The sequence below is a fragment of the Spea bombifrons genome, chromosome 1 (genome assembly GCF_027358695.1).
Source record: "Spea bombifrons isolate aSpeBom1 chromosome 1, aSpeBom1.2.pri, whole genome shotgun sequence".
Classification (NCBI taxonomy): Eukaryota; Metazoa; Chordata; class Amphibia; order Anura; family Pelobatidae; genus Spea; species Spea bombifrons.
In genome coordinates, this window is record NC_071087.1 from 113,547,603 (window position 1) to 113,691,781 (window position 144,179).

General features: G+C 40.1%; 5 protein-coding genes and 1 long non-coding RNA gene across 12 annotated transcripts in view; 3 read left to right on the forward strand and 3 right to left on the reverse strand.

The window, feature by feature from the left end:
• Positions 1-32,495: 32,495 nt before the first annotated feature.
• TRPV4 (transient receptor potential cation channel subfamily V member 4) lies at positions 32,496-81,511 on the reverse strand. The gene is made up of 16 exons (XM_053469202.1): positions 81,384-81,511; positions 64,158-64,559; positions 56,401-56,573; positions 55,067-55,219; positions 54,755-54,895; positions 48,915-49,213; positions 46,867-47,046; positions 46,444-46,602; positions 45,935-46,027; positions 45,501-45,574; positions 44,504-44,669; positions 40,082-40,148; positions 39,179-39,495; positions 37,568-37,695; positions 34,398-34,519; positions 32,496-33,143 (listed from the first exon to the last, which is right to left on the reverse strand). Exons 2-16 carry the CDS (start codon positions 64,538-64,540, stop codon positions 32,983-32,985), a joined length of 2,616 nt encoding a protein of 871 aa, XP_053325177.1. The 5' UTR covers positions 64,541-64,559; positions 81,384-81,511; the 3' UTR covers positions 32,496-32,982.
• Positions 81,512-89,300: 7,789 nt separating this feature from the next.
• Positions 89,301-90,561, forward strand: LOC128474771 (lysosomal-associated transmembrane protein 5-like). The gene has a single exon (XM_053457173.1). It carries the CDS (start codon positions 89,356-89,358, stop codon positions 90,043-90,045), a length of 690 nt encoding a protein of 229 aa, XP_053313148.1. The 5' UTR covers positions 89,301-89,355; the 3' UTR covers positions 90,046-90,561.
• Positions 90,562-90,802: 241 nt separating this feature from the next.
• On the forward strand, positions 90,803-91,321 carry LOC128474781 (uncharacterized). The gene is made up of 2 exons (XR_008346402.1): positions 90,803-91,028; positions 91,083-91,321. It is a non-coding gene; the product is annotated as an uncharacterized LOC128474781 (long non-coding RNA).
• A 9,953-nt stretch (positions 91,322-101,274) lies between these two features.
• On the reverse strand, positions 101,275-114,297 carry GLTP (glycolipid transfer protein). Its single transcript, XM_053457190.1, has 5 exons — positions 114,091-114,297; positions 105,002-105,060; positions 104,578-104,711; positions 103,720-103,870; positions 101,275-102,358 (listed from the first exon to the last, which is right to left on the reverse strand). Exons 1-5 carry the CDS (start codon positions 114,191-114,193, stop codon positions 102,176-102,178), a joined length of 630 nt encoding a protein of 209 aa, XP_053313165.1. The 5' UTR covers positions 114,194-114,297; the 3' UTR covers positions 101,275-102,175.
• A 4,975-nt stretch (positions 114,298-119,272) lies between these two features.
• Positions 119,273-127,466, forward strand: TCHP (trichoplein keratin filament binding). The gene is made up of 13 exons (XM_053469215.1): positions 119,273-119,372; positions 120,408-120,598; positions 121,745-121,955; positions 122,045-122,101; positions 122,722-122,790; positions 123,107-123,280; positions 123,634-123,746; positions 123,941-124,007; positions 124,364-124,536; positions 125,536-125,617; positions 125,827-126,012; positions 126,702-126,845; positions 127,272-127,466. Exons 2-13 carry the CDS (start codon positions 120,408-120,410, stop codon positions 127,302-127,304), a joined length of 1,500 nt encoding a protein of 499 aa, XP_053325190.1. The 5' UTR covers positions 119,273-119,372; the 3' UTR covers positions 127,305-127,466.
• A 3,029-nt stretch (positions 127,467-130,495) lies between these two features.
• The window catches only part of GIT2 (GIT ArfGAP 2), a 30,847-nt gene continuing 17,163 nt past the window's right edge, over positions 130,496-144,179 (reverse strand). The window contains exons 15-21 of one of the 7 annotated variants that reach the window (XM_053469227.1): positions 141,494-141,742; positions 139,549-139,638; positions 137,776-137,858; positions 137,162-137,350; positions 135,331-135,456; positions 132,668-132,731; positions 130,496-131,639 (exon numbers count right to left, since the gene is read on the reverse strand). In XM_053469227.1, coding sequence (XP_053325202.1) covers positions 131,427-131,639; positions 132,668-132,731; positions 135,331-135,456; positions 137,162-137,350; positions 137,776-137,858; positions 139,549-139,638; positions 141,494-141,742 — 1,014 coding nt within the window. In that variant the 3' untranslated portion in view covers positions 130,496-131,426. Of the gene's footprint in view, positions 131,640-132,667; positions 132,732-135,301; positions 135,457-137,161; positions 137,351-137,775; positions 137,859-139,548; positions 139,639-141,493; positions 141,743-142,813; positions 143,028-144,179 lie in introns of those variants that run through there. The other 6 variants (XM_053469254.1, XM_053469237.1, XM_053469246.1 and 3 more) reach the window with 6 other exon arrangements.

A 144,179-nucleotide genomic window follows, 5' to 3' on the forward strand; every position in this document is an offset into this window, starting at 1 on the left:
AGGGCTGAGCAAATTGAGAAAGTTGCAATATGCCCTAAAACATTTCCAGCTGGCCCTGGAAAATGCATTGTTTTGTGCTGTGATTTACAAAAAGAAAACATTGATTTTACATCACTAATGTATAGTGATGTTGGGGAGAAGAAATCACAACTCATGTACAAAACCTGCTTCCAACTTATACCACCTAATTTGGTGCCTTAGGCAGCTGTCCAACCCAGAAAACCCATATGTTTTCTTCTTCCATGCTCACGGTTTGAGTTCATGTCATCAGGGGTTAATAGCAGGCAGGTGGCTGGCAGGTTTTAGATAGAATTCCTCCTGTAGCTCAGTTCCCAGGGATTAAATGGGCATTGAAGATATCCAGCAACCAATCTGAACACTCGCTCTGCCCCTTAGCCACACTCCACATCTGTGGAATTCACATTGTACAGTTTTTGAGTCCCAAAGTGTTAATACAAAGGTACATTGTTGTCCAATCTTGGCAAATATTTAATCCGCACCTAAAAAAATATGCAACAGAGTGCCTTACTATAAAAACACATAACTTGATTACAGATAAGAGACACTTGGCCTACCCTCTCAGATCCTGTTTGATCTTTTGCTTTCTTTTATGTTCCAGCCAGATAGTCTATCCTCTGCCATCTCAGCTGGGAAGCAATTCAATTCATTTTGTCTTACTTAAATAAAATTAAAAAAAATGTCTTCTATACATGCCCAGCTATGCCATTTTTAAACCAATTTCCTTAAGGATGTCCCCATATTCTGTGTCCTTAACATTGTGATTTGAATCAAAAAGCTTCAATACATTTATAGAGGAAGACTATCGAGTAGAGCTTTCACAAAACCCATACAATAAAAAAAATGGGTTGAAAAAAGATGTACTAATGCAAGCATGATAATCACAGGTAGTTCACATCGACCAAGTGTCTTCATAGGAGTATAATGTTTTTAAAATTCTATGAGAAATGTGTTCTGTCATATGAACGTGGTTAATTAAATCTATGGCCCCTTGAAATTGAAGGGTCAGCTTTCTTTTACTGTTTTATTATTAGAAGTTTTATAGCTAATAGAACATTACTTGAGGAGGGATTGGAGATCTCATCTAGGAAAATGACCAAAGTGTGCCTCTGCAGGATCAAGTACAATAAATTACACTTATGCCAATATGGGCAGTGTCTAAGGCACACAAGGAAACAAGGTTCATCTGCAGGGTCAGGAACGGAATGTAAGTAAGAAGCGAAAACGTTCTTAAAAACACACATTTCTATTACAATATGGTACGTTTATGGTTAAGATTCATTTGGTTCAGATGACATATTGCAGAAATCGCACACAGTTACTGTATTTTGCTGGAAAATATATTTATTTTTTGTGAATATGAACCGCAATTATTTGATAAGGATAACACCAGATCAATATTATTTATTTATTTTTTTTACTAACAATTTTTTTTTTTTTTTATGATTTATTGCAACTTTCGTTTACAGCGTCCAATGGTAGTTGGTTTGCCTGCTCTATCCTTACAGAAATACCTGGAAATGAAAAAAGGTATCTTGAGTTCCAGGGCTTTAACCCCACTCTCAACCTCATGTTAATTATTAACCCTAAAATCCATCTCCACAGGTAGTCCAACACCTGAACTGTCCCTTTGTTACCACCTCTACTACCACTATTCTGCCAGCAGAAGTGGTAGAGGCTAATACAGTAAGATAATATAAACATACATGGGATAGGTAAATATTGTGTCACTCACCCTGTCACTGTTAAACATTTATTTGCCCAAACACATTGTTAACTCCTCCCCTCAGTCCTACCTGGTGTTATCATGGTACTTTTGCACCTTCCCTGTGCTATGGCTCCAGGGATTATTTTAGTGTCTTGATGTCATATCTTGGTGCTCAGCAATAAAACAGCACCCACACTGAAACAGAGATCTGTATAAACAGACCTTGCGCTCCCACTACAGGGCTTTAGACAGTTAAGAGATAGAGAAAAGGGGTAATGAGGAAAGAGAAAGAATAGATAATTAGAAAGAGGAGAGACAGAGATAAAGAGGAGAGATAGAGAAAGAATAGAGATAAAGAGAAAGGAGAGAGATGAGACAAAGAGAAAGGAGAGAGATAATAAGAGATTGGCAGAAAGGAGAGAAATGGGGAGTAGAGAGACAATGAAATAACAAGAAAAGGTGCATATAACGAGAAAGGGGAGACATATGAAGAAAGGAGATAAATAGAGAGAAAAAAGATATGAGATAAATAGAAAGAGGAGATATAAATTAAAGGGAAATAGGAGGAGAGATAAAGTGATATAGGAGGAGCAATAAGACACATAGGAGAGACGAGATAAAGGAAAAAGAGGAGAAATAGGGGTCCAAAGAAACAGAGGAGAGATAAAAGAGGAAGAGGGGAGGTAGAGACAAAAGAGCAAGATAAGGAGAAAGTGGAGGGAAGATAAATAGAAAGGGTATGGAAAGGGAAATAGTGAAACATAAAGAGAAAAGGGGGAGATGCGATTAAGAGTAATGGGAGAGATAATGAGAAAGTGTGCAAACTGTATGCCAGGCCAAGCCTTTGAGGTGTGGCCTGCAATTTTGGGTTTTCATGCATTATTCATTTGATTTATACCTTGAATGTTGAGTGATCTTCAGTTGATCTATACCTGCAAGGCTGGATTTGCGTGTTATTTAGTTGCTATACCTGCAGTGCTATATTTCCATGTGTTATTTATTAATAACTGCAAATACTAGGTTGTATGTCTTATTCTGTTGATCTCTACCGGCAATGCTGTATTTCCTTGTGTTATTTGATCTATACCTGAACTACACAGGGAAGGAAAAGAGTGGTGTGCCACAGTGAAGGGGACAAAGGGTCTCTGAGGTTGATGACGGTGGGTCACAATGAGGATGGCCTCCACAAGGTGCTTAAATAGAGCGTTGGCCCTGGATATAACCTAACAAGCGTTCCGTCGCAGTGCATATTAAATTCAGCCAGCAACTTTTTATTATTTGGATTATTATACAGCAATATTTTTCTGTTCTTTTTCATGCTGCATCTGATATCACCGGATACAATACTCCGAGACTCGGGGATAGGCAGTCAGCCTGAGCAGAGCACCACATTGATGAAGCACAACATGAATTCTTTTTTTACACGACCTTCTTAGTTAACCCAAAACACGGACATCCTTTCAATTGGTTCAGATCATATTTCAACAGAATAAGTACATAATATAGAGTTAAAATAGCATGTCTAAAGCAGATAGACTCTGTTGCAGAGATGTTCCTTGAGATAAAGAAATCAGAATTTATAAATATTTAGCAAGTATTTGTGTGTGTGTATATATATACCGTATATATATATATATATATATATATATATATATATATATATAGTATACATACAGCATTTTATAATTGGTATACAGCATGTTATAATTGCCACCATATTTTTTTCCCTGTCCCCCCATGTACCCCCTACACATGATTGCTGGAGATGCCACTGCTTTTTCTTCACTTAGGCAACCATTCTTTTATTATTGTGGCATCATGGACTGGTTAAACAAAAGTAATTATAATCATATAAATTAAATATGATTGCCCAGGAATTCATACACCTATTAGCTATTCACTTGAAAATAATATGACATTAAATTTCATTTGCAGGCTAGAAAATAATACTGGAAATAATATCTTTCCATTAAAATACCATCTCATGTTATAAGAGAAATTGCAGGCAAATAATTCCAGACAATAAAACCCCCTGCTCTGTGCTCAGAAATGACAGATGAAAACTGCCAATAAAAGGCATTTTAAAAAGCTCATGTCTCTCTAAGATACAAATTATCTTCGCTAATTAAGGCTTACATTTTTTCACAAAAAAATCTGACCTTGGGTTACACAGGCATTCACCACGCACAGAGGCTTTTGCATCACTTGTTATATTTTTAAAGGGGAACTTTAAAAAATCGTTGCATGTTTTTAGAATAAATTAGTTTATCAAATTTGCCTATAGCTTGTTTTGTTTTGTGTTGTGTTGTACCAATTATATGGCTATTTTGTTTAAAGGTAATAAACTATGGAAAATGAACTCGACAAGCATTGATAGGTTGGACGATAAGAAACATTCAGCATATTCTCCCTGCTCTAAAAACCTTAAACCTTGTTTCGGCTTTGTTATTTTTTTCCTGATAATGTCATGTGTGTTTAAATGTTCTCATTGTGTTAACATACCTGGGAACTTTAGGAGTATAAAGAGTGGTTTCTTGAGGAGGCATGAATGAGGGTGGACCTAGCTGTCCAGTGAAGTTACCTTAGGGAGATGCAGGTGCTTTGATTGTTTAGGGTGCTCCATAGGACTCTGGAGCATGCCCCCCCCAACTGTCCCGATTTGGGCGGGACAGTCCCAGTTTTGGGTCTCTGTCCAGCCTATCCCTACTTTTGTCCCGCTTTGCAGGGGCAGAGGTAGGGTGAGGCGAGAGCTGTTCTCACCTCAGGTGCAGCTGCGGGGGGCACACAGCCGCCCAATCAGCAGCTGCAGTCTGCAGGACTAGTTGGGAGATCACAATCTCCCTCTAGTCATCTTAACATTAGAGAGCACGAGGTCTGTCACTTCAGACCTCGCATTTCTGCTCCCTCATCACTACACACCGGCAAATACAGCTGTGTATAAGGGCAGTGTATGTGTGTAAGCACAATGCACGTGTATATGTGTGTATAAAGGCAGTTTTGTGTAAGGGCAGTATATGTTTATATGTGTGTGTAAGGACAGTGTATGTGTATATGTGTGTTTATGAGCAGGTGTGTATAAGGGCAGTGTATGTGTATATGTGTGTGTAAGGGCAGTGTATGTGAATATGTGTGTTTATGGGCAGGTGTTTGTAAAGGCAGCGTGTAAGGGTCCTAGGAGGGAGGCTAACATTAGAGTTTTTTTAATTAAAAAAAAATCTCTGCTGTTGTTGACTACTCTTCCGATGATACTCAGTCAGCATTATGGTGGACACCTGGCTGGCTGAGAATCATAGGAATTGTAGTTCACAGCTAGCATCTGCAGCTTTACTGTTGACTGCACTTCCCATGATGCTCAACCAGCATCATGGAAGCAGTATGTCTGGCTGAGCCTCATGTGAACTGTAGTTAACAGCAGATGATATGACAGGTGATAGTTGTGAATTTAAACTCCTAAACATGCGGACACCTGGCTGGCTGAGCATCATTGGAATTGTATTTCACAGCTAACATCTACTGTTAACTGTTCTTGCCATGATGCTCAGCAAGCATCTTGGAAGTAGTATGTCTGGCTTAGCCTCATGGGAATTCGATGTGTTCTTTATTTTTTATATGCATGACTGTACTGACAAAAATGTAGCGTGTTTTAAGTAGCGATGCAAGCGCGGCATTGTAAATTGTATTGATGAGTTCCGTGAGAGCGTTTGGAGAGTGTCCCTCTTTCACATTTTGAAATGTTGGGAGGTATGCTTGAGTGTCCCTTTAATTGCATTAGATGCCAGTGTAGCTGTGACAACTGTATCAATAATATTCTATGCTACATTCCTAATAAAAAATAAAACAAAATAGAAATAATAGATTATTTTACCTTTATGACAAAGGCCCCTATTGTTGCTTATTTTAAAACCTCATACATTTTAGAGTACCTTAATGGCTTCAGTATCCTCAGGTACAGGTGTATTACAAAACAGGCACACAGTGACGTTACAAAAAATGCTGGAGTCCCCCTGTAAGACAAAGCGTGTCTAAAGCTGTGTCTAAAACACACTGACATAGTTAACTAACATATGTACTGGCACACATATTTACACAGACTCTCATACTTATACAAACTTACACACTCAAGCTAACACACACATACTTTCACTTACTCAATCTAACAATCTCTCTTATTACACTCATACACACTCCCTCTATCACACATTTTCTCATACACACGTATGCACACAGATTCAAGCTACTGCACACAGATTCAAGCTACTGCACACAGATTTAAGCTGCTGCATACAGTTATACACTCATGCTAACATACACTCCCTCTAACACACACTTATACATTCATGGTCAAATATATGCACTTATGCATGCATGCTAACACACACACACCCTCTCTCATTTACCCCCTTTACCCAGTCTTTCACACAATCCCTCCAATACCCTCACACTCACTCACTTCCTCTCTACCTCTTTCAGCCACTTACGTCTACCACAGCTTTTAGGCTGCTTGTACAGGAGCTTGTTATCCTGCTTTGGTGTATGGGATACTAGAAACCAAGTATTTGACAGATTCCTAAAACTCATACCCAGATGGTGCACTTGCGTACAGTTATAGTAACTGTTATCTGTAGAGAGATAGCACAAACATATTACATACCCCTCAAATTCCCTATTTTTGGCCCTAAATCCAAATGTCCCCCTTTTCTAGGATCTCAGAATGTGTGCTGGGTTTGAGTATATTACAGTTTTCTATAGGCCTACAAGTCACAATAATGTGTATGGAAACCACAGGAAATTGGTCTCTAATTAAACAGTGTACGTTAAATTATTTGTTTTCTAAATGCCTTACTTAATTACACAAGTAGCTAAAAATAGGACAATAAGTCACATAAAAACCCTTGGTAATACTCTGGCACCAGCCACACCTCTTAAACAAAGGTGTCCCTCCTTGGGCATTTGAAATGTTGGGACGTATGATAGGACAGGTTAGGTGGGGATAAGGCAATGACTGTAATGTAAATTGGATATTAAGCAATATGTATTATTATGTGTAATCTCCATTATTACATTTATAATGTGCTTTGGGACCATCCAACATCAAATACTAGGCGTCATTTACCTTAGTCTCACCTCTGCATCTATTACAATTAAAAAAAACAAAGCCTTAATCATCAAACAGGCTGTGCACACTGGGAAATATAAAAGGATACTATTTGATATTCTCCAGAAAAATAAAACAAAGATGAAGAAAAAAAGAGAAGGAACATCTTTTTGCCATTCCTCTGCTAAAACAGGTCAACTCAGAACAAATATCCATCTGCCTATTTGTAAGATCAACAATGCTTTGTGGTCCATATCCTTAGGGTAGTGACTGCAGTTTCCAGTATACGAGCCAGTAGCTTCCACAATGCAGACAGCAGACATACTGTAGCTCAGAAAAACCCTCTTCGTACTGACAGTATACATTGGGACCACTTACTACGCCATATACATTTCCTATAACCATAATGCTGTTAAAAATATTACGGGCAGCCACCTAGTGTGCCTTATCTGAAATTTCTCCCAGCGTGAAACCTAATTAACTACAATGGGTAAGTGGGTTACTGTAAAAAAAAAAAAAAAAACTGCTTAAATACAAGCCTAAAACATTTTTAGGCTTGATTTGCATTTTGTATTTTGCATTGCATAGCTATTTTGTTTAATATCTTACATTTTTTTAAAAAAAATACTGTACATTGCATGGTAAGTTCCGCTTTAAGACACATGTACACAAGGCAATACAAATACATATATCAAGTATATTTCTTCTTCCATTCAGAGTGTTTCTGTTTCCTCTCGCTACATTATTAAAGCAATAACCCACTTGCCAGTGACACATTGACCCAGAAAGATGCTACAACCTCCTCATGCAGCTTGGGTGAAAATTGGCTTATAAATCATGAGGAAAAGCATGTTTTTACTCTATTGCACAGAGTAGACTTTTTTTAAATCACTCTTAACACCTCCAATATGAGATATAGAGATGCAATGTAAAGTATAGGAAACGGCTACATTAATATGGGGTATGTTGAAATCACCGGCACGATTCAGTTTTCTGTACCTACCTGCTTTCCCAGATTTGAATTCATGCTTAAATAGATTAAACATGGATTTATACGCCAACAGCATCTTTACACAGAGAATAAAAAGCAAAAGCAACAGGAAATCTACTTGGTACCAGATACGGACGGGCCATTTGGCACACCAGGCAAATGTCGACCAGCGCATTATTCCCTGTGGACTAGTGGGTATGAAAGTAGACATTTAAAAAATCCCACTATGTTTTGTATATGTCACTAGGATAGGTATTGCAATACTTGTTATTTATAGTACTAGGATATCTATTATCTTTATGTTCTTCAGACTCAATTTTTTTGGATATTTTCCTAGTTCCACATTAGATTCCACATTTCTTGGTGTTTTTAGCCTGATTTTCTGTTAACTTCATCTATGTTCACCGACTGGCTTGTGCTACAAATAAGATCCTTATTTACTTTGTAATTTGATTCTCCATGTCTTGTTCACTGCTCTGTCTCAACAAATTGCATGTTCATCAGTTAGACAAAACGTCACAGAATACTATTGCTTGTCTTAGCCCACCCCAACCAAAAGAACCATTATTGAAGGAGAACCAGGTGTGTGGACTGAAAGACCCCTTGTTATTGTGAGATGTGAAAACAGACTTGTATCAGGGGATTTCAACAAAATTACGAGTAGCTGATGACTTATGATGCCTTTAGGCACAGAGCAAAACAGTTATTAACTCTAATTCCATAATTTTGAATCAGTCTGTGACAAGCCCAACCAGTGGGCTATCTGCAAATGCCTTAAAAATATCCCATGGTAAACTCAGTTACTACAATCATTGGTGATTAAGGTACACGTGTACAGGGCTGGCGCTAGGCAAGGTAAGCAATGGCCTAGAGAGCAGACCAGTTGGGGGGCCTCCCCTCTGGCTGGACTGCCCGCCGCTGGAGGGGCAACACCAGTTGGATCATGGATCTCCCACTTACCAGTGGTGTGTGTCCGACCTCACTGCTGAGCTCCAGGCTATGACATTGTGAAGGCTTCTCAGACCTCGCATTTCACTGCTCTGAATGAATATCACAATCTGAATGAATAAAGGGTGCGCATGAGCCAGACTTAGAGGAGACCTGAGACTCTGAGATGAGGCTAGTATAGGTAAAATCTGGGTGCTGGATAAATCCTGTGGATGTAATCTGGGCAAATCCTGTGTGTAATCTGGGTGCTGTGGTAAATCCTGTGGATGTAATCTAGGCATGTCATGTGTCCTTGTATAATCTGGGTGCTGGGGCAAATCCTGTGGGTGCAATCTGGTTGCTGGAGCAAGTCCTTATGTGTGCAATCTGGGTACTGGGGAAAGTCCTATGCAGATTCCGTGGATGCAATCTGGGTACGGGGGAAGTCCTATATGTGCAATCTGGGTTTCTGGGCAAGTCCTATAGGTGCAATCTGGGTTTCATGGCTGACCTCTTGGCTGTGCGACCTGCGTTCTATTTCTGTAATTTAGGGTTTCCTTGTATTAATTATTTGACCTATACCATCAATGCTAAGTTTGCATGTGATTTTTCAGTTGATCTATACTTGCAAGGCTGGGTTTGTAGGTTAATCAGTTGCTCTATACCTGCAATGATGTGTTTCTATGTGGTGTTTATTTGTTCTATACCTGAAGTACATAGGGCAGGCTAAGAGAGGTGTAGGACAGTGAAGGAGAGGACAAAGGGAGGATCTGGGTGGATTAAGGGGGGGGCCACGGGGGTGGCCAGCAGAGACTGCCTAAACACCTAAGGCTGACACAGTGGGTGCTGTGTCCAGACACGAAAGAGAGAGAGAGATGAAGCTCTGAATGAGCGAGCACCTAGAACACCTCTTGCTGCTTGTTCCTCCTTGCTCCAGCTCTTCCATTTTGTTTCGAGGTGGACTGGAGACATGGGCGCTGTCAACATGGAGGGGGGGTCGGTCACGTGGATGATGTGTTCATGTGAATTCGCCCCCAAGACCGTGATACAATGGGTGGAGCCTAAGGTGGCAAAAATCCCTCCACCAGCCCTGCACGTGCACCTGTCAGGAGCCAACAAAGCATGGCTGCTCTTTAAGGTTGATGTAATATGTGTTATATATTTCCAATATATGTTCCAACCAATCACATGGCAGTATTCATACTGTGTGATGGTATATATCATATCTAGTTTCAGTTGAGGCAATTGGATCTTGGTAGTCTCTCTATAAGCAATAGTTATTTACACATCTCTGCTGTTTTAAACCTGTAATAGAACACTTTACCATCCACATTTCTGTGAGTGACAGACCTGCTCCAAAAAATCAAACATTTTGGGGAGAAAATGAATGACTTTAAGGAAACTGTAGCACACCATGGTCATGGCAACTTCAAATAGCCCAGAATAGATTAATGAAAAAAGATTTGACAATCAGAAAAAAAAGAATGAACCGCAAACGGTCAAGGATCAAGTCCATGCCTTTATTTAAAGAAAATCCTTTAATACAATGCTTTCTATGGTTCGGTGGCACACTAAGCATACTGGAACAGGACTTGTACAGCAACACATTTATCATCTTTTAGTATTATGTTTACTAATAAAGTGCAGGCAGATTGATTGGGAAAGAAGGGGTTAATAACAGATATTGTTAAAAAGATGAGTTCGTGCTCCTAGTCTTTCCCTGGCTCCCCTGCGGAGAAATGTTTCAAATTGAGCAATCAAAGAATCCCCAGGCAATGCTTTTTATCTCGGCCTCTCTCACCTTTACCTACCGAAAGTGTGTTACAGAAACTGCAGGAGGTGCCGTTACTGCTAATGGAAGAGTGTGGAACAATTTTTGTCTCACATCATCTCAAAGCAGCATGACTGGGAATTTGTGAGAGGCACATAAACATAGGGAAAGCTGGTATTGGAAACCCTTCCAACTGATCTAGGTAACAGCAAACCTCCATCGCTTGGACCAGAACGATAATCACCCTCATCCAGGATCAGCTTTTAACATTAAAGCAGTCCTTGGCATCTTCTAGCAGGGGGTTTGCTATATCCAGATACCCATACAAGTAATGCAAGCTGCGTAAGAACATAAAAAAAAGGTTAGCAAATGTAGCTTACCGTCTGTCACATACATCACAACAAAATTCAGTGAGATTTTTCAAACATGCGTTGTCTGTACCTCTGCCGTTCTCACAAGAGAAGTAAAATCGGTGAAATAAACACCTCGGATTTTAAGGATTAGTGGCCAATATTGTGCAAGTCAATCTAATGAAAAGTCGTTTTGGGCCCTGCAACTAATTACATTTAGTTTAAAAAAAAATGAATTATGTTTTTAATTTTACTATGTATTTTATTTGCACATTTTTACCATTAGTCCTTTTGATTGTGTTTTGGGCTGTATGGGGATCACCCGAATGAGTTCAGGTCCCACACAAAGACATATTTCAGGTGCAAGACATAAATAATGGTTTAGCTAGAAACCGTCTTTACGGATTTATTCAAAAGCTTAGAAAAGAAATATGCACATGGGCAGACAGATAAACTAAGTCCCAGCAGGTGAAATAATAAGTAGGGTTGCTCTGAGGCCCGACAAAGAAGATTGTTCAGATGCAAAATAACAGTCCAATACGTAATTCAGATGACTACATTCAAGATCAAAGTTGGAGATGCGATATTCAAGGGCAGAGGATGAAGTTTAATGATCCCCTTCATAGCAAATGGGAAAAGATGATTTACTGATATTTTCTTCAGGAGAAGCTAACAACCTAGCAGGGGCCTATGTTTTTAAGGTCCTTTAACACAACGAATGAGATACAAGTGCTAAAAATATACTTAAAGGGACATTACAGCCAATACATGCATTTCAACACATATGATAGCTAGGTGCTCTCTTTACATTTTTATGTTGCCTTCAGGGGATTCTGCAAAATCAACGCAATTTGCTCCGTTCCTCACTCAATTAAAAGCCATGAATGAGATATATTCACAGAAGTCATAGATTACGAGATAACAGATCACAACAAACATAAACAAACAGCTTGAACAGTTATTTAAGACCAAGGATTTTTCATACCAAAAGACCTGGGCTTTTCTGTATTTTTTACCATATGTTTATTAAACCATGATTCCCCTTTTCCAAGTTTAGTGTGTCTACACTAAGTGTGTGTGTGTGTAAAAAAAAAAACTATGCTTGAAAACTATAATTGAAATTGCAATTTCTCTTAGGATTTTTTATTCATGGCGTAGAGATGCCAGAGTTTAAAAGTAGCATAAACTATGTTTCGCAACATCCCCTGATTATGGTAATATCCCATGTAGAAAGGGATCCTATTTATGTGTCTTTTTAATACTTCTGGGTTCAGGGGATAGAAAATGTTTTGTTTTTTGCAATTTTATATTTCTAGTGGTATGGGTGCAGTTATAAGAGGGTGTGCACATTTATGCAACCAGGTTATTTGTTTTGCAATTGAATAGTTCACGTTATTGGTCACATTAAAGGTGGAAAAAGCTCTGACATGATTTATCTTTGTCTCAATCTTTAACATCACATGTGCTATTGGGGGACATTTTATAGATATTGTTTTGCTTCATTTTTTTCCCTTTTATTTATCACTTTTCTATTTTTGTTGTTGCTCCCAGTGCAACATGGATAGAACTGACCTTGCCGAATCTCTCTTAAATATTGTGAGCCCTGTATTTAAATATTTTCATTTTATTTTTTAAATTTTGTAGTCTTTTAGGGTTTTTTCATGTTTTGAAAGAGGAAGAAATTGTCTCCTCTTTTCTCACTCTGTACTGATCTTACGGTGACCATATAGCAAAGTGTGTGATCAGCCAGCAGAAGGAGTGAACAGAGATACAGTGCCAGCAGGGTCTGGACAGAACCTCTTGGGTCTCTACTTATCAAGCCAATCGATCCAGCCGTGTCAACAGTGATGCCTGACTGATCAGGGAATGCCTAACTGATTCTTGTCAATCTGAATCCCAGTAAGCTGAGAAAATCCTACTCTGTCAGTAGCAGGTGCCAGACTGAACAACAACATGGATAATGACCAGCCGAACCCCTCTTCTCAATGTGTGTGAACAGCCTCTCTCCTGCTCACTGTTATACTTGATTTAGGGGTAATGATAGAGATTTGTATATGTTGACCAATACATCTATACAACACCATGAGGTGAGGACATCTGGCCCAGGGGTTTTGTCTTAGGCAAGTGAGTTTACAGTTATTTTGGACAATGGAAAGCCTCAACTCCATGTTGTTTGATGTCTCTTTAAAGCCATTTAAAGAGCCTAATAAATGTGCCCCTTAATACATGGACATGGTGTCAACCTCACATGTTGGTTTTTAGTTCACAGCTGCTGGAATAACAGAGTTTAGGTGCATTTATTATAGAATCCTCCAACTTACTCAGTGGTCATGATGGCGAATAGTCAAGGTCATTTTATCTTAGGACTCTGGAAATTGATTATTTAACCCTATAATATTTTGGTTGCAATCCATTATGCTTGAGTTACCAAATAAAGATATCAGCTATGCCAAATCCACAGCTGCAGAAATGCAGGCTGCACCTCAGTCCTCCAACTTTCTTTTTTACCCCATTTCCCTAGGCCTATCATGTGTAGACCAACCTCTCAGAATCCTGCAGGGTTTGTACACAACCAACCCCGGACGCACACAAGGTTCAGCTTTCCAGCTTATTGTCTGTACAAGGACACCTGTGTCCTCCACAAAGGATTCATGTGTTTTGAAAATTAAAACCTGCTAAAAACTGTCACGTGGCTGCGGCCTGATCTGGTCCTATAACATGGTCCCTTCAGGGCAGTTTTCCCTCTACACTACATGATAGAAAGTGATGTCATATCTGAGCACACAGTGCAGTGAGGGAAATAGCCAACTGCTAGGCCATGAGGGGTGGTAGTGACTTTTTCAAGGTAGCAGGTGGGGGTAGTTAATTTAAAAATGAGAGAGGGACTTGGAAAACGATGAAGAGTCATTAAAAAAGTGACATTACAAATCATTCATTTTGCTATGTCTCCTTTTTTGCTTCTCTTTTAATAACTTCTCTTCCCCATTTTATATCCCTTTTCACTCTTCCACTTTTTCTGCCTTATTCTCACACGGGGATCAAAGAGAGAAAGAGATATGAAAGGTAAAAGAGAGTGCAAGAAATAGTACTAATTCTTGCAGTGCTTTTTCCATTTGATCTCCCTTTCTCTGTCTCTTTTATTCTTGTAGTTTCTTTGCTATATCTTTTTTGCATCTCTTTTCATGACTTCTTCTTCTTTCTGTTTTTCAAGACCCTCCCCGCATTTATCCTCGTTTTCTCTAGCTGAACAATAATAACAAAATGTTTTCATCGCTGATTTTTTTTAATTACTCACCGGGATGTAATTTTTTTGTGGAGTTTTGAAACATTTTTAAATCATGGCATAGTTATTTGCAAAATGCTTAGCTTTACAGTATGTTCATAAGTATTTCTGTTTTGGGCCTTCATAATGGGCATAGAATGATTCTATTATAATCATGTGGTTAATTCATACATTTTTAACCAAATAAACTATTTAAAAATGACACTGTCCTTCACTGATTCAGTTGGTTTTGAAAATGTCCACCATGAAACATGTCCCTGCCTATCTCTGTGCCAGCCCTGCACTAGGCAGGGGAGCACCAGATTCCCCATAGTCCACGATTCCTGATTTGTCACCTTCTGGTTGGGTTTGTACTCCTCTGCTGCTACTGCCTGTTTCCAGCTCCCAGAGCTGGTCTATTCAGTAGCGCCAGTTGCTCTCGTCATACACTTCCTAGGGTATGTCAAGGGGCATACTAATCTGGGGACTGACTTAAACAAAAAAAGGTAGGGCAGAGGTGCTGTGGATAATTTATTTTTTCATCGGAGTTGGGTGGAGGAGTCTTTATCAAGATTTCTGCCAAGGGAAAATGGGTTTTGCCAAAACTTTTAATGAGACATAGTTAATAGCTATTTATGTAATTGAGCAAGGCATTTAAAGTAAGCATGTTTTATGTTGTCAATTTTAAATGTGCTTTGTTGGCAGTGGTGTATTTGAGTCAGACTAATCCTTTGGTGACAGACTGAGAGAGAGGCAGCCTCTGTGCTACATTAGCAGGGGCAAATTGCCTAATTGGATGGTCAGCCCCCTGGTGTGACTCTGCTCAATAGGCAGGTTGGCTAAATCAGAGACCTTCCTTGTAACCGGCCCATTTACACTACGCAGGTCTGTGTGTGAGACAAGACAACCTCTATAGCACTCTTGCCCTGAACTCAGTGTACTTTTAAAGTTGAATGTCGGGATAGGACGTGTCCTGAGGCTTCGAGCAGCTCCTACATAAATACATCAGTATTTACAGTACTAGAGTTATAGAATAATTTTATAAACTCAAACTGGTAAAAGAGGGAAATGAGGGAAACAAGATGGACAGAGGGATTTGGGTCCCAAAGAGGGAATGCCCCTCTTAAAGAGGGATACTTTGAAGCCATACAAAGGAGTACCTATCAGAGTGACTGGGACAAATGAATGCTTAAATGTCTAAAAGTATAGGCTTGCCTTACAGGTTTGGTGTGAATTCAGTTTCAAATTGATTGAACCCTGAAAAGGGTTTGACACAGTCTGCTAGGTTTGGGTACCCTCTAGTGTTCAGTTTAAATAATTACACTGTTTTATTAGTAATAAAATAGTTTTGTTTAGGGGTAAAAGTAACTGGTTGTTTTAGATATTCTGAATAACCTTGCATTTTTCCTTAATGTTTGCTTCTAATGATTTGGTGTGTCTATTATGTGAAAATTGGGGGCATCAAAACTGTACAACTTGCACTAGTTTATCAAAGGTGCTCCACTTGGCAACATAATGTGTCAAGGAGCGACCCCCTTCAAGGACAACATAGTATATCCCCACACATTGGGATTATAATGTTTGATATGTTGTATTAAACTCTTGTCTTAAATAAATAAATGGTTCCTTTACATAAATTCTAAGTCATGGCTATTTACTTAAGCGATACAAAAAAAAAATGCCAACACGGATTCAGGTCTGTTTACAATATTTGTTCTGTTATTGAACTTTGTGGTTCTACAGATTTTCTAAAGTGTATATTATACAGAAACATAGAATTTGATGGCCGATAAGAACAATTTGGCCTATCTAATCTGCACATTTTTGCTGCTGTCAAGACTCAAACATGAATCAGTCCTTGGTCTCATCTTAGATTAAGGATAGGTATATCCCATCATCCCATTCAAATTCCTTTACTCTATTAACATACCTGGGAACACCACTTCACCGGTTCTCTGGGTCAAGACCCGAGTCCTCGGGGTCACGGGAGCAGGGTCTTGACACGCCTCGCTTCCCGCCCATTTTCCTTTTAATTGGGGGTTGTTTCCCGCTGACGTCAACCCGACTCCTTCCTGACTACTAATTGCATGCTGATTTTGCGGTTTTCATCCTAGTTACTTTCTGTTGCTGAAACGGCTTGTCTTTGACCTTGATTTTGGATCCTGATTTACTAGCTACTGCTATTGGCCTTCCTATTACCTATAATCGAGGATCTGCTCCCAGGTTCCGGTATTCTATGCTGAGTGTGACGTAGTTCTATTAATTCTTCTCCTCTATCTTCATTCTTGCACTTTGTTAAATCTATTTGTTTATTTAACCACTTCTTTACTAAGGGTGCTTTGTACCTAAAAACCTGGCACAATTGGGATTTGGGAAGGGGTATGCACAGCTTGGACTGAAGCCTGTAGCAAGCTTGATTGGCTGGACAGGTATGAGAAACGGTGGCCCATGTTACCAGCCAGATGTTGGAGGTATTGCAAACTTTGTGTAAACTGGTGTTGTCACCATCTGAAGCAGGCTCATTGTACTAAACGAGCGGATTAATTTGAGGCGTCTGATGTGTAAGACTTTGTAGATGGCGCGGATGCAGGTCCATGAGCTGCCAAACTGGAGGTAGTCGGGCAGTAGGACAGATGGGACGTGGGCAGGATGGGAAAGGGAGCGGTGGTCGGGGTAGAGGATAGAAGCTGGGCAAAGGCATCAGGGAAGCAACAGGAGAGGCAGGGTGGGAGAGACAAAATGTGTCCTGTGGATCCTGGCAGTATATCTTTGGTGGCCTAGTTTTTCTTTTTGTCTTTTCCGGATAGACTCCGGATCCAACATGATCTTAAAGTCAGAAGACATCAGCTTCCGTGGCTACTTCACATCAGCAGCACAGTCTGGAAAACAAAGCAGAAAAGTAAGAAAAATATATAAAACAAGATATTTTTGTCACTGAATGAGCCTGGGTATGTGTCAGTATTTGTAAGAGTAGCACTGGTGTGTCTTGTGTCTCTTTGTGTTGGAATTTTTTCATCTGTTGGTACATGACAGATACTGACACATTGGTCCCAATGAAGCTACAGTTGCTTATCCACTAAATCGTGAAGTGGTGTGAAAGAAAACATGTATCTCCCTGATGAGCACAGCCCAGCATATTTACATTTCTCCTGATTAACATTAAATGAGCCAGTTCATCTGTTTTCAGTTTGGCAACCTGTGTCCTGTGTTCGCGTGTGGGCTTACCCAGATTGGTATCACAGCTATTCCACAATGCTGTACAACCAGTTGCATGTAGAACATTTTGTGACAGGGTGGAGATAATTGTGGGTGCGCGTGAGCACCAGCACCCATATTTGCCATTTTTATCTCTGTACCAGCTTTGTGCCTGCATAAAAATAATGGGGGAAATATTAAAATTGTAGAAAACTTTTTGCTTTCTCATTTCTTAGCCAATTGGCTAGTAGAATGTATAGGTGAAAATGTACTCTCTAAAAAGTTACACTTTGTCATTTTTCAATGACATGTCCACTTTAGATAAAAATATATCAAACAACATAACAACTTAAATGTACTACAAAGCTACAAAAAGTGTTCCTGCTTGTTATTTTAAGTATTAAGATTTAAGTCCTGTCTGTTCATATGCCTTGTACCACAGGATAGGTTAACTTGTATAGTCCTGGGAATTACTGGTGGTCCGCATACCGCAGGTTGAGTGCCATTGGTATGAAAAGCAGGGGTGACTTTATCAAGTTTTATCTTCTGGCTCATACTTTACTTTGGGCGTTTTGTACCCAAAACCTGGGACTTCTTCGGCATTTGTATACTGTTTCCTTAACCATTATTCTCCCTTTTTAATGGTGCACAAATTATATATTGTGTTTTAAGGACAGATAGAGCTTATACATTTATATATCTTTTTATATTTGTACATGTATAGTACCACATTTCCTACAAATACATTAAAATAATGAAAATATATATATATAAAAAATCCTTATATTTTACTATGATAATGGTCCCCAAACTAGTTAAGTTGACTAAAATACCAGATTTTGTTTTGATTTTGAAAATACCCAACATCTGTAGGTTTTGTGGAACTTAGGGGGGCACAAAATCAAATTTGCCCTTTGCTTTTTCCAAACTTGAAATTTTAACATTTTATTTTTAGAGGTACATGTCTCATTTGGGACTATTTAGCAGCCCCCATAAAATACCCCCCCATAAAAGTATATATTTTTGGAGACCGATCATGAAACCATTTGGTCACTGATCCCTGGTGAGACTTCCGACGTGGGTAATATAAATGGCAGTTCCCAAGGACCGCCCCAAGCACAAGGAAACTGACGATCACAGCAATTGGGAATAGTTTTAAACTATCCCCCACACCCTTGTGTATTGCCCAGTGTGCATTTGTGCACCCAGCCAGCCTTTGTGTATTGATTTATGTGATGTCGCCAGCCAGCCCCCCTCCCTTATGCATTGATGCCCTCCTTTTGTACTGGTTAATGTACCCATGTATATTTCCCTCAGCCACCCACACCTTTGTGTATTGATTTATGTGATGCCCCAACCACCCTGTTGTGTACTTATACCCCCCAGCCACCACCTTTTTGTATTTAATTGTTGTCCCAAGGCAGTCCCCCTTTAAATATGGGTCACCTTCCACCTATCATCCTATTTTTTTGCTAGCTTCCTTCCCTGAAGACTGCTCTCCTCTGACATGTTGTTCTCCCTGTCACAAGGAACGGTTCCGTGTGAGCCGCCCCCTTGAGCATCACATCGCGTCTACAAATTGGCAGGGCGAAGAGCCTCACTGAGGCACTGGGCGGCATGATGCAAGCACGCTGGCCACTTTAAAATCACTAAGTGGCTGGCGGAAGCGGTCTTACGGCCGCTTTACAACTCGTGGCCGCAATGGCATCTCGGTGTGCCTTCCCACGGACTGGCCAGCCCACCGCAGGCTTTTGCCCCGCATTAAAGATGCTTGATCGTTTAGTTTAGATCCAGGGCGGCCCTGCAAGTTACGTCCCTGAATATATACAAACACACGTACATCCCACCACCCTCCCACACCCACTTACCTCTCACCGTTCCGGCAGCTTTCTCTCCGGCTAATCACACCCTGTGTGAGCAGCCTCAGTTCCGGTCCAGGTCCAAGTAGGAAGGACCCATTATAAACTATTTTGAATCGGTATGAGGAGACAGGAACAAGGGGTCGCACCTGGCATCCAAGAGGCATGGGCCCTGTAGCAGCTGCAACACTGTGACCCCTGTAGTTACGCCAGTGGTTGTCTATATCAAAAGTTTTCAAACTATGGTCTTTGCCACCACACAGATATCCCTTCAAGTATTAAAGAGTGTTTATATTTCAAAAGATATCTATGTACATAATAGAAAGTGGGCGAAGAGGAATCCAGAACTTTAGGATCTCTATTTAAGCTCTTTTTATAACTGTTTTAGTATTTCAAGATACCAAAGTTTTCTGAATGGGAGTAGTTTATAACAACTGTATATAGTACTCGGGCACAATAAAGGTTGGCAGGTGTTGGCAGAGTTTTTCTCATGGCACGCTCTTTTTTTATCCGTGTTTTATTAATTAATTGAAATCATTAACTCTATTTAAGTATATTTTTACTTTTAAGATAAGCGTTCTAATATCGATGCTAAAAATATATATCTTCTGTTCTGTAATGCTAAATTTTTTTTGATATATGAAATTGCTTTTTTTTTTTTTTAAAGATAAGATGTCACTCTCAATGTAAAATTTCCATGTAAAGACAAGGCACGTCAGGGACAAGCAACTTTCTGGGACAATGCATCAAGGCAGCTAAAGGACGTGCAAGATATTTGGCGCCCTTGAATATTGAGTTGTGGTCCCTGCAGGCAGCAGGGCCTTGGGCCACAGGGAGATATAAGTATGAGAAAAGGTTTGTCAGATCAACACACGAGCAGTTTAACTGCTTCTGCTAACTCAACTCAGGATCAAACTGAACAGATTGCATGAGACAGGGCGACTGGAAGCTACTTTCCTGAAACACAGCCAGCTTAACCCCTTCTGCAGGGAGAGGGTCAAGAATATGAGCATACGGCCTATACACCTATGAGTATTATTAAGCACTAACCTCTAATCCTCATGTTCTTTATTCTTGTAACTATATCCTATTCTTCGGCCCTATTTTTTTGTAAATTTTCTGGAACTATACATTGTTTATTATTCATTATACAGATGAGCAACGAATAGGCCTGTGCAGTGACAATCCTCCTAAAGCTGGCTCTGTAATCTTATCTATATTTTTAAAATGCTCACTTTCCTTATTCTGAATTCAAAAGTTAAATAGTACTCTACAGATCATAATAATAATAATAATAAATATCCTGAGAAAAATACCTTCCCCATGGTATATACATAAAGTTGGTTTTAGAAGTTTGCTGCCTTTTTGTGACACTTGACTCTGCTCTCTCTCCTTTGTCCTTCACATCTAGTTCCTCACCAAATCCAGCCACTTTCACCAAAAAAAAACCCCCTCCTGAATTCGCCCATTCCTCACACAAGAAACAAGCAAAATATGAATCCACTCCGTCTTGATACCCCCTCTGAATTATTGCAACTTTCTACTAACTGGTCTCCCCCTCTCCCACCTTTCAGCGCTCCAATGCATCCTCAACACTGCAAGTAGATTAATCTTTGTCTTTCTGCCATTCCTAATCTGCTACTCCACAGTGCCAATTGCCCCATTAGCACCCCATACCCTTCAGAATCAAATTCAACCTTCTGACCCTGACCTACAGAGCATTTAACAATTTTGCACACCCTTATATCTCTATCCATCTGAACAATCAAGAGCCTCTACAGATCTACCCCCATCCAAGTAGTCCTTTCCTATTGTTTCACTTCCCCCTCAACCACCGACTAGATTGTAAGCTCGTAAGACCGGGGCCGTCTTCTCCTTTTGTACCAGTTTGTTATTGTATGTGACTTGAAATTATTCCACTTATTGTAATGCTACAGAATCTGCTACAAATGCATTTTCGTTCCTAACAACGAACGAACAAATGCAATATTGGACGAAAGAAACAAAAAAACAATGTGTACAATACCAAAATCTTCTTTTCATTTGTCACCGCAGACACCATTTTAACTACACTAAGAGGAGGAGAATCTCGCCATTTTAATTGAACAACGTCTATGCATTTTTCTTATTTCCATGGCAACCGGACGGACGAATGGGATTTCTGAAAAATGAAAACGTTGGAAGAATTTCATCCGAATTGAAGACAGAGATGGATGAATTTTCGGCAAATACGAAGACATGTTTTCCCCCGAAAACGAACACAAATTTTCTTCCGACGACCAAGTCTACTATTTTGTGCTTGTTATCACTCCTGCAAGTAATAAAAGGTAAATTACCGTATTTATCGGCGCATACCACGCACCGGGGTATAACACGCACCCCTGTCCGGACCGGAAGTGAGGGAGACGCGGCTGCAAATCATGCAGCTGTAGGATTTATTGGCGTATAACACGCAGGTAGGGTTTCCTCTTCTTATTTTAGTTATAAAAGTGCGTGTTATACGCCGATAAATACGGTATATTCCTCATTTTTCTAATGGGATTTTACTTCCTTTGTGGGCATGGGTTCCAACTTCTGCAAAAACTAAAAAGTATGACTTTTGTGTGGTTAGGCTGAAAACTTAATAAAACTATGGTCTTCTGTTCGGTATTAGAAATATAGTTAAAGAAGAGAATTAGGAACTTAAGAACAAAATGTCAAAGTAGCAAAATATTGCATTCACAGTTCACAGAAGAAAAAAAACCTCTGAGAACCACCACTGTGAATCATGCAGACTGACAATCGGTTGCCTAGCTGCTTGCTTGCTTATATTGCACAGAAAAATGAAATGTAGAATATATCAGTACAGAAAGATACCACACAAAAGTATGACATCAGACTTTTAAGGGCCATTTGTCAGCACAGCAAAGCTGCAGCTCCATATTCGTTCAAAAATACCATTTCAGAAATTGATTGCCTCTATTAATTATTTCAAATTAAGCACTTTGTACCAGAATAGTTTCTCTTAACAATTATGCCCTTAAAAGGGAATTTCTTGTTATAGTAATAGTATCACCAAATATCAGGAATAGGGCAAGAGCTGTCAGGAGAATTGGCTTTGACGTTAACTTTTCTGACAATAGGGCATGTAGACCGCAGGTACAAACAGGAAGCATTACATATTTTGTTGTTTTTGTTTAATATGTCATGTTTTTTTCAAAGGGAATGTCTTGTAGGCACAGAGCATTTGAAGTTCCTGGGTAGGCTGTAGTACCAATTTGGATTCTTGTTAGTTTGATCTGGTGGCTCCTAGCCATCACACCCTCTGCTGCATGCTATACCCAGCAGCATACATCCTTAAGAGGTGTAGCACCAGGATATGACTAGGAGGCAGCTGGGAGCTCTACCCTGGGCCAGGTCTCGGCCAGTGCCCGAGGTAGATATACAACTCAAAAATATGGCAGCTGAAGGGCATTTCTTTCTATTAGGCTTAGGTCAGATTTGTTTTGGTTCATTTTATGGGTGCCATATTGGTCATTTATTTAAGCCCACATTTATTTATTTTTACATGTTGCTGACCACAACCGATAGTACTACACCACCGTGTATCAGATGTATAAATTCACAATAGGAATTCAATTATTTATGGATCCTCTATAATGCAAAGAAGCACTTTTGGGGTGGTTGTCGGAAACATGTAAAAATGTGATGCGTCCAGAATAAAATGGCGGACATGGCAACCAACCACAAGCTGCAATGCTCCCACGTGCCTGTTGCATGTCACATGACTGGCATTATAAGCAGTGTATGTGATGGAGTCAAATAACTACTGCATAGTGTTAAAGAGTGTCATGGTTATGCCTAGGGTTAGTGGTGCATTAGTCTTTTACAAATAAATGGGTTAAAAGGTTGTAATGAAATGTGCAAATCCATGAAAGCTACAGTGGCCTATGTTAATAGAATTAGTCATCATTAAAAATCCATTCTAGGGCGTGGCCGACCGTTGGAGAAGATGGCTGCTTGAGACCTGAGCTCCGTCGGTCCCCCGGTGAAATTTGCTTTTATTAGCCAACAATAGCCACCATGGTGCGTAATAGACGGCAGTCCTCTGCCCCGTCAGTGCCTGGGGAGAATTCCGGGTCGTCTGCGCCTTCCCTCAGGGAGTACTTTCGTACCCCAGCGGCCCTGGCCTCACAGGCGCCTGAAGACCACGAGGTCGCATCGCCCGCAAGTTCCCGCGATTCGGGGGACAGGCGAGAGGAAGCTGTTTCTGAAGTGCCGGGTTTACCTACCTGTTCTGCGGAGGTTCGCCAGCAATTTTCCTCCGCTCCGTGGCGGGAGGATTTCAGCACGCTGCTTTCGGAGCTTAAACAGACCGTGACCGATGCCGTGGCGGGCCTTCGGGCGGACTTGGATGCTGTGGACCGTCGCCTCACACTCCGGGAGTCCGACTCGGATCAGCAGGCCCAGAGGACATCTGCCCTGGAGCTATCCTCCGCTCGCCACGACTATTACCTGGCCGACTACAGGAGGCGTCTGGAGGACCTCGATAACAGAGGCCGACGGCACAATGTTAGGATCCGAGGCCTTCCAGAGGTCACTTCTGACTCCCCTGAGGATGTTCGGGGCCTGGTGGTCCGCTTATTCAACGGCCTCTTGGGGCGGCCTCCTGAGACTGTGCTTTCCCTAGATCGGGCCCACAGGGCTCTACGGCCTCGGGGTCCCTCGTCGGCGCCCCCGAGAGATGTTATTTGCTGCGTGACCGACTACCAGCTGAAGGAGCAGCTTATGCGCCGTGCGAGAGAGGTGGGCTCCTGGACTTTCGAGGGTTCTACGATCACCTTCTTCCAGGATCTGTCTGATCTCACCTTGCAGAGTCGGAGAGTGCTGCGACCCCTTACGGCCGAGCTCCGAGGCCGTGGGGGCTACCCCTTTAGCCTTAATGTGCGATGGGGGGGATCTGTTCTCTCGCTTCGCTGTCACCGGGACTTGCCTGCTTTCTTGAGGGACCTCCGCCTGCCTGCTCTCCAGATCCCGGATTGGAACCTGCCCGCCATACCGGCGGATCGTGCGACTCGCCCTGGTGGAGCTTCTCGTCGGCGGGAGCGGTCGCCGGGTCCCGCGGCCCGTCGCGGCAGACTGGCTGTGCGGCTTCCGGAGGCTACGGACCCGGAGGAATGATCTTCGGGTGGTGCGTCCCTGCTGTTTCTCCGCTGCTGGACGTCTGTGTTGGCCTTGGGCCCCTGACTTACCGTCTCGGGACCTGTGTGGTGGCTCTGGCCGGGTCTTCCCGGGCCCTCCTGCCGCATTCGGGGACGCTATCCTGATCCTGGCCACCTCTGTCATTGTGCAGAGTTTCTAAGTGTATTGCCGCGCCGTTTATTTTTATTTTTATTTTTTATTTATTTCTGCTTTGTGGGGTTATGTTTGTTTTCTTTGACTTTTTGTGCGGGTCGTGGGGGGGTTGGGGGGTTTAGAATGTTTTATTTTCTGTGCTGCACCCGTTGCCGTCAGGCTCTCACGTCTGTCTAGGCTTGAGGCCCTGGGCTTATGCCTTGCGTGTTCCTATGCTGGTTCTTGGTGTGGTTTCTCGCGACAGGGGATGGGGTTCGGCTCTTTTGGGTGGGGGTTGGGTCCGGGGGGGTTATGTTTTGCCTTTATGTTTTCCTTTGCGTTCATCATTTGATACTACCTCTAGGCCTTTGATAGGCCGTCTTAGCGGGAGTGCAGCGTTCTGCGCTTGCTCCTTTCTTCTTCTTTACCTTCTAGATGGCACTCCCGCTTGCATTTCCGAATATTGGTTGGGGGGTTCGGCTCTTTTGGGTGGGGGTTGGTGGGTGGGGGGTTTGTTTTCCTTATTCTTTTTTGTTGCGCTCATGTACCACTACTGTCATTCGCCATATACTCGGTTCGCTGCGGGGCGGCCGCGGCTGCTCGCTCCTTGCTCCTTACGGGCAACACTTCTTTTTCTGCACGGGAGTGGTTCTTTGCTGCTGGGGGGGGGGTTCGGCACTTTTGGGGGGGGGTTTTGTTTATCGTTTTTCTTTTCTTTGCGATACACTTTCGAGGTCCTCTGTTGTGCAGTCCTGGTACAGGGCGGCGTGCTGCGGGGTCCCCTTATCTCTGCTTCGTGGCTACACTTGATCTCGGTTCTTTATCCTGGCGGGGCGGTTGCTATATCACGCTATTTTACAGGCCGGGGACCGGAGAGTGGTCTCATGTTTGTTGTTCCTTTCGTTGTTTTTGTTTTGTTTGATTTTGTCCGGCTTCTTCTTTTTCGGCCGTTCCTTCGCCTCTAACCGTAGGCGTCGTGCCGTGCTGGTAGTGCACTGTGGTTCCGCTGTTTTTTTACCTACCGTGTTTTCTTTTCCAGCTGACGCCCTTGGTACTTTTTTTTAGGAGGGAGGGTTTTCTTCTCCCTTCTTTTCCCTTCCCCTTGTCTGTTTGTTTGTTCGTTTGTGGTTCGGTCTCCCTCTCCTAGTGTTTCTTCCCTTCCCCCCTTGTATTCTGTTGACACCGTTATGGCTTATAGGCCAGCTGACCTCGCCGTCCTGTCCCTTAATGTTAAGGGCCTTAATGTGCCGGAAAAACGGTCGGCCCTGTTTCGTGATTTGAAGCGTCGCCGTATCTCGGTGGCCTTTGTGCAGGAGACTCATTTTCGGGGCTCGGCCCACCCTAGTTTGATGTCACGGGATTATCCTGTGTCTTTCCTCAGTAATAACCCTCAGTCAAAGTCGAAGGGGGTGGCGATTTTGTTTTCGAGACACTTTCCGCTCGCTGATGTTGAGCATCTAGCTGATCCTGGCGGTAGATTTATTTTTGTCAAGGGGCGGGTGGCTGGTCAGACCTATACCTTCGCTAATGTTTACGTCCCTAATGTGAAACAACATACGTGGCTCTCTAAGACGTTGCGGGTGCTCCGTACCTTTCAGGAAGGTTTATTGCTTTTTGGCGGCGACCTCAATGTGGCTCTCCACCCTAAACTGGACTCCTCCACGGGTGCCTCCCAGACCCCCCCTGGGGTTTTGCGGAGAATTCATGCTTTACTCACTGCTGACCAGTTGGTTGACTGTTGGAGGGCCCTTCACCCAACGGACAAAGACTATAGCTTTTACTCCGTCCCTCATAAACGTTACTCCCGTATTGATTGTCTTTTTCTCACGCACTACCATTTGTCCCTTTTGAAGGCGGCCAGCTATGGTTCCATTACATGGTCGGACCATGCCCCTTTGACGCTGACCCTTGCCTCCCCGTTGACCCGTCCCACTCAGACTTCGTGGCGGTTAAATGAGTCTTTGCTGTCTGATGAGGGGGTGCGGGACTCGATTGCCACGGCTCTCCGCGACTATTTTTTGACCAATGTCACCCCGGATGTGCCCCTTCCCACTGTTTGGGAGGCTCACAAATGTGTGGTGCGTGGCCAGTTTGTCCGGATGGGTGCTGAGAGGAAGAGGGCCTATGCTCAGAAGCTTAGTGATCTTACTGGGCAGATAGCAGCCTTGGAGACAGTTCATAAGGACTCTTTGCGTGATAGCGACTTTAACCGTTTGCTTGTGCTTCGGGCGGAACTCGCCGATATCCTTCATAGTCAGTTCCAGAGGCATTATGATAGGCTTAAGGCCATTTTTTACGAACATGGGGATAAGCCTGGGAAGTACTTAGCTCGCGCCCTGCGTCGGAGGAGGCAACTGTCCTATATACCCCGAATTCGCTCCCCGGGTGACCGCATGAGCTATCTCCCGTCCGCTATAGCGAAGGAATTTGTTGCTTTCTATTCCTCCCTGTACAATCGTTCCCCCACGCACGACGCCCCTGAGGCGCTTGAGAGCCATAGACTGGCTATCCGCCAGTATCTATCGCGTTATTTGCCGCGCCGTTTGTCCCCTGTCGACTCTGAGCTCCTGGAGGCCCCGATCTCCAGTGAGGAATTGGCTTACGCGCTCAAGTCCTCTAAGCCGGGGAAGTGCCCGGGCCCGGATGGTTTGTCTTTGCGTTATTATAAGGTTTTTTTTGATGTTCTTGGTCCCCGGTTGGTAGCTGTGTTTAACTCCATCTTGGACGGTGCGGGCTTCCACCCCCACACTCTGGCCGCTACGATCTCTGTGATCCCGAAAGACGGTCGGGACCCGGAGCTTTGTGGGAGTTATAGGCCTATTTCCCTTCTCAATGTGGATTTGAAGCTATTCTCCAAGGTTCTCGCTATGCGTCTTGGGCGCTTCCTCCCTGGTTTGATACATCCTGACCAGTCGGGGTTTGTGCCTGGCAGGGAGTGTAGGGACGGGACCTTGAGGGCGGTGAACTTGATCGACTTAATTAAGCGGTCGGACGCCAGGGCTATTTTATTATCTACGGATGCCGAGAAGGCCTTCGATCGGCTTGATTGGACTTTTATGCTTGAAGTGTTGGGGGCTGTGGGCCTTGGTCCGCATATGCTGGGCTGGGTTTCTGCGCTCTACACTTACCCGTCGGCTAGGCTGCGTATTAATGGGGCCCTCTCGGACCGGTTCCCTATATCTAATGGCACTAGACAGGGTTGCCCGTTGTCCCCTATGCTCTTTGTCCTCTCTCTGGAGCCTCTTTTGGAGGCTGTTCGAGTTAATCCGGACGTTACTGGTGTGGTGAGTGGGGGTGTGCATCATAAGGTGGTGGCTTTTGCGGATGATATGTTGTTCACCCTTGTGAACCCGCGTGTGTCCTTACCTGTGCTGATGGACGAGTTCAGGAAGTACGGCTGTCTTTCTAATTTGAAGATTAACTTTTCCAAATCGGAAATTTTGAATGTCTCCCTTCCTGTGACTGACGTGGAGGCGTTGGCTTCCTCCGTCCCTTTCCGGTGGTGTGTGGGTAAATTGCGGCACTTAGGGATCTGGTTGGCGGATGATGTCTCCCTCTTATATAAATTTAACTTTCCCCCTTTGCTTGATGCGATCCGGAAGGATCTTCGGTCTTGGGGTTCTCTGTTTGTTTCCTGGGTGGGTAGGGTGAACGCTCTTAAAATGAACATCCTCCCCAGGGTGCTGTATGTGCTCCAAGCCTTACCGATTGCTTTGCCGCGTGCTTTCTTTTCCTCCTTGCGGGCGTTGTTTCTCTCCTTCATTTGGGCGGGGCGGGCTCCGCGGTTGGCTCTGGCCTTGTTGCAGAAACCTAAAGCCGCGGGAGGTCTGGGCCTTCCCTGTGTTCGCAATTATTACTTTGCTTGCCATCTGTTGCGTTCCCTGGAGTGGACCCACCGCCCTGCCCATAAGTTGTGGGTGGCTCTGGAGGCCGACGCTGCTTCCGTGCCGATACAGGTGCTTTTGTGGCTTGAGCCGTCTGTGGCTAGGAGGCGGGCGGGGGGTCACCCCTTCCTTTTGGCTACTCTGGCGGTTCTCCATTCTGTTTCCCGTAAATCCCGGTTGCTTACCTATCCGTCGCCGCAGACGCCGTTGAAGTTTAATCCTGATTTTCCCCCGGGTGTGTCGGGAGGCTCGTTCCTGGTGTCGGGTCCGGGCGATGCGCCGACATTGGGGTCCTATATGGACGGGACGCGACTCCGCTCCCTGTCTACCATTGTTGGGGACGCTGCCCCGACTGCGCTGCAGACTCTGCAATATTTGCAACTCAGGGCTTATGTTATGTCTATCCCTCGGAAACACCTCCTTATCAGGGACCCCACGCCTTTTGAATCCCTGCACTTGAGAGAGGTTCTTCCTCCTCATGGGATCTCCCTGCTTTATCGGCTGCTCTTGAGCGTGGGGGAGGGGGATTTGCCGGCCTATGTGGGGAAATGGGAATCGGATCTCGAGGTGTCCCTCTCGGCAGCGCAGTGGGGGAAGATTTTCTCCTTAACGCATGGTTGCTCCCTTAGTACCAGGTCTCAGGAGCTCTCCTATAAGTTACTTACGCGCTGGTACCGTACGCCCTCTCGCCTGCATAGCATGTTCCCTGACCACTCGGAGTTGTGCTGGAGATGTGGCCTGTCGGTGGGGTCGCTCCTTCATATCTGGTGGAAGTGCCCCCTTATTGTTCCTTTCTGGAAGGCTATCGAGGCTGTCCTCCCGCGTTTCACTGACTCTCCGCCCCCCTTTCATCCTGCCAGTTACTTGCTCCATCATACCACCACGCCTGTTGCGGTGTATAAGAAGTCCGTGCTCCGACACTTGCTAGACGAGGCTAAAGCCTTGATTCCCTTACATTGGGCTTCTGTCACCCCGCCCTCGTTTAGGGAATGGATTCTTAGGGTGGAGAGGGTGCGCGGTTTGGAGGAGCTGGTGGCCCGCTCTGATAGACAGGGTGGGCGCCATAGACAGACCTGGTTCTACTGGTCCCAGTTCTTTTTGGACCCCTCCACCCAACTTCTGCTGCCGTAATTAGGCTGGGGTCTTGAGATTCCTTTGCTGGGGTCTCTGTTTCCTGTTATGTTTTTGCTGCTTGGGATATGTCACTGTGTTTAGCCCTGCTGCGTCAGGGTGTCGTGATATGCTCCTGTGGTCATGCGCTGTCGATGTTTGATTTTGATTTTGTTTTTGTTTTTGTCTTCCTGCCCTTCCCCATTCTGTTTTTTGTCTCCCCTTCTCACTTTGTGTGTAAAATGTTCTAAAAATTAATAAAATTTTGATTTACAAAAAAAAAAAAAAAAAATCCATTCTATTGCCTTCTCTATGAATGCATTTCAGCTGGATTCCATTTAAGTCTTTACAAATGCATTTTGCTCGCTGAAAGATAGAAATATGGAATTTGACTGCATGTAAGAACCCTTCAGCCTGCCCATTTTTCCTGATGTAAGATTCAGGCCTTGAACGGTCCTTGATCTTGTCTTAGGTTCAGGATAGCTTCATACCTATTCCATTTATTTTTAAATTCTGTATTAGAATACCTGGGAACGTGTGGGCTCTGGCTACCCAGCGCTTACCCTTGCGGGATGCAGCCAGTGGGCGGTCCCGCCGAATTCGGTGGGTGTGACATCATAGGAGAAATGGGCGGGGAGTGGGGTGTGTCAGGACCACGCTCTCACGACCCGGAGGATTCAGGTGTCAACCCGGAGAAGAGACGCTTCTTCCATAGAGTTCCCAGGTATGTGTACTAGCCTATAACACTTCTGATGGGAGGTTATTCCATTTATCTACCACCCCTTCAGTGGGACTGGATAATAGCATATCCATAAAAAATTAAATTTTTATGCTAAGCTGAAAAAGATGATACAGGGTTTTTTGATTTGATAATATTCTCAGTATTGCAATATATGCTGAAGATAGTGTTGACATACTGATACCCTCACCCTTAGCAATTCTAATTCACAACAATCATGTACTTGTATGTTATATGCAGACTCCTGTGATTCTGAGACAAATACAACTTCACCTGCAGCTATTCAGTTTGTGTGCATTTTCACATCTCTAGAAATGTAAGCCTCAAACAAATCAGATGTCATCAATGGAGGCATCACATTTCTTTCTGGTCAACGTAGGTCCCTACAACACCATAGGTTATACAGTACTAGTATCTAGCCATGTACACATTGGGCTCTATTCAATAAAGAAGGAATTTCTAGGAAAGTTGAGCATTCCAACTCACTGATGTCAATCTCAAAACGAAAAGCAGATCCCCGTAAAGCTTCTCCTGCAAGAAAGTCTGAGCTGACCCTGCATAATGCATAGCCAAAATTCGGTATTACATCACATTTATTTATATAGTGGCAGCAGATTCCATAGCGCTGTTACAACAGAGTCAGAAAATAGTTGTAGCAAACTTGTACAAAAGGAAAAGAGGGCCATGCTCTTGCAAGCTTACAATCTAGTCGATTAGAGTATTAAGATTTTGTAAGACATTACCTATGCATTATACAGAGTCAACTCACACCTTATAGCTCATTGGGGTTTCCTTGTGATAATGCATAAAAATAAGGAGTTGAATTTTTAAACTCTCCTGTAGACATTAGACTGTCTACACCTCATTGTTTTCTCCCACAAGTAAATATGGGAAAAACTTTGGACTCCTTTATTTCTACCACCCAAGACTTGGTGGTATTGGAGCCCTTTGTTTATGGCCTAGCTGAAGTAAAAATGGGGCTCCAACGACCATGCTTGCTGGTCAGATATCTGTGAAAGCCTGCAATGTTTACTCTTGTTGAAGATAGCAGTTATATTTTTAACCATAAATCACACTTTCTCTGCTGTTTTAAGTGTTCTTAGTCAATCAGAGTTATAAAAATGAAATTTGAAAACAAGTTCAATGCTTGACCAGGGAGGGGTTATAGCCACAGGGAAACAAAAGCACAGGGACATTTGTCTCTTTCTTCATTTCTTTGTCCTCCATCCAGAGAGTTCCAAAACTCTGCAGAAAATCTAGAGCTTCCTATATGGAGAAGTTGTATATTAAATAATGTGTGAGCATGAACTACACTAAACAATATTGTACAAAAATAGCAACATATAATTCTGTAGCAGAGTAAAATTCTGTACATTCTGTCGCAGTTCTCTTACATTTTCTCCTACATTTTACTGCTCTGATCACTAAAACCTATGCTACATTTACAGATATACATGTGTATAAAGCCGAAGCAGCCATACTAACTTCATGTTCCCATTATTTGTATGGCTATTATTGTACATATTCCCCATTAAGGTATCCCTTCTTAAGTTGCTAACTGGTTCAAGCAACCTTTGAGGGAAAGAGCATTGATTAAATATTAAAAAAAGAATATTCTAAATAAAAGTAATCAATTACTTATACAAACTCAGTTACGTGTTTTTTTTTTTTTTTTTTTTTTTTTAAACAAAAAAGTATAAGCTATATCATAAAAAAGTCAGTTGGTAAATTGGGCAATAGAGTCCATTGGGGCTTTTAGCTACAAGTATATTTTAAATACCGTAGGTGAGGAAAACAGGATATATAGGGTAGCATATGTGGGTGGACAATCTGGGTATCGTAAATAATAAACAAGGCTCTATGGCAATGCTTTATTCTGGGAAATCAAGGAAAAGTTCCTCGTTATGTAAATGAATAGTCAAAACGCTCAAAGCAATATAAATACGTCAACAAGAGGAAGGTTGAAATAGTTTATTAAAAATATCTTAAAATCTGCTATATGTTACACACATTAACACGATTATTATTACTATTGAGTAGTGTCAGAGGTAGGAGCGAATTAAGAAGCTGACACTACGTCAACACACAACGAGTGTGGGAACCTAATATATTACATAAGTTGGTAAGCAGTTAGCCCTGAAATGTCTGTAATCAGATACACATAGAAAAGGCATAATACTTTATATAGTGGCCCATCTGCACACTTTGTAGTAAAGTGGGTACCTAATCTTCTTGCTCTTTCAAAATTTAATGTGGGGGGGGGGGAGTTACAGGCTGCTTGCAAATGTAGTGCCCAGAGAGCTTATGTCAGCTGTTTTCATTTTGATTCTGTTCCCATTTTCACAATACACTTTTATTAAGAAAATGGGAAATACTTAATGATTTTATTAATTTAAAATAACCTTAATATCCATTCTGCCTTATTGCAGGATATTGTACTTAATGCAGCACCATCTCGTTGTCTGCTTATGTTGCCTGGTCTCTTAAGATATCCATGTATTAAAACACATTTACAAATAAAAACTTTTAACTTTACTTAAAAAAATAAATATAAACCAATAATCCAAGTCCATTTATCGTCAAGATCAGGAATTCTGAGATACTGCAGTAATTATTTCAGCCAGGTAAGAATACATATTTGTGCAAAAGTGCGAATGTTCCAAAAACTGGTTAGCAGCAAATACTGGTTCTGGGCCATCTTGAGCACAGTATACTGCTGGCTTCCATGGACACAGACCGAGAATTTATGGCTTAGAGCTGCTAGATATGAGTCTCGTCTTTCTTCCAGTTCTGGGGGTATCCATGTCTTTGGTAAGGTGAATGTGCTCTTGAAATGTGATCCAGAGGTACTACAACATCATCATTATGATTTGTGTTTTTATTCAGTTCTACCACTCTAGGGACCACCACAGACCACCGATCTGCAAAAGGTACAGATAAGACAATATTAAAAATCACCTGGAGGAAAGAGACACTAGAGTAAATGTACATTATGCTTCCTAGCAAATTTTCCAATTACAGTTTAGTTATAATTATCACTTGATCCAGCTTGAATTATGGAATGCCGAATTAAATAGATAATAGTACATTCATTCAGTATCACAGTTGGATATGCGTTTCCTTTATCAGTAATTGGAGAAGCACAGCATATCTTCAAATCCTTTGTGATTTAATACACTCCATACAAATTGTTTGTAGCTCACAATAAATACTGTCATGGCTATCACCAGGTATACTGTTGGTACAGTGGTGTTTGGACAAAGTGCTGGCTTGTTCTCTAGACGTGCAAATTGCCTCAGCAGGAATTGCCATACCAGACAGCCTCCAGTCCCCAGCTCCCCAGAGCCCCCCCCCCTGGGATTAGCCCAATGATGTTGGTAGGCAGGACCGATGCGGTCTGTGGGCAGGACCGACTCCAACCGCTTCATATTTCTGTGGCGGTGGGAAGGGGAATGGTCATAGACAGGGAGTAGGTAGATCTAACGCCGCTCTTGAGACCCAGAGATGTCAGTTCCTCTTCAATTCTAACATTCCACTTGCAAAGTGTGTTGCTTTTAGCTAGTCATACTATCATTAATACACCTTGCTCCTAGAATGTAATGACTATTCACTTTAGACATGGGAGTGAGTGACTCTGTTTATTCCATTTACACACTTTAGGCCTGAATGACACTTGAGCACTAGGAACATTTGTTATTAATTATTTGATGTAGCTATTTGAGGGCTTTCTGTGGAATGCCGGTGTATCCCATGACCGCTTCAATAGGATTCCTTAAATTCACATATTGCCCATATATAGTAAGAACGTATACCCTAACTGAAAGTAAAGGGGTATAAATACTCATCTTTACAAGGGCAAGGTCTCTTCCTCCTTCTTATTAAGGATACAGAGCCTACAGTAGCTACTACCATCAATCAGTACTGTATGTATACTACTTTGTTACCAAATAAATCTACTTAAGACTTAGAAGCTGTGGTCTTGAATGCTGTTTGGTCACTAGAAAGGTTTAGATATTTAAGACAAATAATATCCAACAAGGAGAAAAACTGAATGAAAGCAAGGCAGTTTACTACATGTTTTGAGGAATAGTCTAATGTCCTTAATATGTCCTCAAAATGCAAATCCTCAATTTACAAGAACAAATGGGGCACAATGTAAGAAATATAAAACTTACCTCTCCTCAGACGTCCCACAGTCTGTGAGAACCCATAATATTGATATGTATCGCTCCTCCCTGGATCCTCATTAATGATGCCAAGATTCTGGTTCCAATGAGACCAGTTTACCTCATCGACTCTAAGATGCAGAAAGGGACATGTCCACAAATGAACCTTTATCAAGGGAATTGAAAACCTTTCTGCAGAACAAGTTATATTAATTTTCTTGAATGTAAAAACCCTAATGGGCTGTGAAGAGTCTGACTGCATACAAACAATCTACAGAGTGGAAGAAGGGCAACATATGCAATGCCACACACACCATAAAACACCATTGTGTTATTTATGGGGCTGAAACCTACCTTTTAATGCAAGTAATACGCAGACCAAAAACACTTATAAAAACACAGAAGCATGGCCCTTAAATTTGCTAACGGACTGGGCTACATGGCATCTCACAATGCAAAGAACTGATGTACACAACTATTATGCAAACACTGTTGAAGCACAAGCCACTCAATGTGTGCTTAGTTCTTGGAACCTCATTATGCCATACCCATGATAAATATCTATCTTTGTAAAGTCCAAGACTAAGGTTATAGCAGTGTATAAAGTTCCTGACCGCACAAATAATACCAGGCATAAAACAATGACATTACAAAAGCTCTAACTGTTTCAAGTAGACAAGTACAGTCAAAATGGAAAGCCTTCCTTTGTAGGACAATCGTACCCTAATGGTGGTCTGGGTGCCAATTGTGGACAATGTGTATCCATAAAGTATTCTAGTACATCAGGTTTAGAATTGTACCACACTTAAGCTATGTATGTACATATGTGCATGTTTATTATATTGTGTATATACACACACTTTTTATTATTTTTTTTAACAATGATTGCAAACATCACACGAGGACCCTAAGGGTTTTAAAAGTGTTCTCCAAACACATTTGGAAAACCATATATTACAAAGACAAGTCCTCACTGGGAAATATTTCACCTAATTCTTCTTTGGGTACAAACAAGGCATGGCTATCGCGATCGCGATCAAGTTAGCTGTGCAAATGTGGATTGTGTTCAGCAACCCCAACTATATCAATGGTTGCAAAGGCTGAGGCCACTCCACTGAAGGCTCCAGATTTACCTACAAATGTCCCAACGGGTCTGCCTGTTCAGAATGTGTGCAAGTATCTAGATTAAAATGGAATGTATGGAATTAGTATGATTAGTATGGAAGAGATTTGTATTTTTGGCATAACCCGAGTCATATGGAAAAACCTTGGATCTTACTTTTTCTTAGTCCATATTTATACCTTAATAGTCAATTGTTGTTAGATGTTAACCCTTTAAGAGAGGATTTTTTTTGTTAATGTCCCATTGTTGAGCAGTACAGCAAAATAAATATAGCAACTCAGACAACCTTTTCATACTCTAATAATTAACACAGAACAGACAAGGGTCTAATGAGGTCTAATTATGAATCAATAACAGATATCCCATTAAGTGCTGTCATAATTGCCAGCAACTGCCTGTCTCTCATATTTACTAGAAGATTTAAATACCATCTGCTAATTCATGCTGTGCCTTGTGATATAGCCGGAGACTTCATTAATATGCAAATTAAGTTGTAGCTTTTGTGTAGGACCTATTGCTGTCCCATCCCTAATAATCCCTGATTCCCTGTGGTGCCTTTTGTAACGCATCAGATTTCACCCCTTCCATACCACTGTGCCCTGAAACAATGAACGGGTGCAAGAATGAGGCGCAATTATGAAATGACTTGCCACTTGAAGGTATAAGTCCAATTTAAAACAATCACTTGCACGAAGAGGTTCTCAAAATGTTCTAGCTATGCGGTATAACGAATAGAAATCAAAAGTACCATCGGTGGAAAACAGTGTACCAAATATCTTTTTTACACTGCTGGCCATAAATAGCAAATTAAAAAAGGGAAGCCATAACACATCTGCTATAAATGCTAAAAAATAAAAGCAACCAAGCTTTCAAGAATAAGAGTATAGTCATATTAAGACTAAAGAATGCTTTAGAAATTCTTATGATTAAAAGTGGTAAAAGAGAATGTCCTTTCATTCAAAGCAAAATATATCTAATAACTTCAGTTGCTATTTTTTAATAGGTAGGAATAAATTTGAGACTTTAAGGTTCACGGGGTCAGCCATTTTGTAGCAAACAGCTTATGTGGTTTCATGACTATTCTCTCAGTTAGTAAAGGTGTTATCTCAAAATCAAGCTGGTATAAAAAGATGTCTTCTCACAGTAGTTTAATATTGGTAACTATAGTATTGCTAAGTTGTATTGGTGACATGCACATTGATGATTGTATGATAATTATATGACCACTGATATGTAGCATGTGATGATTTCTTCTGGAAAAGCTGTAAACTGCTATTTTAAACAAAGTGCCAGTCAAACCCATTTCACTCATCAAAATTACATTTTCATATATTAAGCCTAAAGTGACAGTTTTGCTCGCCATTAAAAGGCTAAGCCTTTAATTATTTAGCTGCCCTCTGAGACACAGTGGGTTAATGAGCTCCCATAATTTATATTTCCTCTGGGTACATAATATCACTCAAGGCAGTGGTGAGCAACCCCGGGCCTGAAGGGTTTCAATTCAGGTCATAGTTTAAGGCTACTTACACCTAAGCACAGATGTGACTGTCAATTCATTGGTTATTCTGGGTGAACAAATGTTTAATTTGTGGCTTGTTAGAGTCATGTTTGGGCTGGAAGTCACCCAGTGCCCCCCCCTCGCCCCAGAGCAAGGGACAATCAAATGGAGTACAGTATTGATTGATCTTATGCTTGAGTTTATTCACTAAAGACGGGTTGCAGTTTCCCAAAAAGGTCGCAGTTTCACCTCACGAAGTTCTCTTTACTTTATGAAGGAACAAACCCTATGGAATTCTTCTGCAACAATAGCTTGGATGGCATCACAGAATTCATATTTAAATCAGTTCTTCAATGTCATCTCACCAATTGAACTCATGCATTATGCAGGGCCAGATCACCCCTTCTTGCAGAGAAGTTTGCCAGGAATGGCTCTTTATAATGCATACAGAATTAATGGATGGCATAACTTTCCTGCTAATTTTGGCTTTAGAGAGTAAACCCCCCTGTTGTGGGTTTGTGTTGGTGCACACGTTCCAAAAAAATCAATGTGCCTTACCTAAAACACCAGCGCCGATCCGGTGTCCCATCAATATTCTTCCCAACTGTTACCATCTCCCCTGAGCGGAAGGCTTTTCTTATAAAGACTGGAAAAAGCCTTTCTATATCCAAGATGGTTGTGGCCCACTGGGAAAGAAAGATATTAGTGCCTATTATTAAAATCTTATGTTGACAAAGTGGTCTGTATGTCTTAAATTACAATACTGTATTTTTAACACATTTTATCAAAAGGTAAGGACAGTCAGAATTTGTGTGTGTGTGTGTGTGTGTGTGTGTAGATCCCAAATCAGCCATTATTGTAATTTCCCTTTTTTAATGATCTTATATTCACTTTAGCTTTCAGCAGTAACATTTTCTGCATCCAAAGAAAATTATTAATTAAGATAATTTTGTATTTTGGTAAATTCCATCACTGGCCTGCCATAGATACCACTCAGGGGCAAACAGTACTGGGCCTATCCCAGCAAAGGGCCCCAGCCTCACTGTTCTTACAAGGGCCCCTTATTGAATGAATGAGACAGGCCTACAGCCAACAGAGAACCATGAGCTCCTCTATCATTGTTTGCCTTTTCCTCTTATCATCTATCTCCTTCTTCTTTGTGGGGTACAGGACCTGTGTAGCCCATTTGTGAAGAGGGGACAGGACCAATTCAAGCCAGTTTAGCAATTACACATCTCCTTGAGCCCAGTAAGTATGGGGGTGACAGAACCCTTAAGGTCCACAGTTACATTAGCCCTCTAGGTTTGCTACTGAGAATCATGCCTTTATGGCCTGGAGTGCAAATCGGGGACCTGGGACCTGTAGGTGAAAGTCAGGCCCTTTGGGATGCTCCAGTGCAGATTTTGGTGGACCTCCAGCACAGATTCTGTGAGGGGGCACTTAAACCTAATTTATAATAAGCCCCGAACAAAAGCAGAAGCAAAGAGGTGCAAATCCTTTTGGGAAGTGAATTGGGATACCTGGGTAATGCAGAGGATAGTGGGGAGAAGCAGACCAAAAAAAGAAGACCGGATAAGCGAGGAACAAAAAGAGGCAAGACAAGAAATGGAGCAACAGAAAAGGAGACAAAGACAGGGAGACTAGGGAGACATTGAGAGTGAGTGTTTTGGGCATTGGGGCCAAGGCTTTTACTCTGTACTGCGCCAAGATTTCTGATGGCAGCCCTGATCACATGTCACATTTCCCTTAGATACAAGATGCCCTTAGATACAAGAAAAGAACATGATGTATTGAGATCAAAGATAATGCAGTTTCCGCTCACTGACTTCACCATGCATTATAAAGGGCCAATCCCAGTGTGTGAGCACATGCTCCAAGAATATCTTGGATCCTCCTTTGTAATACATAGTTAAATCAGCAAGTGTTCTTGAAAGTCACCTCCTCATTGATTGAACTATGCATCATGCAGCCCAGCCATTCTTGTAGACCTTTACTTAATAAACCCTGATTTCATTTTTATTTTTGACAAACTATCAACAAGCTAAGGACCCAATCTATCATCCATGGTCTTGTTTACATTAATAATTAAAGTAACAGTTTGCATAACCGATGGGAACCCGAAAAGTAGAAACGCGACACATTTCATGTTCCAAGTTCATGTATTCCTACCTGTAATTTCCAGATCTGCTTGCTTTCCTTGGAAACTTGGCCAACCGTCTCCCCCATTAATGCGATCAACATGTTAAGTAGGAGGACGAAAGTGAGAATGATGTAGGTCACTAACAGTATGATGAAGACAGCTGGATACTTAGCACTGTTGATCATATCCAGGTCACCCATGCCAATGGTCAGTTTGAAGAGGTCCAGCAGGAACTTGCTAAAGGTGCTGCTGTCCCGACACGATGGATACTCCGGCACAGTGCAATCTGTGCCATTACCGTTGCAGGTCTCATTTGTAGGGCATGGGTTCAGCAGGGACACCAAAGCTGGAGAATCAAGAGCATAATCATTACTAAATATGTGAAAAATACAGAGTAGGTTTTTTTGTCTTCAAAAGTTTAAATCTAAATTGTATATATCTTTATGGTGGTTACAGTGAATTATACCCATTACTTGGTTAGAACAATCTACCATGTCGTTTTAATGTACAGTCTCAAACACTGCCCTTTAATTTGCAAATCCAAAATAACTGCTAAAAGGCCCCATTTTCATTCCTAAGGCTATAATTGCTGTTTATTTCTCAAAGTCAGGCTATCAATTTTTCATGTACATAAAAAAAACCTTAAAGAAAAAAATAACTAACTGCTTTAAGACTTTACCTTCCAATTTTTGCTAACTCCAGAAACATCGCCCTAAATTAGTTGTCATGAAAATCTAAATTTTTTAGTAAATTGGTAACCCTTATTTACCAAGCTACCGTCTAAGATTCTATGTTCCTTATGTGCTGGAAGTTTTCTTGAAAGATATATTTGTTCACAGCAACAGGTTTTAAAATCTGCTGGTAGAAGAACAGATCTCGAACTAGGCTAGAAGTCCGGCAGAATTTTTTCTAGTTCACTGTTCTGTTCATACCTGAAGCATATCCAATCATAAACAGGAGGTACACAAGCAGGAAGCGAAATAAATCTTTAAACAGGATCTGAAAGATATAAGAGACTGTTAAAACACAAATCCATATTTAATCCTACAGGCATTGTAAATAAGCAAGCCTGGTGTAGCTCTAATTAACGGGAAATTACCCATCACATTTTCTTCTTGAAAGAAATGACCACCTGCTTATCCAGTTCCTGAGGGACAGCATGCGGATCCCTAAACAACTGTGTGTCGATTGCTTTGTGACTGAGCTATATTTTCCAAAATTTCTAGCTAACAAGAACCTAAAAATATTGATATAATGGTTGCACACCTGGCGCACACCTTGGCATACTTTTACAATCTATTATTATTATTTAATTTTATTTATATGGTGCCAGTTTACACAGCACTTCTTAAATACATACATTCAATCACAATGATGAGACTAGAATAGGCATACTAAGAAAAACTGATACATTAGGTAGAAAGGGTCCTGCTCACAAGTTTGCAATCTAGAGGGATTCTGGAATGAGTTAACAAGTGGATTAATTGTCTGAATGAGGGAGAGCATGAGTTAATGTGTTTGTGTGTATCATAGATGTATAATTGTGGAAGGGCAAAGATGGCACTAGCAGGATGTTTGAGCCTTGGGGACCAAGATGGCACAGGCAGGGTGTATATAGGACAAAGATGGCACAGGCCAGGCTGTTTGGGGACAAAGTTGACTTGTGCTGTGCTATATGGGGACAAAGATGGCAAATCTTATGTGTGTTATCTGGGTGCTGGCCAGGTTCTATGTGGGCAGTGTGGACGCCAGGGCTGACTTTGGGGTGTGCAACCTGTGATCTATGCCTGTAATTTAGGGGGTTTTAAATATACCTTTAATGCCGCGTTTTCTATGTGAATTCTAGTTCATCTGTACCTGCAAAGCTGGGTTTGTGTGTTATTCTGTAGATCCATATCTGCTATGCTATGTTTCCATACATTATTTATGTATACCTGCAAATACAGGGTTTGTATGTCTGATTCTGTTTATTTGATATATACCTTCAGTGCTGAGATCACAAGTGAATTTCAATTGATCTATACATGCAAAGCTGGGTTTGTTGATCTATACCTGCTATCGGCAGCAGGGTCTAATAGTTATATATACCGTATTTGCTCGATTATAAGACGACCCTGATTATAAGACGACCCCCCAAAATCTGAATATTAACTTAGGAAAAAAAAGAAAAAGCCTGAATATAAGACGACCCTAAAGGAAAAAAGTTTTACCAGTAAATGTTAATTCATGTAAACTATTTTTTTTAATAAAAGCTATGATTGAGAAAAATATTTTTTTTTGTTTTTATTTCTTGTATTTTCCAACCTGTCCCCCAGTTACGCACATCTGCCCCCAGGCTTGCCACACCAATATGGCACTGTGGCCCATGATATGCCTTTTGACCCCCTATGTGCCACTCTGGCTCCAGAAATGCCTTATACCCCTATATCCCATTCTGGCATTTAGGGGGTTAAAATGCATATTATGGGGCAGAGTGGCATATAGGGAGGTATAAGGCATTCCAGGAGGCAGAGTGGCATTAAGGGAGTTAAAAGGCATTGTATAGAGCACTCTGCCTCCAGAAATGCCTTATACCCCTATATGCCACTCTGGCATTTAGGGGGTTAAAAGGCATATTATGGGGCAGAGTGGCATATAGGGAGGTATAAGGCATTCCAGGAGGCAGAGTGCACTATTAAATGCCCCCTTAACGCCACTCTGCCTCCTGAAATGCCTTATACCTCCCTATATGCCACTCTGCCCCATAATATGCCTTTTAACCCCCTAAGTGCCAGAGTGGCATATAGGGGTATAAGGCATTCCAGAAATGCCCTACACACACACACACACACACACACACACACACACACTTACTTACTTACTTACTTACCGGTGCTTCCAATTTCCTGCTGTATTGCCGGGGCAGCGGGTTGACGTCTCATTCCGCGGCAGCCGGAAGGAGGTGGAGTTGGCAGCGGGGGTTTGTATGCGTCCGTCGCAAATACCTTCCCCGGCTGTCAGAGATGAGAGTTCCCCGCACCGGTGCGGGGAACTCTGATCTCTGACAGTCGGGGAAGGTATTTGCGACGGACGCATACAAACCCCCGCTGCCAACTTCACCTCCGGAAGCACCGGTAAGTGTGTGTGTGTGTGGGGGGGCGACTACACGAGGATCCAGGTCCCCTGCAGCGGTGCGGGGGATCTGGATCTTAGTCTCATAATCAGACCTCTATTTGAGGTCTGATTAGAAGACGACCCCGATTATAAGACGAGGGGTATTTTTCAGAGCATTTGCTCTGAAAAAAACCTCGTCTTATAATCGAGCAAATACGGTATATTTATATATATATCAGCAACTGGGGCTAATAATATATATGGGCAGCAGGGGCTAATATATATATATCAGCAGCAGGATCTAATATATATCAGCAGCAGGATCTAATATTTATATATATCGGCAGCAGGGTCTTAATATTAACGAAACTACCAGTTCAGCTGTAATTTTGAAATCATGTTTCAATCATAGTCTTTACTTCAAAGAGATAAGTACTCATTATGTAGTTAAAAATGCATGTCTAATGCATATATGCGATGGGGCCATCACATCAATCAATAATAAAGGGATGGGCTTGCTGGGGGCATTAATACAAATAGTGGTGGCTGGAGGCGATCATACAAGGGTGTGGGGGCACCACATTAATCTATACTAAAAGGGCATCAATACACAAAGGGCAAAAAACAATAAGGGGGTTTAAACAACAATGCAGTGTGAAAAATCCATCCTGATGTAGATGTCTGTGAAGCAGATTGCTGTTTGTGTGTTTTTGGTTATCAGTGTAGCAGAGCCTGTCCTGGTGTGTGTGTGTGTGTGTGTGTGTGTGTGTGTGTGTGTGTGTGTGTGTGTGTGTGTGTGTAGGTGTTGGTGTGGCAGAGCCTGTCCTGGTGTGTGTGTTTGGATGTCTATGTGACAGAGCCTGTCGTGTGTGTGTGTGTTTGGGTGTCGGTAGTTTATTACTAGTATTGGATTAAAAATAAGTTTTCAAAAAGAATGCAAATTAATTGTTGAATATAGTTTGAGTTTTGCATATATAATGTTTTTGGACAGTTGCATATTAGCGATTAGCATGTGAACATCTTAGCATAATCTACCAACACCTTGACTCCTCATCACACTGCCTTGTGGTAAACAATAAAATGGCTCCGTTCTTATCACCCAGTCTGACTAATGTGACATTCTGCGATGGAAAAGATTTCATTAACCAAGAAGGACTTCTAACATAAAGCATCAGCGCAGTGTGGTGTCTGAGCAAGGAAAGTCACCCAAAATATAAAATAATTGAAAACAATGGCAGCTGCCAGATATGCAGATAATGGACATTTATTGGAACAAAATAGGATAAAATCATGTTCTTGTTAAATCTGACGTAACATTGCTGTATGTCAGGCCCAAGGGGAAATATGTTTTTAACTTTACTTAAGTTAACTGAAACATTTCATGTCACCTTGACATAGACAAGGCCATTGGTAAGTGAATCAACCCAATATTATAATCTGGTACTTTGCTTCCATCTAATGGTCGCATGTAACACTTACATCTCCTCACATAACATACATAAAAGTTAATTTTGCTTTCTTATTCTCAAGAATAAATGTTTGTATATGCACTAGGAAATGTACATTTAAAAGCTACACCATCACTATTAATTTAAAGCAAACAAAACGTCAAACATTACTAATAAATAAAACGGAAATGTAAAAATACATAAACAATTTCAAAATTGGTGCCTCCTTATGGAACATATACTAAAGAAAGTCATTTACTGATAAGCCATGTATGCAAGTTAATTCGGGGGGGGAGGGGACGGTATTCTTAAGCAGAAATGTTCATATTTGTAGTGGTAAATGTTTTTTTTGGTTATACATACTTACTGATTAATGCAATAAAAAATTACATAAAAGTATTACCAAAACAAACTAAGAAAAAATGGTATACAGAAAGAACTGAAAAATACATTTAAAAAAAAAAAAATATACTGCCTGATGTAAAACATGTAGACTAAAGAAAAACATTTATTAACACTAAAGTTCTTGACAACATTGTTCCATTATCCTTCTGTTTCTCCCCCCCCTCATGTTCCGGTCTTGCTTTCAAGGCCACCTTTTGGCTGAGGGTAACACAAGATCCGTAGAACATTGTAACCTATTTTTCATATTATTGTTAGTTCCTTTTTACGCAACACCAAATGGTTTTGTGACAGTTCTACTTCCAAGCAGGCCTCTTATACAACAAGCACCTGCAGGCAACATCTCCATCGCAGGGCCATGCTGTCACCCACATATCAGCATTGAATGAATGTGTTTTGTTGAGCACTCACCTTCTGAAGCATGATGCTGTAGGTCCCGGTCAGTTTCAAGCCTCTGGTGAAGTACAAAGCATTCATCCACCCCAAGACTAAGGCAAACACCATGACAGCCAGGTAAGCCTCAATTCCAGCCAGATACAACGAAGCGGTTATAATGATCAGCACCGAGTAGATAAAACTTGGAGAAAAGGGAAAGTTCCGATTTTAGAGTTACGCCAGTAAAGGCAGAACGCTTAATTTAACAGACATCCGTTTTCCACCCACAATATTTTCCAACCTTTGTATGGATAGGTTATTAAGTGGATACAATTTGTAAGGCCAAACTGTAAGAACGGTCAGCATTAGGATACTTGTCTTGGATTTCATAAAGCTAGTGGAATAGATGGAACACATTTTAAGTATAATGCCTTCTCATTTGAAAGCCCTCGTTTCATGGAAACCGATAGGAGGGCAGATAGGAAGCAATTGGCCCATCTAGCTCATTTTTCCTGATGTAAGGACTCGGACTATAATCAGACTATAATCAGTCCTTGGTGTGGACTAAGATTCAGGATAGCTTTATGTTTATCCCATGCATGTTTAAATTCCTTTGCTGCTGTTCCATTTATTTACCACCCCCTCTTCCCCTATTCTGAGCTTCAAAATCACAAAAGTATGCAACCAGATCAAATCAAATAATCAACTAGCTACATGCAAGTAACTGTAGTGAAATGATATATAGTATATAGAATATAGTATAATATAGCATTTAAAGAAAATGTAAAATACTAACGTCTGTTATATTAAAGCTTTAAGGTGAAAGCTGTTTGTTATTGAAGAATGACTCTGTAATTATGTATTTCATAATTCAGTATGATCAGTAAACCATCTAAACTTATATCTGTATGATAGCAATAGGATTTTTTTTCTGCAGGTAACGTAGCCCATAACTTTAGACAAAATGAAAATTTAAAAATAAGCATAGCTATATGTAGATATAGGTCCACTGTAAAGTGTGCATGCCACTTACTAAAGCAATTGAAACGATCCATCGATAAACAAGGAATTCACACCCGGGCACTTTTTCATGAACAGATCTTTCATCTGTGGAATATACACAAAATGCATATTTAAAACCTCAACATTTTCTGGTGTTTGTGCAAGTAAGTTCTGTAATGCCGTACATGATAAAGAACCGATTTCTGGCATTGCTTACCACAGTACATTATACTACTCCCTGACCAACATAAAAAGTGTTCTCATATAGTAGCAACTGATCTTACCCCAAGATTCTTAGCCTGATGGCTAGGGAGTAATATTTGAATGCCAATAGGCAGTGAGTGAACCGACATCATCAATGCAAACATAGGTATTGGATACATTTGAAATTTATGATTTTGTTTTTAAATTGAATTCAAGAACATATGATAATGTCATTTACAAGAACTTGGTCATTTTACTTACGTTGGTAAAGAAGAAAACTATGCCTGTCATTAGAGTTATCACCTCTCCAGCTAGTCGCAAGTAATCCATTGTGGTCCTGTAGGGGTAAGGAGGCTAGGAAATATAGGAAGTTACTAGTGTTAATCAACTACATAACTAGCAAAATACAAGTAAAAAGTTCATTGGTGATATTGCGGTTAATGACGAATACAGAGCCAACATTAAACTAAAACAATTGACAAAATATTACTTCTCTTATCAACAAGACGCCATCTTTTGAGAGATCTGATCAATTATCAACCTGCCTTTAATATGCTTACCTAATGACACTCCATATTTATTATTTCTAATCAGTCATTTTATTATCCCTCTTTGTAGCTGCTGATTAGTTCAGAATTAGTGAGAAGGAAAAAGAAGTGAGTTGTGGTATTGTGGACAGTATACCACTGCTCTCCATTCATGATGGTTTTGCAGAAGCAATTAAAATAAATAAATTAAACATGGTTTTGGTAATTAAGAATAACACTCACTTTGCCTTCCATGGGCCTGTAGTATGCAATCAAGGTAAAGATGACCATGGAAATTAGATAGGATACAACACTGGTATAGAAGGAGACAGCACCAAACTTCCTCCATTTATCTCTTAAGAGTTCATTGATAGGCTCTACGGCCAACATCTCATGGCGGTTCTAAAACATGAAGAGGGGGAAAAAAAGGTTTTTGTAGCGAATGCCAACGTGCATCCTCACAAGGTCCATCTAAACGATTTGCTGGGAAAGCTATGCAAGAACTTTCTATATACATCCTGACAACTGTTCTGCTGTGCTAATAAAGTTACCCTCTCAAAAGCATACTATTCACTATGGGTTATAAAGAGCCAATGCCAGGTAACCAATGTGAGTCCATTAAATATCTAAGGCTTTACATCCAAAACATCACACCATCGATCTCACCTCAACCTTGCTATTGTAAACTAAGATTTCCAGAACAGAGACTTCTTCTCCACAAGTGTCTAACGAAGACAAATCATACAGCGAGGAGTAGACAGGACCGTATGCCCAGTCACGGAATTTCCGTGAGAGGTGGCGTGCATCTTCATCCTTTATTTCAAGTCGAATAATGTGCTGAAATATCTGTGAAGATAACAAGTGTGTTACACTAAGTCAAGCCGGGTGCGACAGGAGTCCTAAACATTCTAGTTGAATGTGAAAATGTAAAGTTCTCTCTATGCAAATGGACTTTTTCTGTTTAAATAGAGCTGCAAAGTCATTCTTGTGACAAGCTTTTAGTAGTCTCTAGTTAGAATATAATTTAACACTTGATTTTGTGGGTCATTTTGTGTGATAAAAGGTAGATCAAAACCTCTAGTAGATTACAATTAAAACTTCTGCACGTTCCTTCGTTTTTCGCAACAGACATTGATAGCACCAATAACACATACATAAATGCCCCGCTCCTTGTGTATAATGAGTCAAAGGGATGGGGCAGCTGTGATCTACATCGATTTGTAATATGAGGGTTGTGTTCACTGCCAGTGCTTCACTCCTCCATTGTTACATGAATCCTCTTCCCCTAATAGGGTGGGTACTATATCCAGTAACAATGCAGTTAATTCTTCATTCCTGCACAGGCAATAGGTAATCAAATTATATTTTGCTGACATTCTACATCAGCCTCTTATTTCGGGAACCACAGACTGTAGTTACTGAAGTTACTGTAAGATATCATGTTAACCTAATATGTAGCCAAACCGTGCTGCCACAATAATTGCTCCTCTATAAACCTCTATCCTGATCTCACACACAGCTTTTGTAATCTAATTGTGGCCTACTGTACTCTTCCTTGTTTAGAACCTCTTTCTTATTACTATTACCATCTTCCATCCAACTGTTGCCCCATATAATTGGAACTTACTTCCACATAACCAAAAGCTCCCTCTATCTATTTTTAAGAAAAAAAAACTCTTAATTACCTTCTTCAAAGACGCCCACATCTTATTCAATTATTCACCTGCCTAAACATTTGGTATCTTGTGTTTTTCGGCCATACCTTCTGTCTTGCAATTCTGCCCTGAAACCAAGTTTGCCCAGTCTCTTTCTTGTATTAGAGTCAAGAACACTGATCTAACCTGAGATGAGAGAGTCATATAGACCTATATTTGTTGTTCTAGGATACCTTTACACCTTGCTCTGAGATATTTAGCTAGATCACTGGGAAGATGCAGTATGGAACCCTTCTCCATTTGGTCAACATGGCTTTAACAGTTGTTCGGTGGAACACCAGAGCCCTGGTAATTGCTGCCTAAACCTTTAAAACAGATACGGGACAACAACTGGAGTTGCTTAGGGATGTCATTGAATGCTCCATTATGTATCTTTGGAATCGTTTATGCTTCAATATGATGAAAAGAACCAGCGTTCTTAAGGTTTATTGTGGCTAAATCACAGCTAAAGACTGCACATTTGATTATTGAGCACATCACACAAATGAAACAAGCACTAAACGTATTAGTGGTCTTATTTGTTAAAATGAGCTGACCAAAATCAATACGCAAGATATGTAGAAATGCTAAAAATAGGGAAAATACTTCATGTCCATGAATAGGCGCTACTTCCAAACTTGTCCAGCAACTCTGGTTTAAGCAAATACAGAAAAATATATAGGATTTAGTAAGCTGATGTAGTTCTCCTTTTTACCACTAAGGGGCACAATACTCTCAGCTATTGTTAACTATTCTGACATTTTCGGTAATTAAAGCCCATGTCAAGCACAAACAGAAGCAACATATAAGCCAAATGTATATAAAAACAACACAAATTTTGTAGTGACAGACAGCGCAGGAAAAAAAAGATAATTGGAAATCACTGAATCATACTTATTCTTTCTAACTGAGTAACCACAAATTCAAAGCAAAGCATGAAACATTTGATCATTGAACATGCCATTAAAACATAACTTTGTGAACTTAACAGAATTAAAAATTATTTAGGGAAATGCTCACCCCAATTTTGCCCAGCTTGGCAGCCATCATAAGTGGTGACATCCCATCATTGTTGAGGATAGCCTCCAGGCTACAGTCAGGGTATAGTTTGGCACATTTAATGACCAAAAGGTCATACATCTTTGTTACAAACTTTGTATTTTCCCTCGTGTTGTCTGCAATGGCCACCAAAGCATGTAATACAGTGTTGCCTCGTGTGTCCTGGCGCCGCAAGTCTGCGTTCTTATGAGCATTCTCTGTCAGGTAGTGCACAATGTCAGGTTGGTTGGTGCAAGCTGCCAGAGATAGCGGGAGCTCACCTAGTGAAAAATATTTTATAAAATTAGACATACCATCCAAGTACAGAACTAAAATGACAAAATTATTTCGATATACGTTGGGGAAAAAACATAACTGCCTCATACTCATAGAGAACCTTGAATTAATACTATAGATATTTTATTCACCTCGGTTCTTCGGCCACTGATTGTGATTTACTCCACTGTCGCCAAAATCAGCGCTGAACAACAACTGTTCCTTAAATGGCCAGTTTTCATGAAGCCATTCCAAAAAAGAATGCATATTAAAGTACTTTCAACCAGATTAAAAGCACAAATATCTGATTGAAACGCCGCTTTCTTGTTTGCATATTCATGCTATATAAGCGGATATTGGGTTTTTTTTGTCTGGTCCATTTGATAAGAAGCACATTTTCTTAAAGGCAAGGTATTCCTTTTTATTTTAAGTGTGCACAGCACTTGCAATGTACTGTTCTCAGCCTGGACTAAGAGTTAATCAGCAGGCTGGGGACTGAATTCAAAGACAGCGGATTCTAATTATAGGAAAATAATGCTATACATCCATAGACTATAGTTACAAACACCAATAGGTTCTGTAACGTGTACAGACAAATGCAATAGATAGCTCAGGAACCTACTTCCACACGACATTCAAGAAAAATCTCAAACCCACTTCTTCAGAGAACCAAATCATCTTAGCGGCTATAACCGAGTCACTGATACAACCACCACACCACCTCTCACCTTTCAATCTTCCTTATGTTTGCCCTTACCCCATTCCCTCCAGATTGTAAACAGGACTCTCTCCACCTAATTTGTCTTAGTCCATCAATTCTAGTCTTGTCATACCCCTTGAATATATGTATTGTATGAAGCGCTTTGTTGGCGCTATATAAATAAATAAATAAATGATAATCAGGTCCAATCCAGTCTTTACTTTGGCATGTATGACTGTGTAGTTTGTGAACATTTAGAACGTAGATGTATTAATCTCATCAGTAGCATCAAATATTGTAAATCTTTGCCCAAATTGCTAACTTGATTATGACAAACTAGGTGCTGTCCCCATAAACCTGAGACAGATAACAGGTATATAGAATCTCACTTCCTAATGTCTTAGATCGTGTGGCTGCTTCACCGGTAACCAGGGCAGCCTCTCAGAAGACTTGTCTGCCCCGGGGACGGCACGCAGGTGTCTGAAATGACAGCTCTGTGTCAGCACAGACTCATTAACCTGCTTGTTTGCATAATATTTGCACAGTGTGGTGGTAGATAGGATCAGTGTATTTCTAGATTACTATAACAAGCATCCAATTCTATTCTTAAAACAGTTTCTAGAAGGAAAACAAAAAACAATATATGCCAAGCCTGTTTAGGAAATTGGTGTATTTAAACTCTAAATAGTGCACAAAGCAAAAAGCCGACACTTAATATAATCATTTTTGGGACAAAGGAAGAAAGACATCATGCCGCAAGTACAAATGCAAGAAAGACCATTTCACCATTATAGTAAAGTAAGTTATGTTGATATTTACGCAGTTTTTTTATTTTGTACTTTAGGTTTTAACAGTAATTACAAGATCAGCAGGGAAACTTTTAAGAAGCCATCTTTGATTTCTATGCCAACCACCTATCAGCGGTTGCCTTTGTGTCACAAGACAGCTAGAATTGTTCCTGGCAAATACTGTGACTGATGTAACATTTTTACATGATTGAAGAATCATTCCTGAGAATTAGTTGGCCATTCAACACGGCTAGAAGTGATGCTTCTAATGCTACAATTGTAATACCTAAATAATAGTCCAAAAAGGAAGTGGAGCAGAGACGCATACATACACACACACACACACACACACACACACACACACACAATGCAGGAACCATGTAGACATCGACTACGAAAATCAGAATTAAAATGAAAACAGAAAATCTTATTTTTTTTATTCAAAGCTGGCAACCTACAGATACTGTCCCTACATAGACTCTTCTTTGCTGCCTGTATCATAAAAGCAAGTTTTGGGCAGCAAGTGTATTTACATGGTTTAAACAACAAGATGCCATTGACCATATCACATATTGGAAGAGATAATCAAGCAATATTTTTGCTTAATTTTTTTTGCATGGTTGAATATCTGAACTGGATGGATGGCCCTTGTGAAGGTCAATTCGAGTGCAATTCTGAAGCAACCACCATATCGACCAATAGAAATGGTCCTGCTGATTGAGCCACTTTTACCACAACTGCTCTGTATAAACACAATACCCCATGTGTTACAGGGTGTAACCTATCCTGGCTGCCCCTTACACAGGACCTTCATAGGTTGAATACTTCATTATTTACCTCTTTAAAATCTAGTCATCCATGACTTCATTATTTACCGGCAGAGGTGGATGTAGCGACCACTCCCATCCAGTCACCAACATGTACACCACATTGGTGAGACTGATCTCCCCACGCCCAAAATCGAGGTGGATTCACACAAGCTTATAACTGCTGAGATTTCCTGCCACACTCCACCTCGTCGTCCCTGCCATCATCTTTACCCAAAATCAGATTATTTCAATAACGCTGTTTATATGTCTGGTTCAAGTGAATGAATAGGCCTTTGGTTTTCTTATAACAGGCCTCTGTCCTCTACTGATGTTGTCACTGGTGAGAATATATGCCATGTTTGTTCTCCTCCAGGGAACTCCCATAATTGCAGGACAGGTTGGCAAAAATTTTATTTAGATTCTGTTCACTCACTTCCTGAGCAGGAAACTCCACATAACTGTACTGTGTGAAGAAAAGTTTGGGCAGAGCGCGGTGGAAAATAATTTAAGTTTTAAGAAACGTATATCCAGGAAACACGAATCAAGCCAACATCTAAATCTATAAAGTAAAGGAAAACTCATGTCCCGTTAAACCTGTCACCACAGAAATTAGGACTGTGATATCATTATCCTAAATAGTAATATATGTGAAGAATAATATTTCAGGTGTTAGGGGAAGCTACTACTAAAAAGTTCCATGTGCACAGATTTTGGCTTTGCTTCTGGAACCACATTTTAAAAGCATGAATAGTCAAAAGTGAAAATAAAGTTAGTTTTATATGGCATTCTAATTCGATCCCTTTCACATGAGAGGTGGCATTTAACTGGTGTAGATCCTCTGTGGCTACCTCCTACGCTGCTAATTACAGTTAAAATGTGTAAGAAGTCTAAACGTCACCAAATTAAAACTTTCTTTAAAAACATACATCAAAAGAATTTGCCAGATGTCCGGATTCTGCTATGATTGCATTTTCTAATAAGGCTAGGCAACGTTCAGTGCCAACAACGTAAATGGTACAGGGCAGCACTCTGAATGACTAAATGGCCTTAGCACTTTAAAGCCAGCAGTCGCTAAATGATACACGTGTCGGCTATGCGTATCCAGCTGGCAACGCTACATTTTTATGCTTTTACATATTTCCAACTGGTGGCCGAACACTGCAGGACCCAAATCTGCCACCTGAGTGGCAGCATCAGTATGTATTTGACCCTATTGACCACCAATATGCCAGATGGCTAGTCTGGGCCCAACATGGTTAGTGGCTGACAAAATGGATCCAGGATGCCAACCACGTAGCAGACCGAATCCCAACATTTAAAAAATCAACCACTTAAGGACAGAGGCCATTCTACATTTACTAGAGCAGTTTCAGCATTTTCAAGATGTCTTTTTTAAACCCTAATTTCTCTAAATTTAGTATATGCACACATATGGTGTTTGTTTCAGGCCAAGTAGCACCTTTGTTTCCGAAACACTTATTGATGTACACTATAAACTGTGTGAAAGAGGCACATTATTTTTTGAAAAACTATATTTTTTTATTGATATTTTTAGTTGATATGCTAGGACTGTAGCCCTGGTAGCACTTACAGATTAAAAAACTAGCAAAAGAGTGATATGGTACGCTTAGATAGAAATAGAAAATAATTTGCCCAATTATATGTTGTAATTTAGTCCAACATATAAGGACAGATTACAAAATGACTCCACAAACATATATGTACGTGAAAAACAGAAAACCTTTGCTATTTAACATTCTACCACTTTTTGTGCAGCCATTTAACAACCAAATTAAACAGCAAAATTCAAAACTGTATATTTTTGCACAACCTTTAAATTTTGCTTTGTCTTCCCCAATATAGGTACCCCCTTTTTAAAATAAATCCAAGTACGGTAATACCCAGAATGCATAGTTTGTGTAAAGGACATTTAAGAGGCAATTCCACAGTACGTTGACTAATACGCTTAGATCAAGTTTTTGCCGTATGTTTTGTTATTTATTAATGTAGATTATCAGCTACAAATATTACAAATAAATTCTTGGAACCATTGAGATTTATTGTTGGAAAAATACAGAGACACCCATATCACATAACAAAACAAAACATGAAAGTCATAATTATACAATAATTAGAAAAAAAAAAAAAAAAAAAAAACCAATCGAAGCACTTTTTCCTCAGTGCTGCTGCAAAGTGTCACACACCTAAGAAAATTTGTGTGAATATATTTACACTTAAACATACTGCTACGTGGAGTGGTTTAACTATGTCATTGAAATAAGAGCTTATTTCCATAATACACTGTGTTTTACTGTTGCATTTGTTGAATTACGTTTAACATGTGACTGAGTTTTCATATTTTAAATTGTTTATGTTCTTTCACAGTATTGTAATAGAGCAACATGGTCTAATAACTGCCTGTAGTAATTTTGCTACACCTTATTACAGAAATCCCACTTTTTACAGCATTAGAAGTATACTCGGAATTTACAGAATTTTATTGAATTTGGACGAAAACAAAGCAAAATTAATTAAAATTTATTTTAGTCTGAAATACATGGGCCCACATTCACTCACTCGAATTCTCGTTCACTCTCTCTCACACTCTCTAAATGTTTCTCTACCATCTCAGCCGACCACTTTTTGGTCTTCCTTTATCTTTACCCTTCTCTTCCTTCAATCTGCTATCTTCAATCTGCTATCTTCAATCGCATCTCCTCTGACATGTAGAACTTCTGCCAGAATGATGGGGCTTGAGGTGACATCCTCTCCCTGATCCTCTAATCTGGAGGATACGTCACCGAAAGCGTTGTCATTTTGCCCTAACTTGAACTCAGGCCGATATGGTGGCGCATCCAGTGACATTCTCTCCACGATTCTACAATTGAAGGAGAGGACATCACCGAAGGCGTCACCATATTGCCCCGAGTTCAAGTTATGTCAAAATGACAGCGGTTTGGATTGGAGGATCAGGGTGAGGGAGAGAAATTTGTTGGCCGAAAATGAATGTGCCTAAGCTTTGAACATATCTAACATATGTATTATTATACACATGCTGGGCTCCCCTACAAGCTGTGCTAAGGGTCCCACCACCACACTTGTACCTTGTTTTGTATCTAAATGACATGACACTGTGCATATGTGAGACACTAGGTATTATAATAATTTGGGTTGGCCACACAGCTACGATTTAACTTCCCAAGCAACAATATCAATACATGTAAAACACTGAAACATAAATAGACTTACCAAAATAGAAGTATCCACCCTCATCTCTTGGTTGGAAAAATCGACCTCTGGCCTGGGCATGAACATCAGCACCCTTCTCTACTAGCAGCTCCACATAATGTTTACATCGTCTTTCGATAGCTATATGAAGGGCTGTTTGTCCTGGAAGAATCAGAATTTGGTAGGATTGTAAGAATTAAGGCACCTTGTACCTTGAGTTTGTCTCTACTAACGCAAATATTTTGAGGCGCGTTTGGATTAGACGCCTTCCAGACGTACCATCCTACAGGTGCTAATGTACCATCTCTAGCCGAGCTGGCCATGGTTACCCACCTCTGTAATAAACGTCACGGAACGGAGAGTTGATGAATTCACGGAGATTGCCAGTTTTCTCAGCAATGTCTACCAACATCGGAATAGTGTCATTTTTTCCTCCGTTCAAGTTTAGCAGTGCTTTAGGTAGGCAAGTCTTCCCTGTCGAGGGCTCTAGTAAAACACAGTGGATTTAATTTTATTTTGGGTTACATTTGGAATATACACAATCTATCGCATTTGGCGGGTTCCGTAGAGCTTATATGCCTTGCCTGTCACGCAGTGTATGTCCAATTCACAGAGGCTATTTTGAATATAACAGATCTCAATCTGCTACTGGATAGAGGACAAAAATAGCATGTAGCACCTTTTTGAAGTTTACTTTAATGTTCTTTTTATGTTTTCCTACCTGTATGTCACTGTTTTACATTTTCTGTGCAATATTGGGATCTGGTGGGCAGGCATCTTTGCATTCTGCTCCCAACATCACACAACGTTTGAACTTGCTCCACAAACTCTTTCAGGTGAATCTAATGCTGATGAACATATTTATATACTAACGCAACAAATGCTAACATGAAAGGGGTTCGCCACTGATGCCCTGTCCAATAAAAGCACTTATTGTGAAATAAAAAGCTACAGGTGGCAAGGATCATATACCCAGATGTGTAAATGAGACTACGAGGCAACGGCACCCTGAACTGCTCTCCTTTAAATATCTGACCAAATACTATCGTATCGTGTGGCCTAGAGGATTTACTGTTAGACTAAAAGTTCCCAGATTAATATAGAGACAATTCAACAGGACCTTCAGTAACAAGAAATGCAACGACGGAGTTCAAAATGTTAAGAACGTCAGGCTTTAGCATACCAAATAAGCAGGATAAAAGACCATGTAGTCAAGGGCACATGCTATGTCTATCTAAACATGTAGAATAAATGGGATTTTTGTGCCACAGGAAGGGTTATCCTGTATTGATTTCAATGCTTGCTGCAGAATAATTGTTCTCCACCCTAGTGGGAGCAACTACATGACCTGCCTCACAATGAATTTCCTTTAAATGCAGTTAAGATTGTGCGCTGTTGGACATAAGCATGATGTTGTATAGGCAAGCATAACAATGTATAAACATATCTGTATGACTGATTTCAAGAGCGTTAGTATGGTCTTGGCAGAAGCTCAAATTAACCCTTAAATCTGCTCTAGCAACAAAGAGTTATGTTTTTTTTCCGCCTGCTCTGGTATGTGCCTACTTTAGAAGATTAAGATTCCGGCAGATTAAACTCAGTGGGATGCGTTTGTGAAAGGCAGGAATAAAACGAGGCACCCAATTTATTTGGTTTCTGCACCTAACCTCGAAATTCCTCATCAGTCAGCCGCTTTTTCTGAGCCAACAAGAAAGGCAAGAATCCCTCGAGCTCGGCTGTGGATCCTCTCGATACAATGTCAAAAAGAATATGTCTATTGAACATCTTGATTACTGGAGGGGGGTCAGGACTTGGTTTCTGGGAATTTTGATTCTCCTTCCTGGAAAGAAGAAAAAAAAGTGTCACAGACAGAATTCTGACAGCCTACAATGGAAAGTTTATCCAATGATCCATTAAAGCTGTACATTAAAGTACAGTATTAAATCAGTGATCGTCATAATAGAAAGTGCAGTAGAGAAAAACATTTGACAGGAAAGCTACATTTAAAAAAAATCATCTTCCTTGCTTTTAAACTACGACCAAATCTATAATTTAGAAACCATTTACAACCGTTTTTATTTCAAGGATCAGTGAAGAAAATGTACTTTGTTTCATTAATCCCGTTTCAGCAAAATCGGAATGGTGTCTGTATCATGAATATTTTACTTTTCTATTTTTACCCTATGGGTAGATACAGTACATAATAGAAGCTTGTTGATCGTAGTACATGCTGCTGAAAAGCTACATCTACGATCTATGTTTGCCCCTTCTGTACAATATGTATACAACGTTTTTTTTCCATGGTCAAGAGAAACTAAAACATGTACAGTTTATATTTCCAAATAAAACAACATTCACGTGCTAGAGGCTCAAAGGAAGGATTGTATAAAGATTCTGCCACCATTTTCGAGTAGTCACACAGTTTATAGAGCAGTGCTTGTTCCCATCAGCATAACGCCAGGTCGGGAACCCAGCTCCTATTAAGGAGAACCTGACTAGGTTTGCCATAAAAGATGATCATTGTTTTCCCATGGAACCTCAACCAGGGGTTCACGTGTACTATTCTGCACGCATCAGACATTACATCTATGCTGTAATGACCAGATTTCTCCCCAGCCATAAGCGAGGCACATAATAATTACCCTGTTGATGTCCGTTCATCCACCTAAAAAATAAAAGTGGTGCTTCATTCGGAAATGCCACTCATTTAGTTCACTGCCAAATGTTGCTTACATTTTGGCAGTCGCCACCTCCACTGCACAAGCAAATGTGCATATCGCAACTTGGGCCGAGCTTCATCGATGAATAACGTCGCACTCTAAGCCGCTAACTTGTTGATAAAATGTATGTTCATGTTTGTGCCACACAATCAAGCTCTGCTAGATTTTCTACACAGATTCACAGAGTCCTAGGAATGTGCTGAAATGAGAAAGGCTAGTTGCACAGTCGGCAGAAATATCAAATATATAAGCAGGCACTGCTTTTATTAGAGTTCAGCTCTACTGCACCCACTCCACTAAGGAAGTGGTTCATATGAAAGACTTTTTTTTTCTGTTAAGATCAGAAAAGAAAAATAATATCTTTACTTTTATTCGCGTGTAAAACACATAGTTTAGATATATTCATCCTATATATAGATTTTAAACACCATAGCGGACTCATTTTTGTCTGAGGCTTCGAGGGGATAACGGCTTACAAATAACTAACTACATATTCAGAGCACACACTGGGATTTGTTTATTAACTTGTGGGAAGATACGAACTGAAACATTTCACCTTACCCACTTAACTCCTGCATGAAGTGCCGAGTAGACCCTACGTTTTCATAGTTAAATATTCGCTAAGGTCGCCTCAGCTAATTATACATCATGCAGGACCGATTTGCACCTCTCTGGAGAATTTCATGTTGGGGGTGTCCTTTCAAGTTTCTATCAGTGCCTGCTTTTGCGTCACATGAAAATGAAGCGTTCCCAGCATAAATTATAATTACAGCCACATTTTATTCAGGGAAATGTTAATTAAACACAGTAGGTTTCTTGAAGGCAATAATAGATTTGGTTAAGACTTAAGGTGTGGTATCTTGGATAAGCAATGACAGGGCTAACGTTGCATTGTACAATAAGCATTCCACAACAAAAGACTAATGAAATCTTTTCACTTGTTCACATGTGACAGGGGTGACTGCTAATTTCTTGGAAATAATGGCCTGTTCTTCAATGAAGTGTAATTTCATATTCAAATTATATAGGATTTATCGTCAAGCTGCAGGAAAAGCCACCAAACCAGTTTCTTTCCTCTACTGTGAACATACAAAAAAATAAAAGCCTTAAGCGGCCGAATCATGTCGAGTAGAAAGAGGTGAAACTAGAAAGTTTCATGCTTCTACATGTATAGGAGTCCTATATACTACTATAGAAGTCCATAACAAGTTAAAAGGCTTTTTTTTTTTTTTTTACCCCACCCATGATCATCTTACACACTTTCATTGCCCTTTCTATGTAAAAGATTGGGTAGATAAAGAAAAACAAAAATTGTTTTCTGTACTGGTTATACAAAATACATAAATAAAAAGTACAATATTTAGATTTTTCAAAAATTACATTCAGTGCTTTAATCACCTATATTCTTAAAGTCACCCTATTATATAAGGATCCTTTACAACCTAGATTATATATATATATGTGACAGGTGAAGTGAATAACACTGATGATCTTGTTATCATAGCACCTGTCAGTGGGTTTGATATATTAGGCAGTAAGTGAGCATTTTGTGTTAGAAGCGGGAAAAATGGGGAAGCATAAGCATCTGAGCGACTTGGCAAGGGCCAAATTGTGATGACTTGATGACTGGGTCAGAACATCTCTTAAAAACAATGGGCACATGAGCACAAGAACTGGACCACGGAACAATAGAAGGTGGTAGCCTGGTCTGATAAATCATGTTTTCTTTTAATCACGTGGATGGTCGGGTGGGCCACTTACCTGGAGAACACATGGCACCAGGATACATTTATGGAGCCCACCTCGCAACTTACAGGACTTAAAGGACCTGCTGCTGATGCCCTGGTGCCAGATAACATAGCACACCTTCAAAGGTCAGGTGGGGTCCATGCCTCGACAGGTCAGGGCTGTTTTGGAGGCAAAAGAGGACCTACACAACATTAGGCAGGTAGTCATAATGGTATAGCCCAGCGATGGGCTATAGAGAGGGGCGCCATAGCTCATCAGTGAAGCAAGCCTTGCACTCCCCAGGACTTCAGCAGGGCAAGTGAACTACACAGGAGGGGTGCAGATAGTGAGAATGTGTGAGCGAATGAATAAATTAATGAATAGATGAATTGTGCATGAATGAATGGTGTGGTAAATAGCTTGAATGATTTTTTGAAAATGCATTCATGAATATGTGTAAATGAGAGAATTAATGATAGTGTAAATGAAAGAGTGAATGAGTGAGGGACTCCATTTCATTTTGTTATACACCGATATCATTTCAATGCAAATGTTAACATTATTTAAAAATACTTTTCACGAATAGACCTTTCATGTGTTTTTCTTCTTGGGCAGATAGATGGGCCAATTAGTTATCTGCTGACACTATGTTTCTATGCTTAAAAAAAAACAAACATAATTTGCAGGGGCAAATTGATGCACAATGTTGTGTATACTGGACATCCATACAAGGGGTTGTACCATGTTTGGAACATCCAGTGATCATCATATTGCCACTCTTGTTACATCATCTGTGAGTTGTGGGCAGACTCACAAGTGACATTACATTCCCTTGGGTTGCTCCATGAAACAGAAACTCAAATATATAAGTAAATGTGTGTGTGTGTGTGCGCGTGTGTGTGTTCAGCCATTGCTGAAATATGACAAGCCAAACATTTTGTACATTTTTTTTTAATTGTTACACGAGTTAGAATGGATAGGAAAACATAGCTCTGAATAACGAGGTTAAGCAGCAAAAGGAAATACACAAAGTACAAAGATATCTGAATTTGCTCAACGAATATTATCTTTTCATCAGCATTGGAAAGAATCGTTAAAATCAGACAAACCGACTATTTCAGCAATGTGTATGTTAATCAGAAGAATATACATTCCAGATTTTCTGTGGACAACACAATGGTGATATCGCTACACACCAGTTTCCTGACTTTAAGGGATTTGTTAATTGCATAGACAGGTGGAAGGTTACGTTAAACAAACTTTACAATACTTAGAAATCTTTCTCCGATTATTTTGTAAAACATTAATTGAACCTATATGTGCAAGTTTAAATGTATGACATGAATCTGATGTCAGAGCCAGGTAACCGCTCAAGGTTTTAAGGAGTACAATCTGTGATACATTTGAGACAGAACATTTAAACTTTTCTACAAAGAGTATTATGTGGCGACCCAAGCAACAACCACAACCACTCTTTGTGGGAAGGAATCGCTCTGTCTTTGCGTGTTTATGAACATGTTAAAGAGAGTTTTGGACAAGGAAGAACGAAGTAAGAATAAATGGTACCTTGGTCTCCTAAAAAAATAAATGCATGCCCTTTCATTTTGTTCTGCTAAAAAAAAGAAAAAACAGACGTGGCAAGTTGATAAAAATAAGGCATTGTAAGACCAAAAGTCCAAACCATTATATTTCCATCATCAAAAAGTAAACACCTTATCTAAAAGATCACATTTATTTTTGGATTATGGAAACAGTTCATCTTCCTTTAGTGGCGGTATTGTTCTTAAATCTAAGGAAGGAAAATACTTGTATAATTTTAGTTTTCAACATTTACACAAAAGTGTACATTTTGTTAGACTTTGTTTTTTGTGAAAAGGAAATAAAAGTAACTAAAGACACACAATACAAAACACAATTACCATGTACGTGACCCAGGATATTGCACAATATAAAACTCCACAAGCAGAGTACAGATTTTTTACATTCTGCACAGCACAAAATAAATGAAAATTCCAAATTCAGGCAAGTGCACAGTGAGAATCCTCCATCAGACCAGTCCAAAAGACTTCAAATACACATAGGAGTGAAAAGGGGTTTGAGGTGTGTAGTATGATGGCATATGATGGATTATGTTATAGTGTAAGTGTGTTTTAGATTTAGTGTGCGAGTCTGTGTGTTATGTGCACTGGTGCTTTAGTAACTGGGGAGGGGCAAGGGGCATTGAGTTGAAACCCCCTTGGCCAGAAAGTGGCAGCACTCCCTTGCGAGTGTGTATGGAAACTTTCCTAGAGTATGAACTCCTGAAGAGTGAGTATTTATCAATTAGTTTCAGGAAAAACAATGTATACATGGTCCCCATATCTCTCAGGAGCACAGATATGGAGCACATGCGTGTGTGACATTTCTTCTAAGACCCTATGCGCCTCAAGGATGAACAGTGTTTTTTTTAATAGATTTTCCCGTTTTGCGGCATACCATTTAACAATTTGCAGTGATAATGCATGTATATAGAAAGATATTAAATATATAGAAAGAATGCATGCATGTGTATGGTTTATGGTTATGAATAAAATATGGCCTGTTGAGATCATCCAAGGGCGATTGGGGTTTTTCCTAGCTTGTGAAAGTATTAACATATGCCAGGATAGTTAAAACCCATATCAACAAGGGAACACATGACACATAGCTGGTCAGCTAAAACAGACATGTTGCTTATGGAGAGGATCAAATAAGTCTTTAGAGCAGGGTTGGCTTTCCTGGGGGAGGTAGGGTCTGGCAAGTGTATGTACGGAGAGACAGCGGAGAATTACTGAAACAATTCTTTCACAAAGGATTCCTTTTAAAGGCTTAGTAAAGGAGACAGTCCTACAGCACTCAAAAAAAAATTATATAACTGAATAATCATTAAAAATATATTTCAAGTCTATATCTCTTAGATGTGTATTTTTCCAGGCAGTGGGCAGTATGGACTGGTTATGAAAATACTCAGACTTTCCCTGACAGGCCAACGGTGGTAAAAAAGCAATGGAGGCTATCCAGAAATGGTAGGCTTGAGGCCACGCATCTTCCAGGGCTAGACCACCCTGACTGCTGCCATCCTCCCCAATGTGGGTGTCCCCAATTTGGACACCCGAAATGTTAGGGTAAGGAAAAAGGTGAGCGAGGGAAAAAGAAATTGTGAAAAAGCGGAGGTCGAGAAAGGAAAATGGGCTAGCCCTAAAGGTGACAGGTCCAAGGGATAGTAAATAAGACAAGGGATAGTAAATAAGACAACAATACAGAGAGCAAGAACATCTAGCCTAACTCAGAGAACATGGTTAAGAGGAAAAGGAGACATTGGTAGGAACATTCTGAGGAGCTGTCACCTAAATAAGTCACTGGTTGGAAAGGCGACATGTGAATTAACATATAATAAGAAAATACATTAAAAGAAAATCTCTCTCCATCAAGCCACCTTGCTCGTCACAACGCTCAGCCATATCAAAAAGGCCTTTTGAAAACTTCACACACAAGAGAAGAAACCAAAAGGGCTTTGAAACACTCTGTAATCCACCGAACAGATGAGGAGATTTATTCAAAGTTGGCATCATAATAAATCAGATTTTAAAAAAGTGTATATTAAATTAACTAAAGTGGTCCTTATCTGCTAAGGAATTTTGTTGTGAGCAAACAGCAGGAACTACGTGCGATACATTTTCTAGAGGGAGGGACATACAAACTGAACACGTAGCCCATAAAAATATGTGCATAATACTTAAGCGATCGCATAGAATCTTTTTCTATAGCATTTGGTGAGCACTGTTTGATAAGAGTTTATTGCACCTCAAATTAATATTACCGTATTGGCTCGAGTATAGGCCGCACCCTAAAAGTTAGGTGCTTTTTTAAAGAAAAAAGTTAATTTAAAGTGTAATAGATATGCTGCCACTCTGCCCCCCCCCGAGATATGCTGCCACTCTGTGTGTCCCCCCCCGAGATATGCTGCCACTCTGTGTGTCCCCCCTCCCGAGATATGCTGCCACTCTGTGTCGTCCCCCCCCCGAGATGTGCCCCCCTTCCCTAGACTTACTAGTGCAGACTGGAAGTGCCGGCACCAGAAGTTTTAGACCGTTCTGCGTAGAATAGATGTCCCCCGCCGGCCCCGCAAGACACACTGGGAATTCCTGGCAAGGGAGATTGTTAAAGCACACCGAGCAGACGTGCCGGCAGCGGGGGTTGTTTACGCGCATTGCCGCTGCTGGTGAACGTCTGCGCGATGCGCTTAGACAACCTCCCATGCCGGCACTCGCCCCGTGGGAAGTGCTGGCAGGGGAGGCTGTCTGAGCGTATCGGAGAGTATGATGCAGGTCCCCTGCACCGCTGCAGGGGATCTGTATCCTAAGCCTGCTGCCTGCCCGGCGCCCGGAACTGCATGTCCCGGGTGCTAGACCCCAAATATAGGACGCATCCCCACTTTTAAAGACTTAAAGTGGGGGGGGTGCGGCCTATACTCGGGCAAATACGGTAATTTAATATGTTATGCAGCTATAGAACAATACTCTCAACATACACATAACTGGGTGTTGTCAGGGTTTCACCTGGAGTCTGAGGGGGTTTTGCGCAAGTCTTAGGGTGAAGGGGCTAAATCTCAGGATCACACAGTCTGAAACTGTCCCATTCATACTAATTTACGCATATACATTTATCTGATGATATCTAAGACTCCTGATTAGTGCTTTTGCTACCAGTATGGTTGATATCCCTGTTGGAATGCATGTTACTTAATTAAGTGTATCTTTAAATAATGACACATCAAGGTTACCATCAGAACAGTTATTAGTTGATTAGCACATTTGATACGTCCCTACATAGAATCTGCACGATAGGCCATTAAAGGGTTAATATTTAAAGGTTCTCAGTGTCAACTCATTTAGAACGTTTCCAGGTTTTGAGTAAATACAAATTACTGCACATAAAATGAATACTTCATCACTTACTCTGCAAGAATCTTCTTCCTCTTGCGCCTGTTTTCAGTAGGGTGATGACGGTAAGTACCATAGTCAAACAAAGAGTCCATGGGTGCTTTCTTTGGTCCTGGAACAACTGAGGACTCATAGATGGTTGACTCCAGAAGATCCATAGGGTTGGGCATTCCTTTTTTAAAAGCTCCTTGAAACCTTATCTTTAGGTTTTGTCTGCCATCCGCAGTAGGCTGTGGAGTTCGCGTTACCTCTGGGGGTACTGTCCCCTCTTCATTCTCAAACAGGTTTGCAAGTGAGGAGAGAGGGAACGTGTCATTATTTGTAGACCCATCGTCACCTTGAGTATCATCAAGGTCCAGGGATACACTGTGTTTTGGAGGGTGCGAGGGACTGGTCATATTTCACGTAAGAGATTTTCTGAAAAGAAAAATATACTATTAATACTACATCTCCTTTCTCTACATCCATTTTTTTTTTTTTTACAGAAAGAGTCCAAATCCTGTTTACAGAAAGTAGTGTATATGGTGGCAAAGTACATTCTAAACATTAAAAAACAGTCACCGCAATAACTCCAAAAAGGAGCTAATTATTTGGAACCCTACAACATCACTCAAATATTTTATCACTTGAATCGCAACCTTTCTTCCAACGCTTATCTGCTTTCCTCCCAGTCCTGCTTTTATATTATTGCAACTAACCTCTTTGACATGGTGTCCCTGTAATTCATATCCTATGTGTTATTTCAATTACACATTTTTCAAATTCTACTAAATGGCCCAGTCCCTCAGATATCGTACTGCACACCTCATCTTAGAGAATCAACCTGCCGCTTTATCTTTCTTTGATTTTGAAACTATTTCAAAGAATTAAGAAAAAAAGTTTATTTAAAAAAAAAAGTTTCACAGAAAAAAAGGTTTATATTACACAACTTATAAGAGGATCTGTCATATTGCAGGCTACCCCCAATCCTTATTCTTAAACCTACACATATGAATTGTGGTTATTTTCTTTTTCTAAAGTAGCAATAAAACCTATAATATCTGTTCTGCTGTACAGGAAAGCTACCACATTGTTGCCAACAGTACAGGCCCAGTGCTGTCTTAACTCATGGGCACACTGGGCTGTTGCCCAGGGCCCCACCTTCTGGGGGCCTCATGATAAATTCACCACTAAGCCCCTAGAACAGTAGCGTATCTATAGAAGGGCGAGCAGTGAGGCTCGCACAAGGCAGGTGGCACAAGAGCTGGACTTGCCTTCCAGGATACAGGGAGATTTTCCAGTGGGCTGGTCTTCTGGGCCCTGCTGAGGCAGGTGCAGGATTGTAATCTCCCTAACCGGCCCTGCTCATGGGGATGCAGACACCCACTACCAAGACCAGTACGCCACGGAGCGCCCACTGAGCAGGGGCGGTAGGCAAAATCACAATCTCCCTCTAACCAGCACAACGTTAAGGAATGGAGAGAGGACTGTCACCGAGCACTGTAAAGCATGTGGCATCTTAGCGCTTTGCGTCAATTGACAATGCATAGTGCAGAGGGATCACCAAAGCAGAGGTCTGGAGTGACAGACCATCCACTTTGACAGAATGGAAGACAGAAGATGGAAGAGGAGAAAGGTAAGAAATGGAGAGTAAGGAGGGTAGGAGATGGGGAGAAAAGAGATGTGTAAGGGCAAGTGTGATATAGTATGTGTCCAAGTGTGTGTACGGGCAAACGTGTGTAAGGGCATATGTGTGTGAATGGGCATCCACTGAGCGATATCCTATGCTTGCCTGCCAGACTCAAAGCAATTAGTTATCCCCTGCTTTCCCTTACATGCACATACTTCTGTTGATTAATCCTCGCCTCACATTGTGGGGGGGGGGGGTTGGAGCAGGGGTAAGGGGCCTCAGGGCATTGCTTTGCCCAGGGGCTACAATCCTGTTAAGGCGGCTCTGTCTACAACCCTTCTGTTACGTTCCACACGAATAAGTTAAAATGCAGTAAAAGTGCTATGCATGAACGACACTCTTTGAAGGACCACATGCAAGCAAAATAGTGGTTCCATCTGTGTAAAGTCAGATTGGTGGCAAAGCAACTAGTGGTCAGGCAGGAGCGGATTGTCCACACATCAGGGTATGGGTGGAAGTAGAGTATAAAGAGCAGCGATTTCTCATGGTGACTGTAATATACGTAAAAGGATGTGTTTCCCTAAATGTATTTTGGAAGATGAACACACTGCTTAAGGAGCCAGTGAAGATTCTGTACACACACCCACCAATTCTTTATGAATTAAACAGAGAACATCCAAGAGATTGTTATAGACTTGCTCCTATACTGGATTCTGCAGTGAAGACCAGGCACATGGTGGCAAGCAGAAGGGAGAATTTCCAGATAAGTAAACTTGCGTTTCTCTTCTAAACTCCTAAGGCAACTCCATGCCACTTGGAACAAAGAGAATATATGGAATAAACAAGATGAATTCCAGAGGCTGGAATATATACAACAAGCTTGAAAAAGTAGAGTTATGTGAAGAGAAGACTTCCAGTCATGTTAGTTTTCTTCCTGTAACCTCAAATCTTGCCATCCTATATACCTATTTTTTTTCCCCCCTTTAGTGCCTGTTTTGACAATAGTACATTACTCAGAAAGTCGATAAGCAGTACTGCGACGCAGCGCCGGGCAATACAAGTTACAGTACAACTTCAGTTACGTTAAGCTCAGTAATATACAGTAAAAGCAGTGTACAGTTACAATTCCAGACATGGCACATATGCCATCCTATATTCCGACTGTTCTTGTAAATGTACTATGTGCGTAGTACAGTTCGGACTTTGTGTGTGTTTCTAATACTATTTTATGCTTTCTTCAAATATATTGTTACAACTAATCTAATTAGTATTATCTTCAAAATGAAACAAACCGTTTTAATTAGGTTTTCTAGCAAACCTAACAAGGAGGTTTGTAGAGTATGTGCTTCTTGACGAGCATTATATAAACAGAGTGATATCACTTAGCTTAATATTTACAAAGCACTTTAAAAGGCACTATCATGAAAGAGATACACTTTTTTGAGATAACAATGGTTGTTTGATAGAACAACAGTTGGTTATATGAGTCTTGGTCATTTATAACATAAGAGAAGCTGGTTTAGTGATGAGACTAAAAGGAGTAAAAATTACTCCTTAAGTACATGTTGTCACTGACAGAATATATTACACAGCTTATGGGACCAGACAGAACTATGTAGCAGAAAGATCAAGCTTTGGTTTAGAAAAAAGTGGACAGTGGTAGGCTATTAAATGCTTAAGGCATAGAGTGCCTAAGTTGGAGGACTGCCCTTAGCCAAGCCTGTGGTGGTGCACAACAAATTGTACGGTAGATTTAAATATATATAAAATATAACTTTCAAAACAAAACTCAATCTAGATATGAAATATACATTTCCACAATTTCAACACATTCAGTGTGCTGGCCATTATTATTTTAGTCCAAGTAGTGTAAAGAACTGCAAAACTCTAGGGATGTTAAACAAGTCTTACATCCCCAGTGCTACTCCGTGAACAAATGCACCAATCAGATAACTGAAGACAGCAAATCAATGTAAAGCATGAGTGAAAAAACGCTAGACTTCTAGACTAATCGAATCTATTTGGGACTCCATTATCCCAACAAAAAGTCCATAGATAAAGGGAGAGGTGTGCTCCACTGCAGCTTACATTTCATGTTCTCTTGCCTTTCAAAGATCATTACGTTAGAGGCTAGCATATAAACCACTGCCTATCTCTTTGGAACAAACCCCACTTTCATATACACAAACGTTTAAAGTGTTTTAAAGAGACCATTCACTAAGTCCAGGCCATGCAATACAAGATTTTCTAAGCTGGTTATACTTCTGTATTTCAGTATTGTGCAATGTTACTGGAAAGCTTCAGGACATCTAGATGAAAAGCTAGGCAATATATGTATGTGATTTCTGACTACATTATACAGTATTTCACAATCACTTGAAAAGATCACTTTCTATTTTTAGAAGAGGAATCTGAAGTCAAAGAGTGGTGTAAAGGTGATGTTCCACTTAGACAAAACATTAACTGTGCTCTCTGTTCTGTCCTTTGAAGCTTTATCCACATAGAAGCAACACGGTAACTTTTAAAAAGTCATTTTAGTATCTACAGCAACAGCTTAGCAGCGCTTATTTTTGTGACAGACCACAATTTAAGATGCCAGTAAACTTTAAGAATAACTGTGGTTTCTACAAAAGGAGCAAGCTGTCTTCTAAGGAAGAATAGCACTGCCTACTTATGGGCCATGATCCACCACTGATAATCACTAACTGCTTCTTCACTAAACAACACAGTTTTTACCTTGATTAGTAGAGGAGATTTTAAGTAGATTCTTCTACAACTTGTGAACCAACACTCACAGGGAGGATCGCTCTGTTAATTAATTAGCTGAGGCATATGAAAGTAAGCTGTATCTACCAAAGTATGCATATTTTTCTGAGAATTCCAAGAGGAATATAACCGACTTCTATCAGGAATGCAAAAGTTAGTAAGTCTGGGCATAGAACAGCACTATGAGTGACATTTTAAGTTATATAAATGGTAAAAGCCCAGCAGGGTAGGTGGAACAGCAACTTAGTGACTGATAAACAGGACACGCATGTGTTTTGCAATACACATATAGAGAAAACAGGAGATGTTAAAATGGAAGTATAATACCACAAAAAGAGAAGAACTAAAAATTAAAGAGGTAATGGTAACCGGCCTAAATCATAGCGTACATAGCCTCAAAGGGGAATCCCACGGAACAATGTATATTTTCATTTGAGCATAAAACCAGTGCTGTATGCAGTAATGTCGGACAGCATTGATACATTGAACTCCAGGAGTCTGCCATTGTAGGCTTTTGATATTCTCTTTCTGCGCAATCGCGACAGTGAGCTGTTTATGACAATGCTAAAGCTCTGCATGTCCAATTACATTCCTTGCTCCATAGACTTTCATAAGTCACAGCGACGGTGATTATGGCTGAGCCATTCTGTTACTGAAAAGCTGGATAAGTGGATCAATAGTGAAAAGTAGCAGGATTGCCATAGGGAAAAACACACACCTCCTGACTGTCCCAGTTTTCACAGGACTTTACTGATTTTCTGGCACTGTTCTGCCGCCGCTGTCCTCCTTTTGCGAGCAGTAGGAAGATCTTCTGATTGAAGGCAATAAATCTGCCTTATTATTAATGTGCTTGATATATTCCTATATCCATATAGTACATCATTTAGGGGATGTGAACACCAAGCATGAATACTTATTTGTTAACTTATAAATAACTAAAGACTCCCTAAAGTTAATCAAGCCAGCAACAAAGCTTTTCATTTCTTTGGGAGATGTCAATACTGTCAATGCAGTAGATTACCTTTAATTACTTATAAACAAAAACTCTATACAAACATTTTATTAGTATATAGACAAATATATATATATATGTATTTTTATACATGAAAGCATCTATCGCATGCCATTTTGTAATATCAAAGACATTTGGCTACATTAACTGCTTAGAGTGATTCTCCGCTTTCCCTTCACATTATGTATATTGATGTGGCCCAAGGTTTGCTGAATAGCACATGCAAATTGCTCCCCTAAACAGGACATCTAATAAGAGTTTATAGATCCCATATACTGTAGGACGCCAGTAATAATGGACAGGAATCCACAACCAACCTTATTTAACAGCTGGATGTATTTGAAAGCTCCAGAGGTGACAGAGTGTCTTCTACTGTCCTGAAATGATGTCAGTCAGCACTGGTTCCCTTATAGTTTGTAATGAAAGCCCAGTGATGTGGCTTCATGTTGGATCATTTTGTTTCTTGGTTTACAAATCCCACCCTGCAGTGATTATATAGTGTGTTCAAAGCAGCCTCGTGTTGTATAGAAAGGCAATGATTACCAAGATGCAGGGACAGGATTGGCATCGCTAATTACTATACACAACTCTTCCAAGACCTCAAGGTTTTGGGGTTTTTTTGGGGGGAGGAGTGAAGGCACAAGGCCAAGTATTTTACAAACAGTGATTGTGGCCTTGGGTGGCCCTGCAAACTCTGCAAGTGTCTGGCAGTATTACAAAACCGATTTAACTTTACTCAGTGAAACTAAAAATAAGGAAGTTAGAAACAGACAAAGGAAAGGTTCTAAAAGTACAATAATCCTTTCGTTAAAAAACATGGGTACAGAGTAGTCACCCCCCCCCCAAGTACACAGTCCTCCTGCTTTTTTAAAAAAAAAAATATGAGCGCCTGTATATATTTCCCGACGCCCACTAGGAAGGACAGTGACACGGCGGAGGTGGGACAGACCTGTTCTGGATTAGGCCTAGGGCAGCGCTGAAAGGTAAATGTGTCTCTGTACACAACTATTGGTTCTGATTTAGAAGATGGAGCATGGGCAGTAAAGGCAATTAGTAGACTTATGCACGGCGAGAAAAATTGCTTCGGAAGACATCTTCGTTCCGCCTTTGGCATGTTCGTTTTCGGGCAAGCGGTTTTGTTTCCTGGCTGTTGGGCTCAGGGGTCTTTTTTGATCAGGGCCCACGTTCGGGGGGCGTTTCAAAAGAGGAGGTCCCTGACACCTTCTGGACTCGCCTTTCATCATGTTATTTTGGCTACCTCTACCTATCAGTCAATGATATGTACCCTCCAATACACAGTCCCTTCCACTTTACCTCATCAATGAGCGCAAAAAACGGCTTGTAATGGTGATGAATGGAAGAATCATGACAAACTTTCACAACTTTTGCAGTTTGTTTCCGTCAGAGATCGCCTTTGTTTTCGTCGATTCGTACAAATGCATGAAATATGCTATTTTCGTTAAAAATTTGCATGAAAACTCTCTTTACTTAGTCATTCATTAAAAGAATCCATAAATAAATAATCAACAGTGATAGGAGGATGGTCCACAAGTATATGTACAATAGGTGAACGCCCAAGACATTTTACACACAATGTGTTTTTCAACTGTATTGTTTGCCTTCTTAAAGATAAAATAGCATCTAACCTTTACGGTAATAATAAAAGCTATTACACATCAGAAATAAAAACATACAGATATAGATTAGTCTGTAGATGCTAAAAACTATGTTGGTAACACGTTGCCATTTACTGACCACGTTTCCCTTAAAACAAGTAGCCAGGTGCTAACAATAGGACAACTGCCCCAGGGCCCCTGGTGGTAAATAGCCCCCACTTGCTGCATTGTAATTCAAGAAGCTCCCTTTTAGTCACATGTTGCAGTCAATAAGTGGAAGCTTCATGGCTCTCTGTTTGTATGGAAAAGGCAGGAATTGTGGTTACTGTGCGAGGATCTCTCAGACTAGCAGCCTGCAGCAAGAGAGATAACTCTGTAGGTAGGAGCTGGGTTTATGGTAGTCCGTGTCTATGTAGGTTTGAGTGTGTTTATGTGGGGATATCTCTGTAGGAATGCATGAGCTTGTGCTTGTTGCACTTTTTGTTCCTTTTTTACCGTCTCATCTGATGACTGTTTGGTTACGTGCAGACATTCAGTTAGTGGTTATGTAGATTTGCAAAAAGAAAAAACAAACAAAAAAAAAACTTTCCCCTCCCTAATGTTGTATGCAGCCTGGAGACTCCAGCAGTATAAATTTATATACCGTATCGGCTCGAATATAGGCCGCACTTTTTTCCCCCACTTTAAGTCTTTAAAGTGGGGGTGCGGCCTATATTCGGGGTCTAGCGCCCTGCTGCCGGGCAGAGATTGTTAAAGCACATCGTGCAGACGTGCCAGCAGCGAGAGGTTGTTAACGCTTGCATCGTCGCAGCCGGTGAACGTCTGCGCGATGTACGCTAACAATCTTCCTTGCCGGCACTTCCCACGGTGGAAGTGCCAGCACCGGAAGTTGAATACGCGTACTGCGTAGGTGTCCCCCGCCAGCCCAGCAAGACCCCGGGGAGTCTGCACCGGTAAGTCTGGGGGGGCCTCTTTGGGGCAGAGTGGCAGCATATCTCAGGGGGGGGAATAGAGTGGCAGCATATCTCGGGAGGGGGCACATCTCGGGGGCAGAGTGCATATCTTAGGGGGGGATAGAGTGGCAACATATCTTGGGGGGGCAGAGTGACAGCATATCTGGGGAGGGCATTTTTTTCTTTACAAAAGCACCTTTTAGGGTGCGGCATATATATATATATATATATCTCTCTGGAGGAAGCTCCTTGTAACAGCATTGACCCAGGGCCCCACCTGACCTTGACCCATTCCTGCAAGTAGAGTTTCATGCTGCCTCACCTTGTCTCATGCGTAAGCATATCCGGTTATTATATTAGGTGTACACCGTTAGGTATTTCAATACATTTTCCCTAGGAAAAGGAAGAATGAATGTGTGTCACATGGAAACACGCTGCAGGGCACTAGTAAGCTGGAATTTCCCCCACATTGAAAATTCAGATGGGTAAGCGAGACAGCTAATCAGCATTATATTTCAGTCACACAACTCAGTAACTGTTCATTAAACATTCTTCCAGATTCCCTGATTGTAGGTGCAGAACAGACGATGCATGAACCAAAAACGTAAAAATGTTAAGCTCATCCCCATGGATCGCATTGGACCAAATATGCTAGTGTCTTATAAATGATAATACAATAGTAACAAACTGGCCATTTCCAATGAAGAAAACAATAAGTTGTGGTATAGGGGTACAACAGAATTTACCGTAGTTAAAACAGGAACTGAAGATGAAATGAGAGATGCAGGTTTTTGGGAAATCTTACTGTAATGGATAGAATGTTTCCACTAATAGGACACTGCGAGGACTAAACTGCTTGTGGATGCTTCAAGTGTGGGGCAACGGGAAAAAGTCCATCACCAGTCATATCACTCACAATTCTAACATATTATTTAAATGTGATTTAAAAGTGTTTTGTCTGGCGTTTTTATGACATAGATTACGGTAGATATTTTATATCTCTAAGGTTTGAGCCTGGGGATTTTTTCCAGTGTTTTTGTCCCAGTCTTAGTGTCTCAGGATAAAAGGATAGATTCTTAGGGTCTACACGATGTGATCATATCCAAGACTCGCAAATGCTGCTTTTGCTACCAGTATATCATGGTTGGTATCCCTGCTTAAAATGCAGGTAACCCAAAGTGTAGTTTAAGTAATCGCAAGGTATTGAGTCCATGAGGGCCGCCATTAGAGCCCTTTTCTTAACACATTCGGCGAGTTTCTACATGAAATCTTTGCAAGAGTCTCAGGACTCAGGAAAGCTCCCAGGTATGATTATATAGCATTTAAACCATTTAAAGCAACATATCTGGTTTCTTAGAAACATAATATACCGGGGGAACTATTTTTTGCAGATATATATAATAAATGGGCACAGTCTCAGTACGGTGACCGAACATTGAAATTGGGAATATCTGGTACCTAGAAGCAAGGGGGAACAGTGGAACAGAGAATATTTGTTTATTTTATCACCACCCGTTTCCAAATCTATGCTGGAATATCCAAACAGTGATGTCATACCTATAGTACAGTACGGAGTGCCAAAGCATTCCAGCTGTGTATACAGAGGGTTTAAATAAGTACTTCATCATAACCAATGAAAAAATGAAACTGTATAACAATAAAAAATTAAAGCAATTTATAGCAGAGCGTAAGGCAAATAGGTCTTCCTGTCCAACCTATTTTGGCAGAAAATGCATTTTTGATCCTTTTTTGTTCTTTTATTGAAAATGTTTATACAATATGTAAGAAGACATGCAGTCTTCCTTTGTCTTTTTATAACTATTTGTTACTACCCACAATAACACAATATGGAACATAACATGCTTACACAAAGAGTATGATACAAGAGACAATAATAATTACACCTCTGGTGTGTGCAGGAGAGAATGATGCAGAAGTATTGTACCACATTAAGCGTGCTTTTTGTTAGACATCGTGACAAAGCAATTGTGACTCTACTGCTGATTTTGTCACTAGGAGATTGCTAGACAAACATACATTTCCTATCAGGAACCCACCAGTCCCCGCATTTGCAACAATTATGATATTGGGTTAGTTCTATGCTCAAAGCTAGCAGAGCTATCACCAAGATGGTACCGCTAACCCATCGGTAACTTAAAGGGACACTCCAGCTATCATATGCGCTTTAATGCTGTGTGGTCGATTTAAGATTTCATGGTATCCTTTTTGCAAGTGCTTGGGTGATACCGCAGGATCCCTCCATATGCCCCTTTGCCTGGTTGCATATCCCGGGGTACCGATGGATAGCTCGGGGGCCTGAGGATATCCTGTCCAAAAAGTGACGCGATCAGCCGTGGGAACCCTGAGCGGCACCAGTTCAAATTTCCCTGGGACGGACCACGAGATAACCGGCGTGCGTTCAACAACCATTATTAAGAAAACAAAGGATAGACTGACCATAGTTCAGGGATCAGCTTTTAGGTACTGAATTCAAAAAAGCCACCAGTGTTAGGAGCATCTTACCAGTAGACATTCCATCTGACCACACTTAACATGTCCTCATCCAAAACCCTTCATATCTTATTCACCCCTTTTAACCATTAATGGCCTAATGCATTAAAATTTCATAACGGACATCCTTTGTAATTAAAGTGCATATGATGGCTGGTGTATCCCTTTCAGTGCCGCATTAATCCACCAGCTACCAGCACAAGATACATTTTGTCTGGCAGTGTGGGTTAGCGATACAAGTCATTTTACATTTTGTTTTTTATACTAGTTGAGACACTAGGGGAATTGGACCAGCTTTCGTAGAAATTGTCTGGCACAGTATACATATCTTTATTGTTTGACTGGCATGTTCCATTTTATCAGAAAATACTTTGAGAAAATGAAAAATCAAGCAGCCAATCAGTGGCAGGAAATCGCTCCCAATTAAATCAATAGCAACAATTTCCATGCAGAAGTCTCGGAGGAGGAGCATGGGTAGAAATTGCTGCTATTGATTTAATTGGGGGGGGTGCTTTCCTGCCGCTGAATGACTGCTTCGAGCAGGTGAAATGAACGCATATGAAAGTACATTCATTGTTAAGGAGCCTTCCTGGGACCATGAAGTAGGGACATTATCCAATGCGAAAAGAAAAGAAAAAAATATTTTCAAAAATTCTATCAGGGTTCATCAAAGGTCTCTGGGTCAGTTAATTCTGACACAATCCAGATACACATGTAGAACAAGCAATTAACTATATGACGTTTTACTGCCTCTAACTGCCAGACATAATTGCCTAAAATTTTTGGGCTCCTTTCCAGGAGGGACAGGGTTAAGCAATAGTAATTTATACTGCATTTAAAAGCAGTGGATTATGTGACAGTGCAAGCTGGGACTTGAATCCATAACAGGAATTTTTATAGTTCATAAACAGTACCATATTTTTCTACATTTAAAGGAATGTTTTATATACTAGTGTTAGAAAAGAAACAGAACAGTAAAAATATTTTTTTTTTTTTTTTAATTTACACATTTTGTATTGGGCTGCCACCGATTGGCTGCGATAGTCAATCAGTTGTTGTGAATTGTATCATGGTGAAGGTGTTCGTTCTGTATAAGGCAAGTACTTTTTAAAAATGCATATTAAAAAGTACTCACAAAAATCTTTAAGAGCTATACCTTTCATTATACGGTACCTTAAGAGATTAGAAATGATCACCTGCTCAGGTTTTTAGTTGTCATTGTTGCCATTGGTATTTGATAAATCACAAAAGAACCATTAACTTTTTGAATCAATAAATTCATTAGTTAAGCATACATTTTAAGACATGGAAGATGATAGTACAGAAGTATAGTATTATTCCGTTATAGTATTAGGTTCCCAGCTAGCATAACGAGGAGCACACAGGAATCTACAGACGGGTTGCAAGGTAATCCCCTAAACCCCTAAGCCATGTTGGCACTGCAACTATTGTGTTGTCCTGAGCCAGCTGTCTTTTAATACATTTTGGCCATCAAAAAAGAGGCGGTGATGCCTATTTCTTAGCATATGATAATGCCAAAGACACACCGCTTATAAAGCTTAATGCGGCAGAACCAAGAGGCTCTACAGAGTGTCTCACCATTAGAATGATTCTAAAAAGAACAACCATGGAAAATATAGCTGGCAAACAGTCTTAAGATTGTTCAGGGCCATGAAGACAAAAAAAGTTAATATCTCTGGTGTCTCAGGCTTGGATATATCCAAATGTTGTGCATCTTACTTGTAATAGTTGATTTAGCCAGTTGGGTGGGAGGGACAGCCAAAGGATACAAAATACCCCGAGTCTCATGTCTATTGGTCTATTGACTATGAAACTACTCTTTTTGGTGCTTCATTTTTTTGCAAAATGAATCCCACCCAGAAAGGATACCAATAGAACAAAAGATAAACCAAGAATGAAACAAGTAGGCGTTGCATCATCACAAGCCTCTACCGACCAATGTTTGAGTGGTTTTGTTTCTCTAAATTACTACTTAAAAATAAGAGCAACAGGTACCAACAACATTTGAGAATACAAAGGAGCATAAATGAAAACTACAACTTGAAAATTGTAGTGTTAATTGAAATTAAACAGAGAGGTAGGAATTATAAGCGCACGTCTATTCCCTAGGGGCACACAGGGTCATGCTCTGCACCAAGCTTGCGGAGTACCGTGATAAATCGGCTACCTATATTTTGTTTCTTTAGCAAACCTATACCCACCCTATGATAAGTTTGCACATGAAAATCACATAGATGAAAATACAGATTCTCTATTAAGTAAATTTTAATTTTGTTTTAGTTACATTTACTATTTGGTTTGGCATCTATGGGATATAATTGGAAAACCCAAGCATATGTTTCTATGGTTACCATTAGGGTAAAGGGATGCACTTACTTTACTACGCATCTATGAGTAGCGCTTAAATAATATAATAACTTAAAACATATATAGGTCGTTTTATATATTGCCAAGGGAAAAAACTTATTTTAAGGCTGCAACATAACTAACAAACTACAAAAATTGGCCTGGCCTCCACAGGGAAAAATGTGTCCCGGTCCTTGGCACACAAAGGATTAAAGGTGTTGTTACAGTTGCTCTGCTGAATTGAACATTTTTGGTATCCAAATGCTTCGTAAGAAACATCATTCCCCCTGCCCCCGCGCTATATTTATACCCAACATTTCATAGCACCATAACTTCGTGGAAGCACGTTCTCTGGAGTGATGAATCACGCTTCACTACCTGGAAGTCTGATGGATGATTCTGGGGTCGGCGGATGCCAGGCGAACGCTACCTATCGGAATGCCTAGTGCCTACTGTAAAGTTTGATGGATTAGAGATAATAGTCTGAGGCTGTTTTTCAATGCTTGGGCTAGGCCCTCTCCTTCCAGAGAAGGGAAATCTTAATGCTTCAGCATACCACAACATTTTGAACAATGCTATAATTCCAACTCTGTTTAGGGAAGACCCTTTCCTATTCCAGCATGACTGTGCCTCCATAAAGATATGGTTGAACCAGTTTGAGGTGGAAGAACTTGGCTCTGTGTGGGCCAGCCCTCACCTAAACCCCATTGAACACCTTTGGGATAAATAAGAATCCCAAGCGTGAGCCAGGCATTCTCGTCCAACATCAGTGCCTGACCTCACAAATGCTCTTGTAGCTGAAATGGCACAAATTCCCATGTTACAAAATCTTATGGAATGTCTTCCCAGGACAGGCTGTGATAGCTGAAAAGGGTGGTGGTGGTTGTGGTGGTGGGCAACTCCATATTATTGCCTGTGGCTTTGGAACGGGATGGCCAACAAGCTCAAATAGGTGTGATGGTCATATAATGTACATTAAGATTAAAATATTAAAGATTTTTTTTACAGTGACTTGCAAATCGTATGCTACAGGTTAATTAAATAATTTACTTATGTTGAGACTGTTTCCCCTAAAAAAAAACACGTAATATACTTAATTTTACATTTTTTCACCAAAACAAATTATATTAAAAGTGGCAGCAGAGAGTGCTGTTGGAGGAGACTTGAATAGGTAATTGTATTACTGGAAGTAAAAAGAATGAATGTTTGGAAAACTGGAGAGAGGCCATAGCCACTGTATGGAAGAAGGTCAAAGGGTTTTCCGTGACGTAACCCTTACAGAGTCAATACATCCGTTTAAGTGAACATCTAGACAAAGTGCTTAGCTGACAGATATATTTTTTAGATTTCGGTCAGCAAGATGCGCATTAGCGTTTGTATATTAACTTGACAACCTAACTGTCTCTTCTAGAGTAACCAGCTGAAAAAAAAAAAAAAAAAACTCAGCTTTGCACAGTGCATTTTCCTGTGAAAAACTTGTTAAGCATGCACCCATTTTCATAATATTGATTCTGGCAGCCTGTACAGAGCTAGACAATTAATATAATTTAAATTCTGGCATTTTTGACCAATAGCATTCATCGGACCAGCAGAACAGATTATGCTACTGCAGAGGCTGGGTGAGCCCCTCAATTAACACAGTTGAACATTGAAGGTCACCAAGATCTGCGTCGTATATAATAGGCATGTTACAGGAAGGGGAGAAGTAATGACACACTGAGCAGAATCAACATATAAACAATGGAGTTGTTAACACAATTAAATGCAAGGCAGACATAGGATAAAGTCAAGTGGAGACAAACGTCAACTAGTTTAAACATACAAATGAAATCAGGAACTTGTCACACCAAGTAGTAAAAATAACAGGTTAATCATTACATCAGTGCTCCCACTTCCAGTTCTTATACTCAGCTCTTTCCCACACATCCAGCTTCCTTTACATTTGGGCCAATTCACAAGTTGACAGAACACATCGCAGTAGGGTTGTGTTTCAGTTCCATCCCCTCATTATACATAGGAAGAGCCAACCGAGTGAGTTTCTGCTGCATCAAGAGCTTGTTTAGCCCTGTATAATGTATAGCGCAATAGATGAAATTTCTTTAGTTTCCTTAAACCTTAAATTATAGGTTATACAGGGCCAGCTCAGCCCTTCACCCTGGAAAACGGAATAACGAGAGAGCTGAATTACCCTTATTGTAACAGCACTACGAAATCTGCTGGCGCTATATAAATAAATGTAACGCAACCTAATTTGCATAGTTTAATTGATACAATTTCTTAAACAGAGCTTCATATGATTAACTTCTGTGAGATTTGCTTCATTACGACTTTATTTGCAAGTAAACACCAGGGATGAAATATCTTATCTTATGAAATATCGTATGACATATTCTAGGGTGTAAATTGCACTTCTTATTCATTAAAAACAAACAAAAAATAATAACTTACGCAAGAACTCATTTAATGAATGCATATAGCATGATGTGACAAAAGGTAAAGAATCCCTAATCTTTTTTTATTAGAAAATACATTTTTTTTATTATTATTAATTATTGTTTTATATAGTGCCATCATATATTATGCCAAATAATTACGCAGATTACATTCAACCCTTATTTATGATGTTTAGAACAAATGAACCAAGTTTCAAACATCTTGTTTAACCTAAAAACTGCCTGCTTGGAGTTCCACAGAAAAGCCAAGAGGCCACCTTCATCTACGTGTGACCATCCATGCACTCCACTTGTATAGCATGGCCCAGACCCGGCATCATGAAAAGGGAATAGCCTGGTGTGCAAATAATCAGGACCACTTAGTTTGCCTGCTCACACAGTCCCAGAAGTCCATTAATGCCTCACATCTCAGTATCAGGCTTACGTATCTGTGACAGGTGAGAATGCTACATACACATATATCATATCACACAGTGCTTCAAATCTAGTGTCTAACAGGTTCACAGAGCCGCCACCACACTGCTGGGCTAGCCACCATCCTTTACTGTGTGCAGCTCTTAGATCATCCCATCAAATCTCCAGGCACTGGCTCATGGAAGCTAATGTTCCTCCTTACTCACAACTTGGACTCTTGAAATAATTTAAAACCATGAAATACGATGGGGTGGGAGTGCATTTACCCAGTTAGGGGTAAGGGTATCCCAGGGATCAACATTAGGCAGCCGCATACAATATAGGTCAAGGTGGGCTGCCTGTGCTGATCCGTGTGCTTACAACTGGACACATGCACTCCCATAAACACCATCACGCCTTTTTTCAACACACAAATTCTATTATTTTATATAGCACCATCAAATTCCGTAGCGCCGTACAATGAGTAAACAGGACATAACAAGTAGTGTATAACATAATTTAGTAATCGATTCTCTTAGTATACATACTGGTCAGCAACATGTAACATGTACAGGTGTCATATAAACAGCTGATGTCAAAAAAGTTTTTAAAACTGGAGACATATTTTCCACCGGCATTGGCTCTGGTACTTCACCTAAATAAGATATTTCATTTTATACAGCTTTTTTAAGTCTTCTTTAATTTCTCTACTTTCTTGACCTCAGTAACATCCGAAGCTATTCGCCACATCATACCAGGTTTATGATGCCTTTCATTTGAAAAATGAAGAGATTGGTTGCTTTCATCATGGCAACAATGCATTCTTTTTAGTTATGAACAGAAAAACTAAAGACAAGCTATGGGGGACAAATATACCGTTGAATGATGGCCAACATGTTCATGGCTTGCAACATTTTTAGGAAATATGTTTGTAATTCTGTTAGCTGCGCTATTGACTATTTTTGCCAAAAATCAATATGCACTACAGACGTATTCCAGTTCTACATCCCTAATAATATTTCACCCATCAACTTCAGAGGCACTTCGGTAAATCTTCCACCTCCTGTAACCCTGCAAGCTAAAGTGATCACCCTCCTGAGTTCCAGAAATATAACAATACCTGGGAATTCAACCCCTCAGGGTTTTGTGGTTTTTGGCTTCAAACTCAAGGTGAAGGAGCAAAATCTCAGGGTCACACAATCTGAAGATGACTGTGATCTGATTTTTACTAAGACTCCTCATTAGTGATTTTGCTAGCAATGTGTGATGTTGCTTGCTTGTCTCTTTAAATTATAACAAATCAAGGTTTCAATTAGCACACGTTTCCGAGTTAACACAGCTGATGAGCATCTGCATGATTAGAGGGGTTAAATCTGAAAGACGCTCTCAGCTCGTTTAGAAAGTTGCAGTGTATGAATGTAACAGTTATTCACAAGATGATCAAAACAAAAAGTAAACAAAATAATAGAAAACATCAAAGCCTGAAAAAAGACATCAAGATCGCTGCTTGAGACAGCAGCCGCCAATGAATGAGACCCACAGAGCTTCAGCGAGCACTTACCTTTCACCTGCGATCCCTCCTTAAGCCGATCCACTAAAACCAGCCTAGAGTCAGGAGTATCAACTAGATGAGAGTCGCTTCACTCACCAATCCACTTACTCCGAACCAGTACAGAGAGATCCACTTGGACCGGAACCAGCGTACAGAGAGATCCCCTTGGACCGGAACCAGCGTACAGAGAGATCCACACTGGTTAGAACTACGAAAGGCGAATCCCTGATGGGGTAAATAACTGCGGTAAACCCAGTACTAATTTAACTGGAAATTAGTGCTCTGGACTGGGAGTGAACTGGAGAGCAGCTAGGAGGACACGTTGGGTAAGTGTGAATGGAAACTGGTACAGAATGAGTCTTTGTATCCAAGCCCTGGATTCCAGAAGCAGGCACCAGAGCAGAGCATGTTAGCAGCCCCTTCACTCAAGATCTAACCCCACCTGTATACAAAAGCCTCCTCCCTCCTCCACACACCACTCAGTCACTTCCACTCCCTCCCCTCCACTATAATCCCACCCCCAGCCTGAAAATAACTCGTATATAGCATCTCACATCCCGGTACCAGACTTCCCTTCCTTAACACTGCATTAGCTGGGATATGCCTGGGGAAATGTGCCTTCAGATACATGTTCAACCAGTTCAACTCCCAATATGCTCAGCCAGTCATATTAAAAAAACCAGCAAAGATGTGATAAACATGCAATGTACATTATGGAGTTTCTAAATCAAACTAAGAAATATCATTACATAAGTTATGGTGGGTAAAAGGTGATGGAAACCCTTCCACTTAAATTTAAGGGGGTTCTAACCCCTTAAATCAAACTATAAACTGTGCATAGAAAGTGTTTTCACACAATAAACGTATAGGCTAATTCATAAAACATATAGTCTAGTCCAATTTTTGGCCTTTGGGGCAATAATAGCTCAGGCAACAGGTCTTTCAAACTTCTCTAGGGCCAGCATACGGATATAAATAATTGTTTTTAATATATTAACTGTTGTATTTAAACATTTTTTTAGGCGCATGCAATATTTTTTCTACAGGTATTCTGTATTGAGGTGAAGCTATAGATTTATATAGAGAATTAGGGAACATTGTAATAGTGGTTATATATGTCTACTGGCACATGCTTCTCTTTTATGTGGTTCTGCACTAAAGCATGCGGCTGGGAGTCATGCTATAATGTCCTCATTGGTATAATGTAAGCCTGTGCAGTGGGGCTCTTGTGCGCACAAAGGTGAAGTGACTGCGGCTAATGGCGTCTTTAATTATTTATTGCCAAACCATGAACAAGATGTTCAGCAACGTATTATTTACTTGGGGTTTGTCTAAAAGTACACAAGCAAGTGTAAACTCACACATGAGCTGTTCTGCGAGGCTACCATCTGAAACTCAGAATACCTGCACTTAGTTTTATGCCACTGGATGTGGTACCCCAACACTTAGACTGCCTTCAAAGGCCATGTGAGGGACTGAAACTTCAATTTTATGAAAAATGTGCTCTTTTTCCATTTGAGATATATATATACATGTGTTGATGTACTGCCTATGATGTTTCCCTTTCGCAAATGGTAGTCTAAAAACTGATGTTCCAATATCAAAATATGGGTCATAATTTATCTAATACTTATTCTCTCATTGTGGTGTTCTTTTATATACATCATTTATACCTATCTGGTTCTTAAACGGTCAATGAAACCATATAATATGCATTAGTCATATGTGTCCTGGGGCCTGCACACCTAGGGGTTTTATTCATTTGAGCGGTCATTTCCAATGACATTATGCATTATACATTAAGGGCCGGCTCCATAATGTGTAATGAAGTTGTAGAGTTGAAACTGTGACTCACCTGTGAACTTTAGTGAATAGACCTAAATGCATCTCTCCTGTGCAACAAACAGATGCAATCAATGTACAATGAATGCCTACAATACACACAAACCGCACATCAAATGTATTCCAATACCCTGCTAACCTCGCTGGCACTGGGACACTAAATGCCTCCCGTGGCTTGGTCTTTACTATAAAAGAGCTCATCAATGCCAGAAATATAAATCTGTTTTCTATGATTTATGGTCTCTACTTTTACATTTTAGGAATTCCACTGGGTGCTATGAGATTTATCAAGTTGGTCTTTGCTGCCATCTCTTGGTACAAACAAGTACTACAGCAGCCCAGTTATAAAGCAGACTGTACTGTAGTGAATGATGCCTTGAGCAAAACACATGGAAAAACCCTCAAGGTCACTGGAGACTCTCTTGTTGAGCAACCTAAGTCGATGGTTGGTTGAAGATGAAGAAGCATATAGACCCCCGTTATAATCGAAAAGGAAACAGAGTGGTCTAAACGGAGAGTTGACAGGAGAGTTTGATTCCAACTCCCTCATTTCATTACGAAGGGCCAACACTGGTAGATTTTGCCAACAAGAATTTCTGAACTGGCTCTGTAGAATGCATAACTTACTGATTTAACTTTAATTTATTTGAGATCTGCCAAGCTCTTCCTGTAGCCCAAGCTAACTGGGGTTCTCTCTTCATAATGAATAGCAAAGTGAAGTAGTTAAAAGCACAATTCCCCTGTCAACTCAACCTTGAGTGGATAGTCTTGAAAGAAGTAGGTAAGTTGTTCCTCATAATGAACTGACAAATGACGTAGGTGAGAGGCCATGTATTATGTTTCCATGCTCATGCAGGGTGTGGTCAGGCATGTCCAGCCGGTGGCCGCACACTAGAGTATGGAGAGCTGCAGTGTTGGCCAACAGCCTTCTGGCCGTTTGTTGATCTGCCAGATTGCCAGTCCAGTCCAGGGCTTCTATAATAAGTAATCGCTCCTGCATCCTTCCTGACACTTACAGTGTTGGATAGCGCTACTGAATTAAATGTACTTTCCTTGGTGCAGTTTAGGAAGTCTTTATGGCTTGTGTCAGCCTGCATATAGAACCTTGATCAATCCTGGCGTTTCAGAAATCAGACTGCCACGTGACATACTGTATAACAAAAACATTTCCTAATTTCTGGGGAAAGTAATGAAATCAGTTCCTCTGTTCGGTAAAATAAACCAAGTCACTTTTCCTGTGCTTCATTTTTTGTCGGGAATTGTATGTATCAGAAAGTCATGTTTGCCTTGTGGCTGATTTATGAAAGTATTTTTCCTAAAGGTGCAGTTCCACGTGACACGCTGTAGTTTTTTGGGATGGCCCTTAGCAAAAGCTTTATTGGGGGAGGGGGGCTCATCTTTAACCCCTTAGCCAAGGCTATTTTCCACTAAAAGACCAGAGGAATTCTTCCTTATTCAATGAACCCACACAAATGTAGGGATTTTTTTAACTGTATTAACTGATGCAAGACTTTATATTCTATATAAATATAATCTATTCTATAATATTTTCATTAACCTGCTCTGTTGGAAACTATATATAATAAATATATATATATATATATAAACTTATTTTCTAATATTGTTTTTTGAACCCCTACCCAACCTTAAATCTAACCCTATCTAACTAACTCCCACGTTAACTATAGAATATTAACTTAAAAGTATATGTAATAAAAACCTTAAGGTGCTTATAAGGTAGTACCACTCCTACCTAACCCTATGTAACTAATTCCCCACTAACTCCCATCACCCTACCTATATAATATTAACTTAAAAGTATATGTAATAAAAACCTTAAGACAGTACCACTCCTACTAATATATATGAGGAAATGAAGATCTGCTCCAAACAAACCAATAATATGTTTTCACTAGCTAAAGCTTTTTTTTCCATGAGTCAATGTTTCAATGCAGTACTATTTTGGAAACATGTCTAGACAAAGCTCTTATCCTAAGACAGCAGGAACCCCCACCATTCCCATACTTCAGGTAGTGCTTCTGTTTCGAAGCAGGGCAAATGTCACTGAATTGGATAGCAGCAAGTGTCTATTATCCTGGGCATTCCAACCGCAATGAGCCAGAGACTAACTGTCCCTGATTGCAAATGAAAAACATAATTTTAGGAGAGGTCACTGCTTCTTACAAAAAAAGGCAAACATCTGTAACACATGTGCTTATCACTTCACTATTGTAGCCAATGTCCCCGTATGACCTTTAAAGTCTGTTTCTGGTTTGCTTTGTCTTGCATCCAAGAAAATACTTCACAGTGTATATGTAAAATAGCCAAACACCTCTTATTTAGGTCTCATAAATTCTTCCTGTGTTTGACAATTTGTACAATATTTTCTTTTCTTATTTATACAGTTCCACTTTAATTGCAGTACATTAAGCAAACAACCTTAGCAGATTTGTGATTTTTATTCTTTTCTTCACATTTGATCACATAAAAACAGGACAGGCATGATTCCATTTATTTCTGGCAAAGGCTTGTGTATTCAACAGCACTAGAAATGTGTTACAAATGTTAAATTCAGCAGGTTTGGTGGAACAGCACCTTTTAATTTATGTAATTTCCTGGCAATACAAACAACACTGCTACAGATTATAATAAATAACTGGCCCCAGTTAAATATTAATCAACCTTGATAAATGAATTGCTCTTATCATAATCATTGTTTGTCTTATATATATATAACGTGATTAATTGATGGGCATCCTTTATTATTCTGTGATTATTGTGTTCTGAATCTGGCTGATTATTTCTAAAAAATAATTGTTCTTAAGTGTTCATATAGCTCCACACACAGTCACATAAACACAGTCATAGTCACACACACAGTCACTCACACAACCACATACACACACCTACCTACTTCCTTTTTTCAAGAAAGGCTCATCCAGCTGCTGGTGACCGCCCACTCACATGGCCCTCACTCACTGCCCGTGTGCTGGGAAATGATGTTGTATCCCGGCGCTCAGACTTGGTGAGTGTACTGGGCCTGACAGAGGGGGCAGCACTCGTTTATATTGGCCAGTCCCTCCATGCATGTACTGTGATCAACAGAGTGAGGCAGCGATTCTATTAGAAAAAAAATTACATCTTTGCAGGGTGCTATCTTAAAGGTTAGATATACAGTCGTGTGAAAACGAAAGTACATCCTCTTTGAATTCTATGGTTTTCCATATCAGGATACAATAACATCTGTTCCTTAGCAGGTCTAAAAACTAGGTAAATACAACCTCAGATGAACAACAACAACAGATGACATATTACACCATGTTCTGATTTATTCAACAAACATAAAGCCAAAATGGAGAAGCACACAAAGGTATAGCCCACAAAGGTTGGGGTGAAGCTTAACTATGAATAACTACAATTTAATACATGTTGGTGTGGTTAAGATTACCTCATAGATCCATTATTACCAGCAATATATTTAATTTGGGTGCTGCCCTAAACCTGACTGGGGCATGGCTGTAAAATGTCCCCTTTCTTTCCACAATCGCACAACTGGTTCAAAGGACACAAAAATGTGGGAGTCTTTTAAATTTGGCATATAACCTACACATAACCTACACTTGTGCCATGTAGTTATTTCTCTTATCCGGAGATTAAGCTGAGGAAGCTTGGCTGGATTTTCTGCTGTAACACATAACCTGTGCAAAAAAATGTACGCAACACAGAAGAAACAAAGTGCAGGAGATTGTTGCTATGGTAAAATTTGGCAGTGGTTGGTGGCCAAATGCTCCTAGTGACATACCTTGTGTTGTCTACTTTACAGAATATAGCATTTTGCGAGGTATTTTGATCTAGAGGGCGAGTAAACCGTTCCAAATACTACATAGGCCTCCTAACAGATCATAAGCCAATATACAGGCATATTTTGTGCTAATTTGTGCTCCTGTAGTTTCAACAACACAACACAACACAAAAAAAAACAATGCATGTGGGGTATTTATGTAATCTGGAGTAATCAGAGTGCATTTTGATGGATCTGTCTGCTATTGTACATGACCTGTGCAAAAATAATACTAAACCACACATGAACATTGGTGAAAAAAAGTGCAGAAACTTTTAGTTATGGCCTACTAGAAACATAGCCTAGGTGGTCTGTTTTATAGAAATATATACTTTCATGGAGGGTTTTTTTTAAACTGGAGTGCTTCTAAACAGTCCCAAATAAGACATAGGGCCAGCAAAAAGAAAAGGTTTGGAAACGGTAATAGGCAAGTTTCCGCAAAACCAAACAAAATGACGCATGTGTGGGGTATTTCAATGATCTGGAAATACAGCAGAGCAAATTTTGGTGGACTTTTCTGCATAACCCGTGCAAAAATTCCTAAGTAACACATATTCATTGGTGAAAAAAGTGCAAAAGCTATGTACAAAAATTCATTTATGTGCATAAAAAAGTGCCCAAAGTAGGTCCCAGCCCTTCGGCTGAATGATCTTCTTCATCTACCAGGCATGAAGAGAAGTGGTGTACGTCCTACTGTGCTCTTGTGCACTTACCAGCAGCTCACACAGTGATGTGCTGAAGTGTAACCCACACCCAGAACAAACGGTGGAGCACTCATAGGTTGGACATCTCTGGGGGCTAGAGAAGCACCTTGGGCTTCCGACAACCTCTTAAGGCCGGAGGACCAAACTTTCCCTGTCTCGCAGTTTTTCACTTGGTCTTGGCCAAAAGGAACAAGACGTGCAATGTCAAATATACATTCCCTGTCGCATACACGGAAAAAAAACATCTGTAGCCATGATGATAAACAATGTGGCAAATTCAACCACACAGGCGTGATGGTTGCTTATAAAGGGCCTCTGAAAATATTCCATTAAAAATCATCCAGGTACAACATTAATAATATCTGCACTGTATTTCTGATCCAATTGATGTTATTTTAATGGCCAAAATGTGGTTTTCTTTGAAAAACAAGGACATTTCTAAGTGACCCCAAACTTTTAAGCAGCGTTGTATGTTTATTCTATAGATGTGATATCTATTGATATCATAAACAACATGATTCTCAGGCACTCTATGTTTTACTGTTAGGTTTAAATTCCTACGTGATTAGCTATTAGTTATTAGATCACACATATAAGAATTCCTTTATATCTTTCAGGGTTTTTGCTCCAATCTCAAGGTGAAGGGGGCAAAATCTCAGGGTCACAGAGTCTGGATCTGACCCATTCATACTCTGCATTGATCTGATGATATTGAAGACTCCTAATTAGTGCTTTTGTTTGAACGCGTGTTACGCAATGAAGAGTATTTTTAAATAATGATGAATCAAAGTCTATGTGACGGAGTCATTTGGTTAACACGTTTGATGAGCTGCTAAATACCGGTAGAATCTGCGAGCTGGGCCATTAAAGGGTTAACTAGGGAGTTTATTCACTAGAGCCATAGTTTTCAGGAGAGTTAACGTAACATTGTGGAATTAAAAAACTCAGCGTGCATATCAGGTACAAATATTTCCACCAAAGCCCCCAATGTAATTAACCACCACATGGTAAGGGGCAGCGTTGCATCTATACGTTAACAATATGTCACAAGCGCCTCATTAGGCATTGCGCATACTCATTGTACAGGGCTGCTGAATATGACAGGACTGCGTATATGAATAATGATAAAACCAAATGTTTTGAGAAATGTTCAGAATTTCCTTTGTTATGTCCAAGAACAATTTGCTGCCATGAAATATACACACACATTCTATTAACTGTTCTTTATGAATGAGGAGGTTTGATCCTATGGGGATTAGATTTACTATTTTCGTCTACTTTCTCCTAGTAACAACGATGATCTCATCGTATCTCCACAAGATGTTTCCAAACGCTGGAGTTTCAAACGTAAGAGACAAATGCCTCACCAGCTTCAATTTCATGCTCTATATCTGAAGATGAACCTTCTGCCGCAGAGACATATCTACATAGCTCTCTTGTGTGTAGAACTCTGTGACGTCCGTGTCGTCAAACCTGGTCTCGCGTTTCCTGAGGAGGGAGGGGTCTCGCGGCATATAGGAATTTGCACTTCCGGCTCTTGCTCAGTCTGATCGACGACAAAACGGGGAAAAGTTGTTGTAGGCAAAGTTTTACAATGGTGACGCAGGAGCCCCCGCGTTGCTGCGGATACTTCAGTGTGCACTCGGTGGTCTTAGGAGTGGCCGTTTACTACGTGTTCGTCAGCCTGCAGTCCCTGGTGTGGCAGACCGTGGAGGTGGTGAAGTGCCGCGGGGTTTGTGAAGGCCCATGGGGCACTCCCGGACCTGTAATGGTTATGTATTCGCTGGCCGTCGTGTTGCTGGTCTTGAGCCTGTGCCTTCTGTTCGGAGTGTTGCGCCGGCGAGCGGGTCTTCTGCTGCCCTTCCTGGCCTTTCAGATAATCGATTTCTTGGGCTCGTTGCTGCTCTTCTGCGGCCTGTTTGTGCGCTTCCCCTCGGAGCTCCGTCTGGTCAGTACTAGGCCCTATCTTGTTGGCTTGGAGTCGCAGGAGCGAGCTGTGGAAGCCAAGTCCTCCGTCCTTTTCATCGTGCTGGCCATGCTGTTCCTCCTGCTGAAGATCTACCTGATCCGCTGTGTGCTGACATACTACCGCTTCCTGATCACCAGAGTGGGCCCGCCACAGGGCGAACAAGACGGCCTGGCTCTCATCGTTGTCCCTGGGTCCGAGAAGAACCCTCTGCTCCTTCCTTCCTATGAAGAGGCCATCCGCATGCCGGCCAAAGACAGCCCTCCACCGCCATACAGTCAGACAACAACCCCGGAGCCTCAGAAAGACGCTGTATAACGGGGCTCCTTCTAGACTATGGGGTGAATTGTGGATAAATAAGACCCTATATCACTGATCGTACATATGACTTAAATGACTGCCTTCGCCTATTGATACCTGGAGACAGGCATTTTCTATATGTAATATAACAGACACTACTTGCTATGAAATGGTTAAAATGATTGCCAGATATTGACACTGGGAACGTGATCAAAGTCTACAACTGAAGAGAGATGGTTAAGATCCACCAACTGTGTGCATACTTTTACTGGTTAAACTCTGTGTCAATAGTCTATATTGCTCTCCTTTGTTGACTAAGTTTAGTCCTTGGGTATTACATAACTTTTTACCAGCTGCAAGTCAGTCTTTCCGACTGTTACTTCCTTTTACATGTAACTTAGATCTGCCTGGAAAGACCTATAATGTTTAGTATTACTCAAGGGCAACCAGTGTCTCAGGAGGCCCTCTACTAAACATTAACACATTTATTTCTGATCCACCAATTGTCTTACAGTCTGACTCAAAGAAAACAAACTGGCCAAATGGTCGACTCTGTCTTCCACATGGTCATGGAAGCAGCTGAAGTTTGTTTTGCTATGTAGTTTGTAAGATGACCAGTAATACTTTTTGTAGAATTTGGATGGGTTATGTATAATCCTCTAGTGCCAATGTATTGTAACATTTCATAGCAAGTAGTGTAACCCCTCAAAAAAAAAAAAAAACCCTTCCTACCAGAAAGTCTATTGTCTGTTGCAATCCAAACTACAGCGCTATGTACCTGTTCAAACTCATCCCATTGCGTTTTTTTTAAATGGCTATTGAGTTCTGTCCGTTATCGGCTTGGGAATTTGAGAATTTTGTGCAATGCTCCTTTGTCTCTCTGTTAAGTCTGAAAGTAATGTAGCTACCATCTGTGAAGAGCCCTGGACCTCTCTTGACCTAGAATCAGAATGCTAGTTATACATATCCAGCATGCCTCCTCTGTACTAAAGATTAATACAGTGATTAGTTCAACAAGTTAGGTTTCTTTTATCTATCTGTAGCTCTTGTAAAAGTTTTTGGGATTTTTTATTATCATTGCTGAATTTTTATGGCTTAATGCTTCAGTGCTGCGTCAGTGTTTAAATTTTCCTCTTTTCTTTTAAAAAATAAATAAATCCATATCCATGTGCTCTATAAACCTCTTCAATATTCATACTGGTGTTGTTAAATTACCGAAATTACACCAAAGAAATTATTTTACCTATTGTAGCAGTATGTAAAAATAAAATTTATTTTATCTTTTTAGAGTTTATTTACTTGATTACAGTATATACATTCATAAAAGGGAAAATACTGTATGTTGCTGTTTGCAGCTTAGGGTGTGGTTTTTTTTCTTATCTTACGTATATTATAGTATCATAAGAACTGCAGTATCTAAATGTAATAAAGCCATCCCTTTGCTACGGGTTTAATGCTTGTTTCTGTAATTTGGCACTGTCCCTACTAAAATGCCATAGCTTCCATGTTTCTTCCTGGAGGCATTTAAGGGAATACTGGATAAGGCACGTGCCATGACCCACAATTTGTGTTGTATTCTGTATAATCGTAAGAAAACTCTGGATTTACTGAGACAAATGTAAAGCGGTATACTTCACAGCTTGTGCCTGAAACAATGTAAAACTTCCTGAGCGTGACAACTGACATCCCTGAGCTTGTTTTGAACAGGCTGTAGCGGTGCTTGGCTCCGGAAATACGACAGTTATATTGTTAAACCCACCAACCGTTTGCGGTATCCACCTTTCTGCACTTGTAAGCAGAAAGTCATGCTTTGTTTATCATGGAATCTGCCCATGAGTCCCACTTAAAATGAATCTACGGTTCTTTAAGAAACAGATGTCATAAACGTCACTTTAGTTTCAAACTTGTCTATCCTTGTAAGTAACGGAGCATGAGGCGACCCACATTGTCAACTAAAAGAAAAACTAAAACATGGTGTTGCAGCAAAAAAAAAATAATGGAACTTCCCCTTCACAGAGCCATTAATAATTTGTGAAAACTACTTTGTGCTGCTTATTTATAAGCAAATGTTTTTGGTTTTTTTTAATGTTTTGCTTACCTTTTATTTCTTATGTTAGATGCAGTTTCTCTCTCTAACTGTTGGTGTGCTTGCCATTTCTGACTTTGTGGTTTGTTGGCTTTTAAACTTCTAAACAATACATTTGCCAGCATTAACTGAGCAGTTGTCCTGAACTCTCCCTTCAAATCCACCATTGTGAAGACTGCATAAAGCATTAAACAGCCATCGTGAATTTAGCAATGGAGAGAAACCATCATGTTGGTCCTGAAACAGGAAATCAAGATGGCTGCTCCGCTGGTGTAGACATAAAGTATATTGCCTTTTTTAATCTGTAAACATCTAGTATTTTGGAAACTGGACCGACTTGCTTTAAGGCGGGCACTTCAGCCGTCATATGCACTGTAATACACATGATTCCTGAGTGTTACCTTTTAAATTACCATCTTTATCCAGAAGTGGCACACCAACCAGACTAGGGAGAGGTGGGTGCGCTGCATCCACGATGAAAGTAAAAGAATCGGTTTTATTTTTACTTACATGCATATTAAAGTGCTTGCCAAATACTTTTAATACACATTTGGTGATAGGCCAGTTTAATGTCTCTAAGGGATCTCAGAATAACAACCACCATAGTTTTGTTGCCAGTGTCACCTTAAAACAGCTTTCCTGATGTTGTGTTTTCTATTTTAAAACCATGTGAGCTCAGCACATTTATCTGTATGCTGGCCTTTTCCATTACTACTACCTAACAGATGTCTTTAGAAAGTTTTGTGGTAAGCAATAGCATAATGAGACTTGTCCCTTCCCCATATTTTTTATATTTTGTAGCTATGTAACGTTATGCCATTAACAGATTAAAAAACTGCATGATTATACTTCACTGCTAAATTGTCTCTCTCCTATTGCCAAGGCTGTCTTGTCTTTGGCTGCTGCTCCTTTTATGGTTATTGCTAATATCTAATATATAATAGTCTCGGAATTGGAATTGTCATGCTGGGCAGGGCTTAAAGCAATGTCCAATCAGAGTGTACTTGCTGAACTCTGGTTGATCAGTTTGCCCCACAGTTACAAATAGTTTCTTACACTTTCCTTTTTTTAAAATATCAAAAAATAAAGGGTTCCTGTAGGCTACAGAGACCCTCAAAAGGACTGAAGAGTGTGGCCCAGGCTACAGCCCAGGTCCCTAGTTTTCCCCACGTTCCTCCTCTGCACGGTACGGGCCGCAGCTCACCATGGGCACACAGAGACCCAGGAACGGTGAGAAGCCAACGGCAATCATCAAGTGGTCATAGCTGCCTATTCCCAGTATAATAGGGTGAGGTGAGCTGAGATAATAGTAATGATGTCTTGCAAGAGGAGGTGGTTGGGCCAAAGGCGGAATAAGAGTTTCAAGGGAAGGATAGAAAGAGGAGGGGGAAACAGAAAAAAGGGGAATGTACGCTAGTAACATAATACTGTACCTTTTACATTTAAGCTAGGGATCTCCAAAGCACTGTTTTCAAAACAAAATGGAAAATCACTTAAATATTGTGAATAATTGCGATACCAGCCTCCTGCTTTTCAAATTAAAAACAAAGGTTTTGGAACAATATGAAACAACCAGTGCGGCATCGCATTGTTTGAAAGCGCTCATGACTTCCCCTTTTAGATCTCAGATCTTTTTGTTTTTAGAATGGCCTTCTCTTATCTCTGAAGCCATAGGATGGGTTCTGCTGTGACCTCTTGGGTGTCCTCAGTACATACTTGTGTGCTGCTGTAAGGGCACACCTGTCATGAGATGGCTTACATGTTGATGTGACTCTTGGCAGCCTAGTTGGACAAAAGTTTAAGGAACGTTTCCATCTAATGTGTGTTCATTCTTTCATGACCCTGAGTTAAAGATTTGTCTGACTAGAAAACGGTTGAATAAGGGCCAAGTCTTTTCTATGTAAAGTTTGCATCAAGCTCTACATAATGATCCTTTCTTCTCCTCAAAATTGGTTTTGCTCCTAAGTTCTAGTGAATTTGTCAAATTGTAGAACGGCATACAATTGTTTTGCGAAAAGGAATATTTGCTCATGTTCTAGCATTGTTAATTTGGACAATGCATTATCAAAGAGTTTGCCTATTTGCCCCAGCCTTTCTATTGTATGTAGTATTATGTTAATTAGATGTTATCTTACTGGTGTTTGCGGGGCTAGAAAAAGAGTGAGCAGGACATTTCCCACATTGCTCAATTTCAATAATCTGTTAAACAGCTGCCGTGCTGAGCCTGAACGATTTTCTTGCACAACTGAGTAATTTTTACTGTTGCAGGCTCTGACGTTTTTCAATAGAAGAAGCTTCAACACCCAGGGGACTGATACATTCTAAGTAAATTGTTACTTTTCAGCAATGCTTAGTAGCTATTGTCATTTTGTCGTGATTAAACTGCTATATTGGATTAATATAGAGGGACAATCCTTATAAATAATCAGGGCTGGCCCAAGGCAAAATGCCGCCTTCCTCTCCCTCCGTCCCTGCCGCCCCCCCCATTATCTACCCTCCCCCCCCTTGTACTTACCTTTCAGCAGTCCTGCGGCGAGTCTCCCTGTTCGGTCTTGGTGCCGGCTTGTAATGCTGAGCGCCGGAAACCTTCCGGCACTCAGCATTACAATCCGGCACCAAGACCGAACAGGGAGACTCGCCGCAGAGGAGAGAGAGAGGGGGGCCGAGCAGGTACTGACAGCTTGGTAAGCGAAAACCACTCGGCGCCCCTCTCTCTCTCTTTCGCTTTAAAAAAAAAAAAAGGGCTTGGGGCGGCAAAGTGCCGCCTGGGGCGGTTGCCCCACTCGGCTCCATTGTCGGGCCGGCCCTGTAAATAATGTTTGTCATTTGACACTACTCGGCAAAAAAAAAAAAAAATATATACACTCACACACACACACACACACACACACACACACTATATGGACAAAAGTATTGGGACGCCTGACCACAACACCAACAGGGACTTTTCTGACATCTCATTCTAAATACATAGACATTAATATGAAGTTGCCCCCCCCCCCTTTGCAGCTATAACAGCTTCTAAATAGGCTTTCCATAAGATTTTGGAGTGTTTCTGTGGGGATTTTTGCCCAATCATCCAGTAGAGCATTTGAGAGGCACTTTTGTATTCCAACATAATTGTGCCCCACGGCACAAAGCAAAGTCTCTTTTCTCCATATAGTGTGTGTGTATGTATGTGTAACCCCCTTTTCAGTTGGCTTTACTGTAGGATTAGTCTCTACTAAACTGCCATATGTAAAGTGATTGGGGGTGTAATGGTAATAAATACAAAACAATACACGTAGCACAATGATGCACAATGATGCTAATTGACTTTTAAAAGACATAATCAATTTTATAAAGTGTGTGTGGATCATGGTGGCCGAGACAATATGTATGGTTTAAGGTAAAAAGATTAAGATACCTGAGAGTGACAATAGAATAAGGGTGTGTTAAAGTGTTTCATTTAGTGTGCTCCAAAGGGCAACTTTTTTCCCTTGATATTTTTTTCAGGCCCGTGTCTTTGTAAGGAAGGCAGAAAAGTTGAAAAGTCACGTCAAAGCTTCTAGCATAAGTAAATTAATTTACTGAAACTGCCTACACTCTGGCATTTTTTGTTGTTAGTCAGTGTTATTGTTATTAGATTTTTAGTTAGCTAAAAGTTCTTTACGTGGAAGCTGAGATTCTCTCCTCCTCTCTAAACCTTTTTCCAAAGGTTTTCTAAGTTAATCAGCTCCACACACCAGAAATGACAGAACAGATACCTACTAAATAAGTGGATACTGTATACATAGGCAGAAATGATGGACATGCTTTGTTTGTCAATTAGTATAATTCTTTTAGGAATATTGGTTAAAAAATGACTTTGACATATGCCAGGAAAAGATTTTTAGAGAACTTTTTTTGGCCATTTTATATTAATCTCAGTGGGTGTGCCTGTTCCTGACTCTTCAAAGAAATTAGTCTGGCTTCTAACGCTTACACAAATTTGTCAGACCGTGTTTTATCCTTAGATATGCTGAAATTATATCTATGATATATAATAGTAGCTCTGAACATAGCAAAGCTACAGACAAAGACAAGGCATTCTTGGCAACAAGCAAAATACCATATTCCTTAACCTTCTGTTGCAAAAACGCCTTCTTTCATCCAATCTTTATAAAGGCTGTCTGAACCGCTTCCCACAAAGGAGGTGGAATACGACTGCAAGTATTTCAATCCCCCTGAGTCATGTTTGCATAACTGCTTGGACAACGTATAAATCATTGCTTAATTCTTGGAGATGAGATTGCTTTCCAAGTTTTGTACTTCTTGTGCTACTGGTATGTGATGGAATATTGCATCCAGAAAAAAACTGGTGATTGCAATGCTGGTTCTAGTTCCACTCTGTAAAAGATGATGCATAATTACTGATGTCTTTTTTTACATTTTTTTTGCAGTATGATGTCATAGGGCAGCAGGGAGGAAAGAATTTCGTACGTCAGATGTAGCTTAAGGGAATGTATATATTTAAAGGTGTAAAGGTGAATAGTTTTATAAAACCCAACTCTCTGTCCGTAGCTAGTTAGACTTTTGAACAACTTTAAGGGAAACTCTTCTTTGTAAAAGCAGGAAATGTTTTATATGTTTTATTGGGTATTTCTATATTGTGTAGCAACAAATGTGTGGAAAGATGGTCTTTAAACTTGTTTGCAAAATGACAGAAGTTGTGAAATAATTTATTGGTTCATCATTTGAAGATGTTAACATGTATTCTGCCTGCCACTGGAGAAAAAAAAGCCTGTTGTATTTTTTGTGTCCGTTGCAGTTATTAAAGACAAGCATGGGGCCACAGTTGGGCCTGTTACTGGCAGCCTTCCTCTGGATTTTAGGGATTCACAAGCAATCAACGTAGCAAATGTAATACTGTTCTAATGTAAGGAATGCCTGTGTCTAATAGAGCTGATTGTTTAATTTAGGTTAATAGCGTATCAGTTGGGATCCAATTACTTTAAAATAGGAGTGTGTACCCTATACATGCACCATGTGCCCAAAGGACGCCAGATCAAGATATAACAATGCATTGTGAAGCCACAATCCCTCCATTGTTGCGAATTGATAACTGGCGGAGTGGTAATATGTATCTAAGCTAGTTACGGGAAACACTCAAAACCAGAAACGTAGCCACGTTCCACTCCCCGGAATACCCACACCGAAACCAACACACAGCAGGAAGCTGGAGACCTCCACGGGAGCCAATCAAGAATTGAACTCCGCGATAGATAATTATTTGTTATTGATTGTAACCCTACTGCTGCCTATCAATGTGGTGGAATATTGATAATAAATAATTAAAAAATATATGTTTTGTTGTTGTTGTTGATTCTTTATTGACTCTCATGGAGGTCTCCAGCTTCCTGCTGTTTGTGCTGGGTGTTGGTTTCGGTGAGACTCCGTGGAGATTCTGTTAGAACAGCTGTCAGGTTACAGAACTTTAGAATATTTACAGATGTCCTTAACCTTTCTGATCGGTATTTTGAGATGAGTAGGAAGAAGATTAAAGACATGCCTGGAAAGCGAGGTGAACTTTATTCAAGGAAAACATGGCTTAAATAATAAAAGCCTATAAATGATACAATAGGCAGAGAAACCAAAAAAGTATTAGGACAGTTATTGTTGGGTCACTTGAAATGCTCAAATGGATAAAGTATTTAATTATTACTTTTACAATAGAAGCTAGATACATAGACATGGTAACTTAGCAATGGCCTGGAAGAATGAAGATCACACACACTTTAGTTCTGAGCTTCACCATTAAAAGCAGATTTGCGTACGGCACTTTTTGGGTTCATCAAATGTAGTATGACACCCTGATATTTGAATGTGACCATGTCAGAACTGTACTTGGTGTGAGCAGTACTGGCCCTACATTTCCTAGCGCCCAAGGAGACCGATTCTCCGGCACCGCCTTCGCTAACATAGGAGAGAACCACATTGTTGCACCCCACACTAGTTCAGCATCCTAGACAGCTGCCTGTTTTTCTTATTAGTGGGTCTGGTTAATAACTAGCTCTTCAGGCTGATTAGGCAATAATACCACCCGGAATTAAGGCCAATGTTGGCTTCATATCGAGTAAAAATTTGAAATTGGTTAACATTGCTATGAATTACATGCAATCCGAAACGTAAGTCTGTAAACTTTAGTTGAATCTTATATTGTGGGCCAATAATGTCGGCAACCAGTCTTTCCATCTTGCCGCTTCTCTAAAGCCAGTATTTGTGGTTATTTGTTTGCTAGTAAGTTAAAAAAAAAAGAGGATTCATAATAGACAGGAAATTATATTTCCTGACACAGTAAAACCTATTGTGAGCATTGTGGTGTAAATCACGTTGTGCAATATGGGATTATTATGAATACTAAATCCAAGCCATCTGGAGTGTTGAGCACTGTCCCAGATATAGACTTTTAATCTGTGGCAATGCGGTGCCGCTGAACCTACTTGGAGCACATCCTCCTGCGTCCAAAAAAAAAAATAAGAGACTATATTGCCACATAATTAAAAAAAAACACGTTGTAAAACGTGTTAAGCTTATGAGTAGGAGAAATACTAGAAGGAATAAGACTGAAGAAGAGACATCGGGCCAATTCAATGAGACATATGCGAAGGCTATGGTTATTTAACCAACACCTCTCCCTTCCACAGCTACGTTACAGCACCTAACGTTGCCCTCCCTTGCCCCCCCCAATTCATTTCTTTCCTTTTATTTCCTCTTTTCTCCGCTATCCTTTCTTTCATTTTCTATTTACGGGGTGGCCCTCTATAGGCCTACCTGGTACGTCGGTCATGGCACACCTCCAACCGAATGGACCCTTGGCCTCTGGTTCTCCTTTACACTAATCCTATTTGTTTGCCCCTAACACAACTATTGTAAATGGGAAAGACCCCGCTCTGACTGTTCGTGATCTACGCTTTGTGGGTGAGCTGCTGTTCCACTTCACTATAACGGCACTTACAGTGGATCAGGGCAGACATTTTACAAACTGATTTATAGGAAAGGTGACTTAATTTTACGCCTTTTAGTGATGAGTGTTGCTGAAACACGTGACCTCAATAATTTGGAGGGGTGTCCACATACTTTTGGTCATATACTGTAGTGTATGTATGTAAAAGTGACACCCTTCCCACACATTGGTACAGAAAACATAGGTGTCAGGCTTTAAACGGCCAGGGTGGTACCTTTAGTGACCAAAACCTTTACCAACTGACAAATACAATCCAGCAAGCTGTTGGATTTATAATATCAGCTTTCATATTGTAGGATCCAGCAAGAAATACCGAGCTGGCCCACTTAATGCATCTATTTACAACAATTTGCCTCCTCAAGGCAAGTTTTCTGTCTCTGTTAAGGAAGAGATGGGGGTTAACAGCTGTTACTTGCAGGCTAGTCTAAGAGCAGCACCCGAGTACAGATTCAATATACTCATGATAAGCAAGAAAGCGATAAAGGCTATTACCATACAAAGAATGGCCGGCAAATTAAACATCAGTCAATTCTTGCTGTGGATTGCTTTTGTCATGCCTCCGCCCGCCATTGGTATTAAGTTTGTAACATCGCAGGATAAACTGCTATATATTTCACTTTCTCCCCAGAGCTTGTTTCTCTGTTAACCTCCATTGCCTGAATAGCACAATTGTTTTGAAGTTACGCTATTCGACTCTGCCTTTAGACAGATGTACACAGAAAGGGTTTTAATATCTAAACTGTATTTTAGGGGCCTTTAGTAAACTGAGTTTAAAGTTTTAACCGATGCTTAACAAAATCAGACCATATCAAGCAATACAGGGCCATCTTTAATGTTGGTTGAACCCTGGGCAAGCATCTCTAGCAGCATGTATGGATGGACCAGGCTTGCTTGCTGGTGGCTGTGGTGGGTGACTGGTCAGCCAATATGTGCCACTTCTGGAGGCAAAAAAAAACAAAAAACTATGCGACTCCAGGGTAACCTGAAATGGGCGTGCGAGTCCCCAACCAATCAGGTGTTGCTTTGGGCTCAACAGGGAGTAGCTATGTGGGAGCACTTGTAAATAGCGACAGTATGAGGTTCTGATGGCTCCATCCTCTTGTCCCTCAGAAATTACATTAGATGTAAATATACCCATTCCCTGTTCCCCTTTTGAAATTTCCCTGTACGTACTATAAAAGTGTAAAAGAGAAAACAGTTAATGTTATGAGTGCCTTTATAGAAAAATGAGTTGATCCATTAAATCCATGAGAGGAGATAGAAGCCACTGGAATACCAGATGGTGACGAACAGCAGATGAAAAGGGAAAAACTCTAGATTCACAGCACCTTCTTATCTGTGGTTACATGCAATGTTATAAGTATATATTATCTTCCCATGTAAACCAGAAACTATATACCAACCTTTTATAAATGCATTAAGTCAAAATATTGCTATAAGATAAAAAAAAAAAAAAAAAAAAAGGCTTGTCTTTCAAATAACAAAATACAGACCCATTGAGTGAAATAGTAGTTTAATACACCATTTAAATAAACACACACTTCCTTAAAAACAAGCAGTTTGGTCAAGTCACAGCAATTATACTCCATCTGTTCAGTGCTGATAAACGTTCAAAAATATTACCTAAAAACTTACCAACAGGCTTATTATCATTAAATTATAACAAAGACGTCGATAGTAGTGAACCTGTCATTTGGAAAAGAAATATTGTACTTTTCAAACAGACCAGTAGTTAAAAATGTTTAAGAAGCAATTTGCTCATTGATTACCAGACTCTTCTGTTTAGAACACTTTTACCTACACCTGCCTCTTGACTACCCTTCAAATGCTCAGGATGGCCAATGGTTCGCTCGGGGTCGCCTCTGACATGTGTAGAAGCCAGTAGGGAAAATGGTATATGGTGGGAGAGGTTAATTCAAATCACAGCACCATTAACTCTAAGGATGCCAAGTAATATTGTATTTAAAACAACTTTACTGAGACTTGGTAGAGCAATATTAAAAAGGGTAGTTAAGTAGATTATTGCTTATATGATGTACAGTCCTGGATAAATATTGCATCATAAAAAGGTATTTAACAGTACTTCATAATTATGTTCACCTATTATGGGGGGGGGTCACAGAACTATTTTCAGAGCTTCTTCTCATCAGAGGGAATATATATATATTCATTTTTTTTTATTGTATTGGGTTGATGAAAACATGACATGTCCACAATTTTATGGGTAGTGTTTTGAAAGAAAGAAAGGACAAAAGTAATAGCAGCATAGTGTAAGAATTCCAAACCTATTAGCGGGTAGAACAGTAGTGTGAACAATTTAAGCATAATCTAAAAAGGCACATTGGTGGAAAAAAGAGCTAGTATAGCTTGTAAAAACAGTTGGTGTCCCGATAAAATACAATTTCCTCATCATGTAAAGATCTGGAATTACATATATTGCGAAAACTACACTTGCGTTCAGTGGTGTACTTTGGCTTTGGTTGTCTAGGCATAGAACAATAGGTCCAAGAGGGTGGTAGCTGCTAAATGGACCAGTTGGGAAGATCAAAGACCTCCCTTGTTACCAGCAAGGCACAGACCTCCATTGTATTCCTTACCATATGCTTCTTTCTGAGGCAGAGCTCTGCATATTAAATAATGTTCCACAGTGCTCAGCATAAAGCATGTGTGGCAAGGAACAGACCGTTCTGGAAATAGGTCTTGAAGGGCAGTTGGTCAGGCCTAGGGCAGTGACCCATAAATACACCAATGGCCATCACTCCTGTGTTCATAGGAAAATAAAACAGAATCTGGAGAGGAGGCAGGACACTATTGTGAATGCAAGACCCCAGAGCGGGTGTCTGCCTCCAACCCAGAAGGTGAAGTAGGAACACAACCCATAGTACAAGAGCCCCAATAGCAAAAAGGTGCTCTTAGCCATTATGGAGACGCTAGCCTGAACACAGTAATCATTCTCCAACTTTTTTGTATTCTTTAAGCTTAAAGTGAACAGTTCCTGGAAACAGTCATTAAAAAAGAGGTCAAGTCCTGAGTAGTAGCCAGAAGCAGTAATTGGTTAGGAGTCTTTGAGTGAGTAGCTAGACTTTGTAATCAAGCTCTGCATTCATCTTATTGTACATTATGTAGATTGCATCAATTGTGGATGAGAAATTCACTAGGAACTGGCGAATTTTTTCTATGCACTCCTCTTCCTTCACATTCTGTCCTTTGGAAAGAGCTTTAAGGAAATCATCTTTGTATGGGGCAGCAATCAGAGCAGCCTGCGCAAGAAGAGAACAAAAGATGTTACAACATGTTACATCATTGATTCGTGCATACAGGAAGAGGAAATACATCACTATGTACCACACAGGAATGGAAAATAAACCACTCCCAAGAGCACTGAATATTCTACTCCATGTAACCTCTAAAATCAAAAGGTTGCAATTTTCTAGATGCTACATGAATCAAACAGATTTCTGATAAAGGGTCATTCAATTCCAAGCAACCCAATAAGTTTAGTAAAATTTGATTTTTGTCCTATGTATAAATGTAAGTTGCAGTTTAGATTTGATTTAATAAATTAACCTAGCCTCTTCTGTCATATCTACTGTTTTAATGGACTACATATAGATTTGCTTGGTCAACATATTGGAGGTCACATGGGCACTCCAAAAATAGAAAAATTTTTGCTTAAAAAATATACCGTATTTGCTTGATTATAAGACGACCCCCCCCAAAATATATCTGAATATTAATTTAGGAAAAAAAGAAAAAGCCTGATTATAGTTTTACTAGTAAATATTGATTCATATAAACTATCTTTTTGTTTTTAATTTCCTTTTATTTACCAACCTGCCCCAGTTATGCCTTATACTCTCCTATATGCCACTCTGCCCCATGTTATGCCTTTTTAACCCCCTATATGCCACTCTGGCATATAGTGGGTTAAAAGGCATATCATGGGACAGAGTGGCATATAGGGGGACACTTACATACCCAGACACTTACCTACGCACCCAGACACTAATATACCCACTCAGGCACTTCACTCACCGAGATGCCTCAGCACGCGCTTGCTGCAGCTCCCACAGGATCACGGCATGATGCTGTGTGACCCCTCTAGGCCCCGCCTCCTCCAGAAAATTGAAGAGGTCTACCGGATCCGCTTTGGTAAAGCACAGTGCCGCCGGGTCCCGGTCCTGCTTCTGGAGCAATCTCGGCTGCTGCCGGCACTTTCGCCGACGCTCGGTGATAGACGCCGGCAGCAGCTGAGGTTACCATACAGGAGGATCCAGGTCCCCTGCAGCGATGCTGCATTTGAGGTCTGATTAGAAGACAACCCCGATAACAAGAAGAGGGGTATTTTTCAGAGCATTTGCTCTGTAAAAACCTTGTCTTATAATCGAGCAAATATGGTATATTGTGTGGGGAAATGGGTGTTGCTAACTAGTAGAATCACATACCTTTAGTTTGCTTTTTAATATACTGTGTGCGTCTGTCTGTGTGTGTAATATATATATATATATGTTTCTGCAAGCACTGTTACTGTCTTATTTTATTTAGGTTGACAAGCTTCTATGCATCATGTTTTTTAACATAAAATCGAGCCAGCGTTTACCAGACCGGTGAGATTTTTTACCTGAAATAGCTTTTGCACAATCCAACCATGATACTTCTTTAGTGCAATTTCATAGGCCTTTGTCACATTGACCTTTATGTGATTTGGGTTCTGTTCATCTCTCTCCCCATCAGAGATGCTCTGTAATAGTACCTGGATGAACTTTAAACCCCTGGGAAAGTGAAAGATATTAATTAAAATAAATAGTTTCATACAATTTTATTCCAGATTAGTCAAAAGCATGGGTTCCCACAAATCATTGCACACAGATTTGACATACAATGGTTGGTGAAGACAGTATACAGGATATAAAGATGTTCTAAAATTACAGATGTCACATAGTGCCTATGAGTTAGCAGCCCACAAACAATTTCATTTAAATGTTCAAACACAAGTTTAGGTGTTTCTAAACTATACTTGGTGAGGGTGTTCCCACTTGTAAGAACCAGCTTTATTGCCCCAGACATCACATACAGACTTAATACAGATAAGGCATGTCCACATCATCGGCTGTGCACTCACCATCATCATACATATGCGTGTACGATGTAAATTCCCAGATATAAAAGCACACTCATGTAAAATACATATGGTTATCATAGAACCAAAGCTTGGAAATGGGTAAAATGAGCATACAGGACACTAGCATTACATATCAGAGGGAAGCCAGGGAAGAGAATATGTCTGGCATCCCGTAAACATGCTTAAGAACACACACACACACATACACACACACAAACACATATATACATATATATATATATAAATAATTATATATACACATGCATACACTTATAAATCATGTTTCATTATATTTCTGCTGTGCCTTTTTTGAAAAGACACACAAAAAGGGAGCTTTCACCCATGCAGCCCTCTCACCTTTTTAGCCACATAAGTGCCAGCGTTGCCCCAACTTTTGGCCATTGTGGTCCGTGCAGTTCCTTTTCACCTTCCAAAATCTGTTGCAATGTTCTGAACTTGGTAGGGTTTGATTCATAAACAGTGCGGATTTTCTAACGTTTTGAAAAAAATGGAACTATATTAGAGCACAGCAAAAGTGTTTCACACGTCTAATTTGATGGACAAAAGTATCATTATTTTAGTGTTTTCATTGCTTTCAATTCTACCCCCCCCCAAACGTTCAGCAATTTGATGTGCATCTTGATACTAAATTGTGTTCCCCTTACAAAAATGGGTTGAGTTGCCTTAATATTTTGCTGATGCCAACATTACCCATTAACCAGTATAGCGATTATAAATTACTTATTGTTATACATTAGAAAAAAAGTACTGGTAAAAATACCGCAATATTTCCAGTAATGTCTGCTTTGATTGGAGAAAATATTGCAGGTCCGAGACAATCTGAAAGAAAAAAAAAAAATACAGGGAAATGTATTATTTTCACACCTACTAATGCATTTACAAAGGTTATAGACTATAGGGACAACAAGGGTGTAGGAGACAAGCCAGTAAACAATACTAGGTATGCTTTCTATGCAAATCTGTCACACTTTCCAAATACTACCTAACTTTATAGTTGTGCACACTAAATAATCCTGTGTAACTATGCTTACAAATTAAAATGTATATTAAATTTATCAAAAGCATCCCAAACTGTATACTACAGTTTTACAAATTTTTGGACTGAATCAAAATGCTCATGATGGAAAAACTTGCTAAATAGAAATACCCAATGTTTCATAGGGCAACAAGTACAATTAGCATATTGCTATTTTAAAACCTTTTTTTTTAAAAAAAAATATCATCATCCTGGGCTCATGTCCCATTTGGGACATCTGAAGTTTTCCCACACACTTTGCATTTTAGGTATGAATTTACAGCTCCTGTTATATGCCACTGTCAGACACCCACCGAATATGTGTTCAGCAACATCTCCAGAGTTCAGTGATAGCACCCATGCATGGGTTAGTAGAGTTGTGTCATCCTGCCCCCATGTCTTAATTGGGAGATCTTTGAAGCCAGCAAATTGAATTTACCCCATCAAACCATGTTTTAGAAAATCAGACAACCCAGGGTATTTCAAATGTTGGTATTTTAACTTTTCCCCATGCAAATATTTTATCAGTCTTTATCAAAGTTTGCAGTAGCGCTCCCCCCCCCAACACAAATTCTATTTCAGTTATGAATTTACAGCCCCTGGTATATGGTACTGTCAAACAGCCAATATGTGTTGAGAAACGTTTCCCAGAGTACAGTGATGCATGGAGGTTATCAGGTTATTTGGGAGGTGAAAGGCCACCTTTGCGAGGCGTGCATTTTTTGGAATTTCAACATCTGGTCAGTCTGTACCCATGTCTTAATGTTGGGACATCTTTGAACCCGGTCAATTTGATCTACTAGACACCCCATGGACAGTTCCTGCATTCAACCTGCAGGGGAAAGACCCTCTGAACTCATGTATTAAAACACACCAACCGGTTCAGCTACTACTTGTGTTTTTCTGCCGGCACATCTTTAACTCTGGCTCCACTCTGCTGACCGATTCGTTAGTATCAAATAAGCTGGTTGAAATGAATAGAAGTCTTGTTTGACAATTTGTATTTGATTCCAAAAAACTGAATAATCGCATGGCCCTAGTGTATACTATTAGGAGGACTTAACAATGAGGAGTAATCATCTAGGTCCAGAGAACAGGAAGTTATCTCTCCCTATTGTTAAATTGCTGATTATTGTTAACTGGTTCAGGCAGCCGTTGGATGAGGTGAGCTTCAGGGCAGGGCATTGCTTAACTAAATGTGCATTAAAGCCTTTTGAAGGGCTAGCATTATTTAATAAAATAAAAAGCAACCTATACACATGATCCTCTAAACTAGGATCCCTGTTGGGCTACAGTTCACGCTTTCAGTGTTAGACAACAGCTGGATTATATTACGAGGTTACATTTCTTAAAATTAGCCAGTTGCTATTGAGAAGATAAGCATGCACAGGTACAGTTGTTGCTTCACTGTTCCTTTCCAAGGATTGGCAACCATGATTGATGTCACAAAAAAGGCTTTCATAAAGGACAAATAAGATAGGCACCTGCTAATCTTATATTTGCACAGTAACAATGTACTCATAAGAGTTATTCTTGCAAGCCAACCTGGGAGATCCTATGAAGATAATAATCAAGGTGAAAGAAAGGCCATTGTTCTTTAGCAAGGCAAACATTCTCAGGGAGTAGTATTATTCCTATGGTCCAATGCTAATTTCCTTGGCTGTAACACCCTTTGGATATACAGTATCTATTATAAAAGTAACATGTCTGATGTCAATCTCATGGCTAGATTGGAAGAGCTTCAGCTCATTTGTATCCAAGGAAATCATACTACCTGTTCTATAAATACCTCTATAAATTTTGAACTACAATGATGAGAGCCCCTGCAATTATTAAATAGCATGTTATGGTATATTGTCCATGAAGAATGACACAAAGAGGCTGGGGAAGTCATGGAGAAAGTCACTAGTGTTAGGTGCTGAAACCTTGAGAAGCAGTGGGCAATGTTGTTCTCATCTTCCATCACTTCCTAGGTTTCCAACACTTCATCTTTGCTCCGGTACACGAGACACGAAGAAATGACGTCCCACAACAGTGGAAAAATACTAAGTAAGCCCAGCCAGCCCTCAGCATCCACACAGTGAATAAATCATGAATAGAATCACGATTTCTGCAGCTTCAGGTCAGAATGAAGTTGCCATCTGTATCAAATTTATTTAATTATTTTTTTTCCTGGCGTCTGCAACAAAAGGCTATGTTACCTGATCAGTTACCTCCGCAGAGCGGGGCTCATGTGCATCAAGTAACCTTGTCCCGTCGTTTACTTAGACAGTTAATCTGGGTCCAGTAGAGGAACTAGATGGGTGTAATCATTCTGTCATCGATTAACCTTTCACACCACGTCATCTACAAAAACTAATCAGGAAACTACAGCCAAATTATCTATACCAGAGTACAATATATGTATTGATAAAATCAGCAACTACAAATATGCATACCAGAGCAAACTAAAGTGATGGGTGCAGACCATGTTTTGTGTACTTTAGAGAAATCAGGCAAGATGACCCTTCTATGAGATAGGGTTAACCCCCCCCCCCTCAAAATAAAACACCCACAGGAGGGAGATAAAAGTAATAGAAAAACAATTATTTCCCAGGCCAGTGTTTGTAAAGTAGAACCGTCTTACAGCTTTTCACGCAAGCAATGGCCTGTGTTAAAAATAGCTTTTTTAGTTTACCAGATGACCCTTGGAAGCCGAGATCTGCGGCAAGATAAAGCACACCCAGCATTATCCTCACTCTACCCTTACAAAAGCTGCTCCCAAAAACAACGCAAGACATGCAAGCCTGTGAGGAAGAATAATCGTATACATCCAGAATAAAAAGGACGTGAAGGTAGCTGTTCCCCTGGCAAACACCTAAGGTGGAGTTTTAATACATTGCTTATTTCAACCTGGAAACCTGGAATTGTAAAATGGTACAATTTGGAGGAAAAAAACGATAGATCCATTTTAGCCAGCCCACGTCCTTACCAAGGAACTTGTTGGGTTCACCTGGTTACAATACTCCAGTTTCCCCATGTTGTCCTGCAAAAGATACTATAACCTCCCCCCAGTAATAAAAAAAGACAACATTGGATTGCCTCCATTGCTATAGTAGAAATCTGTTCATTAGTCCTCATCTAAAAAATGCAAATGTTTATCAATCTGTATCGGAGGTGTCCATACACTAGGCAGGCACCTAGGGAGTACCAGGGGTGAGGTGGCTCTGGCAGTCCTGGTAAGTACATGTTTTGAGGTTATAAGGCAATACTGAGTTTAAGGTTAAGTTTCAGAGATTATCGTCACTAAATCAAGTCGTAGTCATTCTATATGCAGTATGGATGTACAAATTCAGTACCCCTGACAAAAAGCAAAGTGGCCGTCCTCACCCCAAATTCCCAGGAGCAGAAAGTGGCTGCATCACGAAACATGTCCATCATTTTTTATTTACTAATGAGAGGTTACAGCTCTCAGCTTTCATGGAAAGTGTTAATCTTGCCTCACAAACTTACTTCTACACTTAGGTGTAAAAAGACACCAGATTTAATTGACACCTTATGCTGCAACACGATATAGAAGCAAACCTCTTGCATATCATAGGGTTTCACCAAGAGTTAGTAATTCCCTTTGTGTGTGTGTATATATATATATATATATATATATATATATATATATATATATATATATATATTTTTTTTTTTTTACAATAATTCAGAATAGCCCTGGGCATTCTTTTTTTTTGGGGGGGGGGGTTAATAAAGAACCTGAGCATAAAGACAGTAGGGCTATAAATGCAAGGTGTGCTGTATAATAATGGTGCTATAATATGTGGGGTTGGGGTTTCTAGTCATTTCGAATTGGCCCCGTCTGTGAACAATATGAGTGCCCGTCTCCGAATGCCGCAGATTGTGCTTATACAAGTTGTGTGTGGGTGGGTGTTAAACATTGTGTGTGGCCATTTTTTGTGTAAGCGCACGTCTGACTGGGGCGAGCTCTTGTGTGCTGTAGGCGTGCTTAGCCGAGTGCTGCGAGTAGTGTTCTTGTTTCAGCACATTTCTGTGATCATTCTAATAATGTACACAACGTGCAAATTGATGGGTGGGCGGCTGGAGGGCTGTTATTAATATGCTGTGCCAAGGGCACGTTTTGACTGCAACTAAACACAGTTGTACAGTTTGTGCTGCTAATCTCTTTATTTAGGATATAAAACTGGTACCAATATGTAATGTTTGGATATCTTTTTGTAATTAAGATTTCGTATCTTGTCTCATGATGCAAACCATCAAGTGATCCGGAGAGCAGTCACACGGGGCCCCTGCATCTTTTTTGGTGTTGCCAAATGCTCAATACGGAGGCATCGCAGCATCACTGTTAGAGTGAAGACGACAAGGCCACGGTTTAAGTCCATGACGTTCCAAGCACGTCATTGATCATTAAGGGGTTAAGGAGAAAACTAAAATGACAAAGTAAAATAAGTTTTTACATGATGCAGCAACTTATTGCACATTTATGATGAACCCTAGCTGGAATAGCACCCGATGCTAGTAAAAAAGAAATCCAAGATAAAAAAGGAACAAATAAGGTGAAACCACATTGTTGATGTACCTTATGAAATATTTCTCCAAAAAAAATAAAATAAAGATGTGGGGTTAGAGTAAAACTACACTTTTCTTCCTAAAGAAAAGTAAATTATGTCACACAAGCCAACCTAAAGGTGCACCACCTCATCTGAGTTTAAACCATAAGTCAAATCAGCAATGAAAACCATACTCCACGTGCGTTATTTTTATCTGTTTGTTCAGATTTATCTTGGTTATTTTTGACATGCATCAAAATAGGTAGCCAAGATATTTCATGCACATTTCCTTGTATTTCATATAATCCTCAACAAACAATTTTCTGAGATCCTACCATGAGGAGTCCAAGTACAAAGTAACTTCCTGGACTTTACCTGCATTGATTTAGCAAACAAAGCGCAAGCCTCTAGCAACAGAAACGCGCTACAGTGACAAGATAGCAGCCCTTCCACCACAAAAGAAAATCACCAGGGTTTGTTTGTTTTCAAACAAAAATGACGACAATAGCAGAAATAGCGATATGCACTGTGCATAGGTGACTAAACATCCAAGCATTCAATAATCACAGTGAGTCAGAGTCTTAGCTCCCGAGGTGTTTTCGCGATTTAATAACCCCATGCAACTGCGGGTAGCCCTGAAAGCAAACCGTATCATTTAATCAAACGCTCTACAGCAGAACAGATCAGACAAGAGAGACCCGTTCCACTTGTTCATCCAGGTCCAGCTGACACTCTCATCACAACACATTACAGATGGAAGTCTAGTCAAAACTCTTTGGGACACTACCCCTACCATTCAAGCTGTTATTTTTATATCAACATTCACGTAAAATAACTGTATGATAAGTGACTTGCTATATAGTGTCAAGCTCTGTTCCATTTAATGAAATTCTTCCTTGGGTGCCTGAATACTCACCCTTTCACCTCCTTGTAAGAACTGGCCGTATAGAAAACACATCATTGATGAATCATGCGCCACATTGGAGTTTTCCCAATTTGAATACATGTTGGCTTGAGCGTGGAGACTGATTGCAAAGACTCGTCTCCAAGTTCAACGCCAAGGCTAGCTGGGCCTATCACTCCTTCATCTGTGTAACTCAATATTACCAAGAAAGACAATCGCCCTTAAAAGCAATGGTTTTACTTATTTGTACCTTATGAAATATTAATGTACCCATTGAATTCCAGTAAGCAAGGCATTTGTGCTCTATTATGACAGCAAAATAATTCCAGTGCAGTATAGGACAGGTGGGGGCTGGCACCTTTTGGCCTAGGGGACAAGTTCGACAAAGTGGTCCCGACCACTCTATATTGGCCCCCTATCTTTTTAGCTTACACTCGGACTCGAGCGCCCAGAGCTCTGGGTTTGCTTCCGCTTATACATGATGCAAGCTGGATTGCTACTAAAGCAGGGCAGAATAAAGCTTCACGGAATAGGCTGGCACGCTTGGCCAAGGTGCCTGAAGAATTTGAACCAACCTAGGTGGAATTGTTCCCATGTAGACCACTCATGCTCATAGAATTTGTAAGATTCTTGCGGAATCACGTATATAAGTGATGCAAACCTACAAATCGGCGCGCTTAATTATTTTGCCACGGTGACATGTTAAATAGTTGAGTCCGTGCACAGCGATTTTACATGAAACTTCACAAATCTGTTGCTCTACTTTGAAAAACTCTACCGATGTCCAATTTATGATGGCCACGACATCAAGTTCAGTACAATAAATTAGCGGGAGCAAGCAGATTTGTTGGGAGTTTCCCTGCAAACCTATTTGCTTTTCAAGCTTATTGTTGCATTGGATATAAAGCAGGTTATTCTTAAAGATTTACAAGTCAATTTATTTTTAATAAATATTAAAAACAAATTGAAAATAGTGATACAGAATGTGCGAGAATAAACTGCACTGTGAACTGAAATAAAGGCAACATATCTTGTTATTATGCTTACAGGAGACAAGCGATTATAAAAAGTATCTACACATACCCACACTCTTTTACACACTTACTTGCACTCCCCCCAAAATATCACCCAGGGTAGCTTAATATACAAGGACTTTACACCATTTAGTGTACATTGGGCTGAAAAATTAAACCCATTATCTGTTTGTCCCCAAAATAAATTATTCAATGTATTCAATCAGTCTAATTCATGTAAATATTCCATTGATTCAGACTGACAAACCAACAGCCTATCCAATTTAGCTGGAGCACCCCGTACCTGCTGTTCTAGAGCATATAATACCCTTTCAGTACTAGACCAAGCCATGCACAAAACGCTGGTATTTTATTTTATCATTTTGCTATAAAAGCAAAGAAACTTACTCTTTTACAAAGAGAAAATGTATCCGCAAATGCAATCTTGTAGAAGAATGGAGACATAAAAAGCATAAAACATAGAACATTAATTGTCTTCTTCTACGGACTCCATCATGTAAAGCACACTTGTTTGATGATGGATGCTTTCATGTATTTCCGCCACGTGACATAATACTTCCTCATTCTTAGTAATCGCTTTAATGACTACTTATATTTTTATTCATTTCAATTATATTAAATTGTTCACCATTACTACAACAGAAGAATCAAGGTCTATTTTTGTCTATGTCATTCCAGAAATGGGATGCATAGTCAGTGAATAAAATTCTAGTAAATAACAGTAGCCTGGACAATGCCAGAGTCAGAAGTGCCTGAACGATATGGGATACATCATTAGGGCCTAAAACCAGTGTCATAATTGTCAGAATGTTACAAACATGTCTCCAATCCCACCCAAAGCATTAAAGGAGGGGTGCCTTGGCGCAATGACAGGACCAAACGCTAAAGGAATCAATGGGAGAGCGATCAGCTGTGCAGGGGAGGGCTGGCACCTTCTCGCCCAGGAGTAAAGCCCCCATGTTAGTAAGTAATCACGCTTACACATACAGTCACACCAAAACATACTCACCATCACACCTCGCCAAACGCTGCGAGTGGCCACACTCAATTAATGTTACATTATGCCATCCCACCTTATAATTACATACCCAACACCTAATTTAGGTTTGCGAGGTAAGCACATACCTTCAGGATGAAACACAGACGTACAATAATCACACACCCATTGAACCTGCAATTATTATAGTTCCCCCGTTATAAATTCACACTAATGAAGGTAATTGCTTGCTTCAGTCACTCCCAAGAATCTGGGAACATGATTGCGTCACTGTGCATGTACTTCACTCTGTACCAGCCTGCCACGAACCCCAGACACGGAGGACACTTGGCGTTCACAACATATTCTCCTTTAAAAGATGGGTTTAGGATCAAACTCGCCTTTGATCCACACGTCCAAAAGATCCATTCACACAAACATCATGAATTATTATGATACGCCCGATTTATGGCTATAACGGCTCTTAGCCCCCTCGCATGACAAATACACACACATATAAATAACATACACACAAGTTCTTTGAGTTCAGCTAGCTTGCAAAAGGGGCTCTCTCCACCGAATGTATCAGTTTGTCTTAGTCTGTCAATTCTTGTCTTGTCATACCCCTCGAATATATGTATTGTATTAAGCGCTGCGTAAACTGTTGGCACCATATAAATAAAAGATAATAACTAGACAGGTTTAGCTTTCTGAGATTAAGGTTCTTCTTACAGTATAAAACAGTTGGCCGAATTGCCCTGCAGCGGAGACGTTGACAGCAATGTTAACGCCGCTTTTATTTCCCTGCCCCGCGTTTAATCTGCGCTAACGAGGCACACAGAGTACGTTGCTGCGCTGGATATCTGCCCCCCATTGTCAAAGTGAACGGTGTATCACACAGAAGCGAGGCAATGCATTGGCAGCAAAGAAGAAGCCATTGTTCTTATATAAGAAATAAACACAAGGCCAATGGAGAGATAAACTGGGGCTTATTCGCTAAACAGAGAGTTGCGATTTAACTTCTTCGCTCTACATTACGAAGATCCAACCCAATTGAGTTTCTGCTGCAGTTAGCGCTTCACTGGCCCTTTACAATGTATAGTGAAATGAGCAAGATTTCATAAAAAGTCTTCTTGAACACTGAACCAGCTCAGCCTTTCTAAACAGGAAAGTACCGGCTGTGAATGTAAAGTGAATGCGGTGTGGGGTAGACATGTACAGACAAACGCCCGGTTGTGTTAAGTTTCACGTGGATACAATTCACGTAACTAACGAAAACATATAAAAGTTACCGGGACACCGAACAGTACACGGAGAAAGCCTCAGAGTCGCTTCTTCACTACATAAAACCCCCATTAACTCACCAAAGAAAGCGGGCAGGTGGGACACCGAATCCAAAAAGTTGCGTGTGTCGATTTGCTTGTCAGCGGGCAGCGGCTTGAACTGGTGCTGGAGAAGGATGGCCATGCTGGATACAGGTATAACACTTTCCGCGGTCTGCTGCACAACCCTCGGCCACTGCCCGACTCCACTCACTGCGGAACTTTCTCCAACTCGCCCTTTGCACCATGTACCTGACAGAGGGGGAAGGAGCTGCTCGGAACAGCCAACCAATCAGAAGCTGCGGCACTAGCCAATAGCGAAACGCCTGGACGGTGACGTCAAACCACTTGGTCACGATATGGAAGTAATGAGATCTCTTGACTAATCCCAAAAAAGCAGAGGAGGCCGTGTTGTCCAATCAGGTTCTTTATAAACAGTATTAACTCTGTGAGTGACAGCGTTCCGTTTACTCCCAAGTAATCTGATGCGGAATGCCTCGGAGTTTACAGGGTTAAACTCTGCCGCTGACTGCATTAATAATGTATGATGAAGACGGGAGAGTTTATGGTGATGATGAAACGTTTAGCGAGGCTGCCCCGTTATCAGCGCATATCATGGTGGCTCAGCAGTTTACTTTGTACTCTCAGTAGACTCGTTATCAAGATCACGGATCCCTGACTTAAAATGAGCAGTTAGTACAAAGACCGGCTGTGATGTATATTGTACAACTTCTACATTCTGTTACACGATGACGTAATCAATCGCATTAATAGGATGTACTACTGCAGCCTATCATTATCATGTATTTGTAGATCGATCACCCGGTGCTGGGGTATAAATATGACTTTGACATGTGGTAATAGCTCATAAGGGCTTCCAATGAAATAGAGAAGAGGGGATCTAAAGAGAGTTAAAAGATAGTGTTTCTAAAGTGAGCTTTTAGTAAACTCCTGGATCTTTTGGATTATTTGCTGCCTGCTTTTATGGACTCCGTTTTCATTATTTTACGTTTTCATGTAAGATTGGATTATTATTAAAATCGTTGTGCCTATACCTATGTCTTGGGATATCTTTACTCTGTAGGGTGCCCTTTACTACTCCTCAAGGGCATCACTACACTAAGGAGCAGGTCTACATAATCCCAGTGCAGGGTTTGCTTAATCCACTCCATATCACACAGTTACTACACTATGTTACTTTTTATGCGTTTGTATTTTACACGTTAGTTGCTGTAAATGCGCAGGGTTGTGTTACATCAGGCGCACTTCCATTTAGATGGCCGGTTAAGCAGCTTGGGGGCATCTACCGTAAATCTCACCACTATTTACAATGTACAGCGAAGTCAGGTGGTTGAAATGCTCATCTATCCTGCAAACTCCTGGGTTAGTGAACACTTGTAGTATAACTGAGATTTTAAAATGATTGGATCTTGGTTGCGTTAAAAGCCAGTGACGTTGATGGAATCTACACGATGGAGCTGCAGGCAAGAGTCTTGTGGATACAAGGAAGGGTGGCTTTATTCCCTACAGGAGAGCTATGTTTCAACTGCTTGATTTCAACCCCATTGAGCTTCTGCTGCAAGAAGAAGGAGAATAAATCCAAACGTGTATTGAGGAGAGTACAAAATGTTAAGAGCAAAGTGATTGTTAGGGGCATAACTAGAAACCACAGGACCCCACTTCACCAAGCAACTTGTTCACCACTGCCACCTTTGACCCCAAACAGCTTATCAGTTCCATCTTAGACCCCAAACAGCCTGCTTGCCATCTCTGCCCCAGCATTTCAGTGCCCCTAGACAGTCTGCCTATGCCATCTTTGTGACCAGCTTTTCCCACTCATGCTAACACACACTCCCTCTCACACCACTTACACATAAATGCTCATACACATTCATATTAACACTCACACATTATAGTTACATTATACGTTACGTGACCCTGTGATAGAATCGAGGCTGCTTGCACAGTGTGAGAGCACCAGAGACAAATGGATGCAGAGGTCGCTTTGCCCCACTGTTGTTACTCCACCGGTGATGGTTGAGGGACAGGTGAATTATATAGATATTTTTGCAGATGTAATATTGGTTATTTGACCACTTGACTTTAAAGCGGATCTATCACTTACCAAATCCTACATGTTACAGTCCTCTACATTATATATATCACTGTGCTTACAAAAATTAAATTATCAATGTGTACGTAACAAAAACTCAACTAAATCTGTGGCTTCTAGAATGAAACATTTTAGCTTTTCTTAACTTAACCTAACTGTCGGGGACAATATGGCTACCTAGAGGTGGACTGGAGTAAAAAAATCCCATAAACAAACAGGGGACCTGACGAGTGAATTGATTTGTGCATTTAGGGTAAACAAACATGAAGTAGATAGAGGTGAGTCTAAAGGAGCATTCCACAAGGTGTTTAAAACCTTAAACATAGAAATGGAGGAAGAAATAAAAGGCGAAGCAAGGCTTAAGTCAACAAAGAAGAGAGAAGAAGGCATTTAGAAAGAAGCGTGAAGATTGTATTGGTGACCACTTTGCAAATTAGAGTTAGGATTTTAAATTTGACCCTAATAGTGATGGCTGTTGTAGACTGGCTGAGACTGTTGATGATGCATGAAGGAATGAAGAGTAAAGGAATTAGCGTTCCTGATGTAGGATGGAATGCAGTGGCGCTAGTTGCTAAATGGAAAATCAAATTAAAATGTAGTTAGACAGGAAATGATTCACCTGCGAGCTAGAACACCATCCAATGTTTTCTAAACAATTATCTAAACATACAGTTTACAAAAGGAAGCAGAAGATTATGTTAACACGTGCTCACCCAGCCCACATAATAAAGTTCATGATCACAGCAGCTCATTGGTGGAACCCATTCCTCCTTATACCTGCATATAATATTGAATGATCTCAGTTCTCTTTAGATTATGATATAGTTCAAGGAAAGCAGGATGTTACTCAGGTATAATTACAGGATGTCTAAAATGTTCTATTGACACCTACTTTTATGTCTCCCCACTGAAAAACACAACCAATTACTATTTTGGATTGGCTTAAATAAACCAAATGCAGCTATCCGTTGAATTATTAGATATATAGTGATATATGCTTTTTTTAAAAAAAAATGATTTTCCTCTAAGGACAAATGTAATAAACTTCAAACCCACGCTCTAAGTGTGTTAAAGGTAGGATTGGAGAGGGTGCTTGATGAGATCGCTCTTAAGATGGACTGATTTCAACAAACATAGAAACCTTTCCTGATGTCATTGTCGGATCTTATTCAGTCTTTGGCTTTGTCTTAGATTCAGGATAGCTGTTTGCATGTTTATATTTCCTTTCTGTATTAGCCTCCACCACTCATGATGGGAGGCTGTTCCATTTATCTACCACTCTCGCAGTCCTGTATAACATCCTTACATTATGTTTAAACCTCTAGTTTTATTCTATGATCTACTGTCTGCACTTTCCTTCTGGTATTTTGTTAAAGTCCTTTAAGTATTTAAATGTTTCTATCGCATCTCATCTTTCTCTTCTTTCCTCCTAGCTATACATCAACCATATTTCCCCCCAAAGTATCTTAAGTAAAACAGTCTCTTTTTTAAAAGAACGTAGAACACTCTAACCTCCTTCCAGCTCTGCTATAGCTTGTAAAACCATTGGTTTTAAAATTGTGAGGCCTTCACATAGATATAATGTCACAACGGCGCAGTCTTTAATGTTTTTCTTTAGTAACGTGTCACCGGAGCTCTATTACCTGATCTTTGAGCTATGATATAAGGAGCTGCAAATTTGTGACATCATCCTTATGTGAGCACCAGAAATGTGTATATGTTCTCATTAATTTAGGGAAAATCTACTGCAGGTTCAGTGAGTTTCACTCAGGCTGGGCCCCTGACCATGGTGTCCAAAAGGCCCAGGGTGGATGTGTCTCCAGTGGGATTGGAATCTCTATGTGCGATTGCAGGTAAAAACATAAAAGAACATGTTTGTAGGCCACGCTCTACTAAGCTAACTCCAAGTTAACTGGCATTTTTTTTTTTTTGGAGGCCGAGGTGCGTGCTCCTGGGTGCCGCAACTGTGCCAAAGGCAGCAGAAGCCAGACTACGATACTGAGTTCCCTCACGGGGAACCCAGACAAATCCCCCCCATGGAAGGGTCGGATCTTGAGTCTCACCCCGAAGGGTGAGACTCCTTCCTGGCCTTCTTTGAAGAGAGGAAGGGGCCGAAAGGCTCCCAATCCTCCTCCAGCAAAGTCCAGGCTTCACTGCCTCTAAAAAGAAAACAGTGTCCAAAACAACGATGACAAAAAACGTGTGCCAAAACATAGTGAGGGCCTCGCCGTGAATTCAAAAAGCCGTGAATCAAATAAGGGGAAATTAATAGGCACTCGTGATGAGTATAAATTAAAAAAAAAAAATTTAGGGGCAGACCATCATCTTAACCCCAGGACCTGATGGTACGGGGGAAAGGGTAGTGCAAGAAGACCGCCAGTGAGATTGTGCGCTCACCGTGTGCAGTGGTGTGCAATACCGCACACGGTGACTCCAGCATTTCTGCCTGGGCAAATCAGCACCTCAGGCGCCATTGCTTTCCCAGCCCTAAGGCCAGAGGATCAGTGTATTCCCCCCACCAAAAGAGGAACTACACTTGATCTTAGCCAAAAGGCCGAGAAGCTCCAAGTTAACTGGCATTATTATAGATGGGGAGGATCTCTAAGAACTGTCGCCATTTGGAACAAAGTTAGTGAAGAAATGGGACACGTTTAGCTGCCCCCTTTCAGATTGCGGATTGTTGCATTGTCCATTTTCCATGACACATGGGCACAGATCACATGATTCCCCACTATGTGCGGATCGATTATTTAATCAATGGAATGAGTTTATACATCCTGCATACTGCAGGGCAGCAGCTTTGCTGATCACTAAAAGGGGGAAACGTGTGTGCCCTACAAAGCATCTGAGAACACAATGATCTGCCTCGTCAGCTACTGCGGACTACAAATCCCACCATGCCAAGCCAGCGGTTGTTAATGTTCTATGGGATCAGCAGCCTGCAGCAGAAGCGGTGCCACGCTTGTTAATATGGATGTTTCTTTCTGTAAATACCCGGGTGTTCTACTCCCACGGTCACAACATACAGCGGGAGAACCGTTAACACCGCACCTAAACTGTCAGTGCAGAGTCCCGCCTCTGCTGCTAAAGCGGCGGCGCATGTGAGGTTGTCATGGTTACCAAACGACACCGGAACAGGAAGTGGGTCTAAGCTGCTGTTTTCGGTATAGTAAATTAGAACCCCCAGGAGCAGAAAACGGGAGCCTTACAGGTATCTGGTTATATGTAATTATGGGATATTGCTAATAAAACCGCGCACCGAGAGACAATAGGGCAGATATGGGGTAACGCACCGCCATTTCTTCTGTCAGGTGGTAATATAGTGCAGTTATATAACCGTGCTACACATATCGCCATTTGCATGGATCTACTGCCGCTTCAAAGTATATATTATATATATAGTTAGAGGATAGAGTCTGGGGGCCTTATGTCTAATGACTTATTCTGGAGCAGCGTTCTACATTTGCAGCTGCCACCATGTGAACCAGTAGAACACATTTTAGCACTTGGGCGCTTTATTGAGGGACTGCCTTTTCACCCAGTTTTACAGATCAGATCCATGCTCTGTAATGTATTTATATGTAGAAGAGGTATGTATGAAGAGTAAAGTAATCTGAAAAGCTAAAATAAATACCTGCTGTTTCCGTAACACGTTACTCACTGAATAATGAGTTGCCCATGAGTGAATGTATTGCATGCTTTAAGTATACATCAGGCACGCAAGAGGGCGGTTTAAGTTGGCCCTCCGTAATGCATAGTTAATGCAGTGAGGTGAAATGCTCTATCACATAATAACACTGACAACACACTGTTTAGTGGAAAGAGCCCCACATCTTTTCACTTAGATTGCTTTGTATTGCGAGTATGTCTGCTTTTGATGAATAAAATTATGTTTGCGTGTTACTGTAGTGTAGTGTAATACTTACGATAAGATACTTGGGGATGCTAAAACACAATTTACAAAGAAAACCTGTTAGAATGTATTCTTACCTTTATCTGTAAATACTTACCTTTCTAAATGCTAATTATAATCATAGATTCGACTAAAGAGATCATGTGATGCATTCTGAACGTACTAGGCTTAGAGGTGAACTCGTCAAAATAGTTTCTGGTTAATTTGTAAATGAAAAGTATTCTTGTGCCAAGTCATACCGTATAAGTAGTTATTTTGTTGCATGACCTTATAAAATATTTATTTTTAAATTTGAGTAAGATTCTAATTTCTTTTTTTTTGTTTCCCAATCAGATGGCGTTGCCCACACTCCCATCTCACTGGCACAGTAGAAGCCGTGCTTTGGAGCGACAGATCGTGCGTCAGAGGGAACAGGAGGCTCGATTTCGTCATGAGTGGGATCTCACAAACCGATACTTTAAGCAGTCCAGCATGTGTAGCAGTAAGCAGGCACAGTGGAGCTCTCGGCAGTCCTACCAGCAGAGGTTAATATATTGGAATTCTAAAAAAGGGATCTACTTGCGAGCCTTTTAAAAAAAAAACTACTGTTCGTCCTAAATATGAAAGATTGAATAGAAACAAATACAAATGTACACTTCTGCTTATGTTGCTTCAAAAGGCAAAAGTGAAAGTTTATAATTATTAACATTCCAAAAACTCAGGAGGTTCACCAAAGCCAAGTGTCTGTTATGCATCGGTCAGGTAATCTTCTGCGCTTGCCTTATAACGAGTACGACTGAGCCCCTAGGGCTTATTTGCGAGACCATGAGTTGAGAGGTGATAAAAGTATCCGTTCGACATGAGCTGTGAAGTCACCCCTGGTAAATGTTTAATGGGAGCTTAGTCAACATGGAGAGATTTGCTGAAAGTAAAACGGAGGACGGACTTCCCAGAAAATGTATGATTTCCAGTTATGACTTGTGTTCAGTCTTCCAAGTGATCGTACACGTTATTAATAGTAGCTGATCTAGTCACTGTGAGTCAAACAAAATGTTGCAGTCCAATAAAAGCATCCGGTGGCATGTTAGCCGAGTGCACCTGATGCTAAACTTGGAAATATCCATAGTTTATTAGGCAATGAGTAATTTGACTTTACTGCGATACATTTTTTAAATGGTTCTATACAAATGTCCTACAAGGAACCTAAACTGAATTATGTGTTGAGATGAAGGAAATGTTCTAGCCATCCATACTATACTCTCGATGCTATCCTCAACATCGACACAGCCAGATACCAAAGCTACACCATCTAGTACTCTGGGAAAATAACATTTTCATTGCAGATCAAACAATAGTGAGATTTGTGTTTGCAGAATGTTTAGATTCTTCTTCTAATTCCCTTTGGTTATAACCAGGTATCTGAATTAGTTCGACAAATTACAATCATATCTTGGAAATCTTGGAATTAGTTGTACTTTAATTTTTCCCGCAGAAAAAAAACAAGCTTATGAAATGGTAAAAGAAAAGATGACTTTCTCTCTGTTGTATGAACTGAGGATAGAGATTTTTATTCTGCGAACCCTCTAAACATTATTTGCAGTTTATCGTAGGACCACTTTTTATGTAATTGCTATTTATTGACTTAAATCCACGTTGGATGTGGCTGATTATGATATTTCCAATTCCGGCAGTATGAATGCCTACCACCGGGAGATGCAGAAAGAGGAGAAAAAGAAGAACTTGGAACGGAGAAGGGAAGAACTGCGCAAACTATTGCAAGAGGAACGGGATTTGCTGGAGGGAGAGCTGCAGGAGCTTCATCAGAACAAGGAGCCTGTTATCAGGGAAATGAGGGAGAGGACAGAGGAGCTCAAGTCTGCTAGAGAGGAGAGGAGAAAGCAGGTTCGTTGCCACTAGAGCTTCTTCTAAGGACGTGAACCGCTGCTGATGACATAGCTATGATAACATTATCTCTCTATTTTTTCCCCAAGCTTGCGGAGGAGTTATTGTATGAGCGATGGAAGCAGAACAATGTGAAACTACGTGAGGTACATTTTTATTTAATAAGCCAGTGTTTTCATAAGCCAGCTGTAAATCCTTTGATCAGATTTCTCTTTCCAGAGTTTGCTTTCTAATTCCGCTTTCAACCCACATTTCTCATTTTGCACTGTGTAATTGTATATAAAAAGTAAGTCCCTGCAGCCTTAAAGGGACACTCCAACCATCATATGCTCTTTCATGAGCGTCCCATTTAAATTGCTATTTTTCCCCCTCTAGCGAATGGTGGGATTCAATAGAATCTACACCCCCTATGTATTTGCCTCATTCCCTGGCGCCCAGTTCCTAGGTTTGCACGATTTGCAGCTTCAAGCAGCCAAGACTAGCATGGGAAGTTGGGCCGCAGCAGTAGTGCGGTGCCCAAAGGTTTAATTAAGTACCTACGCTTCTGGGTCTGAATGGGACTCTGGACTGTCACTTTAGAGGAGTAACGATTGTTACATTGAAATGTAAATTAAAAGTGCTGCATTTTCCTAATGGTGGCACAAGTAATTCAGACACAAAAGAAAACACAGTAGAAAACGGTTTGTTCACTTTCACCATCGATCATCCTCTATATCGTGATATATTGGACATTGACATCACTTTTTTTTTTCTTTTTGCTCTACAGATTGAATCCAGTTTGCATAAAAAATATGTGGTTGATGCTTGGGGAGAGCAGATTACTGAACGAAATCAGGTAAAGATTATGTTGTTTACGATTGTTTACCATTTGGTATCCGTTTGAGCATTAATTTACATTTTACTAATCTGAAATGTGTGAATTCTATTGTAATGCCAAGGATTATCTAAGGCATCCCTGTTTATCCAATGGTTCCCTGACGTAAGCGAGATCCTCAAGAGGATTGCAAGAGAAGAAGAATTGGAATCTCTCAGCTTTGCTTTGGATTAAAAATCAGTACACAAACACAAATAGCATTCTGATAACTCAATAATGTATCTCACGGGACTGTCCATTCAATATACGTCTCTCAAGATTCCACTAACCTTTTCAGGAAAAAGCAGAAGAGGAGGAAACGAAAAAGATCTATGAAAACCAATATGAGCTTGCCAGGCAAGAAGCTCTAGAGAGAATGAAAATGGAGGAGGAGAGACGCAGACAAATGGAGAAGGACCGTGTTGAGGTTCTCCGGCAACAAATGGAGGAACTTAAACTGAGAGAGCTGGAGGTGAGAGTCTCATAAACACAGTGAGATATATTGTAAGGGCATCAGAGTTGCGCATGATTTAAAGTATCATTGCTTTGTGCTTTAATAAAGATCCTCATGAGGTTGCTTAACTGTTCTCTTATAAGAATGATTATTGATTTGACCTCTTTGTATTATCTACATTAATGATGTTCAAGTTTTAATGGAGTTGGTATTGTGTTCATTTAACATGTCTGGGGGCCATGTTAGATATTGTTAGATATTTCCATGTTCTGTGAAATAGTCTTTTGGGAAAAAGAATTGCCTATGATGCCATTTCCACGTATTCAACCTGCATCGATTGGTTTGTAATTTGTTTTGTCCCTTTCATGCAGGCAAACATGTTGAAAAAGAAACAGGATGATTTGCTGAGACAACAGTGGGAGGTAGAAGAGCTACAAGAAGAAAGGAGAAAGATTGAGGAACGCAGGAAGAAGATAGAGCTTGGGTACAGACAGCTGCTTTATGTGTAGTAGCAGGAAATATTTTTTATTTTAAATGAGAAATGTTTTTTCATATTTTTTAGCATTTAGAATTAGTTTTTAATACTACATATAAGTCTGTTTTGGGTTATAAAATTGATTTGATCTGCTGCCTCTCAAACAGAATGGCTCACATTTATCTGCTTTTTTTTTCCTGCAGTCACTTTTTAAACCGTCAGTACAATGCACAGATGAAGAGACGAGCTAAAATGGTGCAAGAAGAACTGGTAAGATATATACACCTTTGTGAATAACCTTTTTGTAATCTCATTTTGCCATTCTATACTGAATAGCCAGCTCAGCTCGTCCCACAAGCTCCAGTGGTCTGCCTTTACAATGTATAGAGGTTTAGTGGAGATGCAAGCTTTTGGTTTATTAAATCTGTTAGCAGCATCTATGAAACTTTAAATCTCATAATTGATTATTAAACTATCTAAGATATATATATATGTATATATATAATATATAAAGTGTTACCAGCAACCGGTGGTCCTTCATGACACCGTACAAGTTGATTTCCTTCCGGAAGGGAATGTCGGCCGTTCTGAAATCAACACTCGCAAACTTCTGCTTTCCATTACAGGAGATGGATATGCAGATTCTATCTGCGCTCATCAGCAAGGAGGACAATGAGCAGCACCTGCGATCAGCCAGACGGGAGCAGGCTGCCGCTGACGCTGCCTGGATGAAGCGGGTCATTGAAGAGCAGTTGCATATAGAAAGGCAGCGAGAGGCAGAGCTGGATACACTTTTCAGGTGACCTAACAGTGAATTGCAGCTTCGCACACATTAGTCACATTGTATTGTATACATTAACAGTTACTGTAACACGTGGAGATCAGCTTGCACCACGTTCTTGGTTAATAGTTATCCATACAGATGTAATAAAGTGTATATAATAGTCATTTCACCAAACCAGGAATACACACTTACACACTAACACACTACCACTCCTCACTGACCTTTATTAATTCATAAAATGAATTAATGGCTTCATAAAGGTCCATGAGGACCGAAACATGATCTGCTTTATGCTGGAATAAATTACCATTTTCATTGAAGAGGTGTGCTGTGTCCTGCTGGTGGACAAACATACAGATTTTGATTGCTGGAAGCACTGTGATTCCTGAGCCCCCCTCCACATAACACAGCTTAACGTACCTGGTGTTCATATACTGTCTAATCCAGATCTACCGAAACTAGTTCGCATTGAGTACCTAAAATTAATGGTAACACCGAATACATAGAAATCATTGTATCCAGCCTTGGATCCTAGCTTTATTTGGTTATGTTAAAACCTTGACCTTCTTATGTCCTTGTTAGTATGCTGGTGTATGTGCATTATGTCACATGGAGGGTTATAAAACCTATGTGGTAACTTTGTCACAAAGAAGGAAAGTGTTGTGATGATATAATGTAAGTGACCCTTCATTTGTTATGCGACAAGCTGTAAATATGTAATGAAGAGGTGACAGACCAGGGCATGCTTTCAACCGCTGACTCTAATTTCAAGCGAACACGAGAAGAAATGAATTTGTAAGGGAACTTTAAAGGTTGTTTCCTCTCACTCTATCCATGAGGATATTCAGATATTATCCTTCCAGAATATTAGAAGTCTGAAAATTGTATTCTTGGTTTTGTTTGAATTGGAATGATATGGCCAAAAACACTGAACAAGTCTATCACATCTTGGCATACGCTGCATCGTCCTTACATTGTATTTTTCTGTTCACAATTGAATATTCATGTATTCAGAGAGGAAGCCAAACAAGTGTGGGCAAAAAGAGAAGCAGAATGGGAAAGAGAGAGGAATGCGCGGAATCGCCTGATGAAAGAGGTAAAGTGAACAAAAGGCTCCCGAACAGGAGTGCGGCATATTGTGTTTGGACAAACAGGGGTCGGTAATATGATTAAAAACCTAAATTAGTATGATTTTTAAGGAACAAACACGTTTGGGACACTTTTTTTTTTAAAGAGATATAAAGAAGCTCTTGTGGACAGCTTGAGTTTATTGCTTTGTGCTCATCTGTTTGATTCTTTAACTAGGTATTATCAGGAAGGCAGTTACAGATCCAGGAACGGATAGAACAGAACAAGCTTGCTCAAAAGGAGTCGCTGAAGGCACGACAGGAGCTCATCAACGAGCTGGAATTGGTCAAGCAGTTGACATCGAGGGAAAAAGAAGCAGAGGAGGCCCAGAAAACGGCCCGTAGATTAGAGCTGGAGGCACAGGTACAGCAATATTATTTGCCCTATCTCACGAATTAGTGGCCACACTTACTGTATTCAAATATAGCATACAGCTTTACGCTTTACAGTTTTCTGTCCCATGCAGCCTTATCAACAAAGAATGCATGGTAAAGTATTAGGAAATCAATCAGATCCTAAAATCTGGGTGGAACCATGAGATATATATATATATATAATCTTCAACATGTTATGAGTGCAATCTTTTCCAAGTGCAGAAACTGTTAAAGTTGAGATAACAATTGCCCCAGCACACAAAGCAGTTACACCAACATTTGTATAATAATGTTCTATTTTTAATGTATTTCCGGTTGTATTTGTGAACCGAGGACATTTCATGTTTATTTTCCTTCCTCAGTTAAGCTTGCATTGGAATCTTACCGTTAGCCCAGGAGGAGGCTGGAATATACTTATAGACACCTAGACCTGCTGCATTATTTTAACGACATTGCACACGGTCTTCCCCTCTAGCAATTCTTTGTCCTCGCAGCAATTATAAAACATAACAGGATAGCAAGATGAAAACTTTTGTATACTGCAGCCACAGAAAACATTACACATCAGGAAAAAGTAAAAGCGGCCGTTTTTTCTTTTTCTGCTGATTTGTAACAGATATTGAGTTTCTCAATCTGTACGGCAGAAAGTGATTTTGTAAACATTCAAAAATCTTTTAGATTTCTGAGCGGCGCTTAGAAGAGACGAAGGCAAGGCTGCAACTAGAGGAAGAGGAGATAGAAACTAAATTGGCAGAAGATGAGGAAAATGACTTGCTGCAGCAAGAAGCAGGAATCATGACCCAGAGAGGCTATCAGAATAAGGTAAATGCATCCAATTTTACCAATGATGAACCACGAGGCAGTGGACAATTAACATTTAAGAGACTCTTTAAGAAAAACGCATCTAACTTGTTGGTAGGAGTACTTGTGACGTAGCGGCTGGCTAAACAATATATGGTCATATAGTGTGACGGATTTCCCAATATTTATGCACTAGTGTTTTTTTAATCATATTTTCTCGGTATGCGCCGAAGTCTTGCTCTGCTTTTGTATACTTATTGGTCATTATTAATTTAGCAGCAACCCAGAAATCTGAATGGGTAAGTATTTCTGCTTTTTTGGCTGTGCTCCTCGTTCTGTGTATTAATTTTCTGGTAGGGCCCCATCCTAACTACGTTTTAGGTAGATTCATTTTTCTGTGTGCCTCCTTTGCTCTTCTTGCATCCTCCTATTCTTTTTGCCTTGCAGGTTTTTAGTCGCCCCAGAAACGCTTGGACATGACAAAAGAACTGTGATGACCGATAGAAGGAAAAAGAAAGCTCTTCCTCTGAAGTGATTGCAACATAAGTTTGTGATGTATATTTAATTTTTTGTTCACCATGAAAATGACAAGGTGGCCAGATGTACAGTTAAATCAAGTTGCTTACTTAGTGTCCAACCTGCTGCAGGACTACATGCTAGATGTTACTAGCAACATGACCATCTAGAAGCACAAAACATTTTTCAATATTTTAAAACTAAATTTACAAAGTTTTATTTTATTACTCTCGATTTCTCCCCTTCATTTTTATATAGTGGTATAATTTGGTCAATTCAGATTTAAAAAAAAAAATAAAAAAAAAAACTCTTGAAGATGTCTAATTTTTTTTAAAGAATGCTGTATTTTTTTGGGGGGGGCATATAATATGCATTGTTTTAATTAAAAAAAAATGTGGATGTTTGAATTTTAGGTTCTTCCTGAAGTCAGTGATATTTGGCAGGTCATTCCACTACAGAAACAAACCACTTTAATCGTCACTTTAAAAGCCAGTTTATTGCACAACTAGTAGGAAAAAACAAACAAACTTCACAAATAAAAGTATACATATGTGTACAGTGTGTACAATGTCCAAAAAATGTATGATTGAATAATACCACATAAATATACTATTTTTTTTTTTAATAAAAAGTTTCTCATTAGCTCTGATTTTCACAAGGCAGAGCTAACAAAGGAATATTTTAAGCAATGATTCAACGAAAAAATAAAACGAATCGATCCTGCAGTCCCATGATTTACCTTACATAGTAGGAGAGATCAGAGTCAGTCTTTTATGTTGTTTATGTTATCTGCCCAATGCATTGCATGAGAGATTAGAAGTCCACAGCAAACCTTCAATAAAAAGTACAATACTTACTTGGGTTTAAAGATAGCGATTAAAATGCAAGTGGTACTGTACTGTGTGCCGTTGGCTACCAGAGGGAAAAAATGCAATCACGCCATTAATACTGATTTCTATAGCTCTAAAAGAGCTAGTTGCATGTAATGTAATAATGTAATGTCATAATGTGTGTAAATATACGCAGCAGCAGACCCAGCAAATAAGTTTTCACACATGGCTCACAAATGTTCCACTTAGTGCCTTATACGACAGGGAAAATAAGTCAGCATTAGCACAATTATTGGGGGTTTAGAGAGAAGGTTTCAGTCTAACACTAAAAGGCGAGCGGTCGCTGAACTCAAATTGACATTATTGGAGCGTAAAACAGCATACATGCTTTTAAAAAAATCAGCGGAAGAGATCAAGTTGGGTAACTGATGATATAAAATGCAGGAGACACCAATGTGCAAGCAAATATTAAGATATAATAAGTTCATGCTGAAGGCAGGTATTTCAAACTAATAAAGAAACCCAAGTAATAGGACAACTTCAGTTACATTAAGGCTGACCTCGCATTATTACATTTGTCTATAACAAAACCTTTTTTCATTTAAAATAAGTGTCTGAGGTTAACATTGGGGACCGTTGTCTCGCAAGATGCCTGATCAATCAGTTCCTATAATATGGAATGGCAAAACAAAATATAAAAAAAATAAAAATAAATCACATGATCTGTAGTTAAAAGGCGCTGTCCTACTTAGGCCAAATATTAATTGCGTTTTCTTGGTGCTTTTAACAACTTTTCTCTGTACATTATGGAGGCCCAACTCCTGTGAGCGCCTGCCGCAGGAAGAACTTGGCTCTGTATAGTTAAATGCCATTCCTGAAACGTCTCCAAAACAGTTGTTTTATTCCTTTTACAGGGCTAACTCGCTCTCTTTGGGGAAATTTGCCAGGGACAACCCTTTATAATAAATAGTAGAGCGATGAAGTTCAAACTACAATTCCTCTGCAAACTCTTCCTTTAGTGAATAAGTATGCTGAGAAAACACAACTCAGTAGATCTGTCTGGAAAAAGCCATCATATGATTAAATGGTTATTTCTGGGAAAATATTGGGCATTCAATAATACTAAGAATGAGGTTAGTTGCAAAAGTTGTTAGCACAGCAAATAGAGCAGCACCTTAAATATGTTCAGTATAATTAATAGATCTGTAAGGGTGTTAAGTGAAGAACTATCTGCGTCGGTAAATAGTCCCATATGTCTAAGCCAAATAACTGCACCAATTTGAAAAGACATACAATCTATAGGTGGTTTTCATAAATTAATTTAATTATGCTAAAAAAAAAATACTTGGAAGTTGACCTATGCACTTGCATGATTAAAAAGTAGAGCGGTCTGCTAGTGATTTATCTAAAAGGCACAAGTGGAACTAAGTTTCTTAATTTAATAAAACATTCCGTAAAATGTATGTTTAGACAGATGCTTTGAGGTTATGTGATCTATGCACAAAGTTGGATCCAAAAATTTCTTATAACCATTATCAACCAATTAAATAGACCAGTCAGCAGGGATATTCCATTGGTTGCTATAGTGGCTTTTGTACATAGCTCCTTTTTGTCTCTGCATTTTTAAATGTCAGTTTCCAGATACCACCAGCATACCCTTTGTTCCTGAATAATATAGTAAACATGGAGTGCACTGTATAAAACCAATACCACAATGTTTCTTCTCTGCACCTGCCTGAGAAACATTAGAACAGGAACCTTGTGAGCCCATGACCTCAGATCAATAAGATATTCAAACGTGATCCTGCAAATACTAAAAGAAAATATGTCGTCCCTTGCGTTATCCTGTTAATAGATCAGGTGGAAAATGTTGCACTTTCCTCGCAGTTAAGGTACCCGGATTAGCTGCATGTGTCATAGTGCCGAGCGGATGCTGCCAATAATAATCCGCCATGTTGAGTTACATAGCTCTTTAAAAGGAATAATGCTTGAAATGTCTGTATCCTGTTAGCAATCAAATGCCTCATCTGCAGAAAATGCGATTTTTCCATAATACATCTGTTGGCTTTTGTTTCTCCGATATGGTTTACACCACTGTGGCAATCAAAGCATTAAGCAGTCAGTTACCCTGTTATACTTTACACTGGTGCTGGTCAGTAAAATGTATACGTCCTAGAAAAAGTGTCTATATGGTCACCCTGCGTCAGTGCCATTAGATATCCATATGAAGCAGAACCGAAGGACAATGATATTTTCAGTTCCCAATCAACTAGAGAAAAATATACAACAGAATATTCCTATTAAACCGCAGGCTATCTGTAAGTCGGATTTGTCAAAGGATTTATTGACAATTTGAGAGGGTTCTGATGAGACAAGTCACATCTTTAAACTCCATCTTTGTCCGAAACAGTTTCTGTTACATATTTAAATAGAATAAAAAAGTGCTCACCTGGTTAGGCACCAATACCCCTTCCTATGTTCCTTCACACGGCTCAACTATAGTAAGGACAACGTGCAAAATCACACGAAAGCTGGCAAGATGAAATCTATTGCACAGGGTCTCTGCTACAGAATCTAGGCTCGCAGACAGTAGATCGCTGCTGCTCCTGTCTGGGATTTCTATCAGGTCATCTCTACTGCCCTTACTGTTAAAAGCATAGATATACTGCAGGTAACAGGCCCCCAGTACAAAATACTGCTTCCAGATCCTGACGGGCAACCACCAATGTGCCAAAACCCATGGTTTGCCAGATCACGTGACATTATTTGTTACATTTCTAGGTTTTGGTCTTGAATGAACACAAGTGGTTTCAGGAAATTAGAGGTAGAACGTTAAAATTCTGATACATAAAAAGGGAGATTAATACAATGCGGTACCTGCAGGACATTTTGATCTTAAGTGCAAAATAGAGTCACAAACTCTTTTTTTTTTCCTCATCAAATAATGGCACCATGATGGAGGAACAAAGTAAAATAAAATTAAATGATTTTATCTGAAGGTTTTCAAGAACAATTCAGGAAGCAGATGGCACATAGTACCTGCTTGTAACGAGTTTATATATATTTTTTTGTTTCTAAACTGGCAGTTAAAATATAAGGCAGTGGGTTAAATTAATAGTCCAGCATAAACACTTTTAGTAGAAAAAAACATGCAAAAAAATAATACTGATATTTGTAAGATGAACCCTGCCACTTTACATTAAAAAAAAAACCCAAAACGAACAACTTTCATCGCTCGCGCCTCTTATGTACAGTCTCAGTTTGTATTCTCTTTGGTTGTAATGGTGACGAGCTGTTTCGCTGCCTTGGCGATATCGTAGGCGCACTGAATCACTTGTTGCGTCACCAGCTGGACGTCAGTCACGGGGCTGGATTCTACAGGAAGGGTCTTCTTGCACTCTGACTGGAGCCGGTAAGCGCTGGACGTGAGCAGCCGTAGGGATGTCCTCACCATGTCCGATTTCGGTTTCTGACAAGACAGCAAGTGTAATAAAATGTCTCATGAACAATAAGAACACGAGCTGCATCAAAGCACTGCAAGTAGAAGCTGGTAAAACAGGAGTTCAGACAACTTTCAGCACCTGAAAGCAACATCACGGCACAAAGTATTACGGAGGGTCAGCTCAGCCCTCCTGCAGAGGATGGTCCTTAAGTAAAATGGAATCAGGGAGGTGAAAGGCCGAACTCGCCTACAAATTCCAAATTATTGATTGAATAAACCATTTTGTTACAGTGCACATTGTCCAATAAGGGTATAATAGGTTACACGCTGCAGGTGATACACTTTTAGTCCTCTTTGGTACTTATGCTGTTGGCCAGGGCAACACACATTCTTACTGGCCTCTCCTGACTTCTTAAATCACGAAAAGATTAATTCTATCTTTTACAAATACCCTTCTTAGAACATAAAAAGGCAGTTCAGAATGTTCAGAAACTCAAAAATACCCAATTTGTGATTATTTTTGGTCTCTGGGACAAATAAAGCAATGAAAAGACAGCTGTAAAACAGTAGCATACGGTTCTAAGGTAGGTAAGGGACACGTTACTACATTTCTCTTCTGCTGAACCATTAATGAACGTTAATAAAGCACTATGTTTTTGTTACTATACCTTTAGGGATAAATGTTGCAGTCTGCAAGAAATCATTAATACAAAGCATTACTAAACACCCCGTAGAAGAGTTAGAGGGAATGTAAACGTGCATGGGATAGGCATATGGCTATCCTGAGTACCAAGGACTGATGAACGTCCCAGAAATAGTTTTTATTTTGTTAGGGTTTCAACTTTACCGCAAAGATCTTTATCACTGTAAACGGTTATATGCTGACAAAGGATTGCCTATGGCAATAATATTCTACAGGTTCTTTCATATGGTCACAACAAGTCAGCAAATACATTTTAAAATCCTCCAACCCATCCTACGAAAGAAGTAAATGTCTTTTGCTGGTTTCATAATGCTTGATCGTTGTCATCATAAAGTACATTTGTAATTCTTACCTTTGGAAACAGAGCTGCCATTTCGGTCACTGCAACATGTATTCTTTCTGAGCATGGTATGTAGCTGTAATAACAGATAATAAAATATGACACCTTGATCTAGCAGTATAAGAAACACTCTATTCTGGTCGCCCCGCGACAAGCTCAAAGTGCACACTGGTTAGCACAGCGAGTATATGCTTTACCTTCGCACACATTGAAACAGTAGAGGACCCTTTCTAAAGCAGCTTTTATAAGAATCATATCTATGTCGCAGACTAGGTATATTAAGGCGATTCGGTGAGATTGTTCAAGATTAGCTATTTCGATTGCGTCCTACACTCAGATCGCCATGCATCGGCAGCGTGTAATGATGCCGCTCTGATGAAACGATGGAATTACTGACAGGCACAAGCTGTGATGAATGCCTCTTTACAGGGCTCAACGTCATCGAAAATCATTGGATCGTTAAAAGACTATTTTGGCTGGGTATAATTAAAGTATACAGTGTGCTATTTATGGCCACATGAGGATCTATGATGCAGGTCAGACTGATTAATACTTATTAGTACTGACAAAGCTCCGGTTGTGATTTTATTTCCACTGGCCAGTTATTTTCCTCCTGAAATTTTAAGAGACTATAAGCTCAAGGCCACGTGCCTGTTTTTTTGTCCAGGTGGCCAGAGCCCCACTTGTCTTCTACATAAGACAATCTTGTTTACCGTATACTTTACTATTGGGATTTATTTAAAATTCAACTATGGGACCACTGAATGTGAATATTAACCCCTTAATGACAAAGCCAGTATGGGCTCAAAATGCATTGTTTTCAATGGGTTTGGGGACCACCCATTGTCCTTAAGGGGTTAAAAGGGCACCATATCTAGCATACAATTGTGTCTGATGACACTCGCTGGCCCAGCAATGGAGGCAGTAGTGAGACATCTCTTTGACCTAGAACATAATGGAAATCCGCCAGTCACTTCTAATGTTGAAACTGGGTACGGGAACGTCTGCATTGTGTCACAAGGACATGGAAACCACTTACTGATGATTTTTTGTTAACATGATTATCTAGGTAATAGGCATACATTAAAAATATGATGCCTCCACAAACAAAATACCTCTTTAAACCTGGCTGATAGATTCCTGTGAGTAAATCAGAATGAAAACATCAAAAAGAGATAATGCAAGTCTTTCTTACAGTCTCTTAAAAAATACAACCTATATTTGATTAGAACAAATCACTCCACACATCAAAAGGAGGTGTTAGGCACACGCTAAGCCTTTGAAAAGGCTTCCTATCAGTTGTAACATAACAGCACACTGTTTAAGGAGGAATATCACTTCTGAACACAACATACATGCAGTAAGTCCTTCTTCAGAGCCTAAGACTCCTCAACAGTGATTTTGCTCTAAACATGTTAGCCACGTGTCTTCTTTCCAGTGTACAAGTGCTATCAATCGGCCATTGGATCCATACTGCTATGAGTGTTAACTAGTGTTATAGATACAGCACTACGGAATATGATGGCGCTACATAAAACAAATAATAATAGGTAAAATGTGGGCAGGCACAGACCTTGCACGAGTGAAATTAGACACTTGCCTAGGGCCTGAGGTGTGGGTGGCTGGCCAGATCAATCAAGCTACCTTGCCTAGGGCCCCATGAAGTGTTAATCCGGCAAGTACAGTGACCACCTTTGCAGTGACTCAGCTCTGGTATCTACTTGCGTTTCACTGACTTTTTAACATGTATTTTTTGTTTATATGTAGGCCAAGTACGTTTCTAGAGACCAAACTGGGTGAAGCCGACAGGCCCGTCAGGTGCGTCAGCGCTACAAAATAAATAGCGGTAGCAAAAATTATACAACAAACAAATGCATAGTGAAAAGTATCGGCTAATGTAGTCACACATACATTAAATAATTGAATTCACCCAAAGTAGTGGTCTTTATTCATTATATTTGCTGTGAAAGTTAATGCTGGCTAAGGCACTCTACTAACACAGGTCCAAAACCTTTCATGCTGTCAGTAATAAGCCTATAGAGGTGCCCAGTTGTATTTTCCTAACCCTGTCGTTAACTTAAATACTAAGAATGAATATTTTTATGATCTCCTGCAAGATGGCGGTATGCTGTAACAAGTGATTCTGGCATTTATAATGCGCCAGAATGCCATCCATTAGTGATTTCTACGAATACGGACATATAGGGATCACACTGATTTAAAGCTTCATGCACCTCAACTTTTCATCACAAACTCTATGTAACGTGAACGTGCACATTTAAGCACCAAGGCGAACGATTTCTATGTCCATGCGTATTATGTTAAGGAAAACATGACCAGGGGTAGAAGAAGACATGGTACGGCCACATATATGAACAATGCCTTTTATCTGCCAGAAGGAACAGTCAAGTTGCTGTACCTCTATGGAAGCAGGAGGGCTCATTTTAAAATAAATGCTTTTTCTAATGCCCTCACAATCCATCAAAAACAAATAAAATAAAATCTATCATTGTTTCCCGATCAAAGCCAATGGTACTGAAGAAAGGGGAGACAAAAAAACAGGGCTTCCACCTCTGGGCATGGCAGCTAGTAGAAAGGACAGAGAGGGGCAGGCAGAACACATAATAAGAAGAGAGGTCACTGTGCCTGGGAAACAGGGACAGAGGCCGGAGTACCAGGCGGTAGAGTCAGACTGCTGGAGTGTCAGTGGCTGCAGGGGGGCTTTCTCTGCCCAGGGAACCAGTGGCCTAAAACAGCCAAGGCTATGCCTCAGCTTACGCACCCCCTCACGCTCAGTGGGTCTGAGGCAGGATGATCAATGAACATGGTGGAGGAGGGAAACAAAACAAAATTAATAACAGCATTACAAAGCCTTTGCAAAACACAAGGTGGGGGGGTGTACTAGTTGCCCTTTCTATAAGGAGACTTCAAAATGGTACACTGGACATTAAGCATGTAGATTTGAATCATTTACTAAGCTGCAGCATGTGAGAATGTATGAAGCTTGACCATGTACATCAAAGTTTGAGTTAAACGGTATATCACAGCGTAGCTATCATTATACTAGTCCTGGGCTGAATAGTTGTCAATACATACCCACACAAAGAAACCGAGAAGAGTTAATGCCACCAGATCTCTGAAGTGCAGACCTCACTATGCCTTACAAGATACTCCAGCTAGCCCTCAACAATGGCAAAATCAGTAAAACCAATCCCCAAAACTTTCTTGTCCTGATAAAGTTTGGACTTAGGTAATTTTACATTTTGGAAAAAGTACGATGTGCCTTGATATAGGATGAATGACCTGCTGTAATAAAAGTTATGCTCAGTACTAAATATTGTATACTTGTAGGCTTAATACCGGTATAACAAAAATATTTTCATTTTTATATATTTAAGTTCCAGCTCAAGGTTGGTTTGACACCAGTGTGTCTTATTTTTATTACATAGTTATATTATGGTGATGCTGTGGACACCATCAGAGCGTGTGCAGCTATTTCCTAATATCCACTCTGTACTTTGTTTCTTTTTGGTGTCTCTTCATCTTTTTAATTAGTTACCTTACTTTTATGTGGTAGAGATGTCATTTAAATCTTCACAACCACTTCAGAAGAAGAGATCAACAAAACAGTACCATTCCCTACTTAAAAACATATAAAGTCTAAGGTTATTAATGAAATGCAAAGTATAGACTAGATTTCACAAGAGGTTTTAATGTTTCTATAAAAGGAAGACATAAACCAGGTACACTTCACATTTTAAGGGTTTTAAGCTTACGTACACCAAAACAACTTGTTATGTCTGAAAGTGAATCACAATTATTTTCATGTGTAGATACAATGATGCGTTGTGATTCACTGGACTAACTCAGGCTCCTGTTTTATTCTATCATTACATCATGAATCTTCATGGACAGAGTTTAAGGAAATCTTGGACGAAGAAGATTCTTTAATTCTCTCCATGTTTAAGGGAGTGTTGCTATTTTTTGTTATCACTTACATTTTGTATATGAGCATATGTTTAGCATAGCATGTATTTCATAAGCCAGTTAAGGCATTAATGAAGGTCATTTGGTCTCCATGAAAACTATTCACTAAGTTAGCAGGCAGGCAACGATCATAAAGCTCAGCTACTTAGCAACTTATTAGCACCTTGACATAACCTCTCAGTAGCCATAGAGTTCTGCTAAACTGGCCTTCAAATACATTCAGCAAGGTGGAGACTTGCACCTTTTGTTTTCAATCTGGTGCTGTATACTTTACCATCGCTGCCACGCCATAAAATAGCACCTCAATTATGGCACCTAACTTGTTTAGCTTAGTGAATGGTCCACACTTGTACCCTGAAAGCAACAGGTCTTTGGGTATAATACACCATATTCTAGTTCACCCTCACAAACAGTAGACATCAGGATATTGGTTTCAAGTCAGTCGCTATTGTAAAAGCATGGACATCTGGCATTCTCCATGTTTACATTATTACATGCATGCGTGTGCTCCCAGTTTACCTGTCATGCTTGTTTTCCTGGGCAGCCCTCAGGAGCTCCTGGATGTTTTTTGTTATCTGCTCGGTTTTCCTGATGACGTCTTCTGTACTGGGTAGCACACAGCTGGCTTCTACATCGGGGTCACCACTTTCGGGGATGGAGCCTTCTCCTTGCCATGCCATGCTTCTCTGCCTTATCTTCCTGCTTGAGCTGCACATGAATAAGTTATATTCAAAAATAATTTGGTGGAAACATCTATTTTCAGATCAAATCTCTGTTTTAAGCTATAACAGAAGTTATGTTTTTAAACAAGGATTTGGAAGAGAATAATAATACAGTATGATATGCTTTCTAATATGTATTACTATATCCATCTCCATTAGCATATCCTAAGGTGTCTCTTCCACATCATATCTCATTAATTTTGAAATAATAAAAATAAATGCCAATACGTTTACATTTAATATGCCATAGCATTTTGTAAAGGTATTTGTAACAGGAGATTTCAGCCTGTGACGAGAGGCTTTGGGCACATTAGGGGTTATCTAAACTCCTCTGTGTTTTTCCCTTGATTAATATCAAAGTAAATTAGAATTTATATAAAATATATATAAATATATATTTTTCAATCATACCTTGTATCATCTAGTTCAGCATCATGAATGGTATTATCATAATCGCTTTCTGGGACGCTGCTCTGCTTTTCTACTTTTGATCCCTAAATTGAGAAAATAGATTTTTCTTATTTATGTGTGTTTTTAGCTTTGGGAAAAAAATATAGAAAAAGGGGGAAAGAATGAGATAAAAAAAAAAGTAAAAACTAAATTTCACTTTGAGACTGCTTTCAAATTATTATTAGTGCTCCGGCTGGTGAAGAATGATGGAAATCTAAAGTCAAGAACCAAATAAACCAGCTTTAATAATAGAAAGGGGCTTTTTACATAAAATATATGCATATTATAGGTTTTTATAAATTGTTGCACATACAAATAAGTACATTCATTCACATTTACGATGGTAGGAAGTAAAACCCAACTATATTTAGGCTCCTTTGCTTGAATGTCTGCTTACGTTCCCTAAATGTATACCTGAAACTGCTATCAATGCAAGTTATCAATGGACTAAGCTAAACACAGCTTCTAAACAAAGCTTTAACTCACAGACTGTATTGTATTGGAGGTACATTCAGTAAAACGGCAATTTGCCTGTGACCTCTTATTCCAGTAATTCATTAAAACCAGCCCTAAGTGAGCTTCTGATGGCTGAATGTCTGAGATGTCCCTGCGTTATGCAAAGTCAATGAAGGGATAATCATAGCTTTTCAAATGTCCCTTGAAATTGGATGGGACATCACTGCCTGGTCTATGGAATACAAAGGACTCTGGTTATTAAACTTCTTATTTTAAATGCAGCAAGTTCCTCTTCAGCTTTGCTCCTCTTCTTACTTTACCTGGAAACCTACAAGCTGTTGATAGCAACTCAGGAAAGTGATCAAGTTGTCTTTTTTTGCATTTGACTAACACATAGATAAACAGATCTACAGAGTACAATGTATAAAGACAGTACAGCTTACAATAAAGTGAAAGCAAGACGGGAAGTATGTTGACTCACCAAAAGTTTTTTGAATTCTTAACTCCCTGGATTTTATAATTCGTCCAAAAATTTAAGGTACATTCCTGTCTCATTCGTTTCAGTTAAGCTGATCACTGGCATTTTATAAAAGTGAGGCTACAAATTAGAAGCATTGTATTTGTTCAAGTTTGCCATGTAAAATGTACAATGCAGTTTTCCCCAAGCAGTACAACTTTAAGGAAAGCTCACGGAGATGATTAATTAAAGTATTTCTCTTTACTTCAGGGAATCTGTGTAGATATAGACAATTTTGAGTGCATATATGTGATGCAGTGATCTACTTACAAAAGGTTTGAGAAGACATTAAAAAAAAACAAACAAAAAAAAAAAAACACATTCTTTATTCGTGAACACTAAAATAACTTACTTATCAGGACCATCATTATTTCCAACATTTTCCATGCTCACCTTGACCCAAAGGGCTGATGAATGGCTTTCAGCCATCAAACTCAAGATTTGGTTTGTCTCTTTCATGAAATTAAGTAGGCTTTACATTGTGCGCCTGGATAAATATGCAGGTTACTGATTATAAAGAAGTGACCAGAAACAAGACTTTACTTTGGTGTGGAAATCTGGTTATATGGATCATGCTGCCAACGTTACATGGGCGTGAGGCGTGAACGGCAAGAAGTGCATGAGGTTAAGATGAGGAGGCCTTGTTGCTTCATGCAGAAACAGAGAACTGTTAGCAGAAAGGGCAAGAGGAGAGATGTTGCACTCTCCATGGAGAAAGCCAAGGCCTCCATGGAGTAGCTCTAACTGGGAAGGTACTTAACCCTTCGAGTGCTTTCGTCTCTTGACCAGGAAAGCGTGGAGGGGAAGGAAGGCAGGGACGAAGAGGAGGTCACAAATGCACTCCTCACCATCTGAGGGGGGAAAACAAAGAAAAATACTCTAAAAACAAAAATAAAAAAAAAATAAAAATATTTAGGAAACCTAAACCAGATGCAGGCTTTAGAAATGGACCCGCATTACATTATGATCTAAATACTGTCTTGACAAAACATTTATTGCACTTCCTGGTACGGTTAGTCAAATAGATTGTAGCAGATCTGGCATTTTACTATTTGTTTTGTATAACAATGTAGAAATAGCACACAACTTCTAAAGAAACAACTTTTCAGTTTTACAAAAAGAGAACAGGAAGGCTTTCGGTATTGGGCAGCGGTAGGATTGCAGTTTCTAATGCTGTATATACATAACAAAAGCGGTAGGCTAACCCAAACAGATTTCCAGTTTCCGATCTATGGTATAAAAATGGATTCATTTTGCATCAATTATTTTTCCAACTTCAAAATTTTTACCTTTGCTCCATTATTAATCAAGTCTTTTTTATGTGTGAACCTCAGATACTGCAAAACAGTAAAATGGTTAAAGTGCCAACATGTGACACTTCCCAATAATTTCTGAGGCTTCTTTAAAAGCCTTCAGAACACTTACATGAAAAATGTCAGGTTGATACACACTTAAATATTGTACTTTCACACAAACATTGCTGTATGTAAAGTTGAATGTGGGATCATTTGCAGGGACACCAGAAAAGTATAGTTTGCCAGAAGAACAGCTTCAAACAGGAGACCTCTGTATCTTCTTCTTGAGCTGTATGCAGTAATCTAGATCATTGACTAAAACCTGGTTTTATTTAAGTTTGTTTCAATAGACTTCCTTGCAGACCTGGAAGCTGTTATTGTTATTGTTGTCATTCATGGGATATTTGGGGTGATATTTCCCTGCTCAAACACCACACAAAGCTGATTCTTTATGGGGAAAGTCCATTCTTCCATACATGTGCGTTAGCCGGAGTGTCCGACTGGGTGATTGCAACCAAGGCACTCTATTGTTTACCATACAGTATAGAATGATTCAGAGATCCCATCTAGTTGATTAGGCAAATTTAACAAAAAACAGAGCACACAAAATAACTAAAAGGCAGCTGCCTGAAAAAATATACTTTACAAAACTAAAACTGTTTTTTTTTTTGGGGGGGTTAGAAAACAAAAACTAAGGTTACAATACTTTAATAGATGCTCCTTTAAACATTAGCTTATTGAATTTTTTGTGTATATTCTACATAAAAAGGAGAATGAATATTGTAAATGTGCTCAGAATAGAGTATTTTATCATCACTTGACTTTATACATGATCAAGAGTTTGTATAACAATAGAAAAATAAACCTTTTTGAACTTTTTAGATTCCTTCCTAAATCAGTTAGATTTGCCCTGTCCCCTCCTAGGACCCTGAGAGTTTTGCCATCCTCTTATATTAATGGCCAGCCAGGACAAAGTGATGTAACACTATGCCTTCAGTACACCAATTTGATCTTCTTCTTTGGATCCCCATCTAAAAGCTCCTGGCCCATTAGTTATTTCCATCACGTTATCTCACTGCGATAACTTTTCATACACCATTAGTATAAGAACACAGTTGCACAATCTGAGAGGTTTTAGTGACCCACCCCATATTTTGTGTGTGTATATATTATATACCGTATATATATATATCCCAAATTCCAATAAACCCACACACAGCTCTAGACAGGCTTTGAAATGCTGTCTCACAATACATAGAATTAAAACATACATCTGCTACTTTATTTCACATAATAAACAGCGAAACAACAATGGTATCATTTGTGTTATATCAAAGGCAGGACATTTGTGTTAGCAGGCTGGAGTATGCTAGCAAAGCATGCAGAGCAAGAGAATAGCGTATGTACTTACGTGTTGTGGGAAAGGCTGCAGTCTGCTAATATTCTCCTCTGGATAAGAAACTTCTCCTATTGGGAGGTAGGGTTTCTGAACCGATCCAGTCTCATACATAGACATGGGCCTGCTGCCTCTTGCAGAAGGACGCCTCTTCAAGGCAGCTGGGTTGGAGAGGTCTGTGTATTCGGACCCAGCCGGCGCCTGATAGAGATTAGTTGTGGCCTGCCTCCTGAGGTTCGTGTTCTCATACTGCAGCGTTTGAAGCTGAAAGACATTGTAGTTGGACTTTGCCATTTGATTTTGCAAAAAGTAGGTGCTTGGGCAGTGGCACACCATTGATCATTCTATACAATACACGACTGCACAAATGTGTTATGCATATACCTATCTGGGTCACATCTAGTACACTGAACAAGTTATTGGTCCTAAAGCAATACTAAAAATCTAAGTGGACTACAAGATGAATTAAGACGTCATAGAAACTGCTGAGGTTCTAAGTCACCTAGTGACAGTAACGTTGTGGTTCCTTTATAGAAAGTCTTCAAACAATCAAATCAAGCGTGTGATTAGATAATGGTCCCACATTTGTCATCAGTAATGCTGGTGAGGCTGCCAGTTTCCAAGTTGGGAAGATTTTACAAATCCTATTGCTTGATATTAGCAGCAAAGCAAAGAATGCAAAGTAAATGAAAAAGCCAATTTGCAAAGCAACAGGGAAACTGTTAAAATCAGTTTGAAAAAACAAAGATAATAATGAGGCAACAAGTATGATTTCAAATGGTTTTATTTTCTTTAAAAAAGGGTAGTAAATTGCTTGTTAAAAAATATATATGTACATAAAAGGGGAAACCTATACTAAGCCTTAAATGGGATTGTTTAGAAGAGGGCCATAGAAGAGGTGGATAGTTCTACACATCTACTAAGGTTTGTCGGTAAATATGGTGCTTCACAAGTTCCCAGGGTGATTCCTTAATTACTTGCACCTCTTTCAGAAACCTTAAGCAGCATCTAGCAATAGAAAAATTCTAAATCAAGTTACATTTTTAATACTCAGGGTGGAATTGTTGACTGTAGGACAGCACCACTCACTTTGGCAAGAAGTCACAATGCAGTGAGTTATACAGTTCTGCTAATTGGGTGGTCTACTTCATAAAAAGTAACCCCCTGTACCTGTGTGATTTAAGAGCTAGCATTCAAAAAATAAAATGCCTCTGATGCTCTAGCATGGTAGCATTTGGGATCAGAGTGCTGCTTTTTTCTCTAATTACAGAAGTATAATGTACAAAGTGAGTGTTGGAACAAAAGAAAAGCAAGTGAGATATATTATATATCTTATTGCTTAAGCTTTTGTTTACTAACCTATGACCTAATACCCAGCTAAGAAATGTGTGACCTCATCTCCCCCAATCCCAGGGTTACAGGTGCAAACTGTAGGTCTTTTAATTGGAGCTCTATTTGTATAATTAATTAGGTTGGACCATCGTGAGGTGAACATTTTGACAGCAGGAGTAGCTTCTCCTCTTCTTTAAATATCCTCTTTTTCCAGTAACTGTGGAAGATCAGATACAGATGATGCTACCAGTACTAGTATCATGGTGTGATGAATGTACTCTAATCAAGTATATCAGAATAACTATGCATGAAATACAAACTGCCAGAATTACACTTTCGAAGAGGAATTTCAGGTACTTTTTTTCCCCATTCACACAATTATCCTTTGTGCTTCGATAAATTAATGTATCAATAACATGCTTACATGAAGCCTTGAAATGTTTTGCAACCTAGATACAGAATGTTCTGTAAACTCATTATGCCTAGGGGTGCGATGAGTTTACAGTTACATCATTTTGGGGTGCGAGCCAGAGTCACTGGGTTGGTTGCCTGGGGCTCTGGGTCAGTTTCTTCATTCCCTGGACAGGAGGGTGGAATTTGGCCACGCCCACTCCCTGAAGATTGTCTGGGGCTAGCCCCTCCCCCTTCACAAAGCCATAAGAGGGGGAGCCGCATCTCACCTCCCCTGCGAAGCTCCCAGGTATGCTCATTATGTATACTTTTAAAGGGGGAAGAAAAAAAGACCAGCACGATTGGGCAACAGAAGAGTTCACTTTTATGGGATGCATTAGTGCAAAGTTTACGTGGGTCTATATAAAACCTTGCGGCTTCTGAAGCACTAGAACCAGACAAAAAAATAACTAAACATAGGGAAAAGATTTGTCAACCAAGAGCACAATATGTAGATATATAGACTAGAATTAACAGACACCTTCCCAACAGTGGCTTATTTTACGTAGTGACATTATACCTTTGTGGATGAACTCTTCTTGTGACGCTACTCTTTGTCTACAAATCTCACCCCTTACTTCTGCTTGTTATCAGGGAAAATGGTAAAGCATGGTTGACACAAACCCTCTCCTTGCCAACTCTGAAATTGCCTTAATATCAGGGTAGACTATCACCATCGCTGAAATTCAGCCCCTACACTGGAGCACAACTCAGGGGCAGAATCTGATGGTGAAAACTCTGAGGGCAGATTCCATTTACCGTATTCACCTTATAGGATAAATAACCAACACAAACGTAAAAGATGACCAGTCGTACTCTCATATGCCACATTAGACATAATTACAAACTCATGCACCATTTAGCCACTTTTCAAATCACCTTCTTTTCTACTGTAGGAGATGTAATTAAGACATGGCAC

Excerpts from the sequence above, each read along its gene's own strand:
- TCHP (XM_053469215.1), top strand. The coding sequence starts at position 120,408 with ATGGCGTTGCCCACACTCCCATCTCACTGGCACAGTAGAAGCCGTGCT. Across the intron at positions 123,747-123,940 it reads AGGAAGAAGATAGAGCTTGG|TCACTTTTTAAACCGTCAGT; the intron begins GTACAGACAGCT and ends TTTTTCCTGCAG. Across the intron at positions 126,846-127,271 it reads AGAGAGGCTATCAGAATAAG|GTTTTTAGTCGCCCCAGAAA; the intron begins GTAAATGCATCC and ends TTTGCCTTGCAG.
- GLTP (XM_053457190.1), bottom strand. The coding sequence starts at position 114,193 with ATGGCCATCCTTCTCCAGCACCAGTTCAAGCCGCTGCCCGCTGACAAG. Across the intron at positions 104,712-105,001 it reads ACATTACTGGAAATATTGCG|AAAATCCGCACTGTTTATGA; the intron begins GTATTTTTACCA and ends TCAAAACGTTAG. Across the intron at positions 103,871-104,577 it reads GCACTTATGTGGCTAAAAAG|GGGTTTAAAGTTCATCCAGG; the intron begins GTGAGAGGGCTG and ends TCACTTTCCCAG.
- LOC128474771 (XM_053457173.1), top strand. The coding sequence starts at position 89,356 with ATGGTGACGCAGGAGCCCCCGCGTTGCTGCGGATACTTCAGTGTGCAC.
- TRPV4 (XM_053469202.1), bottom strand. The coding sequence starts at position 64,540 with ATGACCAGTCCCTCGCACCCTCCAAAACACAGTGTATCCCTGGACCTT. Across the intron at positions 56,574-64,157 it reads AGGAAGAAGATTCTTGCAGA|GAAGGAGAATCAAAATTCCC; the intron begins GTAAGTGATGAA and ends TCTTCTTTCCAG. Across the intron at positions 54,896-55,066 it reads CCGTGACGTTTATTACAGAG|GACAAACAGCCCTTCATATA; the intron begins GTGGGTAACCAT and ends TGATTCTTCCAG.